Source organism: Triturus cristatus, chromosome 8, assembly GCF_964204655.1.
Source record: "Triturus cristatus chromosome 8, aTriCri1.1, whole genome shotgun sequence".
Taxonomy (NCBI): Eukaryota; Metazoa; Chordata; class Amphibia; order Caudata; family Salamandridae; genus Triturus; species Triturus cristatus.
This window is the reverse complement of record NC_140591.1, coordinates 907792109-907936287: the sequence shown is the minus strand read 5'-3', so window position 1 is coordinate 907936287 and position 144179 is coordinate 907792109. Positions and strand designations below refer to the sequence as shown.

At 46.2% G+C, this 144179-nt stretch overlaps 1 long non-coding RNA gene, 4 other non-coding genes and 1 pseudogene across 5 annotated transcripts; all 6 read left to right on the top strand.

Moving 5' to 3' along the window:
- Positions 1 to 40008: 40008 nt before the first annotated feature.
- LOC146805252 (5S ribosomal RNA) lies at positions 40009 to 40129 on the top strand (annotated as a pseudogene).
- Positions 40130 to 61106: 20977 nt separating this feature from the next.
- LOC146805251 (small nucleolar RNA SNORD16) lies at positions 61107 to 61208 on the top strand. Its single transcript, XR_014968380.1, has one exon. It is a non-coding gene; the product is annotated as a small nucleolar RNA SNORD16 (small nucleolar RNA).
- A 425-nt stretch (positions 61209 to 61633) lies between these two features.
- Positions 61634 to 61701, top strand: LOC146805250 (small nucleolar RNA SNORD18). The gene has a single exon (XR_014968375.1). It is a non-coding gene; the product is annotated as a small nucleolar RNA SNORD18 (small nucleolar RNA).
- A 93-nt stretch (positions 61702 to 61794) lies between these two features.
- Positions 61795 to 112523, top strand: LOC146805247 (uncharacterized). Its single transcript, XR_014967441.1, has 3 exons — positions 61795 to 61903; positions 62125 to 62263; positions 112403 to 112523. It is a non-coding gene; the product is annotated as an uncharacterized LOC146805247 (long non-coding RNA).
- LOC146805249 (small nucleolar RNA SNORD16) lies at positions 61964 to 62063 on the top strand. Its single transcript, XR_014968381.1, has one exon. It is a non-coding gene; the product is annotated as a small nucleolar RNA SNORD16 (small nucleolar RNA).
- On the top strand, positions 112122 to 112192 carry LOC146805248 (small nucleolar RNA SNORD18). The gene has a single exon (XR_014968374.1). It is a non-coding gene; the product is annotated as a small nucleolar RNA SNORD18 (small nucleolar RNA).
- Positions 112524 to 144179: the final 31656 nt, after the last annotated feature.

Below are 144179 nucleotides of genomic sequence, written 5' to 3'. Positions count from 1 at the left end.
AGTGATGCAAGGATGTCAAAGTCTGTCTTGACTCCATGGCACATGATGTTTTGTCACAATTGGAACCCAAACTCAAACAATGCAATGCAAGTCATAGCATCCAATACCCTTTGGCCTGCCATGCGCACACTGGACAGTGTCTGTACCATTGCTCATCCAATGCACACATGATTTCCTAGTGCCAATTGTAGTGGTGCGGGAAGAGCTGATTTCAGTACAAATGCACAATTATGGCTCATTTAGCCAGTTGTCATGACGAGACTCCAACTCCCAAAATGCACTCTGCCCTGTACAGTCCATATGCCACAGTGTGCCTTTTTAAGCTTGGTGACTGCTGCATGGACACGGAATCTGTGAATGGAGGCATCGGACACACAATGGTACAGCACTGTTTCACTCACATTATACTCCCAGACACATTTAGCATATGATGCACTTACCATGTCCCTGCTGCTCATGCTCCTCCAGCTGAGCATGGAGGGTCGGCGAAGCTGATCGCAGGACCCTCCTGTACAGTGGGGATAGGCGAGGACGATGCACATGGTGCTGGGAAGACTGGCCCACCAGCTCCTCAGCCTTGTGCCAGGCCCACCGTTTTAGGTCCTCCCAGCGCTTGCGGCATGCCCTCGCACTCCTGGTGTGGACTCCCACTGCACTGCAGCGCTCGGCGATGTTGGCCCACAGCCTGGCCCGGGCTGCATTGCTCAGCTGGTGTTCAGGGTCCCCATATAGCTGAGAAAATTTGGCCAGCACCCCCTCAGCCAAGATGTCCAACTCACTTTCAGTGAAAGGGGGTGCCTTCTCTTCGTAACCCTCAGCCATTATGGGGATAATAAGAAGGATGAGAGCAGCAGGATGTCAGAGGATCTGTCTGTGATAGAGGATGACTCAGAATGAACACAAAATGGCTGCCAACTATTTCCTGTGATGTATTTCCTGCCTCCCACTTCCTGTAAAACATTTCCTGAATGAAATTATGTGTTCCGGGTCATTTTCGGAGTTTACGACCCGCGAGCGCAGTTTCCGGTTCCGGAGCGGGGTGTCCGCACACGGGCCGTACGCTCCGTAATCGGAGCTTCCGCTTTTTGGGCGCAAACTCCGAAAATGACCCGGAACATATAATTCCATACAGGAAATGTTTGACAGGGAGTGGGAGGCAGGAAATACATCACAGGAAATAGTTGCCTGCCATTTTGTATTCATCCAGATCCATCCACAATCTGGAATCACATCTACTGCCATCCTGCTGTTCTGTTGTGGATAAAAAAGAAAAGCCAGTGCATGTGAGAATTATTTAAATGTGACAAGAGGGTGAAGAGACCATTTCAAGACATTTCTGCAGTTTCTGTTTCAGTTTCTCATGCTTTGCATTATGGTACATGTAGTCCATATTAGGTGCTCATTTGCAGAGTTGTGTTCCGGAAGATTGTGTTTGAGAAGTGTGGATATATCACAGACACATGGGGGCAGATTAACGGCTTCTGGCGCATCTCTGCTAATCAGCAGAGATGCGTCAGAAGAGTTGCGATACATCTGCCCACCCGTGCGCCAACACAGATGCGCCGCTTTGACAATTCGGTGCACCGTGCTGCTCGGATGTGCAGATGCGTGACGCATCCCCCGTTGGAAAGGCGGCGCATTGCTGGAGTTGCGTCGCATGCACAACGCAGCTCCAGCAAGGCTCGGGGGTGCCCTATCCCTATGATGCTGCATCAATCCTTACGCCTGCTTCAAGCAGGCGCAGGGTTTAGACGCAGCATGGCCTTAAAAGTGACTGAGTGAAATATTGTAGATTTCAGCCAGCCACTTTTATGAGGCGTTCCTGCGCCGGAAGCCCCCCCCCTGCGCCAGAACGCCTACATGTGGCGCAGGCCTTTACAACGTGACGCATCTCCCAGATGCGTCATATAGTACATACCCCGCAGCATGGCGCTGGCTTTGCACCGCCGCTGCGTCACAAAAGTGACGCAACGGCAGCGTGAAAGGGCCGCAAGTCCCACATTGATCTGCCTCATGGTGTCTGATTGACCCATTGCATCACTCACGTCGTGGGCGCATCATTTGTGGGGGAGTCACATCTGTTGATGGCACAGGGCCGACAATGCTATGTTTATGGCCTTTTCTGATTAAGAGACCCATCCTCATGAGGTCCGGCTGTGTCTCTCAGTACATGTATCATCTTGCATCGGCGGCTATAGGTTCTTTCGGGAAATCCACTACACTGATCGCTGACATGGGCACATGTGCTGATGCAGGCTCAACCTTTTGACTACTGTCAAGAGCTGTGATTAACATGCAGTTAGTGTGGCTTGCAAAGTTGCCTCAGGAAGGAATTTATTGACACAGTCGTGTATATCCAAGTTTCATCATTGGCAACAGACAGCAATCCACATTTAGTCCATTCCACTACAGGTTGCTCATGTGAAAAACGTGGCAACAAGCTGCTCACGGACTTGCATGCCCTGGCCTCGGTTATGTGCCATGGCCCGGTTTCCCAGATTCATAGGTAGCGGAGGTTCCAGCGGTATCTGTAAGCCATGCGTTAAGGCAATGTTGTGCAAGACACAACAGGCTAAAATGATCTTGCACACTACTTCTGGGGAGTACTGCAGCACCCCCCCTGTACGGTCGAGACATCTGAATCGCGACTTCAACAGACCAAAAGTGCGCTCTATGATGCCTCGAGTCCGTATGTGTGCCCTATTGTACCTAAGCTCTGGTACAGTGTCTGCACGCCTGTAAGGGGTGAGGAGATGTGGGGTGAGTGCATACCCAGCGTCACCTGAGGAGAGGGGAAAGGGCAGTTGGTTACATTTCCCTCTTTGACTTGCACAGGACATGATCTATACTGTATTACATGCATTGTCAGGTGGGCCCTGTATCTAGCTTTATGATTCTTATAGTACAATGGTAAATTTTGGGGGGCATTCAGACATTTCAAAAACACATATTCCTCCTTTCTAACGCTTGGTACTTACCCAGTAGCCACATGTTGCCAAATTCTTCCGCAGCCATCCACCGGGCAAGAGGTGACATGCGGAATATGAAGCTGTCATGGGTACTGCCGGGGAACACCGCATGCACATCAATGAACCTCCCTCTGGCATCACAGACAGCTTGCACGTTGATGGAATGCCATCGGTGTCTGTTGCAGAAGATGTGTGCAATGTGGCGGGGTGGCTGAAGGGCCACATGGGTACAGTCAATTGCACCCAGCACACGTGGAAATTGTGCAATGCGAAAGAAATCTCGAGCTGCCCTTTGTCTCAGGGCCAGTGTCGGTGGCATATGTATGTGGTGGTGGGATCTTGCAGTGATGCATCGCAGTACCTGATGCAGGCACCGCGACTGGCTCGCCTGGGATATGCCCACATGGTCACTGGAGACCCTTTGGAATGAGCCAGTGGCGAAGAAATGGAGCGCTGATAGGATCTTTAGGTATGCTGGTATTGCATGTGAGCAGCAGGTCACGGAGTCAAGTTCCTGCTCCCGCTCACATACCATATCCAAGATGATTTCTGGAGGGAAACGGTACCTGGCCCTTATATCTTGACTGGACATTCCAAATAAGTTGATCCTCTGTCTGAAGATCCTCTCTGCTCTGGCTCTCCTCCTCCTCCTCCTCCTCCTCCTCAAGTGGTTTTGCTGCATGGCAAGGGGCAGTGCAACAAACACATTCAGTGACATGTTGAAAGGGTTTGTGTGTGTCTGCTCTGCAGTTATACGTGCTGCCGAGCTAGGATTGGCTGGAGTGTGTCAGCTGATGCATGGTGGGGGATGGTAGGGACTTGGACAGGTTCACCCTTGGCTCACATGATCAATGGCCACCACCCCGGAAGTTCCGGCCCGGAGCCGGACTTTCCGGCCCGTAAGCGGACTTTCCGGCCCGTAAGCGGACTTTCCGGCCTGCGAGCGGACTTTCCGCTCCGGATGCGGAAATCCCGCTCCGGGTGCGGAAATTCCGGCACGAGTGCGGACGTAAGTTTAGTGGTCGTAAATGGATTCTGTGAATAGCAAAAGTTCTAAGTTCATTTTGTGAATAGCAAAAGTAGTAAGTTAATTCTGTGAATACCAGAAGTACTAGGTGCATTCTGTGAATACCAGATTGGTACTAAGTTTAGGATTTAGTCTTAAGTTTGTTCTGTGAATCGGGCCCTGAGTATTAATAATGCAAAAAATATTTGTATTTATTAATTAGTATTTTTTATAATATTAAATAAACATTATCAACAAGTAAAACAAACACTTACCATGCAATAATTACCAATGCTTTGTAATAGCATGCATTGTAATTGTATATGCATTGTAATAGCATGCATTGTAAAATCATACGATGTAATTGTGTCTGCGTTGTAATAATTGCATTGAAAAGGCATTGCGTTGTAATGCCTGCATTGTAGAGGATGTCTCCCCTCTAGAGTAGTGGGCGATTCTAAAAAAAAAATGTCGCTGGTTGAATGACGTGCTGCGCTCTGGTACGACCCATTTTGATCCTCATGCACCAATCGCGGGACCACTGGGGTCAGTCTACTTGCCAATAGTTTGGCAAGTATTTTATAATCAAAATTTAACAGTGCCAATGGGCGGTACGAACCAAGGAGCTCCACATCCCTGTCCGGCTTGAGCAGTGAAACAAGTCTGGCCTCACGCAGCGACCGGGGTAGGATGGCTGTCTCCTGTGCATTGATATATAATGCAAGCAATTTTGGGGCAAGTGTGTCTTGATACGCATTGTAAAATTCTGCCGGTAGCCCCTCCGGGTCTGGTGCCTTGCCTGTGGCCAATGACCAAATCGCTAACTGTACCTCTAACAGCGTTATTGGCTCATTTAACTCAGCTCGCTGAGAGTCATCCACCGTCTGCCTGGGTAGCTGGGACAGATATGTTTCCAGTGCCTCCGGGGCTGCCTGTACCACTGGTTTATATATGTCGGTATAGTGGGCGGTAAATTCACCATGTATGTCGCATTGTCGCTCTAGTGTTGGACCCATTCCAGATCTTAAGCGCAACGTTGGCTGCTGCGCATGGTCTTGCTGGATTAGACGTGCCAATAACCACCCTGCTCTATCAGCGGAGGTATGAGTACGGGCCGAGTGCGCCACATAATTCAGACAGTGCAGTCTCTCCATTACCGCAACATGTGTTTGCCGTTGATTGTCAAACGCCTGTTGCATGCCCTCGCTCCCTGCTAAGCCAGTCTCGAAATTGAGAAGGGTATCCTCAATGCGTTTAGCTTCACAGTCCCAACTGCCGACGTAAACTCCAAGTCAGACTCGGGCATTGTCCCCGTACCACAACTTTGTAAGCATCCCATAGTATCCCGTGGTCTGTCACCGAACCTTCGTTCGTGTCAAAGTATGTTACTATGGCCAAACCCACCGAGTCTCTATAGGGGGGGGTCCTCCAGTGCTGCTGCCTGTAGTCTCCATAGTTTAGTGGCTGGCGTTGAATTGACTCCCCCTAGCTGTAACGTATGCGGATTATGATCAGAATGTGTGCGTCATAGATAGTCCGCATTTATGCAGTCTGCTAACAGTGCCATGCTTTCTACTAATCTGCCTAGCCGCACTTGCAGGCTATGGGGGTGTGAGCAGTATGAGTAGAGGCATGTGTGTGAATTTAACGTCCTCCATAAATCTACTAGCCCCCAACTACAGAGCCATTCATTCAAACCTTTAGCGTTAGATGCAGCAGTGGTCTGCTGCAGCGGAGGGAAGGATCTGTCTATGCCTGTATCCAATACTGTGTTATAGTCCCCCCTAACAACCAAGGGATATCGCACCACTAGGATAGCTTTGCTGATAGTGTATGCCAGAATGGGGCTTGGTCAGTATTTGGGACATATATTGATCTTAGCACAATCTGCCTGCCATTGGGCCTGCCTTTTGTCAACACAAATCAGACATGTATATCTATTTCCATTGCTTCCGATACATAGTGCGTGACTGGCCTGACCCATACTAGCGCTCCCCGTGCGTATGATGAGTAACCTGTGGCAAAAATCTGCCCTCTCCATTTACGCTGTAGTCTGTGTATCTCGAGCTGTGAAATATGCGTTTCCTGCAAAAATGCGATATGCGCTGCATGTCTCTTTAAGTATGCATATGTGTTATAGCGGCGTGCTGGCATGTGCATACCACTGACATTCCAGGTTATTATTGTTGTCGGTGGCATCCTTTATTTGTACAACTTACATGTATGGTCTGTCGGCTTGCTACTCTAGAAGTGGGGCGGATGGCGCGCACATGTAGCCTAGGCCCACTCCACCATCTCGCTGCGTGCGTTTCCCGATTATGTGATAGTGAGATGCGATGTGGGGAATTAGACATTGTGTGGTATACCAGGGACAGAGCAGAGCGACAATGTGTGTCTGCCCTAACCTTGAACAGCGCCTCTCTGCAACTATCAGCCTTTCGTGCTGTGCTACTTTGTGTATGGAGGGGGGTAGCCCTAACTGAGTGTGTAGTGAACTAATTTAAGCCTATGGCTACAATTTGCTATGGTCCCTGCGCCTCTTCTTGCTGATATTTCAGCGCCTCCAGACTCATGGGGGGAGAGAAGGCAGCGGAAGAGAAGACGGAGGGGCTGCCCCCACATTAGTTCACAGGTCATAAAGTCAAATCTCTACCCCACCACGCTACACTCTTCTCTCTAGAACAACTGCCCTCTCTAGACACTTCATGATAATTACAATGGCACCCAGTATCCACGGTACATAATGTCATCTGCTGTTTGGGGTGTCACTTCAGGCAATGGCTGCGAGTCTTCGCCCATCTGCCATCCCGCCGACGCGCTGTCTGCGCTCATGGAGTGTTCTGATGAGGCATCTGTGTCTCTATGTTCTGGGCTCCTTCTCATTGTCGCCGCTGTCTGCAGAACAGCACGGCGTTCCCGCAGGCGCTGGTCTAAGTCGGGACAGCCTTGAGCTGCGACGAGCGTTCATCTGCGAGGTCTCTGCCAGTTCTTGCGGCTGCTTTCCTGAGAGTTTGTGGCTGTATTCCGTTTACCTGGTGACACTCTGTGTCCCTCCATTTCAAGCCAGTGCCACGCCCCTTCTGCTGTGTTAAAGAAATGTGTAACTCTGTCCTTTACCACTCTAAGCCGGGACGGGAAGAGGAGCGAGTATTTGATTTTTAACTCCAGTATCTTCTGTTTAACTGACAGAAACATGATTCTTCGTTGCTGCACATCAAGAGAATAGTCCAGAAAGAACATCACTTTAGAGTTTTCAACTCTGACCTCCTCTAGCTTACGTAATTGCTGCAGCATTGCATCCCGGTCTTTGTAGTTCAAGAGTCAGATTAGGAACGGACGAGGCCCAGTTCCTGGTTGCAGCTGCCCCGCCGGAACTGTATGTGTCCTTTCAATTGCGAAATAGGGGGAGAATGAGTTTGGCGGCATCAATGTCCTCAGCCAGGTCTCCGTATAAGATACCGCATCATGCCCTTCCGTTCCCTCAGGTAGGCCTACGATCCGGACATTATTGTGGCAGGAACACCCTTCCGCATCATCAATCCTGTTCTCCAGAATGCGCACTTTCTCCGCTAGTGTCCGCACATCAGCCGCCGATGCTTCGGTGGTGGGGAGGATCTCTTTCATTTCAGCCTCCATCCTCCATCTCGTCAACCCTCTCCGCTAGTTTGCGATGATCTGCATGCAATATTGTAAAGTCTGATTTGAATTTATCAATTCGTCCCTCTAGGAACGTGTGCATTTGCATCAGGGACACACTCGGCTGCGTTACCGCCTGCAGCACATTGTCTATCTTAGATCCCAGCGTGAGGTTTTCCACACTTTCCTCATTCTCTTGTTCATTTTCTGGGTGCTTGGATGGCGCTGAGGGCGCTGTGGACTGCATGCTTGTTCCTGCCCACTGTCGGCCCATTGTCGCTATCAGGCAAGTAGGGACTAGGGCAACTTGTTATGTGCACGCTGGGTCAGCCACTATTCTTGTTGCACTGAAGTGTTGAGTGCGCGGTAGGAGAGACTTGGTGTCTGTAGCCGTGTCAGCCCCAACTGCGTACCTTTTATCAGGGGCCAAGGACCCTCTGCTTCTCTTGTCTATGGATACTGCCGGCCTCCGGGAGCGTCCACTGTGGGCCACCACCGCGGATTTGTATCTGATCATGCGCCAGGGCAGTGCGACTCGCTTGTTTCAGCCCAGCACCCACGTTTTGGCCGGTTTCACAATGCTGGCGCTCTCTTTGGCAGCAGCTTCTCCTTCATGGAATTCGAGTCTGTAGAGTACTTATTCCCAAGTTTGGCCTCCGATGGTTGCAGCATGTGCTGTTACAGGCAAGATGGCCCCCATCTGCGGCTCGGTCTGCAGTGACGTAGCGTGTCGTTAAAATGGCCGCTTCCTCAGTGCCCAGGCCTGATGCAGTTACTCTGCATGCCTGCACTCCTTCTCTACAGCGGGGGGGGGGGAGGGGTCACATTCGCCGCACGTCGCCTCCCTCCGTAATCTGGGGCGCAGCCCGGCCTGATGACACTTCTGGACCTCTCTCGCACCAGCTGTGCCCTGATCTGGTGCTCACAGTTGTTATGCTCCCCCGGCCTTGGTAGTAGCCTGGCTCGACCTGTCTGCCTGGGTCTTAGCGGAGCTGTTGTACGCTTGTAGTCTCTGGGTTCCTGCAGCTGGGACTAGGCTCGACCCAGCCCCCGGACCCCAGCCACTTAATGCACACTTCCAGCTCGCTCTTCTCAGCCGCTCCGTAGGATCAAACACACGCGCCGTTACCCACACGCAGGGCCCCTCAGCTCCGGGTTCCACACAGCTCACCTCACCTCTGTCAGCGGTGCTCTGCCATGTCGTCTTCGTCCGCCATCATCTGTGGCCGGGGCGTCTCCGCCGCCCACCGGTATCGCTACACTGGGGCCGACCTCCTTGAGCTGCTGCCGTCAATGGCACCTCTAAGCAGCCCCCAGGCCGCTAGCCATATCAGCGATGCACAGGCTGCACCCCAGCCTGCAAGATGTCTGCCAGTCGCGACCCGCCCAGAGGCAGTGCGGGCCCATTCACCAGTCTGCAGTGCGCTTCAGCCCGCAGTCTCGCCGCCACAGCGTGCAGCGCGGTGGTCTCTAAGTGGCGCCTGTAGTAGGTTCTGGATGACACCAGGGACCGTCAAATCTTGTCGGATTATCGGGCCTCAGTGCGGAGCTGCCCTAGAGCGCGTCCGCTATATTGGCCGGCTAGCCACACCCCTACGTTCTGGCGATCTCTTGGCCTCCCCACTATATCCAGGGTGGCCCTGTCCAAAATGGTAACGCTGCCACAGTTGTATTACTTTGTAAATTTGCCTGTGGTCATACTGAGAAAATGGTTTCAGGAGCCAGACACTTTACTGAGAGATCTGATATGGGATGAGGGACGACACCGAGTCTCATTGTTCACTATTCAGCGATGGCCGGAAAAGGGGTTATTGGGGGCGCCAGATTTTGAGGCATACTACCTGGCAGCTCAACTGAAATGGCTGGCCCAGTGGTTGGAAGGGATAGGTTTAGAGACCCTGGACAGTTCACCACCCACTTACCTAAAAGCGGGGGGGATTCCTCGCCAAACTGCTGCAGCCACGGTTGTGGAATCAACACCAGAGCACCTTACTCGCAGTGGCCCTGAAGTGCTGGCATAGAGCAGTACTGAGAACACAGTGTTCCCTTGCATGCACCGGACCTCCCGCTGGTCGGCCTCCCCAGTGGCAATGCCTCTCGTTCTTTACCGAGAATTGATTAAGGGAATGGACTAGGGCTGGCATACAGATGACCGGAAACTGCTATCTGGATGGGGCACTGATCCCACTGGGAGATTTAATTGCTCACTATGAGCTTCCACCTGGGCAATTTCTCACCTGTCGTGGACTGCACAAAGCTTTTAGGGAGTTGGGGGAGTGAGAATCAAGAACCGACCACACACACTCTACAAGTAATAATGACCCTAGGATCAGCGGGGCATTTTATTAAGTGAATTTACTGAGCCATCAGGGAGATGATGGATAAACCACTGATAACTTCACAACAAAAGTGGGGATCCCTTATTAACTGTGAGGTCACAGAGATAGAATGGGAAACAACACTTAGTTTGCCCAGAAAAGTCTCCAGAAATTCTAATTTAAAATATTCCCAATGTAACGTTCTGCACATGACATGCCTCACCCTGCACAGACTTAACATCATGTTAAATAGCACAGACAAGCAATGCCTGTGATGCGCAACTCCAGACGCGGACTTTATACATATGATGTGGGGATGTCCGGCTTTGCTTGATTACTGGCTTCAGATTACTGGGATACTAGGAGGGGTAATTCCACGTACTATCCCCCACACGATAGAGGTATGCCTGTTGGGCCTGTTCGCGAGACCCAAGGTCAAAAAGGTGGGCAACTGTTTTATAGACCTAGCCCTAGTTCTAGCAAGACGACAGATATCGTTAAGATGGAAGTCCTCGGTGGGACCGAAAATTTTAAATTCATAAAAAGATGTCACAACATGGGCATGAGCAGAAGAACGAGCCCTGCTCGAAGAAGACAAGAGGGGTGTGAGGCGCCGTCTAATAGTGGACTTGTGGACAGAGGTGTTACCAGAGTGGGAGGCGAGGTAGGTCGATGACAAGGTTAATTCACCCGAAATACCAGAACATACCACATGAACTTAAATGAGTATCTCTGCTGGCCCCTCCATGAATTGCTGCAGGGGGAATAGGAAGTTATACTGCTTATAAGACGTCCTCCATGCCTTTCTACTAACACTCGATTATCCCCAAACACACACTTGAAATCATTTGTAAACTAGATAAATGAGTGCTCACGTTATTATCATTAAAGTGCATGTGAAAAAGTTATTTGTTATGGTTAAATATAAGACATTGAGATCATTTTATGGACATGGAACAGAATCCCACACTTTGTGCAACAAGCACGGGACATTGTATATGCAATTGGAACCCAAAACACTATTGTCAAGATTGTTGTGCTTTGTATTGTTTACCAACAGATCATAATTGCTTTTTGTACATACAGCACCAAAGATACATTGTTATATTTGCTGGGAAGCAGATATGCTCATGTATAATACAAAATTTAATAAAAAGATATTTTTAAAAAACTACCCTTAATGTAAAGAGGAGGGGAACGTAGTCACACTTTGACTCCTTGTGAGGGAGTTCCACATGTCCATGGTCTATCCAAGTATAGTCAAACTGTAATGGACCGGAGGTCTTGCATGTCTGAGGAGCCATGGTATTGTCCATGGAACCCGGCCCATCACCACCACATACATGTGAATCTAATGGACTAGACTATTGACCGTTCAAACAGGCTTCTTGATTGGCCTGCCTAGTAATATTTTTTAATGTCTGAATGCCCCAGTCCTCCTAAACTCTTAGGAGCTCTCAACACCTTCATAGACAGTTGCTGGACATTTCATCCCATATAAATTGATCAATAGTCTCCTTTAGGTTGTGAATGTCATTCTCGGTTAACCTTACATAGCCTGAAACATGAGGTGTCTAGGAAGTACATTTTGTTTGACTGCTACTCTTCCCATCCACGATATTGATTCCTCTATCGGACTAGATCTGTTTTAACAGGACTAAGCAAGCAGGTGACATAGGAGAAGAATGTGAATTCAGTATCATCTGTGGTGCTTTGGTCTGCCATAGGTCAACTAAGCCCAGGTCCTTCATCTCCCACAGCAACGTTGATGATGTACTTTGCTGGTAGAGGTCCTGTGGGTGCTGGTCTAGGTGGGCATCAGAGGTGATAAAAGTAGATCACAGCAAGCTAGGTGGGCCTCTTTCTCCGATCAGTGTCATCATGTGGGTCAAACTGCCTGGCCCTGCTTAAGGGCATATATATTGAGGATATTGCAGATGAGTGCTTGGTCCTGTTTTCTAAGGCATTTCCTGTAGACACAAGCTATCTGGCTGTGCTACCCTCACTTCAGCCATATTATGTGGCGCTTAACAGGCGAATTCAGCCCATTTATGTTCAAGAAACAGACTTTTACCATAGCCTCAGTTAGATAAATCCCATGTAGCCCATCCCTACTATGAACCCTTATGTATCCAGGTGTACAAGGTTATGCCTGATATGCATCAATCTAGGCTCACTCTGACATAGAATTAACAGCTCGTCCCCCCCTTCTCGCCCTCCCCCAGTTCTCTCCCCAACATTTGTCTTATGGGTAGAGATCAGGTACATCTCTAACTTGAGGCGTCAGTAGCATAGGGCCTGCGTTTACTGTCTTAAGATCTTTTCACTTCTGATATCTCACGTGGTTTGAGTTTTTCCTGTTTCCCACTTGGTTTCCATCCGCAGTTGTCCTTTTGCTGGTGATTGCTGGTGATCCATGAATGGGGCCCAAATCTCTTGTGCCTACTCTGGAGTGTTTACTATAAGTTTTCTTTTCTAACAAACCAGAGGGTGAATGGAAATGTCCACCGATAACAAAACTTGCCTACCCATCTCTGCTGTCACTGAGCTCGTTCATGCCTCTTGTATTAGAATCTCTCCAAGGCAATCTGTTTTGGTCCTGGTAGGTTGTTTGATCTAGTTTCCTGTCTTCTCACCTTAACTTTCACCTGAGACCCACTTTTCCAATAATGTCTCTTGGTCTTGTCCCAGGTGCAGATCTAGGGGCCCCCACTCTGTGGGCCTGGATAACTGTAATTTAAAATGCTGGGTTTTCTTTGAGGACAAGTCTGAAGAGGCTCTTACAGAACTGAAACACAGCCTCACCCCATTCAGTCTCCTGGACATTGTGGATGCAACCCCCCAATGACATGATGTTTTTGTAAAATTGAAGAATCCTGTAACCAGATCAGATTTCAGGGACTGCACCTGGGTGATCACCATATTTTTATCACGCAGATCGCTTTGACATGCCTGGAGGTCTTTTGTGATTGATGCTCCCTCACCTTTCCTTGAAGTCATTGCCACTCCTTCTCCAGTGTTGCTGAAGATTCGGAGGAGGTCGTGGCCAGTAAATGCTCAGCAGTCGCCCGTCCGCTTTTGTTGCTTTAATTTCCTGCTCATGAGTGCCTTGGGATGGGTTGAAGGGGGTGTGATTGCTAGGTCGTGCCCCTGCTGAGCAAGAACAGTACATTCAAGGGGTGACTGCAGCCTGCTCAGGTCTGGGAAGGTGGGGGTCACTGCAGGGTAGGGACTGGGTGTGACATCTGGGGCCACCTAATCAGGCGAGGAAGTGTGGGTAAGTACTGCTCCTCTGAATAAATAAGGCCCCTCGTGCAGGTTGCTCAATTTCTTTCCCTGTAGCAGGATGGCTGCCATGTTGCTTGATGTGAGCCCCTGCAGAGCTAACTGACCCTCTGTGGCCCTTCCAGCGGCATCTCTTCCTGCAAGGAAGGGATCACTCGAGGTTAAGCCTCACGTTCAATTGATGCAGCGCAGAACATCAAATTCCCCCTTCGGCACAGACCAACTACCTCGTCATTCAATTTACTCACATACATTCATTGGTGGGGCCCATAACACCAATATACTTACACTCGGCTGACCTGTTTTCTGAGGGAAAATACGTTTCTCAACGCTGACATGAGAGGAATACCTTTACTTTACCCTAAACACTTTGACATCAAACCTAAGATATCCCTCCCATACGGAGACGGATCATTTAGTTGTTTTACTTGGTTTTAATGAGTAATGCTCGTCTATCTATACATTACTTCCTTACCACATTTCTTTTATTCAAATAACTGACACAACACATTTGTCAATTAATCAAATACTCTTTATCTAAATTATTTAGCAAGAAACGTTAGAAATCATCATCAGCATTTCAGAGCATCATATTTACCTATTCTGGCTAAAGTCGTCCTCTAAGTCAGTCAGTCAAGGAGAATTTTATTCAGCAAAGATAGGCCGCAATTCAGTCTCTCAAAGATTCAGAATAACAGCTGTCCAGCAGTGTCACCGTCCTCTCCGTCAGCATAACGTCAGGAAATCGAGTTCGTCAAAGAAGAGCGAGCCGGTCGTAGCGTCGAAATAGAGCGAGCAATCGAGCGTGCGATCCCACCCTAATTTCCCTACCTACTTTTATAATGAAAATACTAACAAAATTGTAACAAGATTGGATTTAGAGAGTTCTGATTGGTCAATTTCGACTGGCGATGAGCGATTCTCAGGGTGTCGTAGCCGAAGTCATCAAACTTGCTTGATCTGGCTTTTAAATTGGGCATTGTCTCTTAGTCTTGGATGGGTTCCCGGAATGACCTTGGAGGGTACATGTTCACCCGGGGTCAGGTCCAGGCCACTGTTGCTGGCTGTGACGCATGCGCACTTCACCCAGAACCTCGTGTTGTCAAGGCAGTCACGTTTACCGTCCCGTTCAGCCATCTTGTATAGGCCGAAATGGTCAACTTAAGCAAAAGAAACACAAAAACGTAATTAAAAGATGGAAATGACTAATAAAATGTTATCCCCTTACTAATACCCATATGTGTGTGTATTTATCTAGCAGAAGCAACACTCAGAGCGGTTTATACTCACTAAATAAAGCACAAATCACAAATACATCACTTAAAGCAACATATAACATATAATATTCTAATTTTCTACTATTAATATGCGTACACAAGATAATTCACAATTAATATAGCCGATGCAAAGTGCAATTCCCACGTATATTTCTCTTGTTAATATAGTTGGTGAGTTAACACTTCAAACAGATTAATAGTATTACAATTAATTGATTATTCGGATTAATATAAACATGCAGAATGAGGTATACAAAATGTTGTACTACCCGCTCCAGCAATCCCCCCTTTGGTGATTATATCACCACACTAACATAAAATTTTTACGGAAATTTCGAATTGATTTCTAGTTTCATTCATATTTCAGTTTCCCCTGTTTCTTCTCTTTTTGCTGTTTTATTCATGCTATCTTTTAACTCTTCTAGTTCTATTTCTTCAAATTCTCTCTCTTGTTTCTTATCCCTTCTCCTTAAGTTTTTTCTTTTTATTCTTTTCTGGTTTTTATTCTTTCTACAACAAATACAACCTAGTCTTATTATTAATACTAAGGAAATCACACAAGTTAATGGAAATAATATCTTACCTATAAATGTACTACCTAGTTTTACTACAAAGTCTTTGATAGCTGTTATTTTCTTACCGATCTTCTCCCAAACACCTTCAACCTCCAGTGGTACAAATTCGTCATGCAATTCTGTTATATTCTTAATATAAATTTTCAAATCTTTACTTGCGTCAGGAATGTAAGTACAGGGGCGTGGCTTGGATGCCGAAGGGAATGGCGGCGTGAGCTCAGAGCTCCGATCCCCGCGAACATCCTGCAGACAACGCGGAATCCGGCGCACACCGGGCCCCTGTGGCGGCTCCGAGTGCGGGGCGGGCGGCGGCGGCTCGAGGGATGCCCTCCGGTGCCGATCCGGGGGAGATCGACCGGGGCAGGAAAGTGCCGACCTCGCGAGTGACGCGGCCTAAAATGGCGGCCGCGACTCCGGACCTGCGCTGCTAGCGGGGGCCAGGACCGAGATGACCCTGTAGGGCCGGAGACAGCGCGTGGAGACCCACCGGGGCTGGCCCTGATTGAGGAAGGGAGATTGGCGCTGAGACCCTGAGTCCTGCTGGTGGGCGCTGGGTGGGCGGCGGATTGGCCGTCAGAGGACGCGGCTCACCCGACACACTCCCTGAGGCCTGTGGCCTTCTGGCGCGGCGGATCGAGGTGGAGGGAGCTGCCCGGAGAGAACGAGGATTGGCGGACCCCGTCTGTGGCCCCGGGGACGGATTGCCGGCCTGGACGGCCCGCGCTGAAATGGCGGGCCCGCACTCCGAGCAGTGGAGGCGCTGGCGGAACTGGCGAGAGGGGCTGGCACCTGTGTGGCAGGCGAGGCGGCCGGGCGGCAGATGGCACGAAGGAGGTGAGAGGCTGGGGGGCCCCCGACGCCGAGATCCCTTGCGCTGGGAGGAGCCCGAGGAGCTCGAGGGGGGCGCTCCCAGATGGAAGCTTGAGTGGGGGCGAGACCTTAGGGGCACTGACGCTGCCGTGGCCCCTGGACCGGCGCGGAAGCGACTGAGGACGGCGGCGAGGGGGCACCGGATTGCGCCTCTTTTGAATAGCGGGGCCCCCAGCGAGGACTGAAGTGGCAGACTGAAGGGGAGGTCAGCTGTACGACGACCGAGCGCCCTATCGGTGGAGAACTGCGCCCTGCGGCCTTGAGGAGTCGATAGGCTGAGGCGGGGACGGCGACCACAAGGAGTACAGGGGGAGGCACTTGCCGGAGAGCAGGCCCTGAGGGGGAGAGGCGCTGGGCTGTGCTGGCCCCTGCTCTTAGGTGGCACCCTGCGCGAGGTCGCTGAAGGCCGGCGGAGCGGCGGAGTCCCTGGAACAAGGACGAGCAGTGTTGCGACGGACCCGGGGGCGGGTGGCGGCCGCCCGCGGGCCCCCTGAGTACCTTGGGGGAGACCTACCTGGAGGACGGCACCGGCACTGCGAGAGAACCGCGATCGGCGGAAGCGACTGCACCATGGGCAAACCCAGGGTTAAAGGTGGAGAGGCGGTGTCTGAGTCGGAGGTGAGAGATGGGGCCACCCAGAGCCCTGCAGACTTACAGCAGATGCGAGACTGTATCCTGGAGGCCATAGCGGCCACAAAAGATGCACTGCAACAGGATATAGCTCAAGTGGCGTCCGGCTTGGGGATCCTGCGAGCAGACCACGGTAAACTGAAGGACAGGGTCACGACCGTAGAAGACACGCTACAGGAGCTGGTGCCGGCGCGCAAGTCGCTGGAGGGGAGGCTGGTTCAAGCACTAGACCGTATACAAGTCCTGGAGCGGCGGGCGGAGGAAGCTGAAAACCGCAGCAGGCGTAACAACGTTCGCTTGGTGGGTCTGCCGGAGAAAACAGAAGGGGATGACATGGTGGGGTACCTGGACGCCTGGCTGCGAACGGAGGTGGCTCCGGACGGGCTCTCGCCCTTCTTCACGCTGGAGCGGGCGCACCGTGTGCCGGCACGACCCCCTAGGCCGGGCCAACCGCCGTGCCCAGTGGTGATGAAGCTGCTGCATTACAAAGACAGGGACTGGCTACTGCAGTGAGCAAGGGATGCGGGTCCATTCCGAGTGGCTAACAGCAACGTTACCATGTTCCCGGATTATACATTCGAGACTCAGAAGCTGCGTGCCTCCTTCTTGCCGCTCAAGCAAGAGCTGCGAGCCGAGGGAATCCAGTACTCGCTCCTTTTCCCGGCCAAATTGCGAGTTGTGGTCGACAATAAGACGGTGTTCTTCCCCACGGCGGAGGACGCCTGGGCGTGGTGGGAAGAGTACAAGGCGGGGACGGACGGAGCGAGACCCAGAGTGGCAGAGGAGCAACGATGGCAACCCGTGCGGAAATCGCGGAGGTTCCGGCAGAGGAAGCGGAGAGATGGACGGCCCACAGTCTCGCAAACTGATGAAGAGAGGAAGGCGGCCCTGCAGGCGGTGGTGAGCTTGTCGGGGGCGGCGACGGCCCGGTCGACCCGCGGGTCGGGCTCAGAGAGCCGTGTCACAAGCTCGGACACGGACCAATCAGAACTTACTGGGGCCAGGGGCCCGGTGGTGACCCCGCAGACCTCGGGAGAAATCGTGGAAGGCTGAAGGAGGGGCCCTCATGTGCGGCTGGAGTGCAGAGGCCGGAGGTTCCTGCTCTTCCTGAGGATGAGCTAAGCTGACGAAATTATTGGATTTTCGTGAGTGACTATGGGGGGGATTGAGGGGCGGGGGGACGGGATTGTGGTTGCTGCCCTTGGTACCGGGTCGCACCCTAGAGGCCCTTAAGGCCGCCGCAGTGTAGACTGCGGCTTCGGTGGGTGGTCGAGCGAGATTGCTCTTCCTTAAGTTTGGATGGGAGCTGCTTTTTCGAAGTTAGGTCCTGTTCTGGGGGGATGGGGCTGAGAGAAGTTGGGGGGACTCGAGGCGGGGGAGTTGGAGGGGGGGTACAGGGTTCTTTAGGGGGAGGGAGGGATAGTGCTACAGACTGCGGCTGGATTTGGAGGGGCGTGGCAACCTGGCCTTGGACATGGGACTATGGTTAATACTGGAATGGTGAAATGTGTGACATGGAATGTACGGGGACTTCACACAATGGCACGACGACATAAGATTCACGCTTATCTGGTGCGCAGGGGTGTTCAGATTGCGCTTTTGCAGGAGACGCACTTAACAAAGCAAGAGGGCATAGCGCTGCAGCGTAGGTGGCGAGGGCAGTTATTTAACACCACGTACTCCGCTTTTGCGAGGGGCACTCTGATCTGGATCCGCACGGGGACCCCCTTCCAGGTAATCAGGCACACGATAGACCCAGAGGGCAGGTATGTGGCGGTTGAGGGTAAACTTAGGGGTCGAGATATAGTACTGTGTAGCGTATACGTACCTAATACGGATCAGGGGCCGTACTTTGCGAGACTTTCTGGAGTGCTGGTCAGGTACTTGGCGGGTCCTATCCTACTGGGGGGAGACTTTAATTCAATAGCGGACCCCGTGCTTGATAGATCCCACCCGCCTCTAGAGACGTCCCCGGTACACCGGCTAGTGAAGCGTAGGCTTGAATGGCAGGGGAGGTGGGGCCTGGAGGATGCCTGGAGGGCTCAGCACCCCACACTGAGGGACTATTCATATTATTCGTCACTGCATGACCTCCATGTTAGGCTGGACACTTTTTTAGGTTCCTCGACCGTGATACAATCAGTCGCGCACACCGAGTACTTAAACCGAACACTCTCCGATCATAATCCCTTGCTACTGACGCTGGACTGGGTGACTGAGATTTCGAGGGTCCCAACGTGGCAGCTAAGGCCTGAAACACTAGACGACCCGCCATACCGGGTGGCACTCGGTGATAGGATTACCCAATACTTTGACGAGAACACTGGGTCCACGGCGCTTAGAGCGATAGAGTGGGACGCTTTCAAAATTGCTGTCAGAGGGCATTGCATAGGGAAATATGCCGGGGTGAGGCGGACTCTGTTGGAGGACTTGGACAAGGCAGAGGGGACGTTGAGGGCGGCGGGGTTGGCGCGGCCTGGCCACCCCGAGCGCCAAGAGGTGGTGAGTGAGGCGAGAGAGGCGGTGGCGGTTGAAGTGGAGAGGCTCCGTAGCTTCGACTATAAGAACTATATGGTGAGGGCGCATGCGGAGGGGGACAAGGCGGGAACGCTGCTGGCTTGGCTGGCCAACCCCAACAAATGTAGCCAACCGATCTTGGCCTTGGACAGGGAGGGAGGCGGAGTGGTCACGGCCCAGATGGATATATTGGAGGGCTTTAGCACGTACTACGAGACGCTCTACAAAAGCGCGCTAGAGGGACGGGAGGAGGATATCGACGGCTTTCTAGAAGGACTACATCTGCCGCGACTTGACCGGGAAGACGCAGAGGCCTTGGGCGGAGATATTGATCTCGCGGAAATCAGAGGGGCAGTGAACCGAATGGCGCGGAATAAAACCCCGGGCCTAGACGACCTGCCGATAGAATTTTATGGTAGATACTTGGACCAACTGGCCCCGCGGCTTCAGGAGGTGTATAGGGAGGCCAAGACGAGGGGTAGGCTGCCCCACTCTATGTGTGAGGCCCTGATGATCCCACTACTGAAGCCGGGAAGGGAAGGAAAGGACCCCGCTTCTTATAGGCCGCTGTCGATGCTGACGACGGACTATTAAATACTGAGCACCATTCTGGCGACCAGGTTGCTGAGGCACATGCCGAGACTGGTTCACAGGGACCAGTCGGGGTTCATCCCCGCGAGGAGCACCACTGCTAACATCCGACGCCTTGTCCGTCTGATGGGGGACCCGCAGGAGAACGCACGAACGCCACTCGTCTTATCCGTAGATATAGAGAAGGCTTTCGATAGCCTGGAGTGGGGTTACCTGTACAAAGCCATGCGCGTTTCGGCCTTGGGGAGCGATACATCGGTTGGACGAAGGTCCTATGCGCCTCGGCGGTGGCGAGGGTGCGGGTGGGACCCCTGGTATCGCGCCAGTACTGCGTGGGTCGGGGCACCAGGCAGGGATGCTCGCTTTCCCCACTTCTATTTGCACTGGCAGTGGAGCCCCTCGCGGCGGAGGCCAGAACAGGCTGTTACTACAGGGGGTTGGACTATAGAGGGGCCCCGCAACTCATCTCATTATACGCGGACGACCTGCTCCTGTTCTTGGAGAATGCGGCGGAGGCACTGGACAGAGCGGAGCGGCTTCTTGCACGATTTGGCAGGCTATCTGGACTGCGGGTGAACTGGGCCAAGACCTGTTTGTTCCTGTTGCGACAAGGCGAGCCACGGCCGGTGGTCCGGCCATTGCTTCGTTGGGAACCTGATTGCCTTAAATACCTCGGAGTGCATATATACCACACTGCTGCGGATATGCTGGAAGGCAACGTGGGGCGCTGTATCCGAGCACTGAAGGGCAGCATGTCCTTCTGGTCCACACTCCCGCTCTCGGTAACGGGGTGTATCTCGCTGCTGAAAATTATTGCATTGCCGCGCCTTCTGTATTATTTCCGCACGCTACCAGTGTGGATACCGGGCTCTGTTTTTCGTCAGCTGCGATCATTATTAGTCTCTTTCTTATGGAGCACAGGACGGCGCAGAGTTGCGATGGCGACTCTGACCCGGCCAAAAGACGAGGGGGGCCTGGCGGTGCCTGACTTTGAGCTTTATTATCTGGCAGCGCAGTTGCAGATCTTTACGCAAGAAGTGGCACAGGTGTACCGGGGGCCGGAGCAGGACAGGGAGGGGGGCACCCCCAGACATGTACTGGCGTATATCACGCTGCAGCAGAGGCTGGTTATCAGAGACTTATCCGTGGAGGAGCAGACGTTCCGGCAATGCTGGAATCGGTCGCAGCGTCGGGCTGGGGTGCGGCGACCGTATGCGCCGGAGATCCCGCTGGGAATGGTAACGGCACTCCCGCACGGCGGAGACTGGTCGGGATTGCAGGTATGGGAGGAGGCGGGCCTCCAAATGTTGGGTGACTTATATGAAGAGGGAGCGCTGATCCCTTACCAAACGCTGCAGGAGCGATTCGATCTCCCGAGAGGAGACTACCTGATGCATGCGGCGGTGATGAGGGCGATGCAGGCGCATTGGGGAGAGGGGCTCTTGGAACCCGCTACATCTGCAGCCCGACAGTACACCATGATGTCTGCTGGCACTTATAAGGCGGTGACGTGTTTGTACTCCAGGATGTTGCGCGAAACCCTGCGGCCGCTGGCGGCGCTAAAGGCAAAATGGGAGCTGGAAATACAAACTGAGATCCCTGACACTACGTGGGCGGGACTAGTGCGCAGGGCTAGGAAAAGCACCAGGAACGCGCGCTTTCAGCTGATACATTTTTATATCCTCCACAGGGCCTACCTTACACCGAGTAAACTTGGGAAGTTTTTCGGGGTGGCAGATGCGGCGTGCCCTAGGTGTGGAACGGTGGGAGCGGAGCTCGGGCATATGTTGTGGGACTGCCCTCACCTGCGAGAATACTGGAGGGCGGTAGGCGAAACACTGGCTGAGGTGACGGACAGGGACTTGCAATACACCAAGGCGGTTTGTGTCCTACACTGGTTTCCTCACACACCCAAAAACAAGAATACAAGTAAATTTATCGACATGGGCCTCCTTCTGGCCAAAAGGGAGGTGACGAGACTCTGGAAGTCGAAAGCGGGCCCCACACACGAGAGGTGGGCCAAGGAGCTACAGAAATGGGCGGTGAGTGAAAGCACGCTTAGATACCAACTAGCGACTCGCAGGGCCGATGACAGGGCGCTAGCGGCGGCCACAGCATGGGAGGGGTTGGTGCAGGCCCTGCGCAATAACGTGATGGAGGAGGACGAGACGCCATCTGAGCCCGAGGGGGTCCCCCAGAGCATTCCACCCACACAAACACAGTGAATGGTTAAGTACTTCTGAAATGTACCCCAGACTAAACACTAAGACCGGGAACAGTCGCAGTCGCGGGCGGGGGCACGGGTGGCGGGGAGGGAGGGAGGGGGATAGGGGATAGGGATGGGGGTGGGGCAGTGTTGAGGTGGGGGACGGGGGGGAGGAAAACTCTAAAGCGGAACGCAGACACCCTACCATGTTAGCGGCAAAAGTACAGTTCACAATATAGTTCAGTATTATGGGACCCTGAATGTCGCTGCCCGGCCTCCGGGATGTGGGCTCATGAGCTGTGTACGGCTGTCTAAATGACCACGAGAAATATGGCGCTGGTAAAAGCGATGCAGGAAAAGTAAGAATGTACGCTGCTGATAATACTGTTCTGCAATAAAAACGGTTTTATAAAAAAAAAAAAGTCAGGAATGTAAGTACAACAATGTTGAACTTTCAGCATTCCACAGACTCCACCCTCTTTTGCCAATAAAATATCAAGGGCAAGTCGATTTTGCATTACCATAGCACGCATGGCAACCATTTCAGTATTTACCAATAAGAATCTTCCAGCGGTGGTTGTTGTCAAAAGGATCCACTACTGTTGAAAGTTTTCTAATTTTGTTCGCATTCAGAGATATTCCCACTGCGGGTATCAGTGCTCCAAAAATGTCACCTACAATTTCAGCCCAAGATTCTCTTTTACTTCGTGCTAAATGATTACCTAAACTATGTACACCATCTTCTCCTCTATCCATGTGAAAAATCTTTGGAAAAACCAGGCCAACATAACATGTGCCATACCATTGGTATGGCAAACGATAATATGCCCTGTTCCCACAAATGAAATACAGTCCTGGAAAGACTGGATCTCTTCCACCTTTAAATCCCCATCCTCCCATGATCAGGTATGTATCATGGCACTCACTATTCCCTAGAAAATAATTGTCATATGCCGTCTGATTCCTTCTGATACACAGTTTTCCTTTCTGAGACCAATCTAAAGCCATAGTTGGACTCGATTCTCCTCTTAATTGTTTCTCCGTTTCTACATCCCAAACTGTTTTCTCCACTTTCCCTTCTGAAACCTTCCTTTGCATTTTCAATTTCCATTCTTCAACCATATCCAAAAATGTCTTCTCCTCTTTCTTTAAACTGCAAGTCAAGTTATTTCTAAATATATATTCTAACGTTAGTTCATTTGTCTCTAGAAAAAATTCACTTAATACCTTTGCAGGTTTTACTTTGTTTAGCTTGTTAATTGCTGGTACTTGTGAAAATATAGTATCTACATCTGAAAAATAATACTGTAATTTACCTGTTTGATAAAACAAACTATCTATTACACTACATGATATTCCATATGTTACAGGGAGGTGATGATAAGTCACTCCTTCAGATACAGATGCAGGTAATTGCATACAAACGTAGCAATCCCTTACGTCCATAGTTTTTACATATTCATACAACAATTTTGAAAACACATTGTTAGAGAAATCTGTTATTGACCTGTCTTTATGTAAATAGTTTTTTATCTATTCTAGTTAGAACTACCTTTTGAACCTTCCCTATTTTAGTTATGTTATCACTATGTCCTTCTAATGTATCAACAGTAACTTTAAATGAAATTATTAGAGCAAGAATACTCCAAAGAAGCATTAATAATCCTGTACAACAACAACACATTTTGCACCATCTTCTAAGGAAGGTACATCTACTTTTGCTACTTTCCATGTTTGCCATCTTTCTAAAATGAGCCGTGTCTTTTGACTTAGCCTCTTCTACTTCACAACGAGTTTCTACCCCTATGCTTCTAAGCACCTACGTGGTTCTATCAGTTTTTATTCTTTTTCAGTTTCTTATTGTTTTCCTATCAGTAACTTCCTTGTCTTATTCAATTTGGCATCTCATCATCTTTCACCTTCCCTTTGTTTTCACCATACTGGTTGTTCTGAACATCTGCTTCTTCTCCAATATCGGACAAGATAACTCTCAGGATTTCTGATTCTTCGTCTTCCTCAACCACTTCCGGTACAACCACCTCTGGATTGCCTTGGCTATCCGCCTCTTCTTTTACTTCAGGCAGGGCCACATATGTCCATTCCGGTGATTTATACTTCTGGTTAGGCTTTCTTGTTCGTTTGTTTTCTTTGACTACTGTCTGTTCTTCTTCTTTCGATCTTTCCTGACTCGTTACTTCTTTCACCTGTTCAGCTCTTGGCGAATTTACACGTGTCAGCCGATATCTCAGTCTCTTTATTTTGTTTGGCCACACTTCATCCTTGGCTGCTCTTTTCAATTTACTCCCTTTATCATTCTTTTCAGTTCTCCAAGCTCTCTTTCTCAGAACTCGGCCTTCTTGTATTTCATCCTCGCTTTCCTCAGACTCTGCTTCAACTTGCTTTTTACCTTCAACTAGTTCTTTCTCCACCTCTTTTGTTTTCCCTACTTCTGTCCCTCCTCGAATCTCCGTCACGCAATCTTCCTGCTGACTACTTGTCCCTGCTTATAACTGGATGTTGGAGTTCCCTACACCTCCTCGGGGGTCTTCCGCAATAATCTTTCCCTCTCTCTCTGTATCTGGCACCTGTCCATCTAAAGGTGTTGTTTCAGGTGGAATTTCTCTAAATTTTTCATCTGGCCCTTCCTTCTCACAGATTTCTTTTATTGTCTCTCCACTGTCCTTTTCTTTGTTCTTCCTTTGTTTTTTCTTGGATGAATGGGCTCTTTGTTCGGTCTCTGAGTCTGAACTGGATTCAGAAATCTGCAATCTTTTCCTCAGCGAGTTACTTCTGGGGACCAAAGTTAACCTTGGCTCTGTCTCCCCCCGTTCAGAGTTTTCTCCTTCCTTATCCTTTGGCTCTCCGTCATCTGACTCAGTACTGGATTCTGACTCATCAAATTACTCTTTCTCTTTACAATCCACTGGATTTGGAATTCTCAAGGTATGACTTGCATGGATCCAGTTCTTCAATCCAGCACACTTCACAGCTGTTGTCGTAGTCAAGATGACTTGCCTTGGTTTTCCCCACCTGGGAACCAAACAGTTTCTTCTTCTGTGTGCTTTTATCCTTACCCAGTCCCCTGGGCTCAGATCATGAGCTGGATTCTTTTCAAGAGTGGTGGCATCCGCTCCAACCTGATGAAACACAGAATGAACTGCGTCAGCCAGGCTTTCACAGTATTCCAATACCATGTCAACAGTTATTGTCATCAGCTTGTTGACTGGTATAAATACATGTCTCATTGCGCGTCCCATGAGGATCTCATGAGGACTCAAACCAGTAGTTCTGTCTGGTATTGATCTAATTGTCATGAGTACTAGAGGCAAGACATCGGGCCATTTCATACCTGTGGCTAAACACATTTTCCCTATTCTGTTTTTGATAGTATCATTTATTTGTTCTACTACACCAGAAGCCTCTGGTCGGTAGGCACAATGCAATTTTTGTCGTACATTCAATGCTTCACAAATCAGTTTTATGATCTCGTTATGAAAATGTCCTCCTCTGTCTGATTCAATTGTTACTGGGAACCCAAATCTAGGTATAAATTCCCTCAACAATAATTTCGCCACTGTCATTCCATCATTTCTTCTTGTTGGGAACGCTTCTACCCACCTAGAGAATAGGCATACCATTACCAAAACATACCTCAATCTGTTACAAGGAGGCATCTCAATGAAATCTACTTGCATTCTGGTAAAAGGCCCTCCTTCTCGGCCTATTGTTCCTAGACTCACCACTGTCTTTCTTCCTGGATTGTATTGCTGACAAATTAGACATCTTTGACATATATTTTCCGCCACAAGCCTGAACTTGGCATTATACCAAGTTTGTTTAAAGAACCGAATCATGCCATCTCTCCCTATATGTCCCTGTCCATGATACATCCGTGCCATGGCAGACATCATGCTATCAGGCAATACTGGTCTTCTATCTTGATAGACCCACACATGATCTTTCTCTCTTGGTGCACATCCTGCTTTTACCCACTGTTTTACTTCTTCCTGTCCTGCTTCTTCCTGCAATTGTCTTACCTCATCCCAGGTTCCCACCGTGTTAGTAAACAGTGGGAAACACGAAACCAATTCTTTTTCCTTTGCCCGATTGATTGAATTCTGATTTCGTGCACAATACTGTGCCATGTTATTGGCAAACTTGTTTCCAGTGGCAATGTAATCACCACTGCGGCTATGAGCAGCACATTTTACCACAGCCAATTGCCTGGGCAGCTGTATTGCCTCAAGCAACCTTCCAACCACTTCAGCATTCTTAATGGGAGTCCCACTTGAGGTCAGGAAACCTCTTTGCAGCCAAATTTGGCAGAAATCATGGACCACCCCGTAGCCATACTGGCTATCGGTTATAACAGTCACTCTCATACTTTTCCCAATCTTACATGCTCTGGTCAGGGCGATAAGTTCAGCTACTTGTCCGACCTTACTCCTTTCAAATATGATGCTTCCATCACTGCCGCAACTGTACATACTGCATATGCTGCACTTAGCACTCCATCATCTGTTCGCAAACAGGATCCATCAACAAACATGACATAATCACTTTCTGGTAAAGGGTCCTCTTTTATGTCAGGTCTTGGTTTCGTACAAAAATCAAGTACATCCAAACAATCATGATCTGCTTCATCTCTTACCTCCACATGCTCCACATCAGGCAACAATGTTGAAGGATTCACATTCACACATCTCACAAGACTCACATTTGTTGCACCCAAAATGACCTTTTCATACTTAGTCAGTCGGCTGTGCATCACATACTGAGTATGACTCTTTGTTAAAAGAATCGCCACATCATGAGGCACAAACACTTTCCCAGGATACCCCATTACAATTCCTTCACTCTGTTCCAAACTTCGACATGTAGCAGCTACTGATTTCAGACATCCAGGAAGGGCTACAACTACTGGGTCCAACATGGATGAAAAATATGCAATTGGTTTCCTCAGTTTTCCATGCTTCTGTACTAAAACAGAGAGTGCACATCCATTTCTCTCACTGCAATACAACTCAAACTCCTTGTCATAGTCTGGCATACCCAATGCAGGCGCTTCATACAATCCTTCTCTCAATTTCTTGAATGCTGCCAACTCCTCTTTGTTCAAATCAATTGGATCTTTCACATCACTTCTTGTAAAGGTTTGGCAATCAAGGAAAAATTTCCTATCCATTGACAACAATATCCAACCATTCCCAGAAACATTCTCACTTCTCTTTGGGTCATTGGTGGACTCATTCTTTTTATGATCCTGATTCTATCTACAGTTATTTTCCTGTGTCCTTTCTCAATGCTGTGTCCCAAATATTGGACTTCTCTTTTGCAAAATTGTAATTTTGATGGTGACACTTTTAGCCCTCCATCTGCCAAATGATTTGACAAAGCTACCGTGTCTACCTCACAAGCTTCACGAGTTTTCGATGCCACAAGTAGGTCATCGATATACTGGACTAGTACTGAATTTTCAGGCATTTCCAGACTCTCCAAAGACTTCTTCAATAGCTGATTAAATATTGAGGGGCTTTCTGGATACCCCTGTGGAATTCGGCACCACGCCAAAATACGCTCGCCGAAACGAAATGCAAAAATCTGCTGGCTATCATGGTGTAATGGGATGGAAAAGAATGCATGGCACAAATCAATCACTGTGTACCATTCTGCATCATGAGGAATCTGATATAAAATCACAGATGGATTCGGTACAATAGGACAACATGGTACAACAATCTTGTTTATCTTTCTCAGATCTTGCACTATTCTGAAGTTCCCACTAGGCTTTTTCAGTCCCATTATCGGTGAATTACATGGGCTACTCATTATTTCTCTCAATATTCCTTGCCTTATCATTTTCTCAATCACAGGAGTAACTCCTTCGATTATTTCAGGAGTCAATTTATATTGTGGGACATTTGGATAACTTACTCCTTCTTTTACAGTTATCTTTACTGGATCTATATTCCTCATCAATCCTACATCTTCTCCTGTGAAGTCCCAAACTTCTGCTTTTACTGATTGTTTCAATACTTTTGGTAGTTCGTCAGGGTTGAATACAGCATATGTTCCTGTAACCTCTTTTTCTCTGATTGCCAGTGTCATTTTATACACCACATCATCATCTGGTGTTTTAAAGGCTATTCCATCTGGAGTACACAATATAGTGCAATTCATCTTGCACAATAAATCCCTACCTAACAAGTTCACAGGACTAGTGTCACACACTACAAATCTGTGCATGTCAGAAAATGTCCCTATACTAACTTTAACTGGTTCTGTAAGGTAAGTTTTAATCTGTCTGTTGGAGACCCCAACTACTTGGATCGTTTCATCCGAGGGAGGAAGATTCTTAACATCAGCTGATCTAACAGTTAATCGAGTAGCACCAGTATCAACTAGGAAAGTAATATTTTCATTATTAACTTTTCCATCTACAAATGGGCCTGTCTGGTCTACTTCTAGAGTTGCGCCAAGTACGCACTCTTCTTCCTCCCTTCGGCACCGTCAGTAACCTTCTTCTGAATCGCGTTGCAGCCAATACTGCGAAGCAGCGCTTGCGCGTTGTGGCTTATTTACCTGTTCTTCGTTGTAGAATCCATTCTCCTTACTATACTTCTGGCAATTTTTGTTCTGTGGAAAAGGTGGTTTTGGTACCTGATTCTGTTGTGTTACACCCTACTGCTGTCGTTGCTGTTGATCACTCACCTCATTCTGCACCTGTGGATTCAATGATGCATTTTCATCGTTAGTATTTGGAGGAAATTTACACTCGGATTTCCAATGCCCTATCCTACCGCAATTATGACACGGAAATTTCTTTTTAGCTTCCTCAATATTCCTTTTATTTTTCCCAGGATTAGATCTCGGCTTTAACCCTGCTTGTTCCACTAATTGTGCTTCTTGTCTCTCTGCTACTTTTACCTGTGCCCACATTGCCTTCTCTTTTAGTTTCCGCTGTTTTGCTTCAATTTCATCACTGAAATATTTAGCATGTCTCAATACTTAGTCTATTTTCTTGTTTTGCCAATCTACCGTATGCTGTCATTTCACTAATTTCTGGACGAAGACCATATACAAACCTGTATACGAAATGACTTAAATCCTTCTCACTCAAATTCTCATCTCCACTGAATTGTTTAAAGGCTAAAATTAACCTCTCATAATAGGCATGTACTGATTCTTTGCTCTCCTGATGTGTTCTGTCAATTTTCACCCAATCTGTCTCCTTAGGGGGTACTTTGTTCTTCAAAAATGCCATAACCTGTTCGTATTTCTTCATCACCTCAGGGTCTGGAGCTCCTGTCTTAGGGTCCCTTGGGTACTCCTGGGTTGGCCAATCTATTACTATTTTGAATTCTGTCCATAAATCAGCTGGTACAATTATGTCAAACAGGCTATTCAAATCAATCCACAATACTTTGGATAATTTCACAAATCTGTCTACCTGTCTATACCACTCGACGGGCTTTTCATGCAGTTGAGGGAAGTCATTCGTAAATGACAAAATATCCTGTCTAGTCCATGGGACATGAACATATCCTCCTCCTGGAATCTCTCTCATAGGGCATTCTGTCACAACTTTCTCTTTTTCTCTCATCGGATAGGCTGAAAATGTTTTGTCTGAAACTTCGTCTCGCTTACGATACCATCTGCTCTTCCATTTGTCCACATCTCCCCATTTTCTCAATAAAATAATTACATCCTTAATCTGACCTATTCGTCCTGTAGTATTCATGTTTTCAATGTCTTTTTCAGTGAAATCTACTCGATAGGGTTTCTGTAAGGCTTTTACCTTTTCAATATCAATACCCATTTCATTTGCCACTTCTCCTAATCTTTCATGAAGATTTTTCGCTCTCCATGTTACGCTTTTGCACAGAAATAACAATTCCTCATCTTGGTACGTTTTTAACTTCTCTCTCAGAATAGTTCCTACTATTAATTCTTCCAGTACCATTCGTAATTTAGCTACATCTATTGACTGAGATTCCTTGTCTTTCTTTTGCAAGCTTCTCAACCATTCACTCAACTCCTCTGTAGATGGTCCTACTGGCTTCTCTACATTTCCTTGTCCAAAATCTTTTTGTGATTCTGACATGGTCTCTATCATTGTCATACGTTTCTCTGCACAGTTCTGACCTACAAACGGGTTGTTTGAAAAATTCGGTTCAATCATACTCATAGTCTGTCTCCATGTATTCTCACTCTGACTCACTCTTAGTTGTTCAACTGGTTTATTACTTTTATAAGGGACTGTCAAACAATGCTGACTGTCTTTTTGCTTATCAAAAATAGGCATTACTGGACCTATCGTTACTGGTACGGTTACTGCTTCCAGATTCTTAGTCAATCCTCTTATTTTCTCCGTTAGTTCTAGGGTTGTTTTGGCTAATTCTGCTGAATTTTCTCCATCCAATTTTCCTCCAGACTTCTTTTCTACCTCTCTAGTAGGATTTTTTCTTCCTAAATCTTGGAACTCTGGTTCCGATTTTATGATTCGTACTGTTTCTTTCATTGGGGCACTTGGAGTTAATATTTCTGGTTCTGGTCGGTATGGTGGTGGATTCTTATAGAACATATCATCAAGAACATCATCCTCAGATTCATTCACTCCATACCCTCCCGATTCCACATTATGCCTCTTTTCTACACACTTTCGTCCTTCATGCTCTCCTTCAGTTCTTACGGGAAACAAACCCTCAGTCATACTTGCATTCCGCCACCTTCTCATTCGATCATCATGTGTCTCATGTCCGTACGATCTGCCAAACAAGTAACTATATCCTCTACCATTTCTCTGTCTTTCTCGGTCATGCATTTCGTCTTCCAATTCCGTCAAAGCTTCAAATTGAGTCGGTCTAGGTCTTGGTTCTAAATTCATCATTTTCTCTCTTAAATTTCTCAAAACTGCCAAATTAAATGAACCATGTTCTGGAAAAGCTAACACTCCGTCCTCCTTTGTATACTTAACCCAGTTGTCTAACCAAATACAGGTGTGATATCCATATTTTACAATCATTAAAGAGGCAGGGGTTTTCGGCGGAGGAAGTAACTGTCCTTCCCTAGTTTTGACCGGTTTGTCTTTCTTAAACCACTTCTTAATTTTCCCGAACCATGACTTTTACTCTTTTTCTGGTGGATCGTAATACATTTTCCTTTCTTTTCGGATCTTACTAGTTTCTCCCTACAACTGTACCGTTATTCTATCCAATCACAGCGCGACTCACACTAACGCACCAATCCGGAGCGTCTACGTCACTGTCACAATTCTCAAATCTCAGCACGGCTCACACTAACGCACCAATAGGGAGCGTTTTACGTCACCCTGTATTTCTCCACTCCTAGCGCGGTGCACACTAACGCACCAATCCAGAGCGTTTTACGTTTCTGACCGACAGTCCAATCCCAGCGCGGTCGTTCTGACGTCAGCAGCCGCTGCGGCATCTCCTGCTCCTGTCTACCCCTCCTTTACAAATCTGCTCAGTAAATTTTTGTTTCAATTTCTACAATTCTGTTAGTAACAACATAAAAATGTCTCCATTGTCCGCTTCGCTAACCAAAGAATAGCAATAGACCTTTCCCACGAGAATTCAGTCTTTCCCGAGAGCAGCGCTTACCTCTGCCCTACTACGGAATCGTTACTTCCGTTGATAAAGTAGCACATCCCTCTACTTCACCCTTCTAACAAGCATTAGCTAACTGTTTCTCTAGTATTTAAGACACATAGTTGGAGACCCAATGCTCCTGAGAAATAAACCTAGAGTCTCACAATCAACCTGAATGCTATTTCGTTCACGCACTTTCACACTAGAAAATGTAGTACATTCACACAGAATCCTGTCTTTCCCGAGAACAGCGAACAGTCTGTTCTACTACAGAATTATAACACACGTTAACAAAGCAGCGCTTACCTCTCCTTTGTCCTTCTAACAAGCTCAGAGAGTACCTATTACCTTTCCAGTGATAAGCGTTATCGGAATGCCAGTTGGATCCCTGGTACCTAAGACCAGAATTTCACAGGTAACCTTCGCTATCATACATACTTCTCTCACACAGAAAATGTCTCTAATGGCAACACACGGTGATGTCACCAAATCGAACCCAGACAATGCGTCGTGCAACTTCAATCGTCACACGTTTTCTCCTGTGTACCTACAAGATATCAACAATTCCGTCTTTCCCGAGAACAGCGCTTACCTCTGCTCTACTACGGAACTGTTACGAACTTCCGACTCCCTACATCCCAGAAGCTGTGCAAACAACATAAAACTCAACACGACTCAACATAGAGTGTTAGTACATAAACCAATATCAATAACCAATAGTCAATAAGCTTTTTACAAGCAAAAATCACCAAACCATAACAATAAAAACCATCATACTGCTACCAGAAAAACTGATGCAGCGCAGAACATCAAATTCCCCCTTCGGCACAGACCAACTACCTCGTCATTCAATTTACTCACATACATTCATTGGTGGGGCCCATAACACCAATATACTTACACTCGGTTGACCTGTTTTCTGAGGGAAAATACGTTTCTCAACGCTGACATGAGAGGAATACCTTTACTTTACCCTAAACACTTTGACATCAAACCTAAGATATCCCTCACATATGGAGATGGATCATTTAGTTGTTTTACTTGGTTTTAATGAGTAATGCTCGTCTATCTATACATTACTTCCTTACCACATTTCTTTTATTCAAATAACTGACACAACACATTTGTCAATTAATCAAATACTCTTTATCTAAATTATTTAGCAAGAAACGTTAGAAATCATCATCAGCATTTCAGAGCATCATATTTACCTATTCTGGCTAAAGTCGTCCTCTAAGTCAGTCAGTCAAGGAGAATTTTATTCAGCAAAGTTAGGCCGCAATTCAGTCTCTCAAAGATTCAGGATAACAGCTGTCCCTAATTTCCCTACCTACTTTTATAATGAAAATACTAACAAAATTGAAACAAGATTGGATTTAGAGAGTTCTGATTGGTCAATTTCGACTGGCGATGAGCGGTTCTCAGGGTGTCGTAGCTGAAGTCATCAAACTTGCTTGTTCCGACTTTTAAATTGGGCATTGTCTCTTAGTCTTGGATGGGTTCCCGGAATGACCTTGGAGGGTACATGTTCACCCGGGGTCAGGTCCAGGCCACTGTTGCTGGCGGTGACGCATGCGCACTTCACCCAGAACCTCGTGTTGTCGAGGCAGTCACGTTTACCGTCCCGTTCAGCCATCTTGTATAGGCCGAAATGGTCAACTTAAGCAGAAGAAACACAAAAACGTAATTAAAAGATGGAAATGACTAATAAAATGTTATCCCCTTACTAATACCCATATGTGTGTGTATTTATCTAGCAGAAGCAACACTCAGAGCGGTTTATACTCACTAAATAAAGCACAAATCACAAATACATCACTTAAAGCAACATATAACATATAATATTCTAATTTTCTACTATTAATATGCGTACACAAGTTAATTCACAATTAATATAGCCATGCAAAGTGCAATTCCCACGTATATTTCTCTTGTTAATATAGTTGGTGAGTTAACACTTCAAACAGATTAATAATATCACAATTAATTGATTATTCGGATTAATATAAACATGCAGAATGAGGTATACAAAATGTTGTACTTCCCGCTCCAGCACAATCACTGGAACAGCACATAGACATAGACATGTGCTTCTGATTCATACGTCTCAGCTGGCACCCCAGACTTCTCTGGTTCCATTGTGGCCCCCATACCCCCCCCGTTCTTACCGAGGGCCCGGCGATTCATAGAGATGTGCAGAAATGGGTAGCCAGATCATTTATAAACCTCTTCTGGGAGGCTCATAGTTTGGACCCCATACTTGTCCAGCCAAAGGCCTTGCCCCTCAAACCTCCCTTTTTAATGTGCACAAGTTGCCCCTAAAGCAGGCCTATCTAGTCCTGAGGAAGGCAGGGTGCAGCGTGTTCAAAAGTAGAACATGTTTGCATGTTCTGACAGTGAAAACTCTCAATTGTCGTTTTTACTGAGCTACTACCTAGCACCTTTGGCAAGTACAGGGTTGTATGCGGATGACTCAGTTGTGCTAGCTTATGAATTGGGCTATTAAAGTTGATACTTCAAGGTATCAAACCATTTGTTGCATTCAGCCCTACTTGATGCCCAGGTTGAAATTAGAAAGTTGCCAGCGTTTTCCAGTGGCCTTTGTAGATGCTAGCCACGAAACAGCCTTTTGCCAGCCTAGAGAGACTTGTAAATGACTCCCAGAACAAGGTAACAAGAGGCCTGCCACTGAAGGTGTTAGCTCCTTCTGGAAGGAAGCAATACATGGTGTTAGTTTAAAGGCGAGCTTCCAGGGGAAACCGCTTTTGAAAGACAAATGGTAACCACTCTCGGGGGGCTGCTCTTTTGTCAGAATAGATAGGTTGGCACTAGGTAGATGAGCAGTCTCCAGGGCCCCAGTGAAACCTACACCTAGTATACAGGCGCTACTGAGAACTTCCACACCATCTGAGGATCCTCTTCAGCAGGGATTGGCCTCCACAAGTCTCTCATCCAGGCTAAGTGCCCGTTTTGACACTTGCATTCTAAGGCTCAAAGCGCAGAAGAGGTCTCCTCTGACAGCATCTACCACTGTCCCAGAGCCCAGTCTGCACCAAAAGCCTAGCTTTGCTCAGGGAAAGCTTTGAGCACTGATCCTAAAGCCAACCCACAGCAAAGCACTTGAGGCTACTTCGAAACAGGTTTTGATACTTTGTTGTGCAAACACTCAATTGACAACTGATTTGACACCATGCTCACAACTGCACTCCTTCACAGGATTGATTATGAGCTGGAGAAGTAACCCCCCACCGATAAGAGATGACCCCTGGCATGATTAGGTGGTCCTCTAAAGGATCATTCATAAAGCTCCACCCAATGAAGTCTTCACCACTAGATGATTTAACTGGTTACTATGCAGTCAGGGCAGAAGATCATAGTGAAACTGCATGTCATTGAGCAGGGTTATGAATTCCTGATTTAAACCTTGACCAAGACTGAGCAATCATTCCAGTTTCTGACCATGCTAAAGAGCAGTGGTGTTCGGTGTAAGGGCTGCTAGCAGCCTGGCAAACCCTTTCTTGCAGTCTGCAGACTATCCATCCCCTGGGAATAATTAAACCGCATCATAGAAATAAAGCTGTTCTAACTCTGTTTTTAACTTTCTTCCTGTTGCCAAGCCACATCTTATGGTGAGTCTGTGCTGCTTATCAATAGTAAGATACGTTTTTTTTTTTTATGAGCAGGGGGCTCCTACTCCTAGAACAAGCTGAAATGACTGTAGAAACAGATCCCACAATAAGAAAACAGATTTTGCAAGCTTACGTATGTTTTACTCTTCTGGTTGTGGTCTTTATACAGCCAGTTAAGCTTGAACTGTTATCAAGGAAAGCCTGCTCAAGGGTGAAAGGCATAAAACAGTACGGGAAAGGTGAACAGGGGTATAATAGGGTTGGGTTAGAGAGTTTTCATTTGTATTCTGGCACCTGCGATCATTTTTATTTCATTATCAATTAAAGAGTACAAAAATGTCCTGTCAGGGGTGAGCACCTCACACATGGAAATTGTAAACCTGATACCTTTGAAGCAATCAGTTAGCTTCATGTCAACCTCTAACAATTGGCTTCTGGGTATGTTGCTGGTACTTCATGGTGCAATAATATAGTTTGAATGTAATTGTATATACTACAGAGGGTAATACATTTTGCTATTATGGCTGTTTCTATGCTGCAGGTGAATACATTTTGATGATGTCACTCGTGGTGTCACACTTGAAATATGCACAATGCAGACATATTGTACCGTATGACTAAGGCCGCGGACTATGAAATGTCGCGCCTGACCTGTGTTTCAAAAGTGTGATTCTCCAAACAATTAAATGTGTATGCACTACAAGCACCTGCCGCCAAGGGGCAATCCCCAAGGCAGGTTTCAAACCGTAATGCAGAACATAGATATGCACCACTTCAATAATAACAAACGGGGGGAAACACCAAAGTCAGTAAACTTTATGCAATTATTGTCTGTCTTAAAGTGTCACTTTTTCCCAATCTGTGTAGATCACAAACAATGTCTTCCTTTGGTCCAATCCCCACATAAAAAGTACATTAATCAACAGTCCCCAAGTAAGGAGTCTGTTTCACGAAAGGCCCAGCCATTAAGCCCTGGATGGCACTGCAATTGGTGAAAGAAGTCGCGCAATCCTATCTGTTTCACAAGGAGCAAAGCTTGATGAGAAAGAAACTGATGAAGAGAACTTCTTTGAACAATATAATACGTCACCTTGACACACTTGATCTGAATGAGTTATTTGCAAAATGTTTACTCACTTGACTGAGGTGTTCCCCCTTTTAAGGTCGAGCCTCGATCGAACTGTTGTATCCTCTTCTATGGGTTCTGGCAAACCCACCTATCGCCATTGGCTGTTATATGTGTCATTTACAAATGCTGGCTTGTGGTTGGAGCATTTGTTTAAATGTCCCTCCTTTGTGGGCTTTGCTCCCTTGCTGTAGATTTCACTCAGAGATGGTTTTGTTTGGCCATCACACTGTACAGCATGTGATGGCCCCTCCTCCTTGCTCTCCAACTTTTTAGACTGCCCGCCTCTGCTCCTGTCAACTTCAAAACTCTCAGCACCCCTACCCCCGCCTCACACACAGACCAGGAATGCTGACTGGATTGAAAGTCATGAATTGAAATAATGGCGGAGCCGAGTTAAGAGCTGTTTCTTCACTGCACAGATGGTCTGTCGTCCCAGTGCTCCGGGACTCAGCTCTGCTATCATTTCAGTTTAGGTCTTTCAAATGCCTCTCGCCACAGTTTTAAAAGTGCATCTGTTTACATTTTATACACTGGCTTCCCTCTCACAATCTCGAACTCCACCCTTACTCAGCATCGACAAAGTTCTGACACCATAAACTACAGAGCACAGAATGTTCTATTATGTCGTAGAACTAGGGGAGTAGAATAAAAATGTTTAGGTAAAAAACCACCCATAGCTGGCAAACTGAGGGCAGGCTCCCGTACACCCCTTCACCTCCCCACCCCCTCCACCGGATCCAATGGAGTAGCCTTCCCTTTAATCGTGGCTGTAAAATGACAAAAAAAAGTAAAAAGAAATGCATCCGCTATTGCAGAGTGGGCGCGGCGATGCTCGGAAAACAAGCATTAAGATGTACCCTTATTTCTCTCGCTAGAACTTGCAAATGGGTCTTGATACCGCAAAAGGGAAGAAGCCGTTTTTGCACAATTCTTCTACATATATATAACCCTCTCTCCTCCCGGCCGCCGGTGTTGCGCAATATTTGCCGCTGACCGCGGCCCCCGCAGGGGGCCACTCGGCGGTCGGCGCCTTAGTGGCCCCGGGGCCCCGGTCACCCCTCCCCACTCCCTCCTTCGGGGGGGGCGGGGGCAGGGATCCTGATTGTTGCCCCCCCTCCGTGTCGGGGGCCGGAGGTGACGCGCAAGGCGCGTCACTTCCGGGCCCAGGTGTGAGGGGAAGGCTATTTAGCCTTCCCCCACCCTCACTGGCGACCTCTTTGTCGCCCACCTCGCCTTTTGATCGGTCGCAGTCTCCTTCGGTCGGCGTCCTCGTCGCTGTGATCTCGGCCCGCCATTGCTCATCACGCCGTCTGGACGTGTCCCTCGTGTCGGGTCAGGTTACGGAGCCGCTTTGAACAATTTGCGGTGAGTGCAACCCATTGTTGCTGTGTGGGACACGACACACTAACCCTCCACCGCCGGCCACATTACGGACAAATTTTGGCGGCATCCAGGTGGGGGTGGAGGAGGACGGCGGCCTGCTGTTGCCCAGCGGCCTAGCTGGCAGGGTGGTTACTGTCGATCGGGTCCTGGGCCCCGGGGGTAATCCGAGGGGAGGGTCTGTCTGTACGCCGTAGCTCCTTGCACACTGGGGATCTCTGCCCCGGGCTTGGCCTTGGCCTCACTTGCAGATACGGGCGGCACGGGCAGCCCGTTAACGGGCCAGGGGGCAGAACTGAGGGGAACAATTTCATTGTCTCCCTTTAACGGGCGGTCCTCTCCCTTTGCCTCCAGGCATGGGGGGGCAACCAGCAGGTGGCTGCAGAGTAGAGCATCTCAACGGTTTCAGGGGGACCTCTGCCCACGTGGTGAATGGGGTCCTCGGCCGGAGTGGTCCGGTCGCTCAGGGGCCGTTTGGGGGGGGCAGCCTTATCGAGCGGCTCCATCCCTTGCTTAGGGCACTAGATGCTGATGGTTGGGACCAGGGTATGCCCCGGCATTCCTGATCGCATAGTGTCCTCCGGCCACAGCGGCACATTTTCCACCCGGGCATAGGTGATGGGCGCTAGGTCCTGCTCGTAAGTGCTGGTGGTTAGGACCGAGGTGTGCCCCGGTGCTCCTTATCGCCGAGTGTCCCCAGGCCACAGCGGAACACTTTCTCCCCGGGCATAGGCCGATCGGCGCGAGGTCCTGCTCGTGAAGCTGCACCTGAGTGTACGGCACTGGGGAAGGCATAGGCCCAGAAGGGGTTCGGCGGGGGGGGGGGGGGGGTTTGGGGCATGCTCCCCTGCCCCCCATATTTGCAACCAGGTCATTGTCGGTTACCCCGTTGTCGTGTCCCGTACCATCGTGATCCCCAGAGCTTCATTGGAAGCCACGCCTGGGTTCAGATTACGCCGCCGGCAGGATGTGCATCTCTTTTCAAGAGGTAGAAGGTACATCAATCCCATCACGCCACGATGGGTTTCACGTGATCTTGCCCCCCCACCCCAGGTAGCTGTTCGTGCGGGACAGCAGGGTGGAATGGAGTCAATACACACTGCTACCACCCTCACCGGAACGGTTAAGAGTGGTCGGAGGCTTCGTTCCCCAAGCCTCCCATCCAATCTACCCGACTCTGGGGCCCCTGGCCAGCTGTTGCATAGGGGGGGGGGCAGTGAGCATTGCGAGCCCCCCCCCTTCTCGCCTGTCGTTCGTGCAGACCGTTGCTAGGGCCTTCGTCTGCGGGGGGCCTGCCGTGTGGGTGGTGCAGCGAGGTCCCCCCCCTGATATTTTCAGGGGCCACCCGCTGCAAAGTAACTGTATAAGGCCCTGCAACTAGTTAGAGCTCGAAATATGCCCTGAGAGAGGGGCACCTCGTTGCTGGGCAGAGCACTAAGCATAAAAACAAATTTACAAAGTGTGCTTTGGGAGCCTGTTTATTCTGGGGCCCTCTGTCCCATGGAGTGGGGAATCTCTCACCAACAGCCATTATATATTAACATGCACTCTCCTGTGACAGGGCTGTGGCTGGAAATGTCAATTCCGAAACACTGTTCAGGGGCACAAGTTGTCCTCCGTCCCTATTTTAATACATATTCTGCTTCCAGAGATGTGTGTTCTGCTGTGAGGCGTGCTCTCTTCTGGTGCCCAGCCTATTCTGAAACCCGTCTGATCCGAGGCACCCCACCCTATGCCCTGTGGCTCTGCCTATAATGGGGCACTGTTCATAGTGCATCTCCCTTGTCCGAGACACTAGTTAATTCGCGAATCTCGGTGGCACAAACTATGCCTACTCCAGTCCACAGCCAGAGTTGGACAGGCCTACAGAGCAATCACGCACTGCCCAGTGGGCTGGGAGAACTTGCAAAACCATCGTTTAATTTGAACTGTGGTTTTCGGTACTCGGCACCCGCACTTATGACAGTCAGAACCGGTACCTGCCACATGGTATCTGCCACACGGTGGTGCTGTTTTTAAATTCAGAGATGAGCACAACAAAAGCTGTTTATTAATTCAATATAAATTAAAAAAGACAAATACCTGCTGCCACATCCATCCTTTGAACGTTGGGGTCCTGAATTGTCAGAATTGCAACTCTTCTGGGGGGTGACTTATTCGGCTGTTCCTGTAATTGACAGTGGAAATGCCACTGACCGCGGCAGGGGGCCACTCAGCGGTCGGCGCCTTAGTGCCTTCCCCCTCCCTCCTGGCGACCCTTTGTCAGGCGGGCGCTCCAGTGCAGTGGGTCGAGACCGCGCTGTTAAATGTGCAGAACATTTGCGGTCTGGCTGATTCCAGAACATTTGCGGTCTGGCTGATTCCGCGTTGGAGCCTTTGGTCCGCACCGACATGCCACCCTGAATGCACCTGATCTCGTCCGATCTTTGAAGCTAAGCAGGGTCGGGCCTGGTCAGTTCTTGGATGGGAGACCGCCTGGGAATTCCAGGTGTTGTGGGCATTTCCAATACCTGCGGTTCGAGTCGCACTATATCAATATGCAGCATTATAATAAAAAAATAAAAAAAAACAAAAAAAAAAAAAAAGCCAAGTACGCATATTTATTTTACTATGCTGAACTGCTGCCTGCACGCATTGTCTATGCCGTGATAGCATACGTTTGAGATATCATTGGATTCAGACCGTCGGGGATCTGAGGTTGCACCTTCTGTAGGTTAATGTTTTGGCCTTGTTACCTACCTTTACTTGAGATGGGGCATGTTCAGTGTATCTCAATCTATTCTTACAGTTCCAGTTCGGGGCAGCAATTCTGCAACTCTAACCGCACTTTTGCTTTGCGCCCAAACCATTCTTGCTTTTATTTACCGGTTACACCCAGACACTTCTGTTACTGGGGATGGGGTATTTGTGTGCACCCAAACCATATTAAATTGTGCTACATCTTGGGGCATGCTAAATGCACTCAGACGTTAATTACTTTTGCTGGTGTTGGGCCTTTACACTTCAGTCCAGACCATTCTTGCATTTATGTATTATGGGGCATATTTCTTGCACCCAAATGTTGTTTGGTATTGGGATTTGTTTCTTGCTTAAATCGGCGGCACTGGTTTGTGTGCAGTCATTTAGATATCCTTAACAAGAGATTGCCAGAGGAATTCATGCCTTCATGGGCACTGGGCACCAGTCCGCATGTAGGAGAGTAGGTTCTGCACTTATGTTGCACCCACTTTTTCTGATGTTTACACTGGTTTCTGGCCTACCTAACTAAACCGTCAAATGCAAACCTGGTAGCTAGAGGGCGTAGTGTTCAAACACTAGTACCATCACACATATAAGGCGCTGAAAGGGCTGTGCAAAGGGGGTGACCAAGGATTGCCTGCATAGAAGGTGACATCGCTGTAATCTTTCTTGTCAACTCGGAACCCAATACACTTTAAATCTGCATCTGCACATGCATAATATTCAACTTTTATGATGTGATGGTTGGACGCTAAGATGTACATTTTTTGGGTCGTGGGTGAAATCAACAGTCTCTACTTTGTGATTTAATGCAGACTGTTGACGAGTCAGCCTGCAAAGGGACTGGTAGAAGTAGTAGTTATAGTTTATTCGCTCATTTTGACATAAAAAGCAAATGAATCAGGGTGGTCCGCATGGGGGCCATGCCCATCCTTTTATGCCCATCTGCATTCGTGGTGCGCCCCATCCTCGGTGATTTCGGCCAGTATGACACCCCCCTGCTCCGGAATGGGCGGTGCGAGTGCCCGGCGCTTTAGGGTTTTCGCGCTCAGTACAGGTTTGAAGGAATTTCGGTATTCCACGCGGCTGGGGCGAGCGGGGGCAGGAGGTAGGCGTTGTAACCTGTGAGTTGGCTGTTGGTTTAGGGTAACCAGTTCCGGCCCGCGGGGTTGCGTCCGCATCCGGCCATTAGTATACCCCCCGCACCTCACTGGTTAATCGGGTGCGGTGCTCGTGTTATCTGGTACACTCGATCACGTAATATTGTATTTTGAATTAAGCGCCCAGTGCCTGGATGTGTAACGTAAATAGGGCACTCATGTAAAGCGCTCCAATACTTTCAGGTCGATCTCGCACTATATAAATATGCAGCATGTAATTGCGGGCTGCTTATATAGGCAGATCCATGATACCAGTGCATGCATTGCTCGCAAGATTTTGCTCCATATACTCGAGCACGTAGGAGACTAGCGTGGGTTCACGGCCCCAAAACACCAGCACTGCACGGCTGGGAGCTGCCTGGGTCCCCGCTGATCGCGGGAGGTGCAACACATGTGGCGCTCCCTGGTTAAGGTTATCGCCCCCCCTCCCGTCGGCTACGCTGCCGTTGAGGGTGGGGGGGCATGCAGTGGGCTGCGTGCGGCAGGCGCAATGGACCTGGCACGGGGATCGTTTAGTATGATACGAATCTTGTAAGCCCCCCGTGCTTGAATGGGTAATGTAAATAGGGTGCTCAGGTAAGGCGCTCCAACACCTTCAGCTTGCGCTATATAATTATGCAACATGTATTGCTGGCTTCCTATAAAGCAGATAAATAATACAAGTGCATGCAATTCTCACATACGCGATTACTGGCATTAATAAACCCCCCGCACCTCAATGGAGAATCTGGTGCGGGCCTCGCGCGGTTCGGTCGGGGAGCGGGTAATATGGTATGAATGTCGTAAACACCCCCTGCCTGAAGAGGTAATATAAATACGGTGCTCATGTTAAAGTGCTCCAATGCCTTCCGGTCAAGTTCGCGCGATATAACTATTCATCATGTAATTGCAGGCTTCCTATAAGGCGGACACATGATACCAAGACATGCACTGTCCACATCACGCGATTACGGGTATTACTAATCCCCCCGCTCCTCAAGGGTTAATCGGGTGCGGTGCTCGTGTGGCCGGGCACGGCGATCGTGTTATATGGTACGAATCCCCTATTCTCCCCGTGCCGGCTTGTGTAAGTACGGGGTCGAGTTCGCGCGACTTATGAGGGCTAATTACAGTAAGGGTCGCGCAGTCCGATCCTGACCACACGTGACCACGTGTCGCTCGTCTCCAACCTTTTGCTGAAAGGGGGCTTGGGTCGCTTGTCATTGTTGTCACGTCACCCACCCCCATTGCTTACGGCCTCGCCCTCCCAGGTGCATCAGTCCTTGGGCAGGGCGGACCAGTGTGGGGATAGTCCTAACGTAGAACTGTCATTGCCATGTTAGTAACAGTTAAACACGGGTCGCTGCCGACAGTCTAAAAGAGGTATGCTTAAGCCCGCAACTGGCCCCGCCAACATGCTTATGTGGGCCGCCTTCAACGGTCACTGACATGGGGAACTCACACATATCTAACTGTAACCTAGACACCCGGGTGGGTGCCTAGTCGGGCAGGGCAACGCAACCGAGATAGAATGGTAGTTATTATCTAAGGCTAAAGGAAGTCTGGATTGAGCCACTAGATGGGTTAGATATGGGTGCAGCTCAGCGCCCCAATCGCATTGAATTCGGGGACGCTCTGACATAGCGGCAAAAGAATAAGTGGTCGCCACATAGCGCATCACTAGGGCCTAAATCACGGCACAAGGTTACCGTCGTGATTGTCCAAGTGGTGGCGGGTGCGCCGCTCGCGAGCGGATTGCAACCCGTGGTTTACCTCTGAGCCGATTGGCCTGCAGAACACTGAGCTGGGCACCATAACCAAGAGTTAGGCCTGCAGGAGGAGTGGTATGGTTGTTATATAGCAAGTGTGCGGTCGTTCAAAGTTTGGTAAAGACCACGTAGAGCCCCAGGGCATCAGGGCATTATTGACCGTGCAGCACTCGCTAAGTTCAGAATAGGGCCGGTATTTGCACCAAAGTTTCCGGTTGGTTCCCACAGACTTGTCTGCTCCCAAGGTTATCCTCTAGGGGTAGAACTTGAGACTAAGGGGGCATTGCCTGCTTCGGCGGCACAAATAAGCGATAGCTACGCCGGGATGGAGTTACCATTCAGGTCCTGCCACCACTGGGTTCCCCCCAGGTGATGGGATCAAGTTAGGTGGGACCGCGAAGTCTACGGTTCTTGGGAAACTTCCTGCAGTAGGGCATTTAGCAACAGATAAGGTACCAGCGTGTGAGTATCAGATATCTGCTTTCCAGCAGCACCGTGCCCTGGGAGCACACGCGTTGCCCTAACTCTGTGGCCCTCCCACAAGGGAGCCGGGTAGCAAAACAAGTGCATAGGCTCCTTAGGCGGGCCTCTGGCCTTCAGCTGGGTGTAATCACCATCAATTGGAGAGAGGCCCAGGTAAAAATGGGCTTTCCGTAATGCTTGGAGGACCATTGCGGTTGGTGGCACCCCCCACCGGAATCACTGGTCGCGTACGGCAGCTGCAGGAGACTGGTGCTGCTGTCCCAGTATCTGGGGTGTCAGCGGGGCAAACACAAGGGGACATTATGACAGCGCGCAACGCTTAAGCCAAACAGATTCCCGAAGCTGGTATGCCTAAGGGATCATCACTGAGGGATCCGTAGGGGCATAATTCCTATAAGGTATAAGGGATGGTGGGCAGGGGCAAGAGTCGCCCCTTGCCCATGGTCACGCGCTGGCAGTGAGGTGCACTCCTGTGCCCCAGGTTAACTATCTGAGGGGACTATACAAATGTTAAGTAACCCTTCTCGTCATAATAGTCAAAGCGGGCAGGCCCAGGATTGTGAATAGGTGTAACCTTCCCGCTGGGGGGCGAATAGTTATCGCACATCTTCACAGGCCCCTCTATTTCAACAGACCCTATCCGATTGGGATAGCGTCTAGGGATTGGGGACATAGATGGGGCCATCTACAATCCAGGAGCTATAGCTCACTGGTATGTCTTGGGCCTGTGGTTATAAGGGATCTCACAGGGTTTGAGTCCCGCCCAAAGGGGTTTGGGCTTTATTCGCCATGAGATGATTCGGGGGAATGTAAAGGGGTACTTCGACTTGGATGGAGTACACCTCTCCCAAATAGGCATGGACCTGTTTTTATTGGATTTAAGCGAAGCATTGGTGAATAGAGGGTGCAGGTAAAGAGCTAGGTTGGTGGGGGGCCCTGGCTGCGACGGTTAGCCGCCTCCAGGGCTGTGGCGGAGTTACAGGGCGATCTGGAAGCAGGCCGGTACAAAGGGTACCTCTGCGCGGCACCACGTGGTGCCTGAGCCAAAACGAGGAGCCTCCAGAGAGGTCCCGGAAGCCGGTCGGCGCCCCGCTAGGCCTGCGGGCGGTTGTGGGCCTGAACAACCGGGGGCTTGCTATGCGACGCTCCGCCCCGAGAGGGGGGGTGTGAGTAGAATTTCAACGGCACGTGATCGAAAAAAGAATCACTTGGGGGGCAGCACTTGCGGGTCGTTCCCGTGCTGCCCGGCTCATCAGGCGGGGCAGGTGAAGTAGATGGCCGCCTGCCCTTGGATCGCCCGTAAGATAACCCACCTATTACATATCCTGGAATTATGTAATAAATCCTGCAGCATTTGTTACCCATTTACAACTGTTTCTTGTGTCTTCTTTGGGTAACCTAATTTGGGGGAGGGGGGAAAGCGGGGTGCCCCTGGGGGTACTATGCCGCTGACCGCGGCCCCCGCAGGGGGCCACTCGGCGGTCGGCGCCTTAGTGGCCCCGGGGCCCCGGTCACCCCTCCCCACTCCCTCCTTCGGGGGGGGCGGGGGCAGGGATCCTGATTGTTGCCCCCCCTCCGTGTCGGGGGCCGGAGGTGACGCGCAAGGCGCGTCACTTCCGGGCCCAGGTGTGAGGGGAAGGCTATTTAGCCTTCCCCCACCCTCACTGGCGACCTCTTTGTCGCCCACCTCGCCTTTTTACCCTCCCTACCGCTTACCCGGCGTGGTGTGGTGGGGTGGGGTTTTTGGCTGAACGTTTTAATGTTTTTCTTTTCATTGCAGGCGGAGTTACAGGGCGATCTGGAAGCAGGCCGGTACAAAGGGTACCTCTGCGCGGCACCACGTGGTGCCTGAGCCAAAACGAGGAGCCTCAAGAGAGGTCCCGGAAGCCGGTCGGCGCCCCGCTAGGCCTGCGGGCGGTTGTGGGCCTGAACAACCGGGGGCTTGCTATGCGACGCTCCGCCCCGAGAGGGGGGGTGTGAGTAGAATTTCAACGGCACGTGATCGAAAAAAGAATCACTTGGGGGGCAGCACTTGCGGGTCGTTCCCGTGCTGCCCGGCTCATCAGGCGGGGCAGGTGAAGTAGATGGCCGCCTGCCCTTGGATCGCCCGTAAGATAACCCACCTATTACATATCCTGGAATTATGTAATAAATCCTGCAGCATTTGTTACCCATTTACAACTGTTTCTTGTGTCTTCTTTGGGTAACCTAATTTGGGGGAGGGGGGAAAGCGGGGTGCCCCTGGGGGTACTATGGTTTCCCCGAGAGATCGTGTATCCCCTTCCCTTCGGCAGACTCTGGAAGTCCTGCCTATTGGACATTTCATACGAGCCCCTAGCAGCTCCTCCCACCCAAGGAGAAGCGAGCTTCAGCTAGCAGGCAGAAGCAGCAGCGCACCGAGCCGAGCAGCTGAAGAAATGCACGCACCCCTCGCTCTGCTTACAGTCACTCATGAAGGATTTCAGTAAAGAAATTAACTGATTTTGTGTATTCTGCCGTAACCTTTTGACTAGGTGAAGGGACAGCCTCAAGATGTTAACTAAATGTAAAACATAGGCGAAAAATAAACGGAGATCTCGAATGCTCAAATGTCATTTGCTGCAGCTTAACGTATATTGTTGTGTCAAATTATCATTTACTTAACATATTTGTTTACGTGGTCATATTATGTAGGACTATAGTTCACAATCTTTTTTTATTTTCAATAGTGTTTACGGACTCAGCTTTTTCAGAAGTTTTAAAAGTGTCTTTTGCAAATCATTTTACATTTATTATTTATAGCCTCGTGAGCAAAGGGGATCAGGTTAGGGGGACAGGCTTTCTCCATAATGTGGACATTTTCTGAAAAGATGACCTTCGAATTACTTTACTAATCTTCCACTCAAGAGGTGTGAGAAGTTACACTTCAAAGCAAGCTCGGATGAAATGTTCAACCCATATGCGTTAGTTTCATGTCCAGGCCATGTTAGCTTCATGTCAAGGCTATGTTAAGGTTCGGTGTGTGTGGTCTTGTGCTTCGGAAGGCAGATGTTTAGACCAAGCATTTGCAATGCAATAGGTCTAACATTTTATTTTTTTTAGTTAGAGCTACTGGCATTGAAATGGAAATGTTTTTAACAGTTATGACTTTTGTATTAGCAATGTAGAGGCAATAGAAATTGATAATCCTTTTTAGGTCTCGCGCCTAGCGTTGCAGTGCGCAACACTGCTCGCGCAGCGCGAGACCTCTTGTAAGGGGGTTTTGAAAGCTGACCACACACTTGTGCGTGTGATCAGGCTTTCGCCGGCAGGCATTGGCTTTCGCGTGTTTTTTTTTATAAAAAAAGGCCCGCGATTGGGCAAAGGCGGGCGCATGTCCCGCCTTTGCAACGCCCATTCCCATCCGTGTCTAGCACACGCATCAGCGCGGCACAGACGACAGGCTCCCTCGCCCCCGCTCCTCTGTGGTGCGCACTCACCACTAGTTTCGATTTCCGCCCTCGTTAGTTCAGCCTTGATGAAAATGTCCTTATGTCAGACATTTTCACGCTGGCTCCCACGCTCTTTAAAAACTGTTAGCTGCAATCGGCCTTCCCTGCCTGGCAGCGGTGTCACGGCATGGCCCCTAACAAGGTCAATGGATCAATTCTCCCTTATTGTTCTATCTCTACAGCCCTGTTTTTCCAGAAGAATCCGCGGAGTTGGCACAAACAGGGAATCAATAGGAGAAACAGCATTTGTTTGTAGAACGCAACATGCATCATGCCCTGCAGTGAATATGGCCGCCTTTGGAACCCTCCATGGAGCACCTGCCAGCAGGCGAACTTTGACTTGAAGCGCTTGCTAACACGATCAGGTGCCTATCAGATTATTAGGGAGCCTGTTCGTGTATTTACAGCCCTCTGAGATAATGGCGGGCTGGCACTTGTGACGCTGGCATCGACCCACGCCACTGGTTGTTGATAAATACTCATTCATAACATGAGGGCTTCAGTGCACGCAACTTTGGAGTCCGGAGGTGATTCTGCGCAGTGAGCCATGGCGTTTGCCTCCTTCTTGTGGGCCTTCAGCTGCTGTCTCTTGGTGATGGGCGTCCGTGGTAAGGGGATTTAGAATCATTATTTGAAGGGAATTCAATGAAAATGTATCACTTTGAATGAATATTAACTGCGGCATTTTTACCATCTCGGCAGTTCATAGGCTTCTGACTAGAGCTTTGCAACTCTTGGGTATTCGAATATGTACCATTGGGAATTCGGGGTACCCGTGACCTCCCACAAATGATGTGCGAGTGCACAGTTTGTTAGATGAGGCAGGCATTCTGTACTTGATAAATCAGTTTAAGATTTTATCAGGGGAGGGAGAACTAGGAAGTTTACGAGCAGAGGTGACAAAGTGGCCCATATTTGGTTCCAAGAGTCCAAAGATGTGTCTGTGACTGGCTTACTATTTTAACATTGTATTTTAGTTGCATTTATACAGAGCTTCATAGCAGGGGATCTGTATAATATTTATTTTGTGAGTGTAATCATGCCAATCTCACGGTTTTTAAGCTATATGTATTACAAACATTTTTTGTTTTCTTTATGCTAAATCTGATTGCGTAATTTTCTCACACAGGATATTTGGCTCGAGATGAAAATGTCTACCCAGAATATTTGTGTGAATGTTTGCTGCAGCTGCATGTGTAGAGATAACAATGTTCACCTCATGATTTGCAATCGTAGGCTGTGCTCCACCGTCTTCTCCTCTCATGGTTCTTGGTGACACTACTCTCAACACCTTGAAGATGAGCTTACCTTCTATCTGACCACTCTCACTCTCTCCACCCTAACTTACATGACAAGCCTCTAGATCTCATGCTAACATCCACCTCACTGGTCTCTTTCCCGGCTTGCCTGCCCATTCCATAACTCGTGTACCATTCCCCATCTCCCTGCTTCCCACACACACCACTGAAATCGCCTTATTTTTTTTTTTTTTTTTTTTTTTTTTTTTTAAAACCTTTATTTGTGCATGTGAAAAGAACAAATACGGGCCTACAGCCGTCAGGCCGGCCACGGTACGGTTAAGCATTGGTACAAACATTACATCCCCTGCGCATCCACGGTCAAGATTAGCAACGAGTCAAGAGGTATACACTGGAGAGATCCTTGACACCAGGGGGAGGAGAAGTGAAGGTTAATTTTAAGGTTTTCAAAATAATTTTATCAGGGAAAAATCAGTAAAGAATAAGAACCAAGGAGATTCGAGTCCGCAAGATAGCTTCACCACACGGGAGAGCAGCAGCATCATTAAAACGGTCATGGAAGGAAAATCTCAGGCAGTGAGGCGATGCAGTTATATAACAGGATAGTCACATGAGTAAATATGCACCCCTCCAGAGCCGCCCCCACTCAATCCACCCCACACCCGGACCCCGAATCGAAACAAGTATAGCGCAGAAACATAAAAGAAAAAGGCCCATAGAACTAAGTAGAAACAGTGAATTACCCCCCCACCCTACACCAATGCGGAGGCTACGGCCTACCCCCCCCCCAGCATAGTGCCTGTCGCCCAATGAACCCGAAATATAGACAAGAGAGAAAGTAGGAATAGAGTAAAGAAAAATAAGAGAACAGAGAGGTGAGTGGGGAGGAGCCTACGTTACCCCAGAGCGCCCGAAACCATCGGCCAACTATGGCCTCCACACACTGAGAGCCCACTACGCCAAAAGCGATCATGTGAAGATAACGTGTCACAACAATTTAAATGAAGGCGAACAAACCGCGACGAGTGCGCACAACATATGCAAACAGTTCCAGTCCCAGTCCAGCCCATCCGTGAAACCATGGCGATATAAATCAATTCAGCCCTGGCCCGATCGCGGGCTTAAGATTACACCAGCCCCTACATGAAGGCCCCGCACCCCGTGCAGACAAAGACAATATGGCCGCTTGGGAGAAGATGGTGAAGTAGAGTCACAAAATGGCCGCCGACCATCTATTGAGGTCCCCTTGTGCACCGCATAAAGTCCAGACCTGGCATGTAAAGTACAGGAGTTCCACAGAAAAGAAGCAGTAGGCCACCATGAACGGTTCCTCGAGGACGTCAGGTGTCGCTCTGCTGGATACTCTTGCGGGTACGGTGAGGCAGGCAACAACGAAGCAGGCAGCAATGAACGGGGAGACAAAATATCCGCAATTGAGCTGGAGAGCGATTGATCCTGGGTGCCGGTAAAGCCAGATGCAGGCACCAGTGTAGCACGATCATACACAGCCATTGCGTCCCCGCAAGAGGACAAAAGCACTGGCAGACCCACGCCTTGTTGATGACAAACGGGGTGCTCACGACCCGCAGCCGACAGTATGGAGTCAAACCGCTCACTCAGCGCTTGCAAGCCAAGACACATTTGTAGACGAAAGTCCCACAGGGCAGCCAGAACGGAGCCGCATGTCAGCGGAGGCTGCGCCCCCACATCGGTAGCAATCCGGGACGGCACTGTGGAGCTGGTGTCTGGTAGAGGGAGGGCGAAGCGGGCAGCGGGCGAGACCGGAGTAGCATCCCCCAGCCGCGAGCAGGCAATCAACGCCATGTTTTACCGCAGAACGGTACAGTGGCCAGGGGGGGGGTCGTAGCAAGGAGGCAATTCCCCTCAGGTCTGCGCCGCAACAGGGAAAAGCCAACAGTCGCTGCCCTTCCCTCGGGTTCGCTTCGCAGCCGACTAGGCAATAGAAGAAGGGGGTCTGCAGCCTCCCACAGCGCGGTCCACAGAACGGGGCAGGAAACCCGCTGCACCGGGGCTTACCCTATAGCTCCAGCCCATCAGGTGCGGGGTGCAGGAGGTGTCCGGGCGTCCCTCCCCCGGCTCATCCGGCAACAGTCCGTGGTGTGAGGCGGGACCGGGACCTCAGGGCTCAGGTGTACGCTCGTGGGTCCGGTAACTGCGGAGCTTCCAGGGGGCCGGCCAAGGCCACGATAGAGCAGGGGTCCAGTGCGGAGAACAAAAGCACCAAGAACTCCGGCGTCCGGGCGGGCTAAGACTCCGGGAAAGCTGCGGCGCAGTCAGCGCGTCGTCGCACACGTTGCACCTCGAAAATCGGCGAGGATAGGAGTCAGGATGATAGTCCGAGGCCAAGGGCCGACGGAGCCGGGCGCTCAAGCGTCTGCTCCGGTCGCCATCTTGGCTCCTCCCCCCGAAATCGCCTTATTTAAATGGAAATTTCATACCAGATGTAGTCACTGATTTTTCTTGAACCACATCACTCATGATCACACTCTGCTGCTGGAAAATCTCTTCTTAGACAACTTCAACTGTTACCTCCTGTCTGCCGTCAACTTCTACTACTCCAAAATATATTGTTCCCGCTACAATCACCCCTACAATCATGGACCACATTTTCCATTGGAGCCAAAAGACCCACATGCCTGCACTCCTTAAATGATGCAAATAATCTTTCATCCATCTACATTTAAAAAAATTACAAACAGGTTCTTCAAGCACCAGCTACTTTGAGCTCCGCCAAATCCACATCACGTTCTACCCCCAGCTTTTTTTTTTAAAAAAAGAACGAAATCAAATAGCACAAACTCTCCTCTCACCTCTGTTCCACTACACCTAGTCCATTCTTATTGCCAGCGACTTTGCGTCTTCTTTATCCTAAAAGCATGCAATCAGAGACTCTCTGCTCTGTCCTCTCTGGCCCTCCTCCACTGTCATGTAACCAATCTCCTCTGCTTTTCATTTACCATAGCATCGACTCCTATAGTCCAGCCGATTAACAGATTGTTTGTCATGTCTCTTCTTTCAAAACCTAAATCATTATGCCACTGGCCTTCTCACCTAGAGGTAGGACCATTCTGTCTCTCTTCACCCTCATATTTTAATCCTACTAAGAATTCCCTCAAACCAGGATTAGTGTTTCCCTTGCCAAGAAAATCAGATGACCCACCTCTCCTTTCAACTACTATAAAACGCCTCTTTTCTCAAACTCTTTAAGTGGCTAGTTTTTAACCTTCTCTCCCATATCTGACTTTCATCAATACCACACAAGTCTTTCTCTTCCTCATCTCGGCCCATATTAACATTTCATCCATCCTCCTCAAGCTATCTGTGGTGCTCGCCTCAGTCAACTGCCCAGTTGTGCCAGCAACTCTTGCCTCCGCAGGTGTTAGGCACAAAGTGCCTAATGTTTTTCATCCTATATTTCCATGCAACATTTCTCTATCTGTAGGTGCTCTTCAGTTATCTAGTCATCCATCCTGCCAGTTTGCATTCCTTAGCTTTGTTTCTAGGTCCTTTTATTTTCCCTTTGCATTACTTTTTCTGGTACTACAGTTTTTCACATTGGCTTCCCCTATCACTTCTGTGCTGAGTATACCCAGATCTTTTGCTCGTTCACGTTCTTACTACCCAGCATCCAAATAAAGATCATACCCATCCCTCACTGGATAGTTCTCTACTAATTCCTGCTGAACTCATCAAAAATCCTTTATTAGCCTGCATCCTTTCCTACTACTCTATCCTCCACTTTTTTGTTACCCCTGGACCAGTTTTCCTCCCATTGGTTAAGATCCTTGGACTTTTATTGAACTCAGATGTACACATTGAAATGTTCACCCCGGCACTGCTAGAGCGGACAGATTGCAGATGTTTAACAACAGAAAAACATCCCCTCACCCTTGTCAGCCCCAAAACTTCCAGGCCAGTGCTTACTGTGAGCTGGTGGTTACTGTTGGTCGGCACCAGCACTTAATTGTCAACACCGGGACTTGAGCATAACAATAGTTGTTTATTAACTCACTGCACTTTAAAAATGACTAATACCTGCCGCTCAAAGCCTTCCTATAGCTTTGGGGGCCTGGAATAGTGTGAATTGTCCCACTTGTAGCAATGTGAATATCAGTTGTTGTGTTTGTATTGTCATTGACAGCGCTGACAGGGACTATGGGTGGTGTGAGTTAAAGTGACCTCTGAGGAGGGCCCCGGCACTTCTTTTTTTTTGTTTTTTTTCAAATGAAGCACTGCTTCAGGCAATACAATGGTTACAGTATTGCTCTTTCACATCATTCTATTTCAAGGAAGTACTGTCATTGAAATGCATAAGGGGTTGTTTGCCATCAGGCTTTTTATCACATTCAGGTCCTTATTTCATATAAACATTCTGTAGAGTAAGCATCCAGCGAATAGCACTGGCCAGCCTTTGTGCAGATATCCCACCTAAGCAGCATTTATGAATGCCTGTGTTCAACTTCATGGGCATAAAAGAGCCAGATCTATTGACTTTGTCAAAGCCTGTTTCTACTGCCCTTAACAGAACCTGCACCACCGCAGTCATTTCAAAGCAGGTAATCCACTTTTAACGGGCGCTGACTGAATGCTTTGATATAATCATAAGGTTGTATACTTCAAGCAAAACTTTTGAAAAACAATTATATATATATATGCGTTGTAATATGGCAGGACATTTAGAACTAGCCGCACCCTGTTTGTTGTGAGGCATAGGTCAAGATTCCACTAATAGAGAATAGAATGAGTGGCAAGGCTTGATCTCGGAAGGCCAATGATTGTTTTCAAGCAGTTACTTTTTTTTCTGGATGTGCAGAAAGCCTGCTATTTTTAGGTCGAGCCTGGGCAGCGCATACACTTCTCAACGAGGCATACTGTATTCAGGTGTGGAAGTTAAGTTCCGCCCACTCTCCACCCTTATTTTTTATTGCCTTGTGTCATTGTCCACTGTAAACTGTGGCTGTTCATTGGTCAATAGGCTTAGTAGTCCCTCCTTGGTACCACCTTGTTTCATTTTGTATCCTCCCATGGCGGCACCTCCTGTTACGTGTGTTGTTACTCAGTAGGCTTTAATTACAGCCCCCATCACTATTTTCTCAAATTGCTTTGTCCAGCCCGCTGTTGCAGGCAGGACACACTCTCTCATAACGCTTCTTTAAAAAATGTTATGGCACGGGTGCCGAACGCATTTACAATGCAATAGGTCTCACGTTTGCTAGAGTTTAAGCTATTGGCATTGTAAATGACAGTGCCTTTCATTTATCTGTTTTAAAAGCAACATATAAATACAAGGCATTGTCATTTACAACGCCAATAGCTCAATCTCTGGTAAATGCGAGACCTATTGCATTGCAAATGCTTGTTCAATATACGCTCATCGGCTATTACAAATTCTCGTTGAAGTTAGCACGGCAGCTTACACGCGTTTTTATGGTAATCATATGTTTAACTCTAAAGTGCATGCGTTCCCTTCCTGTCAAATGGATCCTCTGTAGCTCTGTTCAGGCCAGATTTCAGTAGGTGTGTGAATTTGGATGTGGACTGAATTAATCCACCGTTGCAGATACATTTGTGTTGTCTTTTTTTGTTTGTGTTAACCAGGCCTCTAATTTATTGGAAAACGTGCATTCAATATGCAGGAACGGTTTAGTGCAGTTGCTTTGTAATAAGTAGGCTATGCAAGCTTCGTGGCCTGCAACTGATTTGTATTTCTCTGATTCTGAGTGAATTGTCTTTGGCTACCCACTGGCGCAGGCAGGAACAGTAGCGTTAAAAAAAACGTTGAGGATCTGTTTAACGCCCTCTTTTTCAAAGTGGGGTTGTGTTCATTACACCTTTAATGTATGTTACTCTGTATTTATTTATGATTGTGGGCTTCTATTTATCAAATTGGTTTTCTGAGAGTTTGAACGACATTTTGATTTCAAAAGTAGGCGAAATTTGTATTTTTAAAACATGTATCTGTCATTTCTGATCTCTTCCGTTGTACTTGTTTATATGTTTTTTAATGTGGTGTACTTTGTCTTGACTTGACTACATGGCATTTTTCTAATAGTACCATTCCAACGCCTCTCAAACGCCAATTGCTCAGGTAGTCGCCTTCTGTACACCTAACGTCGGTTACTCACTATCTCCTTTTAGTATAGGTGATAGTTCAATTTCAAGGCTCATTACTTTCTTTACACTATTCCACTACATCTAGACCTTGAATTATGTTTTAGCGTATAATAGTGGCATGCTCACCTTAAAAATTACGAAACAGTTTAGGTCCCTGTGTATTAGGTGGTCGGTTACGGTTCTTGGCTGCAGGCATGTTGATCTTTGCGAGTAGGGGTATCTAGGTATGCTTTTATAGCATATTTGCATGTCTCATTTTTCAGTGTCCGTCCACGTGTGTATGTAATGTGCAAGCAATGTGAAGTTGAGGTGCAAAAGTTCAATCTATTGCCTTTGTAATTGTTCTAAACGTGTACATTTGCTAGATGTATGCCACCATTAACTAGATTTGTTTGGCCCCCGCAACTTTACTTTGTTAAAATCACGTAATGCATTCACAGTCCGGTTTGGATGAACTAGCAATTCTTTGCTTAATAAATCTTGAATATAACTCTCTACATGTCTGTGTAGAAAGGCATTAATTAACTCGCGACAGTCGTTATTCTTTAATTTTGTGCAATTGGTCTAAGCAGCTACTGCATTTTTAACAATCTACTTGTGCAGTTGTCTTTTGACTTATCTACATATGTTGCTACACACCCAATCAGCTTGAACTCGTTGGATACGGTATAGTGTTGTGAACGGTTTGACGTAACGGTACTTTTACGGAGCTGTTTTTTAATGTGGAAAAAACGCATTTGACGTCACCAGTACAAGACATTGAGTCAAATTGACTAGAAGAAAATATTTGAATAGGAACAAAAGATAAGTAACACACTTTAAGTCGTGCATGTTAAACCTATTTTATTTGGAGAACCGAGCAAAATTTGTTCGGGAATGCATAAACCATTTTTGGGGAGGTTTAGGGAGTGTTTGGAGATGACAATAATGGATCAGAAAAAGTAAAGTTGTTAAACCAATCAGATTGGCCAGGTTCTTTTATGTTCTTAGTACCCAGTGTCTTAATGTTTGTGGTACAACTGTTGACTCATTAACTTTATACTATAATCTGTGTGTTTTGGAATTGCAAAATATGACTCCATGTTCGAAACCGATGATATGATCACGAGTGTCTATGTTTGTTCGTAGTAAAATGTGTCTTAAAGTGAATAAGAATGTCCATCTGATGTGAGATGGTGGTTGCTATTGTGGAAAGTGGTGTCTACGGCCTAGGGTGCTTGGATTACGGGGCGGGGGAGCCACACAAATAATGCACACACACCAGAGCTGTGGTCTGGGCCGGAAGTCCCGTGCGACCTCCGCCCGTTTATTTATCCTCTCTGGCCACGCCTGGCCAGAGTGTTACAATGGAGGCAGTCTCACGGCCTAACAACTAGACTGCTACATCTAATCCCAGATCAGTGTTCTTCTGGGACATCAACGACACTTCAACATGCTAAGTCTGCTAGCTTCTGGCTCGGCCTTGGATTCGGCCTTAGGCTGTAGCGGCCTTGGGCATCGCGCTGACATCTCCTTGCACTGGCGGCTGGCGGTGTTTCCATGACATTGGATTGTCCACCATCCGTGGCTGGCATTGCATCTTCAGGCACTGGGTTTTGAGTGTTGTCAGCGGGTGGTGGCAGACAGCCACTTGGACACTCCTCATTTCCATTCTCCTGGGGTGTTCAACATCGATGTCCTCCGGTTGTACTTGTTTAAACCAGGAGATATTCCGGGTGATGATCTCTCCTCCTTTCTTAGGGGTGAGGGCAGTTCCATTGAGGTTCAGAACTGTCCACAATCCGGGCTCATATGCTGTGCGGAACTTCCCTCCGCTGCGACGGTGCAGCACTAGGACGGTGCATCCAGGCGCTATGACTCTTGGCCGCCCTCTTCTCCGGCTACTTACTCTGTCGTTAGTAGCTCTTCGTCGAGCTTGTGTTTCGACAGCATGATATGGCTGTGGTGGCCAGTTCTCAGCTACTGGAATGGTGTCTCGTTGGGGACCAGCTAGCATTAGTACCCACGGCGATCGCTGTGTCGTGCAGTGTGGTGTGCTGCGGTATTCACTTAAAAATCTATGAAGCACCATTTCTGGGTCAGATTGTTCGGCTACTGCTATGCAAAGGATTTTATTGAGTGTTCGCATGAAGCGTTCCGCTTCACCATTGGCCTGGGGCCACTGTGGAGTGATGCTGTGATGTTTGATTCCTAGTTGCATTAACAGCTCTTTAAATTCTCCTCCTTGAAATGGAGGTCCGTTGTCAGTTTTTACGACTTGAGGTAGTCCAAAGAGTGCAAATGCTTTCTCAAGCACTGGCTGCAGATGGTTGAATGAGGTTGACGGTATGACTTCTACAATTGGATACTTTGTGTAACTGTCGACTAGGACAGCAGTAACTCTTCCGTCTGGGAAGCTCCTGCAGTCTAGGCTTACCCACGACCACGGTGATGGAGCTGGCTCCTCTGTTACTACCGGCGATGGTGCTTCAGGGTTACTGGTGAGCTGGCAGGCCCAGCAACTCCTCACAACAGTGTCCACAGCTGCCTCTAGGCCAGGGAACCACACCTTTTCTCGCATCCGCGACTTCATCCTCACAGTACCTTGATGGCCTTCATGGGCTAGAACAGTTGCTCGTTCCTGGAGGCCTACCGGGTTGACGATCCGTGATCCACGTAATACGACTCCACTGTCGGAAGTGCTCAGCTCGTCATGTACTCGCCACATCTTCCCTAGACGGATTCGGTCTGGTTCATTCCATCCGGTGCTACCTTGGAGGAAACCTTCCCATGACCCCCTGCGTATGGCTTCTAGTACTCTTTGGAGTACAGTGTCATTGTCCATTTCCTCTTTTATCTGTTCAATTGTGAGAACTCATGGACAGGCCCATTGAGATAGCATGCATACGTATTCCTCGGTACGTTGTTCTTGTCGGGCGCTTCCTGGTAGTGTGTCTAACGGGTGTCTGGACAGGAAGTCAGCCGGATTTTTGGCTCCGGGCCTGTACTCTATGTCCATTTGATAATGTTGCAGTTGTATCGCCCACCTTTCAATCCTGGGCGGTGGATGCGGAGCAGTGCCTCTGAAAAGCGGAAGTAGTGGCTGGTGATCAGTTACGACACTGAACGGGTGTCCACAAATATAAAGATGAAAATGGTTGCAGGCCCACTTGATAGCTAGCGCCTCTCGTTCAATTTGGGAGTAACGAGCTTCGGTTGGTGTGAGTGCTTTGCTTGCGAAGGCTAGGGGAACCCATTTTCCTGGTTCTGTCTCTTGGGCGAGGAGTGCTCCTAACCCCACGGGGCTGGCGTCCACTACTACTTCTGTTCGACGTGTAGGTTCAAAGTAGGCCATGGTGCTTTTGCTCAGCAGGGTCGTCTTGACCTTTTGGAACGCATCTTCCTCTTCTTTTCCCCATTGCATCCTTAGGAGCTCTTAATGGCTCGGCCACCGTAGCCAGGTTTGGTATGAACCGTCCACAGTAAGTGGCCATACCCAAAAAGCTCCGAACTTCTGATGCTGTGCTGGGTGCTGGTGCCTGTTGAATAGCTTGCGACTTTCTAGGGTCTACTTGCACGCCATCTTGGCTGAAGACGTAGCCAAAGAACTCAATGGACTTTTGGAAGAATTGACATTTGTCCCGGTGGAGTGTTACTCCATGGTCAACTAGTCATTGCAACGTGGTTCTGAGATGACAATGGTGCTCCTCGAGAGCCGCTGAGTGAATGAGTATATCGTCACTGACATTGAGGACGCCTTGGAGCCCGGACAGCATCTCCCGAACTGCGTTTTGAAAGATTTCTGCTGCCGAAGATATGCCGAAATTTAACCTTCTATAGCGGCGTAGCCCCAGGTGAGTTGAGAAGGTCGTGATATACCTGCTTTCTTCTGCCAGCTTCAGCTGGTGGTACCCCGCGTTGAGGTCGAGTTTGGAAAACCACCGAGATCCATTGAGATCCGCTAGTATGTCGTCGACCGTTTGGGTAAGGTTCTCTCCCACTTTATCGCCTGATTAGGCAGGGGCATGTCGATGCAGAGACGTATTTTCCCTGGCTGTTTCGGCTTTTTTCGGCTACGACCATGGGTGACACCCAGGGTGTCAGCCCCGTGACTTTCTTGATCACTCCCTGCTGCTCTAGGTTCTGTAGCTCCTGCTCGACGAGTGGTCTGAGATGAAAAGGTATGCGACGGTGTCGTAGGACCACTGGTTTTACAGCCTTGTCAATGTGTAGCTTCACCGGGTCTCTTTTCATGCATCCAAGGCCTTTGAAGAGTTGTGGGAACATCTCGAGTATATCATCGGCCTGTAGGGTCTTAACTGCGTTAGCAAAAGTTACCAGTCCCAGATCTTCTGCCGTGTGGCTGCTTCTCGGTCTATGACGAGGAACGTCGTGGTGACTTTGTGTGTGTCCGACTTGACTTGCACCATCATCTTTCCTTTCAGGGGTAGTGGCTTCTGGCTTCCATACGTCAAGATCTTTACGTTCGACGGAGCTAGTACCGGCTTCGGCTTCAGTTGTTTGTACTGCTGGCAGCCCATGACGTTTACGGATGCTCTTGTGTCAATTAGAGCGGTTACTGGTGTTCCCGCAATTTCGATTGCGCATGTCGGTTGTGGCCTCCGTCTTCGTTTTAGATCGCCAGCAAAAGATATCATGTAGGCTTCAGCATCCACCTCTGTGGATGAGTCTTCTAGGTACTGCCTTCGGTTGGCTGACATTTTCATTCCTTGAGATTTGTCTGCTTCGTCAAGCGATAACTGTCGTACTGCCTTCGACGGCGGTCGTCTTCCTCGAGCACCTCTGCTTCTGGCCCCTCCTCTGCAGACGCTGGCATAATGGTTGAGGTTGCCGCACTTCGAGCACGTCCGGCCTTGTGCAGGGCATTCTTCGGGTGGATGTTCCTTATTCCCGCAGTAGCCACAGCGTGACCCTCATGGGCGTCTGGTCAGTCATTGCCCCCGGGTGCCTCTAGGCGAAGTTCGCATGGCATCCGCACGTTCCGTCTTTATCGTTATCGGCTTTTCCGCTTGCTGGGCAAGCGCGGCATCCATGACTGTAGCTCTGGCATCAGAGAGTTTGTGCGACCTTGCTAGGATAAGAATATCTTCCAGGGTGATTCCTGGTTGTCGCAGTATGAGGGTCCGAAGGTGTTTGTTGCGGCACCCTTGGATTGCTTGGGCTCTTACTTCTTTGTTCTGGTCCTCGTTCATGCAGGTACTAGCCAATTCTCGCAGTCAAGCATGGAAGGCATCCATTGTCTCGCCTTCTCTCTGACGCGCTTGTGGAAGTTTGAATCGCTCGTATTCTGGGTTGAGCTGGGGGTCAAAATGGGCATTTAGTGCCCTGACTGCTGCGTCGTAGTCGGTAGGAGGACCGGTATCCGGGAGGTGTGCAAACAGTTTATATATTTCTTCCCCCCCAAAGTGAAGCAACAGCGACCTTTTTACTGCGCCTTCCGTCTCTCGAGTGGCGGTAAAGTGGTTGTTGAGCCTGCCGATCCAAGCTGTCCACCTCGGTGATGCTGTCACGGGATCAATGAGCTCACTAAATGGGGGCAGTGCTGTGATCTGCGCATGTTGCGATGTAGGCTGTACTATTTGCTGCGCAAGCAGCGCGTTTTGTAGGGCCGCGGGCCCAGCCGCTGCTGCGGGGCCAGACATGGTGGTGACCGGGTGTAGTTTATGAAACAGGGCACTGTAGCAAGGTAGGGTATTTCCCCCTCAGGCTTAGAGTAAAGTCAGGAAGAGAGCCTGTGCATTAATCTCCCAGAAGACTCTGCTTCCCCTGGCACTAGGAAGTCTTAGGCATGGAGAGTTGATCAAAGGCTGACTTTTGAGGCAACAGAGCATGAACAGGCAAAAGTCCCAGCCTCACACTTCTTTTATCAGCATTTGGGGCGTTATATACACGCAGTACCTTGAAGCCACCAGCAGGTGGCGCTGCGTCGTTCCTCTGAATCAATCAGGAAAAGCCGGGTGAAAGATCGGGCTGGTGCACGCGTGTGCGCGAAGGCTGTGCAGCGCTGATCAAGCGCGTGGACCCTTTTCGGCCAATTCAGGGCCAGACAGCTGGGCGATTCTGCAGGCAGCGCTGCAGATACAGTAGCGGCAATCAGACTTCACCACTCGCACGCGGCTCCACCAGCGCCTCGGAATGAAACCGGATCTCCGATGATCGGCAGCGCGGAAACTCAGCTCGTCAATGCTCCCACCAGTCAGCAGGTCATGGAGGTGAGCGGGCAGCATGCGAAGGGCAGACAAACGCCCACCCTCGTCGCCAATGTGGAAAGTGGTGTCTACGGCCTAGGGTGCTTGGATTACGGGGCGGGGGAGCCACACAAATAACGCACACACACCAGAGCTGTGGTCTGGGCCGAAAGTCCCATGCGACCTCCGCCCGTTTATTTTATCCTCTCTGGCCACGCCTGGCCAGAGAGTGTTACAATGTATGGATGCCCTTCCGGGCAATGGAGGCAGTCTCACGGACTAACAACTAGACTGCTACAGCTATGATGTAATTTGCGTCTTACCTGGTGGTCAGTGACAGTTGCCTGCTGTCTTTGAACTGCCACTATGGACTGACGATCATTTTTGATTCTGAGCAACTTGACGGCCCTGCTAACCTCTCACTTTTATCTTCAAACTTGATTTCAAGAAATAAAGTGTTTGTGTGGATCCATAATAAATGCAGCTTGATTAATGCAAAATTTCTTTACCATTCAGGCCTGCGCCCGTCCCTTGATATCTGTGTACTCTGAAAAGGGTGAGGTATTGGGAAAAAATGTCACCTTGCCTTCTGTGTTCAAGGCTCCTATTCGCCCAGATATTGTGAACTTTGTTCTCACTAACTTACGGAAGAACAACAGACAACCCTATGCTGTCAGTGAATTAGCAGGTATGAAGCTTTTTCTGCATACATATATTTCGAAATGTGTAATTGGGGTGGTTATGCCAGTTAATTTCAGAATGTGTTTGTGTACTTACAGTAGGCATTTGAACTACAAAGTGGATTTTCAATGTTGCCTCTTCTGAGAATGATTTCTACTTAATTGGTCCATGTTTCTGAAATCCATGATAAAAGTAGAAGTTCTTACTGCATTAGTAAAGCATGTTATATACTGGGTCGAAATGTGTACTTGCCATTTCATTGTTTTAAAATGCATCGGTGATTTCTTTTTTTTTTTTTTTTTAGGGCATCAAACTAGTGCTAAATAATGGGGTGCAGGCCGTGCTGTTGCTCGTATACCTCATGTACGTGGCGGTGGTATGCACAGGTCTGACCAGGGTGCCTTTGGCAACGTATCCTTTTGATCTATTGTCTATCAGCCGTTTGTGTCCAAATGTTTTAAACTAATTATTTGCGATGATGTTGTAATTTGCGTCTTACTCTGTACTTGGTGATGGCTGCCTGCTGTCATATGCCTGTAGAATTGACTGACAAAGCCATTTAATCTGAGCAACTATAAATACTACAAAAAATATATAAGTTTATAACAGTTATTTCTTAATATAAAAATTAGATGTGTCGTGGAGGTCGCATGTTTGCCCCTACCAAAACATGGAGACGTTGGCATCGTAGAGTGAATATAACCCAGAAACGTTATGCAATCTGCTCAGCGTTGGCTGCTTCAGCTCTTCCTGCCCTGGTAATGTCAAATGGTATGTATGGTTACTGGGGGGGGGGCACTCTAATCGCTGCAGAAAATACAGCATTGGTGACCTGAGACTATCCATGTCATACATAGCCTGTACATTTTTTCTCTGGTGCTAAATAATTAGAACTCATTCATCTTGTACGGGTAAAACATGCAAAAACTGCAAAGGACCTGGCTGAATAAAGTCATTTTAAGGAAGGCAGGAGAACCCTGAACTTAAGTGCATTGTACATTGATATTAGTTTTCTTTATATAAGGTAGCATGTATTGTTTCCGTGGTGTCTAACTTACCTAGGACATTGCTCCAGCGGAAAAGGGCAAAATTACATATTCCTCCCTGCGTCACAGACCTGTCGTCACACTAACTCATTCACGCACGCATTCTTTGGTGGGGCCCATAACACCAACACTCATACGTCTCACTTCGAGTCTGCACACAGGAGGAAAGGAGCGCTGGACATGTGGGGTACCTTGTTACCTATAGGAGGAAGATCTATACATTATATACATTATATACATCAGCACCTTTTGAATCCTAACTTTAACATCAAGGCACTCCACCACTTGGTCGATGGACCAATTAGTTGGACTGGTTGATGGTGATGTAGAACCAGCTAAAACACATTTAAAGCTTCGGAACTCATCGATTAATCAATACCCTATTAAAAGAATCACAGACTCATAAGGTTGTTAATTAATGCTTAGTTTATCGAATGAATTCACTTTCATTTGCATAATCAGAATTTTAAATCAAATCAAAATTTTTTGTAAATCTCTTTAGCACAAATTTACATATAATTATATTGATCTATTTTGACATCTATGACCATTTCCCGAAAACCCGTCAGCCCTGCATAAATTAATAATCCCTTCTGGTCAAATCTTTCCGTCAAAAGCAGGTTAAAACCCAAATAAGTCCAGGAAAGTTATTTTCGCCCAGCATGATGCAGTCCCAAAAGGTAGTCAAAGGACCAGACAATCGAGCTATTAAATCGAACTCCACACCAACAATCACCAATGGAGAACACGGTGGCAACTTTTTTTTCCCTACTAAATACCCCCTTCTTTTATATCCTTTCCCCCTACTTCTAGACCAAATATGCAACAAATTTTAAAAACAGCAGTAACCTGATTGGCTAAATCCCCCTGAATTTACAAGAAGTGGTGACTTTCCCAAGAGTTTTTGTTTCCCTGGGGACAGGGTATGACATGTCTCAAATTTGTAAGTTTTCCTCGGGTTCTCAAGCGAAAGTTCCGAATTAACAACATGTAAAACTCCGGGTACAGGTCGCCTTTGTATTTTCAGTCATTCTCACTAGCTGAGTTCTGGCAATCCTCTACGTTCCTATCCTTGACAGGAAACACGTAGTCTCATGGTTGGATGTTGCCTGGAGAGCTTCAGAGCCACCCAAGTCTGCGCAGTAGGCATCGCGCTCAAATGACGGTGGCCACTTCCGAACTCCATTTTGAATACTGTGGCCTAGTAGGCCCGAATGCCAACTTAAGCAAAGATAAACATACAAATAATTAATATACGGAAATGAAGATTCTAATGTCTAAACCCACACTAATCCCAATATATATTAGTATTTTACTAGCTCATAGCAACATTTAAAGCAATGATACTCACTTTTCTGCAATACCAGGAGCACAAAGCCTCACAAGAGCAACGTAAATCATGCAATTCTCTATTTTCAACACATTCTACAGTTAGTTTGCGTACCATGGTTAATCATTAGATTTAGTGGCCATGCAATTTGCATTTTAGTCCCACATGTATCTTGTGTTTATCAAGTTGTAAAGGTTGATTAGTAATAACACTCCAAACAATTAATACAGGTTAGTATGTAGAATGATTACGTAATTAGTATTGTCATGCAAAATAGAGAAGGTATACAAAATTTCGTTTTACCTGCTCCACCAATCCCCCCTTTGGTGATTTTTTAACATCACCACAAATACCATTAAATTTCATAATTTTGGTGGAAATGATTTCTCAGTTCTCTTACTCAGTTATGTTACATCATAGTTTCCCCCATTTCATCCTCTCTTGTTTTCTTATACATACTTTCTTTCCATTCTTCCAGTTCTATATCTTCTACTTCTCTTTCTTTCATTTCTTTTCTCTTTCTTTTCACAACCTCCCTTTTTATTTTATTTTGCAATTTTCTTCTTTTGATGCATACGCATCCTAACTTCATAATCAATATTAGTATTACTACACAAGTTACTGGTATCAAAATTTTACCTACAAAAGAACTGCCTAATTTTGTTAAGAAACTTTTTATAGTAGAAAATCCTTTTCCAATCCTTTCCCAAACACTTTCAACTTCCAGTGGAACAATTTCCTCATGCAACTCAGTTATGTTCTTAATATATTTCTTTAAATTTTGACTCTCGTCAGGAATGTAAGTACAACAATGTTGCACCTTCAGCATTCCACAGACTCCTCCCTCTTTTGCTAAAATAATGTCAAGGACAAGTCGATTTTGCATTATCATGGCACGCATAGCAGGCGACACACCTGCACTACCAGCCCTGCATACGCAGTCTTAAATCCTGACCACCCAACCCCTTCACATGCTGGGGATATGATTGCATACAAAGTAGCACCATAGCGCATACTGTCACAATGGCCGGTCGAGCCTAAGAGTCGATACATTCGCAATTCATTGGGGCGCCACACCCACACGACTGTTCGAGCATTAGTTTGAGAGGCCTGGACGTGAACTTCCATGCACATCCCCTAGTTTTTACCTGTGTTACACCCCAGTTTAAGTGACATATTTTCTATCAGAGCCCATAGGGTACACACATTGTTTTTGTATTTTTATTGTTTCCTTTCCTTGCCAATTTTCCTTCAGTCTTTGCAGACGAAATGTGATACCGCATACTGTGCTATATGGCATAATCGATGGATGGATAGGTATACTGTACAGTAGATAAAATCTGAAAATGTCAATAAAAATATGTTACAAAAAAAAAAATCATGGCACGCATAGCAACCATTTCAGTATTTACAAGTAAGAATCCTCCAGCCGTGCTTGTCGATAAGCGATCCACTACGGTTGATAATTTTCTAATTTTATGTGCATTCAGTGATATTCCAACTGCTGGTATCAGTGCTCCAAAAACGTCCCCTACAATTTCGACCAACTTTCCCTCCTTCTACGAGTTAGTTGTCTACCTATTTCGTGCACCCCGTCTTTTCCCCTTCCCACATGAAATATCTTTGGGAAGACCAGACCTAGGTAGCATGTGCCATACCAACGGTCCGGTAACCGATAATAAGCCCTGTTCCCACAGATGCAATATAGTCCAGGGAATACCGGGTCTTTTCCTCCTTTAAATCCCCATCCTCCCATGATTCTATAGACATCATGGCATTCACTTGCACCTACAAAATAATTGTCATAAACAGTTTCATTTCGTCTAATGCACAATTTCCCTTTCTGAGGCCAATCTAAAGCCATAGCCGGACTGGTTTCTCCCTTCAAATGTTTTTCCTTTTCAACATCCCAAACTGTTGTCTCTTCTTTTCCCTCAGGTATCTTTCTTTACATCTTAATTCTCCTCTCTTCTACCAAGTCCAAGAAGGTCTTCTCTTCTTTTCTCAGACTACAAGTAAGATTGTTCCTAAACACTTCTTCTAAAGTTAATTCTCTAGTTTCTAGGAAATTTTCACCTAAAACTTTACTAGATTTTATCTTATTTAGTTCAGGAACTACAGGGACCTGTGCAAAAATGTTATCTACATCTGAGTAATAATATTCTAATTTCCCTGCCTTATAGAACTAACTTGCTAATACACTACATGTTATTCCATATGTGACAGGAAGGTGGTGATAGGCAACACCCTCTGACACCGATGCAGGTAACTGCATACAAACATAGCAATCTCTAACATCCACAGTCTTTACATATTCATACAATAAATGATGATTTGGATGGAAAAAACTCCTCAGATTGACATTTGGCTGTCAAATTTGGAGTTCTTTTAAAAAAAATAATTGGGGGGGGGGGAGAGGGAGGAAGTGCCACAGAGTCTCCAACTTCCTTTTCCTATCCATCAGGCTCCTCCCAGTGCTTTGTCCATCTCCTGATCTCCTGTTCATTCTGCCTTTGGGTTTCAGCTGGAAGGATCACTCTTTGTGTCTGCTGTATCATTATCATTGGATATGAGGACTTTTGAATTTGATATTTTACATGTAAGTTGGTGTTGTCTCTGTTTGATTGGGGGTATTGCAGTTGCTGCAACTACAATTTTGGTACTTATCATTCTTTTTTAAAATTGTTGGGGGTAGCCAGTAGGCCCAGAGCTAGTCATGGGTGGGTGCATGATGAAGCAACTGTTCCGTTGGTGTGTGTTGAATGTTTTTCAAACATCATTTAGGGTATGAATGGCATTAGATTGAGTTGGAAAATGTGTTTTTGGGGGGTATTTCTGTTTTTGGGTGTGTGTTAAAAAGGCACAGCAGTGTGGTTTAGCATGCATCTTTTGCCCGGCTTCTTTATAGGCCTTTTGGCAGTTCATTGTTTCCCAGGCCTCCTGCTTGTTGCTTGGGATTTGCGAGTGTCCATGTGGCTGGGGGCCTTTTCTGGTGGGAGTTATTAGTGTGCTGCTTTTGCCATATATAGTCCTGCATGGTATTCCTTTGTGGCCTAGGCTTCTTGTTGTGGGCCTGGCCATGAGGATGGCGGCCATTTTGAAGGCAGGCAGTGTGTTTTTTGCAACAGGCCTGCATTGTCTGTCTTCTGTTTCTTGTAGTTGGGTGGGCCTGGCCATGTGGCTGGTGGCCATTTTGAAGCCTAGGCCTGCAAGCTTGTGTGGCCTTGTCTGCCCACAGGCCTGCTTTCATCCAGTAGGCTCAGAGCAGGTAGCCACAGGTGCATTAAACAAATGTTTATCTGTGTGTTCTGTTGAATTTAAACATCATTTAGGGCATGGATGGCATTGGATTGAGTTGGAAAATGGGTTTTTTGGGGGGTATTTATGTTTTTGGGTGTGTGTTAAAGAAATGCCTTTGTTGTGTGTGCCTGGTGTGTTGGTGTGCACCCTGCAGACTTTGTTTTGCCTTGTGGATTTTCGTTTTTGCATTTTATTGCATTAAAAAGGCACAGCAGTGTGAGCATGCATCTTTTGCCTGGCTTCTTTTATAGATCTTTTGCAGTTCATTGTTTCCCAGGCCTCCTACTTGTTGCTTGTGAGTGTCCATGTGGCTGGTGGCCTTTTCTGGTGAGAGTTAATATGGGCCTGCATGGTTTTCCTATTGGCTTACTGCTTCCATCCATCCCCTTTGCCAGCGGCAGCTCCCTTCCATTACATTTGTATTTTGGTTGTTGTTCTTATTCTTTCATATCCTTCCTGAGAGTGTACACTGTACACAGTAAGTAGTATACCATAGCCTTTGTTGCCAAAGTCTCACAAATGGCTACACTATATCTTCTATTTTTTTGTTTGTACTAGTAGTAATTGAACCACAACAACAAATGCAACATTTCACTGATGTTCTTCTCCTGGCTTATTTGCTTTTAGGTGCACAAAAAGACAGAGGAGGAGGTAACTATCAACATCATCCGTTTTACTGCCAGACAGAAGTCCTACTGCGCACCACATCACGTCCAACTGTGGCCACAGACATCTCTGTAACTTGTGCACCTGCGTCCTGTCTGACCTCTGAAGAAAATGGGCCCAAAGAAAGGTACCAGGTCCTCCAGGACCAAGAAAGTTGCCGGTGAGAAGAAGGAACAGAAAAAGCAAGAGGCACTAACCACGACTGGTGTGCCGGCAAATGTGTTTTTTGGGACCAAAAAACACACGCCTGCAGCAGCGTTGTCCGGCGGGAGCCAAGCTGGGAGCAGCACATCCGCACCAGCGGGCTAACCCCTCACACCTACGCCCAAGCCCATGAGTGTCGCAGAGGTAGCCAGTCTACTAACGCGCAGCGATGTTGAAATGTCATTATCGCAAAGTAGTACAGAATCAATGTAGGCGGAAACTTAGCAGATAAGTCTGCAGCAGCAGGCGCAGCCGCAAGAACAGCAGCAGCAGGCGCAGCCGCAAGAACAGCAGCAACCGCAAAAACAGCCGCAAGAACAGCCGCAAGAACAGCCACAACAACAGCCCACAATAGTAGTTGTTCCTCCTGAAGTAGGGGCATTTCAGGAAACGAGCTTCCTGCAGACAAAGAGGGGCAAGCTACTGTTTCAGAAGATCCATTGTCTTCCAGACCCCCAGCAAGGAAAAGGAGGGTTACTCCATCATCTTCTTCTTCAAGTCCTGCTTCTGATGATCTTGATGCCACTTGGAAGCCACCAGCTCAGTCTGAGAGTGATGCACACCACAGGACAAGGCTAGTGAAAAGGAAGGTTCCAGAAAGCCTTAGAGTTATGGAGGTAGATGTACAAGAGGGGGATGATGATGATGACGAGCCAATCATCACGGACATCACTTCCGGGTCAAAGGATATGGAGACCAACATATTACCCTATCCAAAAGGGCTGCAAGGGATGTAGCATGGATGCCAGCAACACAGGTAACACCACCACAAACTCCTGCTTCCATATTTTCATTTGCAAAGGAAAGGCAGGGACCTACATCCAGCTCAACCACCACCTCAGTAGGTAGTGGTAGAAGTCGCAGTGTAGCTGCACAGTCACATTCCAAGCACACCTTCCAGTTCATCTGGTATTGAAAGTGGCACATCCAGCAGCACCAGAAAGTTTTCCTCCCCAGTTTGGGACTTCTTTTCGGTTAGCAGTAAGGAGGAGAACATTGCTATATGCTCAATTTGTCGACATGCTGTTGGGCGGGGTAAGCTTGGTACAAACTATGGTACCGGAGGCCAAACAAGTCATCTCCAAATACACCACACTATTGTGTGGGAGGCTCACCTACTTCGCTTAGGACAAAGTAAAACTTAACCCATTGTTGTTGGGCATGAAGAATCAGGGGATGATATTATCGCGGTGGAAGGTGAACAAGAGGGAGACATTTCTAGCCCTGCCCCCAGTAGTGTAGTAGTACCGCCCACATCCTCCTCAGCAACATCTCAGTGGCAACGCAGTAAGAGTCAGAGTCAGGCTGAGACACCAAGGCGACCGAGTAGTACTGCAATGAAACAAAGTGCGTCGTTGAGCCTAACTTTTTAAAGAAAACAACTGCACCACAAAGGAAAATAATCCAGCCTACCATTGACAGCATGTTAGGTTAGAGGGGCAGTACCAACGCAACCACCCAACGGCACGGTTGTACAATGCGAAACTGGCTAAAATGTTAGCGCTGGACCTTCTCCCTTTTTCATTTGTGGAAGGGGTGGGTTTCCTTGAATTTGTGTCAACCATCTGCCCTAAATGGAAGGTTCCCAGACGATCCTATTTCGCAAGAGTTTCTGTTCCAGCACTACATCATGATGTGCTGGAATTGGTTGGACAAGCTTTGCAGCAGAGTGCTGTTCACAATATCCACCCAACAACAGACATTTGGACCAGTTGCCAAGCCACTGATTACATGTGCATCACTGCACACTGGGTCTCATTTGTGGCGGTTAGAGATAAGCTATCTGAAGTAGGTGCTGTTGACACAACTGAGATTTTTAAAGCTACTCGGAAACATGCAACTGTGTCCATGTTCGCCATGGAGAAATCTCATACTGCTGTAAACATATTGAAAGAGTTTCACAGCAAGGTTTTTGAATGGCTGCGCCCAAGAGGGCTTAAGATTGGTTTTGTTTCCACAGATAATGGCAGTAATGTACTTAAGGCCATGGAGCTTGGTTCCTATTTCAGGGTTCCGTGATTTGCGCACTGCATTAACATTATTGTTTAAGACTTTCTGAAAAAAGAAGCCATAGTCAGCAACTTACTGACCATCTGCCGAAGAATATGCACTCATTTCAGCCATTCTTTTAAAGCTCGGAAGCAGCTGAGGATCATTCAATGTGACTATAGAATGCCAGTCAAAGCACTCGTCCAGGAGGTGGCAACACGTTGGAACTCAACTTATTACATGCTTGACCGTCTGTTTGAGCAGTGCAGGCCAATCAATGATTATGTCATGAGAAGAGGGGATGCTACTGTGAAAGGCATGACCCTTCAGATGGACCAATGGTGCCTAGTTAAATGCCTGACTGAGATGCTTCTTCCTTTCGAGTTCTTCACACGTGAAGTCAGCAAGGAGGACTGTACTCGGGCCAAGCTATCCCATTGTTGCAAATGCTAGAGCATCAGCTGAAGGAGGTGTCTGAAGCATACAAAGATGTAGAGGGAAAAAAAGAAGCATATGAGTTGGTGAAGAGCTTAGTCCGTCGCTTAGCTGACAATACAAGGGTGCAAAATACGATTTTGTCACAAAAACATTACATTTGTGCCACAATTCTGGATCCACGGACAAAATGGGCACTGAAGACATTAACTCCTTTTTCAGAAATGGATGTTGCCCGGTATAAAACTTGGATAGCTGAGTCGAGTAAGTTGGAAAATGAACGGCTGCTAATTAAAAGCCTGCTAGATAAACCCACAACAAGTACTGCAGCAGGGCATCCGGCGTCAAGTTCAACTTTGGAGCCTGAGGGCAGTGCGTTTGGCTCAGAACACTCACCAACACTATCGACAACAGCAAGAACTGGATCTTCAGGCCCAGTAAAATCGTTACAGGATTGGTATTTACAGCAAGGCATTGGTAAGTCCAGTGCTGATGCAACAAGAAAAGAGCCCGAAAAAGGTTTAGCACCCCTGAACATTGAGCGGATGGTCCAGGCCTATCTGGACGACCCAACAGAGGTGTACATTGATCAAAACCCATTGCGGTATTGGTATGGGAAAAGGGGCAATGGCCAGTACTCAGCAGGCTGGCGATAAATTATCTGGCTTGCCCTGTCGCAAGTGTCCCTTCGGAATCTGTTTTCAGTGCTGCTGGTTCCATTGTAACAGTGAGAAGGACCAGTCTCTCGCCCAAAAACGTGGAGAGGTTAACAATGATCAAAATGAATCAGCACTTTATACCACCGAATTACACAATACATGAATCAAGGGAGTAAGATGAGGACGGCGGCTCAGGTGACGGAAGTAGTGTGTCAGATGATGATTACCTACTTCTGGTTGAACCCCCAGAGTTTGAGGACAAGCTATACTTCCCTGACAATTAGGCTTGCACTTCCAGTTCTTACTGTCTTCCTCCCTTATTTTCTTTTATTTGTGTGTCTGTCTTTCTGGTTAGAAACTTCGAATCACAACAAATCCATCACCACCGTCTTCTAATTGTTTTATTGCCATTTACAAGTTTCGGCTGTCTGCATATCACAGTACACTCCTCCGAATCCTGCTCCTCCATCCTCCTGAATCTCCCTAAATCCATTGCCCTCAAGAAGACAGATGATGATTGGATGATGCAAAATAGAAGAAAAAAGAAAATATTTCCTAGTCCCTCCAAAAGAAGTGGAACATGATTGATGATGACTACTATAGCTATCCTCCTTTCTGATCCGAGAGAGACTGCCAATTAACTGAAGATGAGAAGGAACAGGTAATGAATGATGCCATGCATTGGACGCTGACTGAGTGATTTTGTTGTTGTTTGTTGTGCATGAAGTTACTTCATTGTGTACTTTATGTAATAATCTACACACTAAAAGTAACTCAAGTCCCTTTTCCCTTCTTGTATTTTTAATAACAAATTTGTACTTCTACTGCAGGCCGATGCATTGCATTTTGAATATAGGAAGGGGACTCACTCGGTACACGCAGACTGAGTTGAACAACACCATCATGATGACCACAGTGACATAGTATCTTCACAGTCACTCAGTACATGGATCGGAGATGATTGATGGAATAAGTCAGGGCATTTCATGAGTGGCATAAAAGGTAAACAAGTAAACAACAACCACAGCAGACCTAAATGTCTGTGTAGCGGTGGAGTCAAGTGTAGTGGTGGTATGACTGCGGTGCATTGATTTAGTCACTTAAATTGTAAAAATGCTATGTTGCTGGATATGTGCTTTGTCCAACTCTTTCACAAAATGTACGCTAAATGGAGGATGTGCAAAGGGTGCTGTCACCGTGGGCCTGCTCTGTCCTGTTGGTGTTGTAGGTTAATGCTGGAAACAGACTAGAGTAGCGATGATGCATCCATGCCGCCTCGGAAAGTGTTCTTGTTGCACTACACCATAACTTGTGCATTTTTTTCAACTTGGTTTCTCAATATCCCTTTTGTTTTTGCATCTACATTACAGGCCGGGCCTTACCCTGTGCTATACTTGGGAAAAAATGCACACTTACCTTACCAATGAATCTACATCTGCCAGGCAGGCAGTGGCGTCACCCAAGATTGATGGACGGAGCATCCATGGAAGGGAGGACCAAGAGGAATGCCGAGATTCAACTCCCCATTTGACCAGGGTAACACAGTAACAGTATCAACTTTCATCATCTTTTAAATAATTCGATTCATTTTTTGGTCTACAATCATTACAACAGTGTGCTCTTGTTGTTATTACTATTATTATCATTAGGTTTGCTCTCTGTCTATAATTCTTCTCTACAGATATTTTAAAATTTTCTTTGCTATCTGTAAAAGTAAGCCCTGTAACGCTGAACACAAACTGTATGTAATCCGGGTCTCCTTATCATCATCATCATGCATGCATTTCCTTTTTCTCCCTTAACATATTGATATGGATATGGTAGTCTACAAAGATTCTGTCGTTTGATGTTTGTCCATGCGTACTGTTTTTCTTTCTCAAACCTTTCCCCAAACCCCCCTTCCCAACCATTCAACAAACCCTAACCCTCTTCCACCGGGCTGTGTGACTTATTGAGGTATGACTACATTAAATGTACACCAATAATTTATCACACTCTTGCTGGGGCGGATGTGGCAAAAGCAACAGTACTTCAATTTCAAGGCAGGGCAGGGATCTTTTTCTTCTTACCCACCCATGAGCAGTATAATTGTGAGGTAATTTCTTTACCAAAGGAACCTAATACATCAGCATTAACTCCTGGCATTGATTGGATTAATGGAATTCATTTGTTGTCATCCTCCTACACAGCACTAACAGTTACGCTTGTGTCCAGTGTACTGTGGGCCTAGTCAATTGACTCAACACAACTAGAGTTTATAACTCTGTGTACTACTAGGCTATCCCCACCACCATTATATTTTGTTGTATTTTGGCATATTATTGTTTGGCAGTAAGTTCTGTACTGTACTTCATTCTACTACTCCTCAAAGAGTCTCTCTCAGGCTACTGACTGTCTAATTTTCTTTTTTTTGCAAATGCTGCTGCCAGTGTCTACTACTACTACTACCACCACCACAACCATGGCATGTTAGGAAAAAAAAAACATCATCACCATGCAGCCATCGCTGTGCCTAAGTTAAACATCAGCCATTACAAAAATGGGGAGACCCATGGTATGGGGACCTGGGTGTAGACTTGATACCAAAAACAATGGTCCTTGACCAATTAATTAATACAAGTGAGCCAATTGCTTCAATTAGTCAGTTAGTTTTTGTAATCTTGAGCTCGAAACCCAAAAAACACTTTTTAGAGGGAAAGAACTCACAATATTCAATATATAATACAATCCAACAAAGAACAACATCCAACCTTGTTTAGATTATCATACATATTAATTTATTATTGAATAAGGCAATTTAAGGTTGCTCCAAGAGGAACGTGCAACAAAAGAGGGTGATTAAGAGTGAGTGGGTGAGGCAAGAAATGGAAACAAAGTAGTAAAAGAAATTCATTTGGTTTACAATAAGGATCGGTTGTAGTTCACCGTCCAAAGAACCTGGTCACATCTCAATCACAGATACATGTTTTCGTATTTCAAAAAGACCCAATAATTGGTCTAGCACAAGGAAATTATATGTGTATCCCAGGTAATGGAAAGTAAGCGTCGACGTTTCGACCCGTCTTGAAGGCCTTAAGGAGATTTAGACCTTGGCCGTGCGGATCTTCATCAGGACCAAAGGGAAGGGGTTTGGGGCAACCTGACTGGGTGATGAATTTGATCGTCCACCTAAAATGTTAAAACACGGGGAAGTGGGGATGTCGTCCTGATTAAAACCAACCACTAGAACCACGTACGTCATAGTAAATCGTGTACCTGATATCCAGTTCAATGGGGTTCCTCAGACATCCAATGAAAGGAGGATTGCATATCAAAGGTAGTAATAGAGCTGTGGGGACTCAATCCGTGCTGTAGGAAATTAAAAAGAAGGGTATCTAAGAGTGGGCAGTGTCACTCGCACTCTTACTGAAGTTAGCACTTACGTTGTGGAGTCATACCAAAACCAAATGATATATGACTATAGTTTCAAATGATGTTAAAAGGAGCATTAAGTCGCATTAAACATATGTGCTCAAGGTAAGCCGATTCATTGCAAAAGTACCGGAAAGCATCTTACCGCAACAGACGCAGCTGTCTGATTCAGGTCAGTCGCTATTGTGATCGTTATAACGAGGTATGAGGTATGAGGTTCACTCGTAACTAAAATAGAAAGGATGGTGTGTGTCAGGGGGTGGGGGTGGCTGGGGGTTGATAAAATAGATTTAGGAATGGGATGGAGATTACTCTTACCCAGAGGCACAATATATGTGCTGACTATTTGGGAACGTCCGTCTCCGCCGAAGCTGCCGCTCAGTGTGAGCTTCGTCCGCGTCTGCATACGGTTACCGGGGCAACCGTCAGCGTATTAATGACGGTTACCGGGGGATGGACAGGGTAGAAAGACTAACCGATTGACTGCGGAAAGTCGAGAGTCAAAGTGCATAATTATTTTGATAGGTACAAAGAATTTCAATACTCTAGCAACATGGAGAGAAATACATAAAAATTCCATAGATTTGTAGTAATCAATACATAATTCGTTGGGAGATTTCCACATGTAATTAAGAAAGCGGAAGACATACATAATGCAATAATTTGTAAAAACGGACAATCAATGAATGATTCGTTAGGAAAAATCCACATGTAATTCAGAAAACGAAAGACAGACATATCGCAATAATGCGTAAAAACGGACAAAAAATCAACAACATTAAATAAACAATTAGTGCCATACAATTACAAACTAAATGTGAAAACAAATTTGGAACCGGTACCAATTGTACCACAGGATGCCGTGGCAGTCAGAAAACGTTCCAGGGTGTCAAAATTGAGTGGCTAGCTAGATCAACAGTTCATCAAGGAAACCTGTTTGTTAATTTCCTCAAGTTCGTTAAGCCCGCTAGTTACAGTATCTAAGAAATGGATCCATCTGCACTCACGTTTGTTCAATATGTCTGTGAAATTGCCCCCACGAGGGTTCGGTTTTACCTTTTCCAAAACCCACCACCTCAAGCTGTCAACTTTGTGTTCGAACCTACCAAAGTGTTCCACCAGGGGAGCACCGGGTGTATTGCAGCGGATGCGACTGCAGTGTTGCAGTATCCGGCACTTCACCTTTTGAATAGTTTGACCCACATACAGAAGTTCACATGGGCAAGCAATCACGTAAATCACCCCAGATGTATTACAGTTACTGTGTTCTTTAAGTGTGTAGGTTTGGTTGTTGTGTGTGAAGTGGTCGATTGTTCTAGTCAGTACACAGGCTTTGCATGAACCACATTTGTGGTGTCCCATGATAGGTGTACCCCATAGAGTGGTCTGTCCTAATGAATGATTAGTGGGTAGTAGGGATTTGATCAGGTAATCCCTGATGTTTTTACCTTTTCTAAAGGCATGCAATGGGGTGGATATATTGCCTAGTTCCTCCGCAACTAAGTGCCAATGCTGGTTGATTGCTTTTTTAATGGTGTTGCTCTTGGTGTTAAAAGTTGTCACACACACCACCCTTTCCTCATTGCTCTTCTCTTTTGGTTTAGGAGTTAGTAGGAATTCCCTGTGGTTATGCCAGGCCCGTTTGCGCGCCTTCTTCAAAAGCCTGACGGGGTAGCCGCGGTCTATTAGTCTGGACAATAGACCTGCCGATTCATCAAAAAAGTCTTCCTTTTTTGAACAGTTCCTCCGAATACGGAGAAACTGTCCAAAGGGTAGGTTATCCCTAAGGTTCCGGGGGTGATGACTTGAGTAGCGTAATAGTGTATTTCTTTCACTGGCTTTCCTGAATAATGTTGTGTATAATTTACCTGATTCAGGGTCACATTTGATAGTGACATCAAGAAAATCAATGCTATCTCTGCTGTAATTCATGGTGAATTGGATATCTGTGCAACATGTATTTAGCCATTCGTGGAATTTTTTAAGATTCTCTTCATCACCTCGCCAGACGAACACAACATCATCGATGTATCGACGCCATAGCTCAATGCAATTACTATAAGGATTTTGTTGGTTGAGGACATACCGATGTTCAAACTCACTCATATAAATAATCGCCAGATTTGGAGCAAAGCTGGCCCCCATTGCCACGCCTTTAGTTTGCACAAAGAATTGGTCCAAAAAAGTAAAGTAATTTTGAGTCATGGCAATTTTTAGTAGGTCCACAATGAATTCTGTAGGGACTTGGTGTGGTGCAGGTCTAGCATTAAGCACCAATTCAATGCACTGAAGGGCAGCCAGTTGTGGAATATTAGTGTAAAGGGCAGTTATGTCCATCGTCACTAGTAGATGGACATTCGAATCATATGGATAATCGTCCAGCAATTGTATCGTTTGCATAGTATCCCTTAGATAGGTTGGGGTTTGTTCAGCAATGGATTTAAGAAACACGTCAATGTACTTACATAGTGGTTCTAAGACTGAGCCACATCCGGACACAATTGGCCTCCCTGGGGGATTTTGCATCCGTTTGTGTATTTTGGGCAGGGTATATATTGTGGGCAATCTGGGATGTTTGTTGTTTAAGAAATCATGTTCCAACTTGCTCACATATCCATTTTCCAGGGCAATTTTAGTTAGGCTGCTTATGGCCCTACTTATATCCTGTGTAGGGTCCTTACGTAATTTAACATAATTACCTTCAACAGTCAACTGGGAAGTGATCTCCCTCTTGTAATCCTCGGTATTCTGTATAACAATAGCGCCACCCTTGTCGGCGGGTTTAATTACAATATTAAGGTTACTTTTCAATGTATCCAAGGCTGTGCGTTCTTCTTTACTTATATTGTATTGGACATATCGCCTGTTAGACAATATGGTGTCCACATCTTTCAATACAACTTGTTCGTACGCTAAGAGTCTATGTGGCATCAGAGATGCTGGAGGGGTGAACTTAGAGGGTGGTCTCAGTCCACTGGCTGAAAAAGTAGGATTGCTTGGTGTTTTGAGGAAGTGGTATCTTAACCGCAACTTCCGGAAAAATTGGTGTAATTCGACTTTGAGGTTGAAATTGTTAGGCATATTGGTCGGGACAAAGGACAGACCCTTTTCCAGGATTCCTTGTTCATTTTGTGTGAGTCTATGGTCCGACAGATTAATAACAGGGTTATCTTTTTTATGGATTACCATCTGTAATGCTGTCGCCGTGTTTGGATTTCGCCATGTGTTTCCTGTTGGAAATGTGCCTGTCTCCTTGTTTGGCCTCTCCCTTGATTCCATGTCTGTCTGTTCCCCCTGGATCTCCCCCAGGGGCGTCCTCGACCTCGTTGACCCCACCAGGGTTCCTCTGATAAAAAAGGAGGCTGTTGAGTAGACTGGTTGGGACCGGTCGTGGAGGGACCCCCACTAGGTCCCGGGCGCTCAGTGTCACTCCCCGAGCTGCTGCCAAATGAGGAACCAGAAAAGGTAGCGTATCTTCTAAATCCGCTCCTGCCTCTACTGGAAAAAGTACCCTGCTGTTCCCTTATATAGTATCCTTCCTGTGTATAAGGGTAAGTGATCTTTTTATCATAGAACTTGATGTCCCTAGCCACTTTATCCAGTTTAGTTGCCTGCGTATATGTGTCAAATTCCTGGATGGTACGTTCTAGTCTATCTAAAGCTTCCTTAGCATTAACTAGAGCCCTGTCCTCAATAATCTCTTTTTTTAATTCAGATATTTCCTTGGTTAGGCGTTGTACCTCCTCTACTGCTGTCTCTATCCCAAGCACCATCCAATGCCTAGAACAGTTATTGGATACAAAACTAAAATTCTCCTTAAATTTGGGATTGTCAAGGAAGATAGCGGGTTCATTCCTAACTTGGAGTCCCACCGGGATTACATTAGACTGAAGATATTTGGCCAATGTATGTCCATGTAATCTGGTCCTAATTAGTTTCTTCTCAAGACGTTCTAGTCTAGAGATTTTTTCATTAAGTGTTAGGTCAATCCCCGAACTGGTACTGCCTAGAAGGGTATTGCCTCCTTGTAACTGTAGTAGTTTATCGATATAATCTTCACTGTACGACAATGTCTCCCTTTCCGACATAGTCCAGTTACTCAAAAATGTACACGTATTAGTATTGTGTGGATGATATGGGCAAAACAATAATAATAACCCAAATTGGGACAATTTAGACAAAACTCATAACACAATAAACAGTTAAATAATTAAACAATAACACAATTAAACAGTTAACAATTAAACCCTCGCAGGACTTGCCTGCACAAAGGTAGCCATTACAAAAATGGGGAGACCCATGGTATGGGGACCTGGGTGTAGACTTGATACCAAAAACAATGGTCCTTGACCAATTAATTAATACAAGTGAGCCAATTGCTTCAATTAGTCAGTTAGTTTTTGTAATCTTGAGCTCGAAACCCAAAAAACACTTTTTAGAGGGAAAGAACTCACAATATTCAATATATAATACAATCCAACAAAGAACAACATCCAACCTTGTTTAGATTATCATACATATTAATTTATTATTGAATAAGGCAATTTAAGGTTGCTCCAAGAGGAACGTGCAACAAAAGAGGGTGATTAAGAGTGAGTGGGTGAGGCAAGAAATGGAAACAAAGTAGTAAAAGAAATTCATTTGGTTTACAATAAGGATCGGTTGTAGTTCACCGTCCAAAGAACCTGGTCACATCTCAATCACAGATACATTTTTTCGTATTTCAAAAAGACCCAATAATTGGTCTAGCACAAGGAAATTATATGTGTATCCCAGGTAATGGAAAGTAAGCGTCGACGTTTCGACCCGTCTTGAAGGCCATAAGGAGATTTAGACCTTGGCCGTGCGGATCTTCATCAGGACCAAAGGGAAGGGGTTTGGGGCAACCTGACTGGGTGATGAATTTGATCGTCCACCTAAAATGTTAAAACACGGGGAAGTGAGGATGTCGTCCTGATTAAAACCAACCACTAGAACCACGTACGTCATAGTAAATCGTGTACCTGATATCCAGTTCAATGGGGTTCCTCAGACATCCAATGAAAGGAGGATTGCATATCAAAGGTAGTAATAGAGCTGTGGGGACTCAATCCGTGCTGTAGGAAATTAAAAAGAAGGGTATCTAAGAGTGGGCAGTGTCACTCGCACTCTTACTGAAGTTAGCACTTACGTTGTGGAGTCATACCAAAACCAAATGATATATGACTATAGTTTCAAATGATGTTAAAAGGAGCATTAAGTCGCATTAAACATATGTGCTCAAGGTAAGCCGATTCATTGCAAAAGTACCGGAAAGCATCTTACCGCAACAGACGCAGCTGTCTGATTCAGGTCAGTCGCTATTGTGATCGTTATAACGAGGTATGAGGTATGAGGTTCACTCGTAACTAAAATAGAAAGGATGGTGTGTGTCAGGGGGTGGGGGTGGCTGGGGGTTGATAAAATAGATTTAGGAATGGGATGGAGATTACTCTTACCCAGAGGCACAATATATGTGCTGACTATTTGGGAACGTCCGTCTCCGCCGAAGCTGCCGCTCAGTGTGAGCTTCGTCCGCGTCTGCATACGGTTACCGGGGCAACCGTCAGCGTATTAATGACGGTTACCGGGGGATGGACAGGGTAGAAAGACTAACCGATTGACTGCGGAAAGTCGAGAGTCAAAGTGCATAATTATTTTGATAGGTACAAAGAATTTCAATACTCTAGCAACATGGAGAGAAATACATAAAAATTCCATAGATTTGTAGTAATCAATACATAATTCGTTGGGAGATTTCCACATGTAATTAAGAAAGCGGAAGACATACATAATGCAATAATTTGTAAAAACGGACAATCAATGAATGATTCGTTAGGAAAAATCCACATGTAATTCAGAAAACGAAAGACAGACATATCGCAATAATGCGTAAAAACGGACAAAAAATCAACAACATTAAATAAACAATTAGTGCCATACAATTACAAACTAAATGTGAAAACAAATTTGGAACCGGTACCAATTGTACCACAGGATGCCGTGGCAGTCAGAAAACGTTCCAGGGTGTCAAAATTGAGTGGCTAGCTAGATCAACAGTTCATCAAGGAAACCTGTTTGTTAATTTCCTCAAGTTCGTTAAGCCCGCTAGTTACAGTATCTAAGAAATGGATCCATCTGCACTCACGTTTGTTCAATATGTCTGTGAAATTGCCCCCACGAGGGTTCGGTTTTACCTTTTCCAAAACCCACCACCTCAAGCTGTCAACTTTGTGTTCGAACCTACCAAAGTGTTCCACCAGGGGAGCACCGGGTGTATTGCAGCGGATGCGACTGCAGTGTTGCAGTATCCGGCACTTCACCTTTTGAATAGTTTGACCCACATACAGAAGTTCACATGGGCAAGCAATCACGTAAATCACCCCAGATGTGTTACAGTTACTGTGTTCATTAAGTGTGTAGGTTTGGTTGTTGTGTGTGAAGTGGTCGATTGTTCTAGTCAGTACACAGGCTTTGCATGAACCACATTTGTGGTGTCCCATGATAGGTGTACCCCATAGAGTGGTCTGTCCTAATGAATGATTAGTGGGTAGTAGGGATTTGATCAGGTAATCCCTGATGTTTTTACCTTTTCTAAAGGCATGCAATGGGGTGGATATATTGCCTAGTTCCTCCGCAACTAAGTGCCAATGCTGGTTGATTGCTTTTTTAATGGTGTTGCTCTTGGTGTTAAAAGTTGTCACACACACCACCCTTTCCTCATTGCTCTTCTCTTTTGGTTTAGGAGTTAGTAGGAATTCCCTGTGGTTATGCCAGGCCCGTTTGCGCACCTTCTTCAAAAGCCTGACGGGGTAGCCGCGGTCTATTAGTCTGGACAATAGACCTGCCGATTCATCAAAAAAGTCTTCCTTTTTTGAACAGTTCCTCCGAATACGGAGAAACTGTCCAAAGGGTAGGTTATCCCTAAGGTTCCGGGGGTGATGACTTGAGTAGCGTAATAGTGTATTTCTTTCACTGGCTTTCCTGAATAATGTTGTGTATAATTTACCTGATTCAGGGTCACATTTGATAGTGACATCAAGAAAATCAATGCTATCTCTGCTGTAATTCATGGTGAATTGGATATCTGTGCAACATGTATTTAGCCATTCGTGGAATTTTTTAAGATTCTCTTCATCACCTCGCCAGACGAACACAACATCATCGATGTATCGACGCCATAGCTCAATGCAATTACTATAAGGATTTTGTTGGTTGAGGACATACCGATGTTCAAACTCACTCATATAAATAATCGCCAGATTTGGAGCAAAGCTGGCCCCCATTGCCACGCCTTTAGTTTGCACAAAGAATTGGTCCAAAAAAGTAAAGTAATTTTGAGTCATGGCAATTTTTAGTAGGTCCACAATGAATTCTGTAGGGACTTGGTGTGGTGCAGGTCTAGCATTAAGCACCAATTCAATGCACTGAAGGGCAGCCAGTTGTGGAATATTAGTGTAAAGGGCAGTTATGTCCATCGTCACTAGTAGATGGACATTCGAATCATACGGATAATCGTCCAGCAATTGTATCGTTTGCATAGTATCCCTTAGATAGGTTGGGGTTTGTTCAGCAATGGATTTAAGAAACACGTCAATGTACTTACATAGTGGTTCTAAGACTGAGCCACATCCGGACACAATTGGCCTCCCTGGGGGATTTTGCATCCGTTTGTGTATTTTGGGCAGGGTATATATTGTGGGCAATCTGGGATGTTTGTTGTTTAAGAAATCATGTTCCAACTTGCTCACATATCCATTTTCCAGGGCAATTTTAGTTAGGCTGCTTATGGCCCTACTTATATCCTGTGTAGGGTCCTTACGTAATTTAACATAATTACCTTCAACAGTCAACTGGGAAGTGATCTCCCTCTTGTAATCCTCGGTATTCTGTATAACAATAGCGCCACCCTTGTCGGCGGGTTTAATTACAATATTAAGGTTATTTTTCAATGTATCCAAGGCTGTGCGTTCTTCTTTACTTATATTGTATTGGACATATCGCCTGTTAGACAATATGGTGTCCACATCTTTCAATACAACTTGTTCGTACGCTAAGAGTCTATGTGGCATCAGAGATGCTGGAGGGGTGAACTTAGAGGGTGGTCTCAGTCCACTGGCTGAAAAAGTAGGATTGCTTGGTGTTTTGAGGAAGTGGTATCTTAACCGCAACTTCCGGAAAAATTGGTGTAATTCGACTTTGAGGTTGAAATTGTTAGGCATATTGGTCGGGAGAAAGGACAGACCCTTTTCCAGGATTCCTTGTTCATTTTGTGTGAGTCTATGGTCCGACAGATTAATAACAGGGTTATCTTTTTTATGGATTACCATCTGTAATGCTGTCGCCGTGTTTGGATTTCGCCATGTGTTTCCTGTTGGAAATGTGCCTGTCTCCTTGTTTGGCCTCTCCCTTGATTCCATGTCTGTCTGTTCCCCCTGGATCTCCCCCAGGGGCGTCCTCGACCTCGTTGACCCCACCAGGGTTCCTCTGATAAAAAAGGAGGCTGTTGAGTAGACTGGTTGGGACCGGTCGTGGAGGGACCCCCACTAGGTCCCGGGCGCTCAGTGTCACTCCCCGAGCTGCTGCCAAATGAGGAACCAGAAAAGGTAGCGTATCTTCTAAATCCGCTCCTGCCTCTACTGGAAAAAGTACCCTGCTGTTCCCTTATATAGTATCCTTCCTGTGTATAAGGGTAAGTGATCTTTTTATCATAGAACTTGATGTCCCTAGCCACTTTATCCAGTTTAGTTGCCTGCGTATATGTGTCAAATTCCTGGATGGTACGTTCTAGTCTATCTAAAGCTTCCTTAGCATTAACTAGAGCCCTGTCCTCAATAATCTCTTTTTTTAATTCAGATATTTCCTTGGTTAGGCGTTGTACCTCCTCTACTGCTGTCTCTATCCCAAGCACCATCCAATGCCTAGAACAGTTATTGGATACAAAACTAAAATTCTCCTTAAATTTGGGATTGTCAAGGAAGATAGCGGGTTCATTCCTAACTTGGAGTCCCACCGGGATTACATTAGACTGAAGATATTTGGCCAATGTATGTCCATGTAATCTGGTCCTAATTAGTTTCTTCTCAAGACGTTCTAGTCTAGAGATTTTTTCATTAAGTGTTAGGTCAATCCCCGAACTGGTACTGCCTAGAAGGGTATTGCCTCCTTGTAACTGTAGTAGTTTATCGATATAATCTTCACTGTACGACAATGTCTCCCTTTCCGACATAGTCCAGTTACTCAAAAATGTACACGTATTAGTATTGTGTGGATGATATGGGCAAAACAATAATAATAACCCAAATTGGGACAATTTAGACAAAACTCATAACACAATAAACAGTTAAATAATTAAACAATAACACAATTAAACAGTTAACAATTAAACCCTCGCAGGACTTGCCTGCACAAAGGTAGCCATTACAAAAATGGGGAGACCCATGGTATGGGGACCTGGGTGTAGACTTGATACCAAAAACAATGGTCCTTGACCAATTAATTAATACAAGTGAGCCAATTGCTTCAATTAGTCAGTTAGTTTTTGTAATCTTGAGCTCGAAACCCAAAAAACACTTTTTAGAGGGAAAGAACTCACAATATTCAATATATAATACAATCCAACAAAGAACAACATCCAACCTTGTTTAGATTATCATACATATTAATTTATTATTGAATAAGGCAATTTAAGGTTGCTCCAAGAGGAACGTGCAACAAAAGAGGGTGATTAAGAGTGAGTGGGTGAGGCAAGAAATGGAAACAAAGTAGTAAAAGAAATTCATTTGGTTTACAATAAGGATCGGTTGTAGTTCACCGTCCAAAGAACCTGGTCACATCTCAATCACAGATACATGTTTTCGTATTTCAAAAAGACCCAATAATTGGTCTAGCACAAGGAAATTATATGTGTATCCCAGGTAATGGAAAGTAAGCGTCGACGTTTCGACCCGTCTTGAAGGCCTTAAGGAGATTTAGACCTTGGCCGTGCGGATCTTCATCAGGACCAAAGGGAAGGGGTTTGGGGCAACCTGACTGGGTGATGAATTTGATCGTCCACCTAAAATGTTAAAACACGGGGAAGTGAGGATGTCGTCCTGATTAAAACCAACCACTAGAACCACGTACGTCATAGTAAATCGTGTACCTGATATCCAGTTCAATGGGGTTCCTCAGACATCCAATGAAAGGAGGATTGCATATCAAAGGTAGTAATAGAGCTGTGGGGACTCAATCCGTGCTGTAGGAAATTAAAAAGAAGGGTATCTAAGAGTGGGCAGTGTCACTCGCACTCTTACTGAAGTTAGCACTTACGTTGTGGAGTCATACCAAAACCAAATGATATATGACTATAGTTTATAATTATGCACTTTTTAATTTCCTACAGCACGGATTGAGTCCCCACAGCTCTATTACTACCTTTGATATGCAATCCTCCTTTCATTGGATGTCTGAGGAACCCCATTGAACTGGATATCAGGTACACGATTTACTATGACGTACGTGGTTCTAGTGGTTGGTTTTAATCAGGACGACATCCTCACTTCCCCGTGTTTTAACATTTTAGGTGGACGATCAAATTCATCACCCAGTCAGGTTGCCCCAAACCCCTTCCCTTTGGTCCTGATGAAGATCCGCACGGCCAAGGTCTAAATCTCCTTAAGGCCTTCAAGACGGGTCGAAACGTCGACGCTTACTTTCCATTACCTGGGATACACATATAATTTCCTTGTGCTAGACCAATTATTGGGTCTTTTTGAAATACGAAAACATGTATCTGTGATTGAGATGTGACCAGGTTCTTTGGACGGTGAACTACAACCGATCCTTATTGTAAACCAAATGAATTTCTTTTACTACTTTGTTTCCATTTCTTGCCTCACCCACTCACTCTTAATCACCCTCTTTTGTTGCACGTTCCTCTTGGAGCAACCTTAAATTGCCTTATTCAATAATAAATTAATATGTATGATAATCTAAACAAGGTTGGATGTTGTTCTTTGTTGGATTGTATTATATATTGAATATTGTGAGTTCTTTCCCTCTAAAAAGTGTTTTTTGGGTTTCGAGCTCAAGATTACAAAAACTAACTGACTAATTGAAGCAATTGGCTCACTTGTATTAATTAATTGGTCAAGGACCATTGTTTTTGGTATTAAGTTAAACATCAAGCAAAGGTAAGAGAAGTTTGGGGGAGGCATAATTAATAATGGACATGTTTTCATTAATTCAATTTCACACACCCCTTTGAGTCCAGTTGCACATTGCCTAGAGTAGAAGAGACTGACAGTACTAGTAGGACAAGTCACTCAGTGAGGGGTGCCACATCTATCTGTTTCTGTCTTACAAAGTCATCCAATTATTAAATCAAACACTGGCTGTGGGTGGCCCTGCACAAGCAAGGAAAGAAGGATACAGTGTGATGTAAAACAGTAACCCCACCCAGAAAACATTAACAACATCTTATGTAAAGTAGAAATATATTATTTAATACCCTAACAAAAATAAACTATGTAAAAAAATCCTACAACACCTGACCCACCCCTCTCCCTAACCCCAACCAACATCCGTAATGAAAATGTCCAATTGTCCAAAAGAGAAAACCCAACGCCCGATTCCCACCCACCCAAAGAATAATAAAAAAAGGGGCAATAAACAGGGTCTAAGTTCGGCGGGCTTGACTCAGGAGGACATGAACTTGCTCCTCCAGGCGGGCAACACGGCGCCTCAATGCGTGGCAGTTGCATTCACGGGGGGGCAGCACTGATGAAGGGGCAGCGGCGGGCGGCTGCCAGACGGTGGTGACATACCACTGGAGGGCGGTGGCTGGGGCCCGGGGCATTGGAGGAGGCTGCAGCTGCTACCGCCTCCTCCTCCTCATCTTCCAGAACCACCAGCCGACGATATTGAGTCTGTATGGCCTCCAGCTTCCGGCGCCGGGCCTTGGCTGCCAACTCCTTCCGGTCAGGTTTCCCCTTGGAAGGAGTAGCTATATATGAAGAAGAAAAAACAAGACTATTGTAAAATATACTCTTAGCAAAGCAGTAAGACAAATTATTTCTACACACGGTGTCACGGTAGCACTAGCAAGCACAGTACATAACATTTGTGGTATGTACTATCCTCCCACTTTCTTGGACTTTAACATTTGTGGGAGTTTCAGGCATTCAACCAACCATGCATCTGATGCCTATCAGCCACCTATGCATGCTGCATGCATCCCACGAATCCTTCTCTGCCAGTCATAAATATTAAATCTCGCCCGTCCTTCTTCCTTCCACTCTTCTTTACCTTTTCGTTCAACCCATCCATCAAGGTCATCTGATCTGACTTTTAGTCTTCTCCATAAAACTTTCACAGCTGAGTTGAAATCAGATAGAAGAGGCCATTGGTTACTCAACACTCCCGCCACTTATGCTTTTACTAATGCTAAGTAAAGGGTGTCTTCAACCGCTCACAACAACTTCTTACTTAGTAAGTCAACTGTACAGTATTATACAGTACACCCTTGCAGTGAGTGTAATGTCAATAAGTAAGGATTAGGAATCTAACTTACCACCGCCCGCCACTGCTGCTGGCTCACCCCCTGCAGCTCCTCCTGCAACTGCCGCATCCTCTCCTCCATCAGCAGCCGCGTCGCCTTCGCCACTTGCCCCCCGCACTGGTGGTTGGTAGTGCACCTTGAAAAAACATTACACAATTTTTAGGTGTCATATCCACCTCCCCCTATTTTTCACTAGCAAGATTGAAAAATGAGTTAATAGTAATACATACATATACAACGTACATCACTAGTACAAATCAGGTAGTAGTAGAGTAGACACTAGTAGTTATATGGTCCCTAGGGTCATTCTAGTTTTTTCTTAGTTAGCCCGAGCCATGCTACCATTTTACCTTTGCGTCTTTTATTTTAGCACACACGTCGTTACCTCGCAGCTTGTTGTATAAAGAGTGACACCTTTGAGCCCACATGAGCTCATACTGCTACTGTCTAAGCACTGCATACAAGGTCAAACAAAACAAGCCACTTTGTTATGGAGTTCTGGTGTTAGTCCATATTGCTTATCAAAATTCTACACTTTTTGCCACGACTGAGAAATGCTTGCAATATACTAACGCCCACCATTTTTCTCCTAACAGATGGAAGATTCCCTTCTACGAACCAGAGCTTTGCAGAGCTTATGATATAACCAGTACTAGCTTCTTCTAATCTGAGGGGTCCACAGAATGCGTTCAGAGATCTTCATTTATAATTTTATGTAAACTATATTCCTACAAAAGGGGGTGGTGGTGCTTCCACGACTGTTCAGTTATCATTATTTCACATTTATTTTTCTTCGTTCTATGGACTTGTAGTTGTTGTAAGTGTAACTAAGTGTAACAATGTTTATAGTTTTAATCTTATGCATTTTGCTGTTGGTGCTGCATTATAGAACAACGTACAGAGCTTGTCAGTTGCAAATACATTTTTTAAACTTACATAGACTCGGTGGTATTTGGTGTGGATGGACTTACACGAGTGAGCGAGCGAAAGGAAGGGTGTGCAAACTGTGCATGTGCATTGCTTCCACGACTGAGAGGTCGGGAGTGTTCTGTTCTGGGTTGTCTACTCATTGGGTATCTTGGGGGTGGTTCGGAGAGCTAATAGTAATGAAACACTATTATAACTAGTTTGGCAGGGGATTGTGGTGGGTTCTGTTCTGATTGAGGTGTGAGGAAGGTCCAACCTCCCATCACCAACATCCTATTTTCTTGTGCAAAGTTCTGTATGTGTAAAATCCCTACAACAGTAGTAGTATGTCCTATCCTATCAAAATAGTAAAATCTGGTTGGGCATTTTGTTGGTGGGAATTGTCGAAAAACATCAAGATGAATAAAGCCTCAAAGATTAAGAAGAATGGAAGGAGTACAAGAGGACAACCCAAAGGACTGGACTCAATGGCTAGAGCTACTGGTGAATCTGAGTTTTATTTAAAACCTTTTAAATAAAGAGTGGCCAACTGGGCATTCTTAGCTACAGACAGACTCATAGTAGTAGTACAGAGAGTCATAGCAGAGGCAGTTAGAGGCAGGGATAACAAGAATTTAGAAACAGATAGTCTAGATCGAAGGATAATAGTTGGTAAAAAATAGCATTAAGAAACGGAAACAATAGTTCGGCAAAAAAAATACGGTGCAGTAAAAGTTAGTGAATAAGAATTATTAATATTAAAAACAGGAAGACTTACTGGGGCCAGCAGAAGAGCCCTCGTTCTGGTCCTCCTGTCCGACTGGAATTGCTCCCACGACTCTGCCCCCGTCTTCTTGCCCCTGGGTGCTGATCATGAAAGATATAAGAAAGAAAGAGACAAACATTGATGATTGGTGTGAAACAATTAAAATATTTTTATAAGACTGTCAAAAAAACATTTGTGTAAACAACAATTGCAATAAAATTGACCTATCTAATCTGGTCGACAAGTAGTATCTGGGGATTCGCGGACCGATTAGTTATTATTTATCTACACTAATACAGTGTTCCATTCTGATTCCAGAATACTAACTAAGCCTAAGTAGTACGTACCACCTGACCTAGCCCACCTATTCCAGGCGTGCCAATTGTACATTAAGTAAGCATTTCCACTTCTTTTAGTCCTCAAAAATGCATAAATGGAGGACATATGCCTGCATTTTTGCATACACCAAATTGTTGGTTGGTTGATATAGATGTTCTGCTAGTGCTAAGCCTATTACAATTCACTGAACAAACTACAAAAGGTTCTAATAAGGACTCAGCAGCACGTGACGTAACAGAGGGGGCGTCACGCGTCACAGACCACTAAAAAATTGCAAACTTATAATAAGTAACTAAACCTAAGTATCAATCCACCCCTATCTCTTAGTGACAGGACAAAGGAAGGACTAAAGTCACTCTAGCATTACCTATCTTAAGTTTTCTAAAATAAACTCTTACAAAATCACGCAAAACGAGCGCAAATGCAAAGTTGCAAATAACAAGATTAGTAGCGCAGAGCACCTGTGTCATAACAATCACAGAAGACTTTTAAACGTAAATTACCTGTAATGTAAGCAGCAGCATTCTAGCTGGTCGGTAAAAAAATATATTCGCAATATATAACACAGAGCAGAAGAACAGACACAAAGTAGTAATAATTAAATAGCTACTCACCAAGACTCGGGACCTCCACTCCTAGCAGGTCCTGCTCCCGGTCCAGGATATCGGACCACCGGTGCGTCAGCTGGTTCTGGCTGCGCCGGACACCAGAGCAGCGAAACACTGCCCGGCGCACCTTTCCCCACCGCTGCCGATGCTCCCGGAGCCCGTACCCAGGCCTGCCGCCTGCTGCCGGGGTTAAGGGGAGGTGGCGCTGCACAAAAAAAACCAGTGCGGCCTACTCCACCTCCCCAAATAAGGCCCGTGCCTGCACCCCTTGTGGGTGCCGCTATCCACAAAGAAGGCGGTCACGGCTCTGGCTGCGATGCGCCCTGTGGCCCTTTGCCATGGTTCTGGGGTAGGCGGGGGGCGGAAAGGAAAAGGTAAAAATTAAAAAAGTAAGTAAAAGAAATGAAAAAAGCAGGTAATGGAAAAAGTAGTTAAAAAACACACAAAAAGTAGACAAAAACAAAAATATAGAATCAGGAAAATAGAGAGAGAGATAATAAATAAAAAAGATCAAAAAAAAGTTTTCAGAAACAAAGGATTGAAAAGATAGAGGGAGGATTGAAAAGCATCTCCCAGAACCATAGCATAGAGTAAAAAACAAGATGGCCGCGCCCATTGCGACCGCATGGGAAAGTTCGAAAGATATTTTCCCCCCGAGCACGCAAAAAGCGTTGCAAACATGCAATACGCGTTCCCGAATAGGAAATACCTATCGTGAACGGGCACGAGCATGCATTGAGCGACCTGGAACAGGAAAAGGCACCGCGAGCGGGTGGGACAAGTGAAAACAAGATGGCTGCGCCCATTAGCGACTGCATGGGCAAGTTGGCGACACATTTCCAACGCGATCACGCAAAAAACATCGCAAACAGGCGGGACAAAAACTTCCGCGTGTTCGCGATATTTCTGCGTGTTCGTAGAGATTTTTAACGTTTTCGCGAAGATTTGCATAATGCGATTACTCAATTTCCGACCACCCTTACCTTGCACCATCTTCGGAGAAACCCGCATGTAGTTTTTCTACCCTCTGTGTTTGCCATTTCGGAAATGATCAGTGTCTTTTGACTTAGCCTCTTTTATTCACAACTAAAAATTGTCTAAACCCAAGGCTCTAAGCGGTAAGCACCTACTTGGTTCTTTCAGCAATATGTCTCATCCGGTATTTCAACTACTCTGTATTTTTCTTTCTTGTACTTCAATCTGGCATGTGATCATCTTTGCCTTTGTCTTCACAGTCTTGGTTCAGAATTTCCTGATCCTCCGTCTCTTCTCTGATATCAGATAAGATAACTCTCAGGAATTCCGAATCTTCTTCTTCTTCAACCACTTCCGATACAGTCACTCCTAGACTTTCTTGGCTGTCTGCTTCCTCTTGTATCTCAGGAAGTGCCACATATGTCCATTCCGGTGACTTGTACTTCTGGTTGGGTTTCTTGATTCTCTCTTCTTTCTTCAAATGTGTCTGATCAGTATCTTCTGATTTCTCTTGACTGGATACTTCATCCACTTGTTCAGCTTTGGATGATTTTACTCTCGTCAGTCGGTATCTCAGTCTTTTTACTTTATTGGGCCAGATTTCTTCTTTCGACGGTCGTTTCAATGTATTTCCCTTCTCACCTCGCTCGGTTTTCCAGGCTCTTTTCCTCAAAACCCGTCCTTGGTGTTCTCCTTCACTCTCTTCAGATTCTGTATATGTGTGACCTTTACCGTCCTTGGAATTTTCCTTCGAGACCTCAGGCTCCCTATCTACAGTTTTCCCTCCTCGTGTTTCTTCCACACAATCTTCCTGCTGACTAACTGTCCCTTCTTCTACCTGGGTGTGTGTTGTCCCCACACCTCCTCGGGAGTCTTCCGCTACAGTCTTATCCTCACTCTCTGTATCTAATTCCTCACCTTCTACTTCTATAACCTCAGGTGGAATTTCTCTTGTGCTCGCATGTGAGGCTTCATTATCAAGTATCTCTTTGTCAGTTTCCTCAATATTTTCGTTTACCTTTTCTTGTATCTCCACCTGCTCAGTATCTGATTCAGGGCTAATATCAGAGATTTCCAGCCGTCTCCTCAATGGTAAATTCTCTGGCTCCACAATCTGACTTGGCTCCAATTCTCCCCTTCTTGAAGTTTGTCTCGTTCTTGTTTCTTCTGATTCTGACTCTGAACTTGTACCAGATTCTCCCAAATACTCTTCCTCAGGTCTGTTTACAGAACTAGGGATTCGAAGAGTATGGCTAGCATGAATCCAATTCTTTACTCTGGCACATTTCACAGCAGTCGTCGTGGTCAGAATCACTTGATGTGGTTTCCCCACCGTGGTACCAGGCAATTTCTTCTTCTATGCACTTTAATCCTTACCCAGTCTCCAGGACTTAAATCATGAGCTGGCTTCTTTTCAAGGGTGGTTGCATCCGAACCAACATGATGAAACACAGAATGAACGGAATCAGCCAACCCCTTGCAATAATCCAACACAAAGTCATCAGATATAGGCAGTAGTTTGTTGACAGGAATGAAAACATGTCTCATCGCTCTACCCATAACAATTTCATGGGGGCTCAGGCCAGTATTCCTATCAAGAATCGATGTAATAGTCATGAGCACTAGAGGCAAGACATCAGGCCATTTTAAACCTGTGGCTAAACACATTTTTCCCACTCGGTTTTTAATGGTGCCATTCAGCTGTTCCACTACTCCAGAAGCCTCTGGACGATAGGCACAATGCAGTTTCTGTTGTACATTCAATGCTTCACAAATCAATTTTATTTCATTCTGAAAATGCTTTCCTCTATCTGATTCAATCGTCACTGGAAAACCAAACCTAGGAATGAATTCTCTCAATAGGAGTTTAGCTACTGTAACCCCGTCACTCCTTCTGGTCGGGTACGCTTCCACCCAGCGTGAATACAGGCAAACAACTACTAGAACATACCTTAGCCGATTACATGGGGGCATTTCAATTAAATCAATCTGCATTCTGGTAAAAGGACCTCCCTCCCGTCCTATGGTTCCCAAACTCACCACTGTTTACCTTCCTGGATTGTATTGCTGACATATAAGGCATCTCTGACAAAGGCTCTCAGCTACAAGCCAGAATTTTGCATTATACCAGGTCTGTTTGAAAAGTCTGATCATAGCATCCCTACCCACATGTGCTTGTCCATGGTACATCCGTGCCATGGTAGAGATCATGCTATCAGGCATTACTGGTCTTTCATCCCGATAAACCCAAACTCTGTCTGCCTCTCGTGGTGCACATCCTGATTTTATCCATTGTTTCCATTCCTCTTCTCCTGCCTCTTCCTGTAACTGTCTCACTTCCTCCCAGGCACTCACAGTGTTAGTAAAGAGTAAGGGACATGAGTTCATTTCCTTTTCCCGATTCCGATTGACTGAATTTTGGTTTCGCGCACAGTACTGCGCCATGTCATTCGGAAACTCATTCCCAGCCGACACTTAGTCAGTACTCTTTGTGTGGGCTGCGCATTTTACGACAGCAATCTGTTTAGGCAGCTGTATCGCCTCAAGCAATTTGCCAACCACTTCCGCATTCCTTATAGGAGTTCCACTTGATGTCAAGAACCCTCTTTGGGACCAGATTTGCCCCAAATCATGCACCACTCCAAATCCATACTGACTATCAGTAATCACAGTTATTCGCAGATTCTTTCCCAACTTGCATGCTCTCGTTAATGCAAACAATTCAGCAACTTGAGCTGATCTCACTCCTTTCAGGCAAGACGCTTCCAATACAGCCGCTACAGTACAGACCGCATGTGCTGCACTCAAAATTCCTTCTTCCGTTCTCAGACATGATCCATCCACAAACATCACATAATTACTTTCTTTCAGAGGCACATCACAGGGTATCCCATCACAATTCCTTCACTCTGTTCCAAACTCTTACAGGTAGCAGCCACTGCTTTCAAACAACTAGGCAACGCTACAGCTACAGGATCCAATACTGCTGAAAAGTATGCAATCAGTCGTCTCAGTTTTCCATGCTTCCAACACAGAAAGTGCACACCCATCTCTTTCACTGCAATAGAGTTCAAACTCTTTTTCATAGTCTGGCATTCCAAGTGCTGTGGCTTCACACAAGCTATCTCTCAATTGTTTAAAAGCCTTCATCTCCTCTTTGTTTAATTCAAGGGGGTCTTTCACATCCCTCTTTGTCAAGCATACCAGAGGTTTTGCAATCAGCGAGAAGTTGCTGATCCACTGACGACAGTATCCAACCATTCCAAGAAACATTCTCACCTCTCTTTGAGTCATTGGTGCTCTCATTCTCTTTATTTTTCTTATTCCGTCTGCAGTCACTTTCCTCAGGCCTTTCTCAATCTTATGACCTAAGTATTGTACTTCTTTCTTACAAAATTGTAATTTAGATGGGGATACCTTAAGTCCTCCATCCGCGCCAAATGTTTCAACAATGCAACTGTATCTACCACACATGCTTCTCGTGTTCTCGATGCCACTAATAGGTCATCGATGTTTTGCACTAGTACTGAGCTTTCAGGTATTTTTAAATCTTACAGGGATTTCTTTAGACTCTGATTAAATATCGAGGGACTTTCTGTATACCCCTGTGGGATTCGGCACCATGCCAAAGTACGTTCGCTGAACCGGAACGCAAAAATCTGTTGGCTGTCAGGGTGCAATGGAATAGAAAAGAAAGCGTGACACAGGTCAATGACCATGTACCATTCTGCATCGTGGGGAATCTGATATAGAATCACTGAAGGATTTAGTATAATGGGACAACAAGGTACAACAATTTTGTTCACCTTTCTCAATTCTTGCACTATCCTGAAAGTTCCGTTAGGCTTCTTCAAACCCATAATTGGTGAATTACATGGACTGCTCATTATTTCTCTCAAAATTCCCTGTTCAATAATTTTGCCTATCACCGGAGTTACTCCTGCAATTATTTCCGGTGTTAATTTATACTGGGGAATGTTTGGGTAGCTCACTCCTTCTATAACTGATATTTTCACAGGGTCTACCCTTTTCATCAATCCCATATCTTCCCCTGTGAAATGGCACACTTCAGGTCTCACTGTTTTCTTTAATTCCTGAGGCAATTCTTCTGGGTCAAATACAGCAAATGCCTCAGTGATTTCGGGTTCCAGATTAGCCATTGTCATTCTTTTTTTTTTTTTTTAAATCTCTTTATTGAGTTTCAAACGGAAAGCAAGGAGACAAGACATCAAATATGTTGCCCCACAGGGCATCTGAAGCAGTCAAAATAAACCATTACAAAGAGAACAGATACATCCCAGGTGCGTGCTGTGCAGAGCAGAAATTGCATATCCCATTACGATTACACAAAAAACAATAAGGCTGACATCTGGACTTTACCCTTACAGTCACAAACAAACAGCAGATATTATACAGATTAAGGGGTAGGTACCACAGCAGTAGAATAGGTCAGCAGATATTGTCTGAGTGGCTCCCAAATATCTCTAGGCCTAGAAGTAGTAGGCAGCTCCTCTGCGTAAAGTGCCAGAGTTTCCTTACAGTATATTAAGTCCAATCCTTTAGTTGAGGGCCCGGCCGACCCTCTCAGGACATAGCAACGCGCCTTTTGGCCAACAGAAGCGCATTACGCACATATCTGCCTATCACACCTTTCAAGTGTGGGACATCACAAAGCAAACAGATGGCTGGTGTACATTGCAACTCCTCCCCTGTCATCTTGTGTATATGACTGAGGATCTCTTTCCAGTAAGTAAACACCGCAGCACAGTTCCATGCAAGATGAAGTCTGCATCTCCGTGTCCACACCTTTTACAAGGCGCAGAGTCCCGGAGCCCCATCTTATACAATTTAAGAGGAGTATGATATACTTGATGAATACATTTCAGGTGAATAATTCGTAAGTTACCGTTAGGCAGGAGTCTCCCAGTCAAGGCGCATATATGTTCCCAGTCCTTCACCGTTAACGGGGTATCTAGAACAGCATTCCAACGCTCTAGGCTACGATCTACCCCCCTTTGTACTTCCTCCTGGAGCGATCTGTACAGCTTGGTGATTAATTTCTTCTTAGAGGGAGCCACTAATAGCAGCTGTAGAGAGAGGAGAGTTGGTGGCTTCGCCGGAAACACCGAGTAGTGACATTGTAAAGCTCGCCTTAGGCGATGTATTGTGTATGTAAATAGCGGCGTGGAGTTGGTAATGAAATCTAGCCCAGTGTCCAAGCTGCACACGCCCTCCGAATACAGATCCTGCATGTGTGTTATTCCCACTTCTCTCAGTGCCCTAATTGGACCTGTTTCCCGCATGACAGACAACGCTGCATGCCCAGCCAGTGGCAACGCTGGTGCATATAGAGGCAGCTTTCCAGCGATGCGACCCATTGTCTGCCACGCACCCACCGTCATATCTATTGTATTAATCTCTTGTTGCGGTGTACCCCTGTTGACATGAGTGAGTATTCCCGACAATGGTATAGGGTATGCATCCCCGTCCTCCACTGCTACATGTGAGGTGAAGTCATGTGGCCGGTACCAATAGTAGGCATATTGTGCCTGTGCACATAAGTAATAAAGAAATAGATCCGGCGCCCCAAATCCGCCCCTGGAGTACGGAAGCGCCAATGTGGTCCAGCTAATTCTCACCTGCTTTCCTCCCCATAGCAGCTTCAGCAGCTGTGTTTTGACTTTGGCAAAAAAATGACTGGTTAGCCTGATGGGAATGTTACAGAATAAATACCAAAAGCGAGGCAAAACCACCATCTTAACCACCGCAACCCGATCTGCCAATGATAAAGGAAGATGTAACCACCTTTCCACCTGCTCTTCCAACTGATGCAGCGCTCTACCATAATTCTCTTTTATAACTATCTCTGGGTACCGATGCACCCAAACACCCAGGTATTTGATAGGTTCGGCCGTCCAAATCAGAGGATATTCTAAGGGGGGGGGAACACGTACATAATGTTAATGGCAGAATCACTGATTTTTCCCAGTTGATCGTCAGTCCAGAAAAGAGGCCAAATCTGACACACTCATGCAGCACCGGCGAGAGGTTGGTCTGCGGTTCCCGTATAAAAAGGACCATATCGTCCGCATACATATAAATCCCAACCGGTCTCTGGTTGAAATTGAGCGCCGTCTGTCTGTGGCGCTGACGGAGGCTACAGGTGAGTGGTTCAAGCATGAGAGCGAACAACAGAGGAGACAGCGGACATCCCTGTCTAGTTCCTCTGTCCACTCTAAGAGGAACTGAAGTAAGGCCGGCCACTCTTACTCTCGCCGAAATGTCAGTATACAAAAGTTGCAGCCAGCATAAAAAAACAGGGGGGGAGACCCATTCTCCTGAGGATATGGAGCATATATCCCCATTCGATAGAGTCGAAGGCCTTGGCGGCGTCAAGCATGACCGCCGCAGCTTGTAGATCGGGATTTAAAATATGATACATAGCGAATATTGTGCGGAGGTTATTTGAGGTGGAACGCCCCGGTACAAAACGAGACTGATCTGGCAACACCATGACCGGGATTAGCGGCTGCAGTCTAGTGGCCAGTATTTTCGCCAATATTTTAGCATCCAAGTTTATTAGCGATAAGGGGGGATATGATTCACACAGTGTCGGATCTTTGTCCTTTTTTAGAAGAGTGATGATAAGCGCCTGCCTGAGAGATGGTGGCAGTATCCCTTATTCATGAGCTTCCGCATATACCTAAGAGATACGGGGTAATAATATCCGCATATTGTTTATAAAATTCAGAAGTGATCCCATCTGGGCCAGGGGCCTTGCCATTGGGAAGGGATTTAATAACTTCCTTAATGTCAGACTCCCTGATAGGCTGGCCAAGATCTTCACGATGCCCGTCCGCGAGCCACACACAAGCAACCTCCTCTAAGTATATAGATAGAGCAGCCTCATCACAGGCGCCACGAGAGGCATACAACTCGCCGTAAAAATTTCTAAATTGTTCCACAATATCTCGGGTTGATAGTGCTCCTCCCCACTTCCAGCCACTATTTTGTGAATAGGATGGTGGTGATCACGAAATCGCAACGACTCGGCAAGCTTCCTCCCGGGGCGGCCGGCCTCGTCATAGGCTCTGGCCACATGTCACCTCGACTTATACCTTATCTCCGTCTCCGCCAGAACCTCATATTCTTTCATCAGAGCATGGAATCTATCAAGAGGAGCGGTTGTCGGATCTGCGCCATATTGCGCTTCGAGTGCGCTGAGCTGAGTTTCAAGCTGTGACAACTGACCCTTAAGATCCCTCAAGATCCCCGAAGTGGTGCTTATACAAACCCCACGGATTGTTACTTTGAATGCCTCCCACAAAGTTGCCGGGCTGTCCACCGACCCCACGTTCAACTCAAAATATTGTTTGATCGCCTGTCTAATTGTGTCTTCATAAACGGGATCTAATAATGCCTCTGATCTGAATCTCCAGGTGAAGGGGAAGTGCGTGTTAGACGGTATTTGGACTTCAAGTATTATAGGGTTAGGATCGGAGAGCGTACGAGGCAGATTATACAATTGAGTTACCCAACCATTGGCTTCTTCATTCAGTAGCCAGTAGTCTAACCTGGACTAACTTTGATGCGAGGGCGTTACGTGTGTACCCAGTCGAACTGTAGAATTGCGTAGACTCCAGGTGTCTACCAAGCCCATTTCTGTCCTAGCATCTCGCACACACTGCGTAATTTTGACCGTGCGCACGCCATGCGGATCGGATTTATCAAGGCACGGATCAAGGTATGTATTGAAATTGCCTCCCCACAATATCGCAGCATCAGGCCACGTCTGAAGCACTGGCAGCAGCTGTACAAAAGTAGATGGCTCATCTACCACTGGACCATATACATTGATAAGTGTGATCAGAGTGTTACCCAGCGTGCCCTGCATCAGAGCCCAACGACCGTCACTGTCAGTTTGCGTCCACATTGGGGCGAATGGCGTGCCCTTCTTTATCAAAATAAGGACACCCCTGGCATATGTAGGAAATGAAGACGCCGCCCTTTGCCCTGCCCACCTGCATGCAATACTGCCCTCCCTTTGCTTGGAGAGATGCGTTTCTTGCAGAAGAGCAATATGAATCTTGTGTCTATCTAGGTACGCCAATACCTGAGTATTCAGCCCCCGAACATTCCATGTGATACAGTTGTACTACTCACCCATTACTTTGGATACAATGCATGAATCTGCGCACAAGCACTGCTATCTGCAAACACCACAAAAGCCTGCAACGATCTGTATCTGTCTCCCTTGAGTGCAAAATAACAACAACCCCAAACTGATGCAATACCCCACACCCACTTTGGCAACCCCAATTTGCCAAAGACAACCCCTGCAATACCCTCCCCACCCAACAAACAAAAAATGGCGGACTCCCGCTTTAGAAAGGGGTATACCCATAGAGGGGGAACGTAGTGCTGCGCATCTCACTCCCCTGTTAAAGGGAGCGGGCCGCCACCGGCTGTACAGCAATTGCTAGACCCCCCCGCACCCGGATCGGACATATAACACATACCATCACGGCGATGGCCAGAACAGTCAAGTAATCTCCCCCCTGCAACCTTAATCCAAGTCATCATGAGAAGAAAAAAAAAAAGAAAATTCTGCCTAGTTGTGAATGACATACTATGGTGAGACCGGCAGTAGCAGTCCTCGATGTGAACATATCAACAGCAGATCTCTCAGCAATAACTGTATTAAATGGACAACATTCAAATGTGCTGACCCCGCACCATCCCTTCCCCAAGCTACACCACTATGGTATGCAGCTCGGGCCCAACCAAGGCGCAGGTAGCAAAGAGAGAAACAAATTCACTGCACGGCTCTGTAAACAAAAACAGGTACAAAAGCATAACATGGGTATACAGTATTACTAGTCAATATCTGAAGTTTGGCCTGATCTTTGGTTCTTACGCCTCAGTGTTTTCGCATAGTCCATAGCCAGTTTTCGCCGCGTCATCTACCCCAATACGCAGGCGCGCGGGAAACAACATTGCGTAAGGCACCTGTTCCTGTAGCAACACTTTCTTTACCCCCTGGAATTCTTTTCTTGCAGCTTGAACTGAGGCTGTAAAGTCTGGATAGAACGAGAGTTCATTCCCCTGGAACTGTATCTTCCCTTTCTGGCGGGCCACACGCAGTATAGTGTCTCTGTCTCTAAAATTCAGAAGGCGCGCAATAATATGCCGGGGCGGCGCGCCCGGAGGCGGACACGCCGCCAAAGACCTGTGAGCTCGCTCCACAACTAGCATATTGGAAAGAGTGTCCGGCCCACACACCTCCCGAAATAGAGCTTCGACGTATTCCTCTAGACGCCCCACATTTGTGGACTCCGGCAGCCCAAGTATGCGTACATTATTGCGCCGCGAGCACGCTTCAATGTCCTCGTTCTTGTCTTTGATAAGCGCCAAAATCTTTTCAATATCAGACTGTTTAGCGGCCACTTGCTGCAACCCATCCTCAGTATCCGAGATTCTTTGTTCGGTTTCACCCAGACAGACCCCTTGCCTATCTAATTTGGCGGAGATCGTGTCCATGTGACCATTAAGCGCTTCAATCTTACCGTCGATGGACTGCAAACTAGTCTGAATTGCCGCCAGGGTCTTCTCCAAGGCGGAGGGGGCCTGATCCGCCGCGTCCATCTCCGAGTCCGAAGCCACAGTTTGCGCCGGCCTGCCAGACCTGCGGGCATCAAAGTTTAAGCGAGACTGAATTTTATCCGGCTTACCCATGATACAGGGTGCAGCAACACAACAGGAGCCACCCGGCAAGGACAAGCAATTCAAATCCCGCTGCCCTACTCCTCCACCAAGCGCACTTCACTGCAAGAAGACATCCAAACTCCGAACCCCAGAACTGATCAATGTGTAGGTGCAGGCGTGGGGAGGTCCAACAATGAAAGGACCCACTCAGACAGTCGCCAATGATGCTGATGCACCCGCAACTCCACACAATCCGGCCTCTTCAGCCATTATCATTCTATACAGTACATCCTCATCAGGGGTTTCAAAAGCTATGCCGTCAGGGGTACAGAAAATCGTACAATTCATCTTACACAACAAATCTCTCCCTGACAAATTCACAGGACTAGTGTTGCATACAACAAATCGATGCATATGGGTGAATTTCCCTATTTTGACTTTTACAGGATCAGTAAGGTAGGTTTTTATCTGTCTATTCAAAACTCCAACTACTTGGATTGTGTCACCCGAGAGAGGAAGATTTTTAATGTCAGCTGATCTAACAGTTGAACGAGTAGCACCAGTATCTACTAGGAAAGTAAAGTTCTCGTCATTTACCTTTCCGTCCATAAAAGGTCCTGTCTGCTCTACTTCTAGAGTTGCGCCAAGCACGCACTCCCCTTCCTCTCCTGGGCACCGTCAATAACTCTCTTCTGACTCACTCTCATCGCGCTGCAGCTAATATTGCGAAACAGCACTAGCGCTCGGTAGCTTGGTTATCTGTTCCTCGGTGTAGAATCCTGTCTTATTACTGTATCTCTGAGGATTTACGCTCTGTGGAAAAGGTGGCTTTGGCACTTGACACTGTTGGGTAACAACCTGCTGCTGTCGCGGCGGTTGACAACTCACCTCATTCTGCACCTGCGGATTCAATGATGCATTATCACCATTAGCACTCAGGGGCAATTTACACTCGGATTTCCAATGCCCTAATTTTCCACAATTATGACATGGCCATTTCTTTTTTGCTTCGTCTAAGCTAATTTGTCCTTTTCCCTTTCCAATATTAGGTTTTTGTCTCACCTGGCCCATGCCATTTGCGTGTTCAATCAGCTGAGCCTCTTGTCTCTCCGCTACCTTTACCTGTGCCCACATGGCCTTCTCTTTCAGCTTACGTTGTTTTGCCTCAATTTCATCGCTAAAATATTTTGCATGTTGTAACACTTCATCTATCTTTTTATTTTGCCAATCCAATATATGCTGTTTGATCATTTAGCTTACTTCAGGTCTTAGACCATAAACAAATTGATACACAAAATGACTTAGATCCTTCTCACTCAATTTCTCATCACCACTATATTGTTTAAAAGCTAACAGCAACCTTTCATAATAGGCATGGACAGATTCTTTAACTTCTTGGTGAGTTCTATCAATTTTTACTTAATCAGTTTCTTTTGGTGGTACTTTGTTTTTCAGAAAAGTAATTACCTGTTCATACTTTCTCATTACTTCTGGATCAGGGTCACCCGTCTTAGGATCCCTAGGATACTCTTGAGTGGGCCAACCTACTGTAATTTTACATTCTGCCCACAGATCTGCCGGCACAATTATATCGAAAAGACCATTCAAATCTATCCACAACACTTTGGATAATTTAACAAACCTTTCTACCTGTCGATACCATTCCACAGGCTTTTCCCTGAGCCTGGGAAAATCATTGATAAATGATAAAATGTCCTGTCTAGTCCATGGAACATGTACATAACCTCCTCCTGGAATCTCCCTCATAGGGCATTCCGTGACTACTGTCTCCATTTCTCTTACCGGAAATGCTGAAAAAGTCTTATCTGTTGTGTCCTCTCTCTTCCGAAACCACCTACTTTTCCATCTGTCTATGTCACCCCATTTTCTTAACAAGGCAATCAGTTCCTTAATTTGAGTCAACCTTCCTGCAGTATTCAGATTTTCGATATCTTTTTCAGAGAAATCTACTCTATATGGCTTCTGTAATGATTTTATTTTCTCAAAATCAATGCCCATTTCACTTGCCGTTTCTTCAAGTTTCTCATGTAAACTCCTCGCTCTCCAAGTTATACTTTTGCAAAGAAACATTAGTTCTTCATCCTGATATGCCTTTAATTTTTCAGTTGGAATAGTCCCTACTATTAATTCCTCCAATGTTATCTTTAATTTTGCCACATCTAGAGGTTGAGGCTCTGTATCTTTTCGCTGTAAACTCCTTAACCAATCGCTCAGTTCATCAGAAGTGGGACCTACAGGGATTGTTTCATTTCTAACTTGCTCTGTATTTCTTTCTGGAGTCTCTGGTGCTGATTCAGTTGTCATCAGCGTCTTACTTACTGGACTTTGATTCATCGTCAAATTTGTAGGTGTACTTAAACCTGATGTTCCTACCAATTTTCCCCATGGATTCTCTCCAGATCCACTTCTTTCTGTCTCAATTTGTGTATTACTATGGTAGGGAACTGTTAAACAATGTTCACTATCTTTCTGTTTATCAAAAACAGGCATCACTGGCCCTATTGTTACAGGTACAGTTAGAGCTTCCATGTTTTTAGTTAACTCCCTAATTTTCTCAGTTAGTTCCAGAGTAGTCCTAGCTAATTCGGCTGAATTTTCAATTTCAATCCTGACAGGCTGGGCTATTTCAGAGTCTCTAAATGGATTATTTTTCTCTAAATCAGGTGGCGTCTGCTCAAAACTTTTATTTCCCAAGGTTTCTTTTACTGGCGCACTCGGCGTCAGCAACGTAGAATTTGGTTGATACGGGGATGGAGTTTTATAAAACATGTCCTCTAGCACATCATCCTCCAACTCATTCACTCTGTACTTGTAGCTTTCTGACCCTATATGGTTTCTCTTCTCTGTACACTTTCTACCACTTGTCTCTTCAGTATTTCTCAATGGAAACATCCCATCCGTCATGTTTGCACTGCGCCATCTCCTCATCCTATCATCATGACTTTCCTGCCCACACGGTCTACCAAACATGTAATTATACCTCCTTCCATTCCGATGTCGTTCTCTCTCATACATCTCTTCCTCCCACTCCGTCAAAGCCTCAAACTGAGTGGGTCTAGTTCTTGGTTCTAACCTCATCATTCTTTCTCTTAAGTTTCTCAATCCAGCTAAGCTGAATGAACCACTTTCGGAAAACGCTAAGACTCCATCTTCTTTTGTATACTTTGCCCAATTATCTAGCCAAATACACGTATGGTATCCATATTTCGCTACCATGAAGGATGCAGGCGATTTCGGTGGAGGAAGGATCTGTCCTTCCCTAGTCACAATTAGCTTATCCTTTTTAAATAGACTTTTAATTTTCCCAAACCATGACTTTTTCTCCTTCTCGGGTAGATCGTAATACATCATTTTTCTTTTTCTTAGTCCTGTATCACTAGACTTCTCAAATCGCTTCTCTACAACTATTCTGTTTGTTGTCCAATCCCACTGCGACTCACACTAACGCACCAATCCGGAGCATCTACGTTACTTCTGAAATTTTCCAATCCCAGCGCGGCTCACATTAACGCACCAATCCTGGGCGTCTACGTCACACTGGCAATTCTCCACTCCTAGCGCGGCTCAGACCTCTGCACTAATCTGTGAACGCCTTGTTTCCCTACCGCTGGCCAATCCCAGCGCGGTCTCTCTGACATCAGCTTTTCTCGGTACTCCTGTTTCTACTGACCCCTCCTTTACAAAATGTATTGGCAAACTTCCCTTACGTTCTCTTTAATCAAACATCTGTTAGTAACGACATAAAAACACCACCATTGCCTGTTTCGCTAAACCAAAGAGATAGTTTTTTTCCATTTACACAAGAATTCTGTATTTCCAGTAGGCAGCGCTTACCTCTACCCTAACACAGAATTATTCCGTTTCGCCGATAAAGTAGCACTTCCCTCTACCTTACCCTTCTAGCAAGCAAAAAGGCTAACCATTTCTCTGGGGATAAAACACATGTGGAAACTACACTGCTCCTGAGAATTAAGGCCAGAGTTTCACAAGAGAACCTGTTGCTATTGCACTCATGCCCTTTCACACAGAAATGTCCCTAACGATAACACAACGATGTTACCAATTCGAAACCAGACAATGCGTTGTGCGACTTCACTTGCCACACATTTCCCCGTGTACCTACAGGGCAACCAGACAATACACCGCGCGACTTCACTTGCAACACATGTTTTCCCCGTGTATCTACAGGGCATCCAACTTCCTACATCCCGGAAGTCTTCAAAACAACATAGAACGCAACGCGACTCAACATAGAATGTTAGAACATAAATCAACAATCAATCATCAATAATCAATAATCAATAATCACCAAACCAATACAATAAAACCATCAATCTGCTACCAGAAAAACAGCTCCAGTGGAAAAGGGCAAATTTACAGTTTCTTCCCTGCGTCACAGACCTGTCGTCACACTAACTCATTCACGCACGCATTCATTTTTGGGGCCCATAACACCAACACTCATACGTCTCACTTTGAGTTTGCACATAGGAGGAAAGGAGCGCTGGACATGTGGGGTACCTTGTTACCTATAGGAGGAAGATCTTTACATTATATACATTATATACATCAGCACCTTTAGAATCCTAACTTTAACATCAAGGCACACCACCACTTGGTCGATGGACCAATTAGTTGGATTGGTTGATGGTGATTTAGAACCAGCTAAAACACATTTTGCTTCGGAACTCTTCGATTAATCAATACCCTATTAAAAGAATCAAGGACTTATAAGGTTGTTAATTAATGCTTAGTTTATCTAATTAATTCACTTTCCTTTGCATAATCAGAATTTTAAATCAAATCAACATTTTCAGTAAATCTCTTTAGCACAAATTTACATACAATTATATTTACCTAAAATTTTGACACCGATGACCATTTCCCGAAAACCCGTCAGCCCTGCATAAATCAATAATCCCTTCTGGTCAAATCGTTCTGTCAAAAGCAGGTTAAAACACAAATAAGTCCGGGAAAGTTCTTTTCGCCCAGCACGATGCAGTCCCAAAAGGTAGTCAAAGGACCAGACAATTCCGCTATTAAATCGAACTCCACACCAACAGTCACCAATGGAGAACAAAGTGCCGACTTTTTTCCCCCTACTAAATACCCCCTTCTTTTATATCCTTTCCCCTACTTCTAGACCAAATATGCAACAAGTTTTAAAAACAGCAGTAACCTGATTGGCTAAATCCCCCTGAATTTGCAAGAAGTGGTGACTTTCCCAAGAGTTTTTGTTTCCCAGGGAACAGGGTATGACATGTCTCAAATTTGTAAGTTTTCCTCGGGCTCTCTAGCGAAAGTTCCGAAGTAACAACATGTAAACCTCCGGGTACAGGTCGCCTTTGTATTTTCAGTCATTCACACTAGCTGAGTTCTGGCAATCCTCCACGTTCCTATCCTTGACAGGGAACATGTAGTCTCATGGTTGGAGGTCGCCTGGAGAGCTTCAGAGCCATCCGAGTCTGTGCAGTAGGCATCGCGCTCAAACGACGGTGGCCACTTCCGAACTCCATTTTGAATACTGTGGCCTAGTAGGCCCGAATGCCAACTCAAGCCAAGATAAACATAAGAATAATTAATATACGGTAATGAAGATTCTAATGTTTAAACCCACACTAATCCCAATATATATTAGTATTTTACTAGCTCATAGCAACATTTAAAGCAATGATACTCACTTTTCCGCAATACCAGGAGCACAAACCATCACAAGAGCAACGTAAATCATGCAATTCTCAATTTTCAACACATTCTACAGTTAGTTTGCGTATGTTATGGACCGTACTCGAACGTGCTCGATAACATTACGATCGAAGACACCCCCCAAACTACATTTCCCAGAAGCCCTAGGAGCGCAACACGCCGTACGCTAAACGGACGTCACACGAGTGCGTCCGCTACATAGACGCCAGCGCCGCCACACAACGCATCGGAAATTCATTCCAACGGCCGTAGCAGAGCCGCGTGCTTCCAGTGGATTTTGTCCAGTCGTTAGCAGAGCTGCTGTGGGTGTCCTATTTCTCTCCTTTTGAGGAAGGGGCCTCTACGTGACCCGAAGGTCTGGTAAGGGTGCAGTGCACCAACACCGTGACAGTCCATTGTCGTTTTCCCAGCCCCTACTCCGTTGGAGAGCTCGGAACTAGCTCATGTGGAGGAAGGGGGGGTTAACGTCTCCCTGAGTGGTGGCATTGATGCTGCTAAAACGTTGGTGACTCCTTGATAGTACTTGCCCGGAGGCTTCCGGCTCATTTCAGATTCTCAGAATCCGTGCATAGAGGTTAGCCTAACATTACCTCTTGGTATCGAGTGTTACCCGAGTAAAACTTGGCAACTGGTATCCACTCTGGTTACCCTACATTTTCATTTGTTTTGGCATCTAATTACGAAACTCCTGCTACAAGAATACTGTCCTCAGTTAGAGGCTGGGCTCTACCATGGCGATAAACTCTCTATGTTAATATGTACATGTCAGTCGTTGTGTTTGTGTGTTCTTGACTCCATTCTAACAAGGATTCCTCCAAAGGTAGAGGGTTCGCGCTCTCCCTGTGAAGCAAGGTGGAGCCTTGATTGGGGTAGGTGCTGGGAGGGAATTACGCAGTTGCATTGTATGTCTAGGGGAGAACCTGTGCTCCTTGGTGACGCTGTATTATTGTCCTACGATGCCCGTGTTTCTGTGTATCCATTTATGTAGCCAAACCAACGAGAACATCTGTTAAGACCACCCTAATAGGAGTTACGCCAAGGAAGACGATTGTTCTGTTTTCTTTACAGGTATACATATATCTATATAGAATAGGTATACTTATGGGTCTGAGCTAAACGGAGGTCTTAATAAGAAGATAGGGAAGCAAGGTAGGGTACTAATCGTGTTCCTTATGTCTTACAGGTCCCCCTCCCTGCTGTCCCCATCCTTTCCTTCCCTCACTTGATCCTCCTAATGACCTGTGCCATTACGGCTATCTAGGCCTGGGTAGATCAAGAGGTGGACCACAATTTAGCAACAATCCGATCCCGAGGGCTGAACCAACGTGACAGAATTTCCAACCCACAAATTGAGTCCTCCTGGTCGGATTGTGAGGATGGCTACGCTAGAGGATGTATTGACGGCTCTTGCTAGTGTTCAGGCAGAACTAACAGCATAAAGACAAGAAACAGCAGACCTCAGAGCCAGGGTAGAAAGTATGCAACGTAACCCCTTTAATGCGGAGGTACGTCGGCAACAGCAGCGGTTCCCACAAGCGCTGTAGTAGTGGAACTACCTGTATAGGTACCACTAGCCACTCCTGAGAGATTTCATGGGGAATCAAGCAAGGTCCAGGTGTTTTTAACACAGGTCCTGCTTCATTTCTCGTGTAAACAAAAATCGTTTCCTACTAACCAAGCAAGAGTCGCCTTTCTTATTTCATACTTAGCGGGCGATGCCGCTCAGTGGGCTGTACCATTGGTATCACGGGATGATCCCCTCCTGTATGATTGGGAAGATTTCAAGGCAGAGTTCCTTAGGGTGTTTGATAGGAGAACCGAGTCATACGCAGCCGATAGGGAATTATTAGAGTTAAGGCAAGGTAATAAGGATTTAATCACGTACCTTAATGCCTTTAGGAGGCTAGTAACAGAAACCAAGTGGCCAGAAACGAAACAAGCAGCTATCTTCCATCAAGGGCTGAGAGAAGAACTGAAAGATATTATAGCGCAGATCGACCCACAGCCAGTTACTTGTGAGGATGAGGGAGGGTGACGAATGGAAAACGGCATTCAAGACCCGCTATGGCCTCTACGAATACCTGGTCATGCCGTTTGGGCTATGCAACGCCCCTGCCACGTTTCAGTATTTTCTGAACGATGTATTACGAGAAATTCTGGACCACTATGTGGTTGTATATATAGACGACATCCTCATCTATTCCGAGAATCCAGAAATTCACGTTGAACACGTGAAAAAAGTATTGCAGATTCTTAGAAAGCACCACCTATTCTGCAAGTTGACCAAGTGCGAATTCCACGTGACCACGGTGGAGTTCTTAGGGGTGATGCTCACCCCGCATGGACAAGAGATGGCCGAAAGAAAGATAGCAGCAATTAAAGACTGGCCAACCCCCTTGAATGTACGGGATGTACAATGTTTTATAGGGTTCGCCAATTTCTACCGGCGCTTCATTCATCAGTTTTTGAACCTTGTAGCGCCCATAACACAATTGCTACGGAAAAACCACAAGTTCCTGTGGACAAAAGAAGCACAAGACGCCTTTGAAACTTTGAAAACAGCCTTCATTACAGCTCCGGTCCTTGCCCATCCTGACCCTGAGAAACCCTACATCGTCGAGGCCGACGCGTCTGACGTCGCTCTAGGGGCGGTATTATCCCAAAGACACCCCACCACTGGACAATTACACCCAGTTGCTTTTATGTCAAAGAAGCTGAATGAGGCGGAGAGGAACTACAACATCTCAGAAAAGGAACTGTTGGCCATAAAAGTCGCATTCATGGAATGGAGACACTTCCTGATGGGGGCTAGGCATGTAGTCACCGTCCGTATACACTGACCACAGAAACCTGCAGTTCATGGCAGCAGCACGTCACCTAACCCCAAAGCAACTGCGGTGGATGCTGTTCTTTTCGGAATATAATTTCATCATCATGTACAGACCAGGAGTGGAGAACCGTAAAGCCGATGCGCTAACCCGACAAACATCCTCCATGGAAGAAAAAACACAGGAATATTCCATCATTCACCCCACGAAAATAATAGGGGTAATTCAACCAGATGTATTCCTTAAGGGAGTACTAAAGGGAGTGTCTACAGGAGTATGGAGGACATGGTTAAAAAGTCACAAAGAATGGCAAACTAAGAAAGGTTTCCCGATGAACCAAGGTCGCCTGTTGATCCTGACTCAACAACTCAGGAGACAAGCCTTTCATTGGTGTCACGAATCCCCGAGTGCGGGGCACCTGGGAACAGAGAAAACCATTAGTCTTCTCAATCGACAGTTTTGGTGGCCGTCCATGAGGTATGATGTGAAATTATGGATCAAGGAATGTGACACATGTGCCACCATGAAATCAGACCATCAACGCCCACAAGGACTGTTACAACCTCTCCCCACTCCTAGCCATCCGTGGGAGAACATATCAGTGGACTTTATAGTGGGATTACCCGCAGATGACGGGTACACCGTGATCATGGTGGTCATAGACTTCCTAACCAAAATGGGACATTTTGTGGCTTGCAAGGCTGTTCCAACGGCGGGACAACTAGCCACAATGATAATGAAAAACATCGTAAGATTGCATGGAGTACCCAAAATTATTGTGTCAGACAGAGGATCCCAGTTTACAGCAAGGTTTTGGTAACAATGGTGTTCCGCTCTCCATATTAACACCGCCCTGTCAACGAGTTATCACCCTCAAACCGATGGGCAAACTGAACGCCTCAATCAGACACTCAAGCAATATCTACGGTGTTATGTGAACCAGGGCACGGAGAAGTGGGTAGACCACCTATGGCTAGCGGAAATCGCTTACAACAACGCCACCCACAGTTCCACACAGACATCACCGTTTTATAGCACATATGGACATCATCCAAGGTTCCTACCCTTTATTCACCCGAATGACACTACCAGTATACCTGAAGTCTCCAGAAGAGTGAAACACATTCGGGAAACTCTAGAGACGACACAAAAGAATCTACAAACCGCAAAACACAAGTATAAACTAGCGGCGGATAAGCACCGAAGACCCGGGCCAATATACCAGAAAGGAGACGCCGTCTGGTTATCAACACGGAACATTCGCTTCAAAAAGCATAGCGTGTTCAGTCCTAAATATATCGGCCCTTACAAAATAGAGAAATGTATCAGTCCCGTAACTATGAAGTTGCACTTGCCCTCACACCTTCGGATCCACCCGGTGTTCATCGTACACCGTATGCCCCCACCCTGTCTTGGTGGGCGACGTTCCTGAATACGAGGTAAAGGGAATTAAAGATTCCAAGATTTATGGACGAAGATTGTGGTATCTAGTTGCGTGGAAGGGGTACGGACCCGAAGAAGACTCGTGGGAACCAGCAAGCAACGTACACGCTAACCGTCTGGTGACCGCGTTCCATAGGAAATACCCGCATAAACCAGGTCCTCTAGCGCGCTCTCGCTGAAAGGAGGGATGTACTGTTATGGACTGTACTCGAGCGCACTCGATAACATTACGATCGAAGACACCCCCCCAACTACATTTCCCAGAAGCCCTAGGAGCGCAACACGCCGTATGCTAAACGGACATCACACGAGCGCGTCCGCTACATAGACGCCAGCGCCGCCACTCAACGCGTCGGAAATTCATTCCAACGGCCGTAGCAGAGCCACGCGCTTCCAGTGGATTTTGTCCAGTCGTTAGCAGAGCTGCTGTGGGTGTCCTATTTCGCTCCTTTTGAGGAAGGGGCCTCTACGTGACCCGAAGGTCTGGTAAGGGTGCAGTGCACCAACATTGTGACAGTCCATTGTCGTTTTCCCAGCCCCTACTCCGTTGGAGAGCTCGGAACTAGCTCATGCGGAGGAAGGGGGGTTAACGTCTCCCTGAGTGGTGGCATTGATGCTGCTAAAACTTTGGTGACTCCTTGATAGTACTTGCCCGGAGGCTTCCGGCTCATTTCAGATTCTCAGAATCCGTGCATAGAGGTTAGCCTAACATTACCTCTTGGTATCGAGTGTTACCCGAGTAAAACTTGGCAACTGGTATCCACTCTGATTACCCTACGTTTTCATTTGTTTTGGCATCTAATTACGACACTCCTGCTACAAGAATACTGTCCTCAGTTAGAGGCTGGGCTCTACCATGGCGATAAACTCTCTATGGTAATATGTACATGTCAGTCGTTGTGTTTGTGTGTTCTTGACTCCATTCTAACAGGGATTCCTCCAAAGGTAGCGGGTTTGCGCTCTCCCTGTGAAGCAAGGTGGAGCCTTGATTGGGGTAGGTGCTGGGAGGGAATTACGCAGTTGCATTGTATGTCTAGGGGAGAACCTGTGCTCCTTGGTGACGCTGTATTATTGTCCTATGATGCCCGTGTTTCTGTGTATCCATTTAAGTAGCCAAACCAACGAGAACATCTGTTAAGACCACCCTAATAGGAGTTACGCCAAGGAAGCCGATTGTTCTGTTTTCTTTACAGGTATACATATATCTATATAGAATAGGTATACTTATGGGTCTGAGCTAAACGGAGGTCTTAATAAGAAGATAGGGAAGCTAGGTAGGGTACTAATCGTGTTCCTTATGTCTTACAGGTCTCCCTCCCTGCTGTCCCCATCCTTTCCTTCCCTCACTTGATCCTCCTAATGACCTGTGCCATTACGGCTATCTAGGCTTGGGTAGATCAAGAGGTGGGCCACAATTTAGCAACAATCCGATCCCGAGGGCTGAACCAACGTGACAGCGTACCATGGTTAATCATTAGATTTAGTGGCCATGCAATTTGCATTTTAGTCGCCCATGTATCTTGTGTTTATCAAGGTGTAAAGGTTGATTAGTAATAACACTCCAAACAATTAATACAGGTTAGTATTTAGAATGATTACGTAATTAGTATTTTCATGCAAAATAAAGAAGGTATACAAAATTTTGTTTTACCTGCTCCACCAACATCAAACTAGATAAACCAGGAGTTTCCTTATTTATAACACTAATCCATTTCGCTCCCCGTCTTGTTATCTAGAAATGATGAGTTCCACTTCATTGGTCCGTGTTTCTGCACCACATGATTTTAGTGGAATTTCTGATCTCTGGTCTGTATTAAATGAAGTTGGCTGTTAGGAATGACTGGGCATATGATTTGTTTCATGTAAGTCAACACAATATATTCAGTCTAGATTTCTGTTCTGGGAGTAATTTTCAAAATAGTTTTGCTGTTCATTGTTCCCAAGTGAGTACTCCAATTCTCTAGCAACCAGTCGCGAGTAAATTAAGCACTGGCTGAATTTTAATCTGTTTTAGGCCACAGAATCGAATAGATCCCAGAGGTCCCTTTGGTGGTTGAAGACAAAATTGAAGGCTACAAGAAGACTAAGGAAGCTGTACTGCTTCTCAAGAAGTTGAAGGCCTGGAATGACATCAAGAAGGTGGGTGCGATACTTGAGTTTGTTCAGTGTTAATTGTGTTTAACCCTTCTCTGCTAAAAAAATATAGATCTTTCCAGCATGGCATTTTTAAACTTGTTTCTTTTAAATGCAACATTCTCTCATTTCCTCACTTAACTCCCTGCAACTTTTTACTCAGTGATTTAACCTTACTCCAAAAGAGTTACAAACTCATCTCATTGCCTACAATGGTTCAGTCAACACGTGTTATCCCATTCGTTAAGTGTGCAGTCCTTACTACCAAGTGCATTAAAGCAGCAGGAGACGCGTTTGTTTCGAGTAACATAAAAATGTGACCAGTGCTTTTAGGACCCCTTTCTTCATGTAGGTTGTGGGCAAGCTAGGCAAAGGTTAACAAGATGGTAAGTTTGATAGAGTAGTAAGATTTTAACTACTTCACAATATTGCCATTCTGGTAACCTGGTCTTTCTGAAGTTTGGGATTCGTTTTAGTAAACCTGAAAAAAGAAAAGACATTTTCTGTGTTTATCTAAAAATGAATTCTTAAAACAATTTCAAAGTGGGTAGGGCATATTTTTTTCATTGATTACAATTCACACTTGATGCAAATTGCAATGCTTTCACCACTCCAAAGACACTGTTATTTTGTTTTTGTTTTTAAGGTCTTGCCTACCAGGCAGTGATCGCTGTATAGTTGCGAGTAACCTATGGGCTTACAGCCTACCTATTCCCTACTAATGGTTGGCTGTGTCACTCATTTATTTACTTCGATGGCTTGTTTTACTTTCTCGTGTTTGCCCTTCCTCTGGACCATAAACATCCCTACCATCATCTTGATTGGCTGATTTGTATCTTTCAACTGTGCGCTTTTAGGTAAGTACTTTTCATTTTAAACACTCAGGAGTGAATGTTTTCCAGCTGCCCTCTAGTGTTTCTGCTTCCTCAACCACATGCTCAATGTTCCACTCAGTGTGCTTATCCTCCACCCCACGATTCCCTCTTCCTCATGATGCTATTATCTCCACCATCTCCTAAAAGCTCCCTCCCCCTCTTCCTTTTTATGTCTCGCCTGGCGTTGCAGCGCGCATGCGTTGCTCGCTCTGCGAGGGCTTCTTGGAATCAATATGGTTTCAGAAGTTCGCTTTCGGCTTCGCCCGTAATTTCCATTGGTGTGCGTCATTTGGCATCATCAATTATGCTAAACAGGGTGTAATGATTGTCCCGGAGGCTTTTCAGTTCCTCATGGTTACCACCCTGTCCACTGGACTGGATCTTTTACTGGCTGCTTTACATTCTGTCCTTTAAAAGACAGTAAGCACTCCTTTTCATTGTCAGCGGTGCGCCGTCCGCTTTGGCTTGCCTTGTTTGTATGGCACCGCTTTCAGCGACGTCCGCTTTGGCTGCTCGCATTTTCATTGAATACTCAGTCTTTCCTCAAAGCTCATCCGAACTAGCTGAATATTGCTCGCTCCCTTAAAAATCTCCTGTGTTTTGTTTTGTTACTTTCCATCCAAGTGGCTCTGCAAAACCGTAGGGCGTGCCGCATGTGACCAGGGGCACTGAGCAGCAAGCGAATGACGGCAGCTTGCCCCACGCTGCTGCAGTATGGGCTGAGTTCCACTACATGCAGCAGGCAGTAGCAGCGGCATGCTGGCAAATGACCTACCCTGCTGCTGTACGGGCACAGCCTGCTCCACGGCACGCAGCTTTGGCTCGGTGGCTGCTGGCCTGTGTGCTGCTGCTGCAGTGTGGGCTCACATCGACCATCCGCACCCAGCACCGGCTGCAGAGAGCTCTTTCTGGTGCAGGTTTCAGTCTGCAGTGGAACGCACCACAGATTCCCCACAGTTGTGCAGCGTGGGCCATTGTCCCTGACAGTCCATGTCTGGCAATAGAAAACCAACGCTGGTGCTGTGTGGGCTGGGGCCGATCATCTGCATGCAGCACTAGCTTCGCAGCTCCAGCCCCACACTTACTTAGGATTGTCTTTGCCTGTCTAGCTTACTGCGGCCTCAACCGACACTGCACGCTTCGCATTAGTGCCCGATCGGCTGCAGCCAGTACCTGCACCATAGGCTCCGCATTAGTGTAATATATATAGGCTTTGCCTGTGTGTTGGTTCGACCTTCTTATTTGGATTTGTGCACTTTTCATTTCTGTCTGGCCTCTAGACATATACCCCTAACCCACATTGTGCTATTTTACAAGTATTGTTTCTGCCCCACCCCATGCTGTCAAGTTTTCAACAGGTGTTGCGCCCAAGCCCTTTATTTTTTCCACATTTTAAAATTAGTAAATAGTGCGAACATGAAGGATAGAGTACCGAAGTTTGGGTTTGCTATTTAATTTACATTTCAGGCACAGTAAGATTGTGTGATTTGCTCATAGTCAAAAGATACCGGGCCAATTTGTTCCAAGCTTTAAATCACATTACATTTGCAGGTAGATATTGGCATTTATTTGGGTGAAAAAACTCGCTTTAGTGCTCTAGATTTCTTGCTCTGCAGCGGTCTTTTGTCCCTGAACCATATTGTAATATTTTGTCCTTGTGGTTTTAGTACTCCCACCATGTTCTTCACTGTTGTGCGTGTGCCTCTCCTTAGTGCCCTTCCATTTTTCAGGTTTTCCGCTTTTATCTTACGTAATGTCCGGTTTATTTTTTTCAGTATCACAGACAAAATACGTGATTTGTCAGTCACAACATGCTGCTGCCATATGGCGGCACACTTTGAACACGTGACATTCACGCATAGATGTTGCCATTTAATTTGCCTTTGTTTTAGGGGAGCTGGGTTTGTGCTTAGCAGGTGGTGCAACACCCGGTAGTTTATGGTACTTAAAGGACGGATTTTATTTTCCTTACTAATACAACCACAAGTTGCCAGTGCCATAGCGTGTCACGCTATGAACACACAGCATTGGCACACAAATGTTGGCGTTTGTTACCTTGTTACAAATATCCCCCATAGCACTCTAGGCTAGTATCTCGCATGTGGGATTTGGTCCACCGAACCATATTGTACTATATCACCACCAAACAATTAAACTGCCCTTCAATTTCAAGCTTGAAAACACTGCATTCGTGCTCGCACTTTGTGTTTTTCTGCAAATTCTTTCACTTCAGCGCTACAATGCTAACACTGTAAATCTACATTTTAGTTTTAGTAAGGGGAGATTATTTAATTGCAATCGCCATCTACCGATGCTAGGTTGCAATATGCCTAGAGCACATTCCAGGGCTCTAGATTGTTTCACTTGTGGGCTTTAAGCACGGCATTCCCGCACATGCTGTTTTGACAAATTTCTGCACTTTCACTACATTGCTCCACAACTTAGATTGACGACTGGAAAAAAAGGCATTATTGCTCACAATGTGTTTGTTTGTGCAGTTTCTTACTTTCAATTCATCGCTACAAAGCTCACATTGTAAAGTTACAATTTTGATCCAGTATGGGGGATTATGTGATTTGATCCAAAGCACCACAGTCTGATGCTGTGTTGCTATATGCTTAGAGCACATTCCAGTGTGCTAGGTTTCAGTTTCGCTTCTGGGCTTTTTTTTTTGTGTCCCGGAATCTCGGGCACACGCTTGACTAAATCTGGAGCCTGGACCTTAACAGCAAATAGGGTCAAAAGTTGGGGAATTTTAACAGCAACTACAAAATTTGGTTCCCCTTTTTCCACCACTGCGAAAAAGTTATAATCATACGACATGTAACATTCATGAACTGGGTGATAGTAAATCTACGTGCCATATTGGACAGCTCTAAACCATTCTTCCCAGATATCCCAAAACTGTGCTCTTCTAGAAGAGCGGCAACTTCGATCTAGCTTGCAGAGTCTTAGTACACTACACTGGTAACAACTCCTTTTACACTACCACCAACATCTAACACCAAACCTCACACTGCTCTTACCCTCATTACTATCTGTCCTTCTGCATTACACTGCTCATCCTCCTACATTCTCCCTCAAAGTGCTCTTCTACACCTAACTACTTCCTTATACCTAATTCTAATACAATATTCTTACCTTGCTTCTACCTCACACTACTCTTCTACTTCTCACACTCCTTTCATATCCCTCCTTCTACTCTTATATTACTCTATCCTTCCTTATACCTCATACTGCTCTCCACACTTTTCTTCCTTCAAAATAACGCTAATCTACTCCACGCTTTATTCCTTCTCCCTCATACTGCTCTCCCCCGCACCTTTCTTCTGCCTCATGCTATTCTACACCTCACTATACTACATTAACCCTCATGCTATTCTCCTACTCACTCTCCTTCCCAAATCTTAAACACTTGTCTTCTCCTCCTAACGCTATACTTTCACCTACTACACAGCTAAGAAACACAATTCTGACATCATAAAAACACAAAATATCACATACATACACTCAATAATACATAGCTATAATACAATACAATTAGCAAAGCAAATGGCTTTAACTTAAACAAAGGCGAGACCTATTGCATTTCCAATGCTTATTTACATTACTGATGCCAACCTTGTTTGTGGCACTGAGGTAGTTCACTGTTGGGGATAAAAAGGCCACTAATGTAAACTTGTCTGATATGCTGACTATTACAACAGTAATAACAGTAGCTTGTGATGCGAGCAGCAACTTCCACTGTAACAGTCAAGTTCCATATAGTGCAGCTTAACACGGTGAAGTACTTAAACAAAAATCCCAAGGGCCACACTTACCAGTGGCCCGCAATATCTTCTCTAAATAATAGTCAGTTGGCAACGGAGAAGGTTCAGACGTTTTATTGGCCAAAGCAAAACTCTATATAGAGGAGCCTCGTCGATCCTCACCCATCAGGTGCGCCGAGGAAGACTCAAGACTCACATTCAAACATGAGGTTGTATACTTTTCAGTTCAACACATATAATACAGTACATGGAAAAACACCAGTTGGCCCTGGAGCTCCAGGAAAAGACCATATATGGCACAGCTTGGAAAAGAACAAAGGCACAGCTATCTATTACTGGGGAGGATAGGACAGGTGACTCCCTTTCGTCTCTGTGCTTGGGAAAGAAGAGGCGGCGCCTTCAGGAATGCTCTAATCACTCCCAAAGCCAGATGCAACCTTGAGTCTAAAACAGTAAAGTAAACAGGATACCTTCAGCTGCTACCAATAACTCAGATGAACAGGGAGCTTGAAAACAGCACGTGATCAGCACGTGATCAGCACATGTTAAGAAAATGGCGTTGGTATGGTTCTTGGCCTATTCGTCTGGAAGCAGATTTACATGGAGGGAAAGGAGGGTTTTTTCCTAGCAAAAGACATGAAAGTATACATATAGATGCATCATGCTAACATAACATAGGTTCAATACCACTTGTGCACGGCAAATCTCATTTTTATCCCTCAGAACGGCCCTTTTAGCATGATGTAGCTAACTAAAGCAGTTCAGTCTTCAAATATCTCTCTATCAGTTTCATTGCCTGCAGAGGGGTGAGATCACAATTACCTTCGCACAAAATCATTATTCATTTAATTAATTATTTCACTGAAAGCCAAGGAGATTTCATGAGGAAAATACTAATTGAGGCCTAAGGCCTAGGTCAACTTATACTGTTGGATGACATGTATGAAATCTCTCTAACCCTTTCAGATGCTGGTAATGACTGTTCTGTAGTCTTTCCATTTGCTATTCTCGTTTCTTTAAGACATTTTCTTGATGTCTGGCTCTTCGCCATTTACATGCTTTGATGACTCCCAACAAAAGAATTGACAAGTATGATAATTGGATGGGGCTAAATAAACTGAGGGTAGGAGAAATTAAACATAGCACAACCTGAACAATCTACTGAAAACGTGACATCAACATGGGCATTTCAGACAATATGCATTCAGGGTGTATGAACAAGGATGGGCTATTTATCATGACTTCTTCCTACAGAAATACTCCCAACCCCTTCTGCACAGAACAGGGTTGCTGTATCCACTACTAGGATAGGTATGACTTTTCTCATGGGAAACACTCTGCTCATGTAAAGACCTGAAGTACTGAGTGATGTTGAACCACTGGAAACCCTACACTTCATTTTCTTATCTAGCCAGGAAACATTCATGCTTCCCTCATTACATTCAGGCAAGCACTTAGATGCACGATACCCTTTTCTCCGTCCTTCTTTCAGGATCTAACTCTAATGCAATGCACTGTACTCCAGGACATCTTTATAACCTAATTTACTTAACTTAGTGTGTAATAAATACATACCACCATAACTAGGCCTCTCAACCTACTCAACTATAGCAAGAATAGGGACAAAACCAGATCATCTTTTGCTAATCAGAATGGGAAGCAATCCATGGGTCCTACAGCTAGTAGATACTATCATCACTCCATCTGTGTCCGTCCTTGTGCGGAATCAATCGTGTCATAGATATACTCAGGTAAAACAGTGGCGATCCTTATCAATGCTCTCAGGTGAAATGGAGATACTCTTTATCAGAGTACGGACTTGATGCGTTCCTACTAAACAGAACACTACTCTAAAACAGTGCCAGCAGAACAGTAAGAACGGTCACACAAATTCACTTCTGGAGGATCATTTTGGATGCTAGGGGCGGAGCTACTAGAGGCCATTCCTCTTCCATGGCAATTCAGTCGAATGAGAACATCTTTAACACCTATTTTATACAATTGCACTGGAATCACTTGTGCAACTTTGCCCAAAGTCCGTTCTAAGCCTCTTTGGTAGGCTTCTATCGTCCATCAAATCTGCTTCCATTGTCTTCTTCCACGCTGGGCCTCTCGATCCAGGCCTTTCCATGAAAATAGTGCTTCTTAGTATCTGTTGGAGCGCCCTCCTGGCAAAAACTCACAGCTCACTCGAAAGTCTCAATGTCTCAATGCAGTGCACCAGTATCCCCCCTCTTGTGGCAGGCACTACAGATATTTGTGCTTTTCGTTGGTCCTGGGCACAGATCATATCGTGCAGATGATGGAGCAGGATTTTTTCTTTAAAACCGAATACCTGTTTCATTTTCGCATGTTATAATTAAAAGTACTACTGATTAATTATTAATTATTAAAAGTTTGTCAAATGTTGTCTAACCAACCTTATTAACAAGAGAATTACACGTGGGAACGCTATTGCATGGATAAAATAATAAGTGAACTAAGTTGGTCAGCAAACTAACAGAAATTGATGTTGCTTATGTGATGTTATTGTGTTTGCGCTTATAATTAATATGCATTAATGACTTTTGATGTCGCAAATGGCTAGATAAATACACACACATAAGGGCATTAGCAGGGGAATAACACTGTATAATAATTTCCGTGCAGTAATTTTGTTTTATGTCTATTTTCACTTAAGTTGACTAATGTGGCCTACTACAAGATGGCTACCACCCGCAGCCTGCATTTGAGTTGATGGAAACTTTTGCAAGGAAGCTTCGCGCTGCCTGTGACCTTGCCCACTCGACAAAACTGAAAAGCCATGATCATGATGACAAATCCGGGATGGCTGCCAAGAGCCCCTGAACATGAAGATTGTTACGAAAAGTGAAAAATGAACTTATGAACTGTTGATCCCACCATTGGGATACAAATTATCTTATAAAACATCCGTGGATGTATCGAATTAGTTTTGAACATTCAATTTTCCTATCCATTATTTGGGACAATCTAAGTGTGAGAAAATCTCGCACAATATCGAAAATGTACCAAGATGACATTATTTCCGCCATTCATCTGTTCTGAACAAAGAATTGTAACTTTATAGAATGTACATTTTTAGTATAAATAATAGTAGGCTAGAGAGGTCTAGCGCCACTTCTTCCCGAGCTGATGATCCGAGGTCCCTATGCTGACGGAGAGGACGATGACTCTACATGACGGCAGGAAACTCTAATTCTTCTACAGAGGACCGGTTCTGACTTAGGATCTGACATTTAGACAGAATAGGTAAATATGAGAGAAATTAATTTGCATTTAATTGGCTTTTCTTACAATTTTAGATAAACAAATAATTCTGTTTGAATCTCTGTGTCGGGTGATTATTTCTGGTCATGTTTATTGAATTTATTTGTGTATTCTTTGAAATGTTTTTCGCTAGATTTTTAAGCAACTAAGCAGATGACATTGACCTCAAAGTACAGGCAGATCGGATAGGTATTGGAAGGTGTGTTTCCCCTTATACATGGCACGGATAAGAGTGGTAGGATGAATGTTGGTGTAATGGGCCCCACCAGCGTGTGATGTGTGTATGCGTGTGTGACTGTGAGATCACTCCGTCCGTGGAAGTAGAGGGGATTCGGAAGCTCTGATCTGCACCAGTTTCTTGGTAGCAGAATGATGGTTTGCTATTGTCTTGGTCTGGCGAAATTGCGTGTATATAGGCTTATAGATTATTGATTGATATTTGTACTAACACTATATGTTGAAGTTGTGTTGAGTTTTATGTATTGTGAACGGCTTCGGGGACGTGGGGAGTCGGTGACAGTTCCGTAGTAGAGCAGAGGGAGTGTTGCTCTCGGAAAAAGGCGGGATTGTTGGCCCTGTATGTAGACAGGGGAAAACGTGTGACAGAATTTGCGCGTCGCATTGTCTGGGTTCGATGAGGTAGCATCGCCGTGTGTTGCCATTAAAAACATATATTCGGTGTGGGAGAGGTGTGTATGGTAGCGAAGGTTATCTGTGAAGCTCCGGTCTTAGGTCTCAGGGATCCGTATGGCATTCCGTTAAAGCTTACCACTGGAGAGGTAATAGGTATTCTCGGAGCTTGTTAGAAGGACAGGGCAGAGATAAGCGCTGCTTTGTTAACGTGTGATATAATTCTGTAGTAGGACAGACTGTTCGCTGTTCTCGGGAAAGACAGAATTCCGTGTGAATGTACTACATTTTCTGGTGTGAAAGTGCGTGAATGAAGGCATTCTGGTTAATTGTAAAACTCTTAGGAGCATTCCGGAGAGAAACAGATAATTGGTGCTTGTTAGAAGGGTAAAGTAGAGGGATGTGCTACTTTATCAACGGAAGTAATGATTCTGTAGTAGGGCAGAGGTAAGCGCTGCTCTCGGGAAAGGCAGAATTCTCATGGGAAAGGTCTTTTGCTGTTAGGTGGCTAGCGAAGCAGCCAATGGAGATGTTTGTATGTTGTAACTAACAGACTCGTAGAAGTTGAAACAAAGCCTACCGAGTAGTCTTGTACAGGAGGGGTAGACGAAAAGGACAGGAGACAGGAGCAGAAGCGACTGCAGCGACTGCTGACGTCAGGGAGACCGCGCTGTGATTGGACAGTGGGTTAGAACAGTGGAAGCACGGTGATTGGTGTGCTAGTGTACGCCGCGCTAGGATTGGGAGACATACAGGGTGACGTAGACGCTCCAGAATTGGTGCGTTGGTGTGAGTCGCGCTGGGATTCGCGGACTGAGTCAGTGACGTAGACGCTCCAGGATTGGTGCGTTAGTGTGAGTCGCGCTGCAATTGGACAAGAGATCGTACAGTTGTAGAAAGAGCAAACAGCTTGTGGAAAATAAGAAAAATGTACTACCAAGCTGAGGAAAAGAAGAAGAAATCCTTGCTTAGTAAAGTAAAGAACTGGTTCGACAAGGATAAAGACATAGTGACTAGGGAAGGACAGTTATTGCCCCCCATCAGAACCCCGGCATCCTTCATGGTTGCGAAGTATGGGTATCATACCTGTATTTGGTTAGATAACTGGGTGAAGTATACTAAGGATGATGGAGTGTTAGCGTTCCCGGAACATGGTTCATTCAATCTGGCCATACTGAGGAACTTACGGAAGCAGATGATGAATCTAGAGCCTCGGCCTAGGCCGACGCAGCTTGAGGCATTGACTGAATGGGAAGATGAAATGCATGAACGAGAAAAGCAGAGGGGTGGGGGTAACTACAGGTACATGTTTGGGCGAAAGTATGATCGCGAAACCCATCATGACCGGATGAGAAGGTGGCGTGATGCCAGTATGACCGAGGGATTATATCCTGTAAGAACGGCAGAGGAATCAGGAGGGAGAAAGTGTACAGAGAAAGAACATAATGTAGAACCCAGGAGATATGGGGCAAATGAGTCTGATGATGATGTCTTAGAGGACATGCTCTATAAAAGACCACCCCCGTATAGATGAGAACCAGAGGTAGGAACAGCAGTGACCCCGATGAGAGACACCCTACGGATTATTAAGACAGAGGGTACCACCCCTGGGTTGAAAAGCAGTTGTTCTCTGGCGGAAAGAGAGAGATAGAGAGAGAGAAAGAGAGAGAAAGAGAGAGAGAAAGAGAGAGAGAGAGAGAGAGAAAGAGAGAGAGAAAGAGAGAGAGAGAAAGAGAGATAGAAAGAGAGAATGAACTTGAGGATGAAAAGACCAGAGAACTAGCAAGAACTACTTTTGAACTGACAGAGAAAATCAGAGAACTGACTAAAAATCTTGAAGCAGTTACAGTGCCCGTGACAATAGGCCCAGTTATGCAGATTTTTGACAAGCAGAGGACAGGTGAGAATGGTTTGACAGTACCATATGTGAGCAATAGATTGATTGTTCCTCCGGAACAGGCAGAAATGAGAGCAGGAGAAACACAGTGGAGAACAGGAGAAAATCAGTGGAGACATACCATATGTGGAGGAGAATTGAGTGTGCAGACTAACTCAAGTTTGAATTCTGGATGTGTGGAAGGGAACAGAGGATCCATTTTAGAACCGCAAAGAGTGACAGAACCAGGGGGTGCAGAAAAATCTGTGATAACTGCTGAAGATTTGAATGATTGGCTGAAAACTTTACAAAGAAAAGAAAAAGAATCACAGGGAATTGATGTAGCTAGGCTACGTATGGAGATGGAAGAGATGATAGTAGGAACAATCCCTACAGAATCACTGAAGAAATATCAGGAAGGGGAGATCCTTTTCCTTTGCAAGAGTGTCACATGGAGAGCAAAGAACATACATGACAGGTTGAAAGGAATAGCCAGTGAATTGGGAATTGATGTGGACAAGGTAAAAGCTTTACAAAAGCCTTACCGAGTGGATTTTACAGATAAGGACATTGAGAATCGGAACAATGCAGGCCGAACAGGACAGATTAAGGAAATGATTGCTTTGCTGAAGAAATGGGGAGATGTAGAAAGATGGAAAGACAGATGGTACCGAAAGCAAGAGGATGGGGCAGATAGAACTTACTCGGCATTCCCCCTGAAAGAAAAAGAGAAAGCAGTGACAGCTTACCCCATGAGAGAAATTCCAGGAGGTGGGTATGTACATGTCCCATGGACCAGACAGGATATTTTATCATTTACGAATGATTTCCCTCGACTAAGGGAAAAGCCCGTTGAGTGGTACAGACAGGTCGACAGATTTGTAAAGCTGTCAAAAGTACTGTGGATTGACCTGAATAGTCTGTTTGATATAATTGTACCAGCAGACCTGTGGGCAGAATGTAAAATAGTCATAGACTGGCCCACTAAGGAATACCCAAGAGATCCAAAAACAGGAGCTCCAGACCCGGAGGTAATGAAGAAGTATGAGCAGGTAATGGCCTTTTTGAAAAATAAGGTACCTCCCAAAGAAACAGACTGGGTTAAAATAGATCGAACACACCAAGAATTGAAAGAATCAGTCCATGCTTATTATGAAAGACTGATACTAGCTTTTAAGCAGTTCAGTGGAGATGAACACCTGGGTGACAAGGATTTAAGTCATTTTGTGCATAGATTTGTGTATGGTTTGCGACCGGAAATCAGTGAAATGATACGGCAGCACACCGTAGACTGGCAGAGTAAGAAGATTGATGAGATTCTGAGACATGCAAAATACTTCAGTGATGAGATTGAGGCAAAGCAGAGGAAACTGAAAGAAAAGGCAATGTGGGCACAGGTGAAAGTTGCAGAAAGACAGGAGGCTCAGTTGGTTGAACAGGCAAATAACCTAGGAAATAAACCCAGGTTTGGTCCAGGAAAAGAAAAGGGGAACATCGAGGAAGCCAAGAAAAAGTTCCCATGCCACAACTGTGGAAAATTGGGACACTGGAAAACCGAGTGTAAGAATCCACCGTCTACTAATGATGATAATCCATCATTGAATTCACAGGTGCAGAGTGAGGGGTGTGGTCAGCATCGACAACAGCAGAAGGCTGATAAGCAGCAGAATCAGGTGCCAAAACCACCCTTGCCACAAAGAAGAGGATCTCAGAAGTACAGCCAGGAGTTGGGATTCTACGATGAAGAGCAGGTAATCAAACCAAAACGCGCAAGCGCAGTTTCTCAGTACTGGCTGAAAAATGAAGGAAGTGACTCAGAGGGAGACTTCTGACGTTGCCGAAGAGAGGAAGAGGAGTGCGTACTTGGCGCAACTCTAGAAATAGACCAGGCAGGACCTTTTGTATATGGGAAAATTAATGGTGAAAGGGTCACTTTTCTAGTTGACACAGGGGCCACAAGATCAACTGTCAGGTCAGCTGATATAAAGAATCTTCCTCTCTCGGATGAAGCTATCCAAGTAGTTGGTGTGTCCAACACACAGATTAAAACTCTACTTACTGAACCAGTAAGGGTTAGAATAGGGAAATTTTCAGCAATGCACCGATTCGTGGTGCGTGACACAAGTCCTGTGAACTTGCTAGGCAGGGATCTGCTGTGCAAGATGAATTGCACTATTTTCTGTACTCCAGATGGAATAACGTTTGAGACATCTGATGAGGATGTTCTATACAGAATGACCATGGATAACAGGGAATGTGAGGCTTTGGGAACATATGCAATATTTAATCCAGATGCATTACCCCCAGAATTGAAACAGACAGTGAAAGCAGCAGTGTGGGATTTTACTGGAGAAGATGTGGGTCTGATGAGAAATGTAGATCCAGTAAAGATTACTGTAAAAGAGGGAGTGGTTTACCCAAACATACCGCAATACAGATTGACACCTGAAATAATTGAAGGAATAACCCCCATAATTGAAAAGATGATCCAGCAAGGGGTGTTAAGAGAAATATTGAGCAGCCCATGTAATTCACCGATAATGGGACTGAAGAAACCTAATGGAAAGTTCAGAATAGTACAGGATTTGAGAAAAATTAACAAGATTGTTGTGCCATGTTGTCCTATTGTGCCAAATCCTTCAGTAATTTTGTATCAGATTCCCCATGATGCAGAATGGTATACTGTAATTGATTTGTGTCATGCTTTCTTTTCAATCCCATTACATCATGACAGCCAGCCAATATTTTCTTTTAGATTTGGAGAGCGGATTTTGGCATGGTGCCGAATTCCACAGGGGTATACAGAGAGCCCTTCAATATTTAATCAATTGCTAAAGAAATCTCTGGAAAGTCTGACAATGCCTGAGAATTCGGTCTTGGTCCAGTATATTGATGACCTACTTGTGGCATCAAAAACATGTGAAGCTTGTGAAATAGACACCATTGCATTACTGAATCACTTGGCAGATGGAGGATTAAAGGTATCTCCAGCAAAATTGCAGTTTTGTAAGAAAGAAGTCCAGTATCTGGGACATATTATTGAGAAAGGCCTGAGAAAAGTGACCATTGACAGGATAAAAAATCATTAGAGGAATGAGAGCCCCAATGACACAAAGAGAGGTGAGAATGTTCCTGGGAATGGTGGGTTGCTGTCGTCAGTGGATAAGTAACTTTTCCCTGATTGCTAAACCATTGATTAAATTGACCAAAAGTGAGGTAAAAGACCCATTGGAACTAAACCCAGAAGAAATGGCTGCATTCAGAGAGTTAAAAGACAGACTATGTGAAGCTCCTGCCCTAGGAATGCCTGATTATGAAAAGGAATTTGAGCTGTATTGTAGTGAGAGAAATGGATGTGCACTTTCAGTGTTAATCCAGAAACATGGACGTCTGAGGAGGCCAATTGCCTATTTCTCAGCAACTCTTGACCCAGTAGCTGTGGGTTTACCAGGTTGCCTGAAAGCAGTAGCTGCTACCTGCAAAAGTCTGGAACAAAGTGAGGGAATCATAATGGGATACCCTGTAAGGGTATTTGTACCTCATGATGTGGCAATCCTTTTGACAAGGAGCCGGACACAGTTCATGTCTCATAGTCGGCTGACTAAATATGAGAAAGTCTTTCTTGGTGCAACCAATGTAAGCCTGGAGAGATGCGTGAATGTGAATCCAGCGACACTGTTACCTGATGCTGAATGTGTGGGAGTGAGGAATGACGTTGATCATGACTGCTTGGATGTACTTGATTACTGTACAAAGCCAAGGCCAGACATAAGAGATCTGCCACTGCCTGAAAGTGATCATGTGTTGTTTGTGGATGGATGTTGTCTGAGAACAGATGAAGGAGTGTTGAGTGCTGCATATGCTGTGTGCAAAGTCTCGGAAGTTGTGGAAGCATCACCCTTGAAAGGAGTTAAATCCGCTCAGGTGGCAGAATTGGTGGCACTGACAAAAGCATGCAAGATTGGGAGGAGTGTGAGAGTGACTGTGATGACTGACAGCCAGTATGGCTTCGGAGTTGTCAATGATTTTGGCCAGCTATGGCTCCAAAGAGGTTTCCTGACCTCAAGTGGAACTCCCATAAAGAATGCTGAAGTGGTTGGAAAACTGCTAGAGGCGATACAGCTGCCTAAAGAACTAGCAGTTGTAAAATGTGCTGCTCATGGTCATGGTGATGATTTTGTAACTGTGAGAAACAAGTTTGCCAATGACATAGCACAATACTGTGCAAGAAACAATCATTCAATTAACAGGAGTAAAGAGCGAGAAATGTCTTCTTGTTCCTTAATGTTCACTAATGAGGTGGGAACATGGGAGGAAGTAAAACAGCTGCAAGATGAGGCAGGAGATGAAGAAATGAGAGATTGGGTGAAAGCAGGTTGTGCACCTAGAGAGAAAGATCATGTGTGGGTCTATAGGGATGGAAGACCAGTCATGCCAAATAGCATGCTATCAACAATGGCAAGGATGTATCATGGCCAAGGACACCTGGGGAGGGATGCTATGATAAGAGCCTTTAAGCAAACCTGGTACAGTCCAAAGTTTAGACTGATAGCAGAAAGTCTCTGCCAGAGATGTCTGATATGTCAGCAATTCAATCCTGGAAAGAAAACAGTAGTGAGCCTAGGAACAATAGTCAGGGAGGGAGGACCCTTCACAAGAATGCAGATAGACTTCATTGAAATGCCCCCAGTCAACCGATTGAGGTATGTCCTGGTGGTAGTCTGTTTGTTCTCCAGGTGGGTGGAGGCGTACCCAACAAGAAGAAATGATGGGATAACAGTGGCTAAATTACTGTTAAGAGAGTTCATCCCAAGGTACGGGTTCCCAGTAACCATTGAATCAGACAGAGGAGGACATTTTTATAATGAAATCATGGGTATAATTTGTGAAGCATTGAGTGTACAGCAGAAGCTACATTGTGCTTACCGACCAGAGGCTTCTGGTGTGGTTGAACAAATGAATGGTACCATCAAAAACAGAATTGGCAAAATGTGCTTAGCCACAGGAATGAAATGGCCCGATGTCTTGCCTCTAGTCTTGATGACCATTAGGTCTACTCCAGACAGAACAACAGGTTTGAGTCCACATGAAATTATCATGGGACGTGCAATGAGGCATGCATATGTACCAGTCAACAAGTTGATGACAATAACTGATGACATGATTTTGGATTACTGTAAAGGCCTGGCTGACGCAGTTCATTCTGTGTTTCACCAGGTTGGAGAAGACGCCACCACATTTGAAAAGAAACCAGCCCATGATCTGAGCCCAGGGGACTGGGTAAGGATAAAAGTCCACAGAAGAAGGAATTGCCTGGTTCCAAGGTGGGGAAGGCCAAGGCAAGTCATCTTGACCACAACAACTGCTGTGAAGTGTGCTGGTGTGAAAAATTGGATACATGCAAGTCACACACTGAGAGTTCCAAATCCAAGAGATGGTACTGGAAAAGAATACTTTGAAGAATCAGATTCCAGTGATGATGCAGACAGTGAGGCAGTAAGAAGGAAAAAGAATCCTGAAAGTGGGGAAAGTGAGACAAGGGAAATTTTCATCCCACCAGAAGAGGTTCTGAAGAGAACAGTGCAAACTGCAGAAGCAAGTTCAGACTCAGAAGAATTACCCGAGGTTCCAATTGACAGTGACCAACACAAAAAGAAAGAAAGAAAAGAACATTCCAACAGAAGAGACATCTGAATCACATGGGGAAATTGGACAAGTTCCACCTGAGATAAATATTGAAGAAAAAGGGACAGACAAAGACAGTGAGGGACAGATTGCAGAAAAACCCCGAGGAGGTGTAGGAAACATCAACAACAAGCTAGGTGAAGGGACAAGTAGACAGCAAGAAGATTGCGTGTCGGAGACCCGAGGAGGGACAGAAGTAGGGAAATCTCAATTGGTGGAAAAAGAGACTGTTGGAGAAAAGGAAGTTGTTGGGGAAAAGAAAACTGTCAATGAACAAGAGGCAACTGAGACAGAGTCTGATGAAAGTGGCAATGAGATACATGGAGGACGAGTTCTGAGAAAGAGAACTTGGCTTGGAGAAAGAAACAATAAAGAGGGAAAACAAAAGAGAAATGCTAAAGGTGATCTCTGGCCAAATAAGATAAAGAGACTAAGGTACAGACTATCACGAGTTAACTCTTCGAAAGCTGAACAAGTGAACGAAGTGTCAAGTCAAAATCCAACCAAAGAAGAAGAAACAAAGATACCTGAGAGAACTAAAAGAATAAGGAAACCAAACCAGAGGTACAAGTCACCGGAATGGACGTATGTGGCACTGCCTGAACAAGGAGAAGAGGCGGACAGCCAAGGAAGTCCAGAGGAGGCTTTACTGAAGGAGGTTGCTGAAGAAGAAGCTGTGGGAATCCTGAGAGTTATCTTGTCCGACATTGGAGAAATGACGGATGTTCAGGACCTGATAGTTTGATGATGATGAATAGACAGTGAAAAGTGATGAAAATCCAAATTGAGTAAATCCAAGGAAATCACTTGGAGAAGAGAAGAAAAAGAAATACTAAAAATTAGTAGATTGTAATAATCTGTTGGGTACTTGCTGCCCTTAAAAGTTCGATAGAGGAGTAGAAGAGGCTAAGTCAAAAGACACGGTCAAATTAACAAAATGGCTAACACTGAGAATAATAAAAGTAGATGTACCTTTCTGAAAAGATGGTGCAAGATGTGCTGCTGCTGTACAGGTTTATTAATGCTGCTTTGGAGCGTGCTTGCTCTACTGATTTCATTTAGAGTCACTATAGACACTTTAGAAGGTCGTACTGAGAACAAAACTAATATAGGGAAAAGTTCACAGAAAATTGTAGCGACTAGAATTAGCAATATACATATACATAAGGATAGGTCAATTAATGATTTTTCTAGCAATGTTTTTTCTAAATTGTTGTATGAGTACGTAAAGACAATGGAAGTAAGGGATTGCTACGTTTGCATGCAATTACCTGCCTCTGTTTCGGAAGGAGTGACTTATCATCATCTTCCGGCTACGTATGGAATTTCCTGTAGTGTGTTGATTAGTATATTTTACCAGTTAAGGAAATTAGATTATAATATGTTGAATGTAGATAATATTCTTGGGCAGTTGCCTATGAATAAAGTACTGAATCCTGCAAAGGAAGCTAACACTTTAGGTGAGATTTTTTTAGAAACCAAAGAATTAACATTAGAATATGTTTTTAGAAATAATTTAACTTGCAGTTTGAAAGGAGAAGAGAAGAATTTTCTAGACATGGTTGAGAGAAGAAGATTGAACATGCACAAGAAAGCAGAAGGGCATAAAATGAGTGACACAATGTGGGATATTGAGAAAGAAAAGGAGTTGAAAAATGGAGCCAGTCCAACTATGGCTATAGATGCCCCCCAGAAAGGCAAACTGTGCATTACCAGGAAGAGATCCCAGTATGATTATTATTTCATAGGGACAAGTGAGTGTCATGATACATACTTTATTGCAACCGGATGGGGATTTAGAGGAGGAGAAGATCCAGTTTTCCCTGGAGTGTATTATATTTGTGGGAACAAGGCTTATTACCGTTTGCCTGACCATTGGTTTGGTACATGTTATGCTGGCCTGGTCTTTCCAAAGATTTTTCACATGGATAGAGTAGATGATGCTGAACAAACTAATTTATTAACACGCTATAGAAGAGAAACATGGACAGAAATTGTAGGAGATATTTTTGGAGCTTTAATTCCAGCAGTGGGAATTTCTTTGAATGCATTTGGCATTCGGAAGCTGTCAACAGTGGTGGATCGCTTGTCAACAAGCACCGCTGGAGGCTTTCTTTTGGTTAATACAGAAATGGTTGCTTTGCGTGCTATGGCGATGCAAAATCGACTTGCCCTTGACATTCTTTTGGCAAAAGAGGGTGGAGTCTGTGGAATGCTGAAAGTTCAACATTGTTGCACTTACATTCCTGACGAAAGTAAAGATCTAAAGGTCTATATCAAAAATATTACTGATTTGCATGAAGAATTAGTACCACTGGAAGCTGAAAGTATCTGGACTAGAATGGCTAATAAGATGATTGCTATTAAAAATGTTATAGCTAAAATAGGTAGTACCATTTTTGGTAAGATATTATTTCCATTAACATGTGTAATTGTTGCATTATTGATCCTTAGATTAGGATGTATGTGTTGTAGATATAGAAGAAATAAAAAGAAAATCACAAAAGAAAATGTTAAAAGGAGACAAAAGAAACCAGAAAGAGATCCACAAGAAATAGAATTAGAAGAGCTAAGAGAAAGCATGTATATAGAAACTAAAAAGGAAGATGAGATAGAAACAAGGGTTTAAGAACATGAACAAGAAGATATTTTGAATTCTTCCAAAAGGGGAAACTAAATTGATTTTTTAGAATTTTTGGGGTTTTGATTTTGTGGTGATTAGTTATCACCAAAGGGGGGATTGATGGAGCAGGGTTTTTTCTTTAAAACCGAATACCTGTTTCATTTTCGCATGTTATAATTAAAAGTACTACTGATTAATTATTAATTATTAAAAGTTTGTCAAATGTTGTCTAACCAACCTTATTAACAAGAGAATTACACGTGGGAACGCTATTGCATGGCTAAAATAATAAGTGAACTAAGTTGGTGAGCAAACTGACAGAAATCGATGCTGCTTATGTGATGTTATTGTGTTTGCGCTTATAATTAATATGCATTAATGGCTTTTGATGTCGCAAATGGCTAGATAAATACACACACATAAGGGTATTAGCAGGGGAATAACACTGTATAATCATTTCCGTGCAGTAATTTTGTTTTATGTCTATTTTCACTTAAGTTGACTAATGTGTCCTACTACAAGATGGCTACCACCCGCAGCCTGCATTTGAGTTGATGAAAACTTTTGCAAGGAAGCTTCGAGCTGCCTGTGACCTTGCCCACTCGACAAAACTGAAAAGCCATGATCATGATGACAAATCCGGGATGGCTGCCAAGAGCCCCTGAACATGAAGATTGTTACGAAAAGTGAAAAATGAACTTATGAACTGTTGATGCCACCATTGGGATACAAATTGTCTTATAAAATATCCGTGGATGTATCGAATTAGTTATGAACATTCAATTTTCCTATTCATTATTTGGGACAATCTAAGTGTGAGAAAATCTTGCACAATATCGCAAATGTACCAAGATGACATTATTTCCGCCATTCATCCGTTCTGAACAAAGAATTGTAACTTTATAGAATGTAAATTTTTAGTATAAATAATAGTAGGCTAGAGAGGTCTAGCGCCACTTCTTCCCGAGCTGATGATCCGAGGTCCCTATGCTGACGGAGAGGACGATGACTCTACATGACGGCAGGAAACTCTAATTCTTCTACAGAGGACCGGTTCTGACTTAGGATCTGACATTTAGACAGAATAGGTAAATATGAGAGAAATGAATTTGCATTTAATTGGCTTTTCTTACAATTTTAGATAAACAAATAATTCTGTTTGAATCTCTGTGTCGGGTGATTATTTCTGGTCATGTTTATTGAATTTATTTGTGTATTCTTTGAAATGTTTTTCGCTAGATTTTTAAGCAACTAAGCAGATGACATTGACCTCAAAGTGCAGGCAGATCGGATAGGTATTGGAAGGTGTGTTTCCCCTTATACATGGCACGGATAAGAGTGGGTAGGATGAATGTTGGTGTAATGGGTCCCACCAGCGTGTGATGTGTGTATGCGTGTGTGACTGTGAGATCACTCTGTCCGTGGAAGTAGAGGGGATTCGGAAGCTCTGATCTGCACCACAGACCCAGGTACTGCTTAAACAGGAAAAAACAATAAAGTTTCAGGTTCAGCTACACCCTCAGACTCCAACACTCGTTATTCAGTGTCAGAGGACACTTGGGCTGCTCTTTTACTTTATTGTTCCTTTCAACATGGGTACATGTAGTGCCTTTTGCCAATCTCGGATCCTCCAGTGCACTGCCCTCCCATTGGAGCAAAGGGAAAAGGGGGGGTGGCCAAGCCTAGGCCAAGGGACTCAATGTACTACGTTCTGTCAGAGGTTACCAGTACATGACAGATAGAAAAACTGAAGCCTCAAACCAGCCCTGCCGTCAACAACAGGGATCCTTCTCTTTCGCTCTTTGGCACTGAAATTCTGGTTCTGTGGCAAACAGAGAGGCAGCCCCTTCTTCTTCTCTGATGTCCAATGCCGTCTGGTGGAGCAAGCACGATGCTTTGGAGATGCCATTGCTGGTGCAGTGGCGATCGTTGTCCAGCCTTGCTTCTTTCTGGGTGCTGGGACTGTAGGTCCAAGACATCCGCCCTTCATATGTAACTGACACTGATGGGAACTAGGACTCATCTTAATCATCGTTCTGCAGGTTATTATGACTCTTCCTTTTACTCTGGAAGATCCTGCAGAACCTGGTGATATAAGAACGTGACACAGTTGTTAGTTTCCTTCAAATTAGTACAAAAAGAATTCATTGTATTTAACTATAGGACTGCAGGCAGGAGGCCTGCAATCTTCAAGGGAGTGGCCAGAAGCCATGGGACAACTCTGGTTTAGAATGCACAGTCACTCTCATAGGATGCAAGGGCAAAGGCAGTACTTCTAGTCTGGGGGTCTCCAATGAGTAGCTCGGGAGCCACTGGTAGCTCGGCCTTATCTTCAAAGTAGCACTCTGAGGTGAAGTCAAGCACAGAATCAATTTCAGAGTAGGTGCCTATTAAAGAAAGCAGTCTGAGGAGAACAGGGTATGATACAGACCAGAGAAAATTAAGAGACTTTTAGAACGGATCACCATATTAAATGCTCCAAATAGAGAAAAAGGTTGCTCCAAGGGGAGTGTGAAAAAGGAAAGTGCTCATGAGGTAGGACAGATATAAAGGAGGGGATCCAAAAGGCAAAGTCAATAACCAATCAATTAAATATTCTGGTATCATTAGTAAAACTGGATGTGGCTCATAGTGGCACCAGTTTTACAGATAGGCCAGTCCCTTATGGATTTACAAATATTAATTTCATGATTTTCTGATGGGCACAGAGAACATTCCTCTGTGAAAAGGCAGGCTGTGATGATATCGGGTACAAGCCCACTGGGGGAGACCCTGGTGCAATGAGGGTAATTTATATCCCCTGCAGGTGGGTCTTCCCCAGGGGCTGTATCCCGACTGTACCTCACACACATGGCAACATTATCTAATGGGATAAACATCTCTTAAATTACTACATCTGTGTGTCTCTACATTCCTTATCCAGAACACCTCAAAAGGGGGAAACGCATGATACAAATTATCAGGGGCATGCAGATACCTCCCTTGAATAATTGTGCATCAAGTGCACTATGCAATACACAAGTTAAACAATGTCTCCTCATGAACACTGAGAATACCTGTCACCCTAGTCTAATAATTCTCAGGTCTCTGGTGTCTGATCTACAATTTCACCTTTCCCTAGTCACCTGTCCGGAGGGGGCACTATACCCACTTAAAATCACAGTCCTGCTACTCAGGACAGCAAATAAGAAACTCTTGGTGTCTCTTATGACTACATGTAGAAGTGCAAAATCATAAGGAAAGTTAGGTCACCTTTAGCAAGAGCCACAGATGTATAGTTCATCCTTAGGGTCCAATCAGGGAACATCAATCCAGGCTGCTCGTCCCTTAAAGGAAAGAGCAGTAACATGACTAACTGCAGGTGACACACCTTTAATCCTGTAAATTTCTTTTGTTTATTTTTCAATACCATTATGGCCAAATAGACATGCACTGGTGAAGTGTTGTCTGTCATGTTCACAGCATGAAATATCATATCTGTGAAATTTAGTAACCAGAACAAGTCCAACCAACAGTTGCGTAGCGATGGGCATCGTCATGACCATCCCCTCACAACACAGGGGAGCTTGTAATAGTATTAAAAGCGAAAGCGTAAAAACAACGCAAAAAACAAAAAACTTGCATAAAATAAAAACACACATGCTAAGCCATCAGGTATACTTGCTGTATACCAAGCACAGAAAGCATAGACAAATTTCAATATAATATGTAAATGAGCGGTGACGCACAACACTATGGCATGCACCTCATGCACAATGAACCTGCAACCTAACAACTAATATTCTTGTCTGCTTAATTTGTCAGGCTCAAGAATAATATTCCATTTCCTTACTCCCCTCTTTGACAGCAGGTCACCAAAACGTAATGTGTCGCTTCTGACACACAGGACTAGCAGGAACAATTCATAGAAAGACACAGTGCACAAATATAAACACAAACATTTTTTTCCAAAGAAGTTATGCAAAAAACACATCTGTTTCAACACACAGCTGACAGCACCCTCCTTTTTGAAATGTGCACATTGATTAGGTCCCACAGGTACATATGGAACACTCGTTCCACCACCTCATGATATGGACAATCGCTGTTGCCTTTGCTATTGACACCTGCTTTTTTTTTTTACTACTCTTCTGCACCTACTGTAACATTCTCAGTCTGTTCTAGACTTCTCTCACCCTGATTTCCTGCCTATAGCCATTCAGGGCGCTCATTTCACCATTGTCCTTTCACAACTATGACGTCTTCGTCAAACCAACTCACGTGTCCAATTGTAGTCTTGCCAGCCCTAGAACCACCCAGAACAATCCATGAATGATCTGAGGGCAGAAGTAAAAAAGAAAAAAACACAACACACAAAAGAAAAACACTTCACATATCAACTGTAACTTTTAATCAGAAGACACACATAACACACATTAACAAAACACAAAATAGAAAATACAAACCTAGTGGTACTTAACTGTAACAATCTTGTCAATTTTGCAATGACTAAAACATGTAAGCATGTTAAGCCACCTTAATTTTAACTGTCTAAAAGGAAAGCATTTTTACAGACACTCTGGGGCCGATTCCGATCCTGGAAAAATTTTCCCCGTACGAATCGTATCCGGATTTTTTACCGTACGAATCGTACAAGTAGCGTACAAACTGCCAAGTACGATTCGCATGGGAAAAAGTCCATACGAATCGCATTGGGAAAATTTCCCCACACGTCCTCGGGTCGGAAAATGTGTCCGACACATCCCCGGACGATTTACCGTACGAATCAGAAAAATGAAGTCCGACCGCGCAAGTACGATCACTCCCATCCTTTCGATTTTACAACTGTATGGAGAAAACACCGTACGGACCGAACTCCTATAGCAACCATGGAGACATGTGCCCGCATACGCGCCAAACACCCCACCCCAGACCCTGTAGGTACGCGCAGAACACCCCCCCAGCCCTCGTATGTACGCGCCGAACCCCCCCCATCCCCCGCATGTACGCGCCAAACGGCCCCCGGCCGCGTATGTACGCGCCGAACCCCCACCAGTGTATGTATGGAGCGTACCCCCACCCGTGTATGTACGGACCGTACCCCCACCCGTGTATGCATGGAGCGTACCAACTCCCCACCCGTGTATGTACGGACCGTACCCCCACCCGTGTATGAATGGAGCGTACCAACACCCCACCAGTGTATGTACGGACCGTACCCCCACCCGTGTATGCATGGAGCGTACCAACTCCCCACCCGTGTATGTACGGACCGTACCCCCACCCGTGCATGCATGGAGTGTACCAACTCCCCACCCGTGTATGTACGGACCGTACCCCCACCCGTGTATGTACGGACCGTACCCCCACCCGTGCATGCATGGAGCGTACCAACACCCCACCAGTGTATGTATGGACCGTACCCCCACCCGTGTATGAACGGACCGTACCCCCACCCATGTATGCATGGAGCGTACCAACTTCCCACCCGTGTATGTATGGAGCGTACCCCCACCCGTGTATGTACGGACCGTACCCACACCCCACCAGTGTATGTACGGAGCGTACACCCAGCCCCCCCTGTATGTACGGTGCGAAACACCACCACCGATGGACGGTGCGGACCAACACCCTGCCCGTGTCTGTATGCACCCTACCCCAGGCCCACACACCAGCACCCTCACCCAACATCGCGCATGTACGAGTCGTACTATGCCATAGCAAAGGACAGCACTGTACAACAACATGGCCCATGTACGCACCGTACAGACGCAAAAAACACTCGTACTGAACCAGGACAAACCAAAAAAACACAAGGAGAGTCAATTCGAAGCACACAACACCACAAAACATATCCAACAAGCCCAAATACATCCTATACACTGACCTGCAACTGACAAACAGCTAAACAGAGGCCCAAACCACTACCACTCCTTATAACACACCCACCCAAAGTTCAAACACAGCCACACCCACAAATGGACCAATAAAAAGGCCCAGCACACACAAACCATGATCCTTTGCAACAGATCCCCTACTGCCAGACCACAGAGACAACGCACTGCACCATACTACATACATCAATACACCTTACACTTGCACTCCTTCACACAACCACCATCACAAACACCCCCTCATCACATTCACACACACACACCTGCACAACCACACTCACACCCCCACAACCATCCACACCCACACCCCACACCATGCCCACTAACAAGAATCCAAAGTTCACAAAGGAGGAGCTGGAGGTCCTTGTCGACGAAATCGTCAGAGTCGAGCCACAGCTCTTTGGAACATTGGTCAGACGGACCAGCATATCCGAAAAATCTGCCATGTGGGAGAGGATAGTCAATTCTGTGAATGCTGTTGGGTCCACCAGAAGGACTAGGCATGAGTGCCAAGCCAGGTGGTACGATCTGCGGAGGACGGTCTGCCGCAAAATGACGGACGACCACAACCAGGCCAACATCACTGGAGGAGGGCCGGCCCGCAGACCGGTACACTACCATCCCTGGGAGGAGAAGGTGATGGCCACGCTGCCGCCGGTGGGAGTAGACGGAGTAGAAGGAGTCCGAGAGCCTGGTGAGTACACAAACAACTCACCTCACATGGGGGAACGCCATACACAACCAAAATACCAATCATGCACGCAACCCCCCCAAAGCCTGTACCGTACACAACCACACTCCAAAAACACACACATGCCACTAGCGCCTCCATGCTCCATGCCCCAAGCAAGGCCATGCCAAGTCACAGGCCACACAAAACACCAACACAAGACAGGATGTCCCCGATGCCGGGAGGGTGGGCCTCAAAACTAACATAGAGCAACTCTGAAGCACACAACAATGCCCTCAGCCCATATGGCTTAGGGCACAGCCATACAAACAGTGTGTCCCCACACAGTACTGTTTTGCCTGCTAATGGTGGCCGCGTTGCAGGACGACATGGGTATGAAGGCACAATTTGCACATAACAGCAGCTAATGAAGACGCATCACTCTGAAAGAGTGTCAGCACACACCGCCACAGCAGCAGTGCAGACTCAGACACTCCGCCCAATGGGTGCCCGCAGAGAAGAAACAAACCCACATGAACAAGCCAATGGCCTTTGAAAGACCTGCAAACTGTGTGTGCCCAGGAAGCTGGGCTGAGGTGACAGAGGGTGACACACAGAGGGAGGGAGAGGGGGAGAGAGAGGGACGGAGACAGAGGTGGACACAGGGAGACAGACAGAGGGAGGGAGGAGGCTGACAGAGGGAGGGAGAAAGGGAGACAGAGGGAGACGGACAGTGGGAGGAGGCTGACAGAGGGAGGGAGAAAGGGAGACAGAGGGAGACGGACAGTGGGAGGAGGCTGACAGAGGGAGGGAGAAAGGGAGACGGACAGAGGGAGGAGACTGACAGAGGGAGGGAGAAAGGGAGACAGAGGGAGATGGACAGTGGTAGGAGGCTGACAGAGGGAGGGAGAAAGGGAGACAGACAGAGGGAGGAGGCTGACAGAGGGAGGGAGAAAGGGAGACAGAGGGAGATGGACAGTGGGAGGAGGCTGACAGAGGGAGGGAGAAAGGGAGACAGACAGAGGGAGGAGGCTGACAGAGGGAGGGAGAAAGGGAGACGGACAGAGGGAGGAGGCTGACAGAGGGAGGGAGAAAGGGAGACGGACAGAGGGAGGAGGCTGACAGAGGGAGGGAGAAAGGGAGACAGACAGAGGGAGGAGACTGACAGAGGGAGGGAGAAAGGGAGACGGACAGAGGGAGGAGGCTGACAGAGGGAGGGAGAAAGGGAGACGGACAGAGGGAGGAGGCTGACAGAGGGAGGGAGAAAGGGAGACGGACAGAGGGAGGAGGGTGACAGAGGGAGGGAGAAAGGGAGACGGACAGAGGGAGGAGGCTGACAGAGGGAGGGAGAAAGGGAGACAGAGGGAGACGGACAGTGGGAGGAGGGTGACAGAGGGAGGGAGAAAGGGAGACGGACAGAGGGAGGAGGCTGACAGAGGGAGGGAGAAAGGGAGACAGAGGGAGACCAAATAACCCTTGGGTGGTGTGGCCATGTCCGCTCGTCAGCAGGTGGACTGTGTGCATGTAGACAAGGTTTGGCAGTGCGTGAACCCCCCTTCAACCTTTGATAAACACTGGGCCATGTGTCAATCTGTGCACGAGTACTTCCGTGCTGCAGGCACAAACAGAACCTTACACCCAGTATACCCACCCACTGTGTTTGTCAGAACCCTGTCACAAATTGTTCATTTACCTACCTGCATTCTCAAATAGCATGGAAAAAACACCATTTGGCCACGTACAGTGCAACACGTAAGGCGGCTCTGCATGGCTTGCTATGCCCGCTCACTACACTGCTGACTGCGTTCCCAAAAGATGCATCAACTAAGATTGTGTCACACATAGGTAAAGTGTCGAAAGCTGTGGCCAAGGGACATACCCATGCACAAGTGCACTGTGAGAGGAATGCTAGCCAAATCCAACCACCCAGAGGAACTGTGCCTAATCAAAAATGAATGAAACATGGATGTCGCATGTAACACAATTAACACTGTCTCTCTCACACACAGGTCAACGTTGTCGATCTCCCCCCAACACTGGGGGGGAAGACTCACAGGACCAGGCTCTGCGTGAAGAGGACCCCACCGGCAGCGACGACTCTCACCACTCCGTGGATGACCCAGACCAACCTGGCCCCTCTGGTGTCCAACCACCTGCAGCACCTGCGTCAGGTACAACTGTGCCAACCACCACCTCCATTCCTGCCACATCCCAGGAGACACCCAGGAGCCCTGCCCGCACACAACAACACAGCCAGTCTGTCCAGGAGGGACAAGGTTCTCCGGGCACCCAGGAGGAGGCAGGCGACACCACAAATGCCATCCCTCAGGGGTCCCGGAGACCCGATGTGCCCACAACGGCAGGCCAGGCGCAAGTGGGCAGGGGTGGTGGGAGTGGAGGACGGCAGAGGTGCGAACTTGACCAGTTGGCTCAGGAACCGGTAATGTCACACGTCAGCACCATCCTCGACTCATACCGGCGTGACACCAGGGGCATCAGCCAGGTTGTGTCCACCCTCGAGGAGATGAAGACCCTGCAGGCCGAGCAACATGCCAGTCAACAGCTACACCAAGGACGGATGGAGACAAGACTGGCTGAGCTCATGGCGGTGCAAACGGACATGACCCGTGTACTCCGTTGGATTGCCGAAAACATGGGCAACCCTCCCTGTGCCACCAGGCGTAGAACATCACCACCCACACGGAGGGATCAGGAGGAGGAGGATTCATCCGATGGAGCATCCCACGCATTGTCACGGCCTGCTTCTGAGGGTCCCCGCAGGAGGGTGGGTCGTCCAGGCAAAAGACCGTGAGAGTCAGCGGAACATCACCATCTCCCAGGTCACCTGGCCTGGCACCTGGCCCTCTGGCCCAACAGCAGCACATCAGCTAATGACATTCTCTTCCACATGGCCTTGCTGGTCACTGTCTGACCAATGTAGACAAAGACTGTGGCATAGACTCTGATGACTGTCAATGGCAAGGATACCAACTCCCCCTGTGAACTTTGGATTCTACACTCCCCCCAAGCACCTCTTGTCATCCCCAAACACGTGCCCCACCGCAAATAAAAATCATCACAATCACCAGATGATGCCGTCATTTTGCATTATTCCACTACATGTGTGTGTTGTAAAGTCAAACCATGCCTGATTTCAGTAGTAACTCCAACCATCCATACCCTGGGGTCTGAGTCTGGCACAGGACACACATGGGTCACAATGCATTATCCAAGACAGACATGGAGCACCATACTCACCCATGATGGGCCCAACCAGCTGAGGGGGTGCCCGCACAACTGTGCCTACAGACCTATTTAGAAGAGCAACAGTCATGCACAGAGGTCAGGGATCATGTGGAGTGTCCTGGGGTGGGAGTCTCAGGTATGTGTAGACACGTGGCAGAACCATGTCCTGCATGCTTGAGTCAGGTGGATGTGGAGAATGGTGGGCCGGCCAAGGTTGGATGCATGGAGATGGCACAATTGGGTGTTGGATCACAGTGCCACAAGGTTGTGTTGTGGTTGTGGGCTGCATCCTGAGTGTGTGCGTGGATTGAGAAGGTCATCCTGCAGCTGGCAGTGATCCAGTCCCCCATCTCTGTTGGATGTTGATGTGGCCTGGTCGCCGGATGTAGTAGCAGTGCTGTGCAGATGCACCCTGGATGTGGACAAGTATCATGGGATTTTCAACGCACATGTCCGTAGAGTGCAGGGTAGGATTAGACACGGATGTCGTAGTTGACCTGGGGGATGGTCTCCCTCTTGCCTTGAGGTTGATGGAACTGGGGATCTTGTGCATAATGCAGAGTGTGCTGCCGCATGAGGCACAGATGCTGCTGATCAGCATAGCACATGTCATCAAGCAATACATGATGAACACCAGCTCGTTTGCATGGACACTGGGTGCCCTTGCTGCAGGGCCTCAGGCAGCATGCGCCATGTCAAGAAAGCAATGCCACAAGTAGCACACAAAGACAAGGATCTCAGGAAGGAACTATGCAAAAGGTGTATGTCAAGGAAGGAATGTCTGGTTCAACATGGCACACACCCACACAATGGATTCACATGCAGCACAGTGGCCATCGTGGAGACTGACATGCCACAATACCTGCACAGCCATGGACATCATGCACTATACAGAATCTAATCCCTGACAAACAGCTTGCATCTTGCTACTCTACACATAGACTCATATGCACCATCTCTGCGAACAATGCCAGACATGCCGCATGCACAGTGGCAACAGACCACCATTGACAGAGATGAGGCAGAGGGACACCTTTATTACTCATGTGTGTCGGAATGCTAATGCAACTCTGTCAACACATACACAGGTCATGTGGATGAACACGTGGGACCAACACTGGCACCCCCCTTTGCACCACAGATGCTGGAAATCCATGGCACTGGCACACAAGTGACGGGTTACAGCTAAACACCCCCTGATGCTCACGGAGAGGCTGCTATACACCATTGAGCCCCTAATGGGGAATTCACACACCATGTTTCCGAGGGCAGTGTTACACACATTGATGGCTCCATCACAATCCACAATCCCATTACAGATGACTGTCACCAAGTCTGACCATCAATTCAGGTGAATTCAGCTCCATGTCATGTGCCCCATGGTGATTCTACATGTATGTAAAGTATCCAAACATGAACAGGAGCAGTGCACACACATTCAAAACAAATACCACTCCCAAAAAGCCGTGCTGCATCCCTTACCCTAAGGAGATTTTCAAACGTGTCCGTGCATGTAACGCTGATTCAGCACATGTTGCTGTGTTCATGAGGAATAGCAGGAGCACAACATTGCCACCAGCAGACAGCATGCGCAAGTACCTGTGGATGAGAGACACACCAGAAGTCAGCCAAAAGAAGCACATCCGCATGCATGTGCATGTACTCGACACGTATAAGGTTGTCAACATGCTAGGTGACAATGATGACTCTGGAAAAACATTCTTCCATTGCACCATCACTCGAGTGACACATCCAAACACACCTCTGACTCACTTGGCAGACATGCAGATGGACACACACATTGCAACACATGCCACACACGGCCCAATGCGTGCACACTCAGACACTGGAACTCACCACTAAGCAAAGAAGTTGCGTATGAGCCGACTCCGGATGTCCTCTACCGCCTCCTCCTCCTCCACATCACTTGCCTCGTGACCAAGCCCTTCATCCTCCACGGGTGGATGGTCCTGCTCATCTGGATCCAGGATGAGTGGCACAGCTTTCTCCACTGCCATGTTGTGCAGCATGCAGCACACGAGGAAGATCATGCAGACCTTCACCGGTGCATATGGGAGTGCGCCACCGGTCTTGTGGAGGCAACGGAATCCACAAGGCACTGGGCACTGCTGGGAGTGATAGGCTCCCACCCCTCCTATGTCTGGGCACTGCTGGGAGGACTCTGCACACACCCCTCCTATGTCTGGGCACTGCTGGGAGGACTCTGCACACACCCCTCCTGTGTCTGGGCACTGCTGGGAGTGATAGGCACACACCCCTCCTATGTCTGGGCACTGCTGGGAGGACTCTACACACACCCCACCTATGTCTGGGCACTGCTGGGAGTGATAGACACCCACCCCTCCTATGTCTGGGCACTGCTGGGAGGACTCTGCACACACCCCTCCTGTGTCTGGGCACTGCTGGGAGGACTCTGCACACACCCCTCCTGTGTCTGGGCACTGCTGGGAGGACTCTGCACACACCCCTCCTGTGTCTGGGCAGTGCTGGGAGTGATAGGCACCCACCCCTCCTGTGTCTGGGCACTGCTGGGAGTGATAGGCACCCACCCCTCCTATGTCTGGGCACTGCTGGGAGGACTCTGCACACACCCCTCCTATGTCTGGGCACTGCTGGGAGTGATAGGCACCCACCCCTCATGTGTCTGGGCACTGCTGGGGGGACTGTGCACCCACCCCTCATGTGTCTGGGCACTGCTGGGAGGACTCTGCACCCACCCCTCCTGTGTCTGGGCACTGCTGGGAGTGATAGGCACCCACCCCTCTTATGTCTGGGCACTGCTGGGAGGACTCTGCACACACCCCTCCTATGTCTGGGCACTGCTGGGAGGACTCTGCACACACCCCTCCTGTGTCTGGGCACTGCTGGGAGTGATAGGCTCACACACCTCCTATGTCTGGGCACTGCTGGGAGGACTCTGCACACACCACTCCTATGTCTGGGCACTGCTGGGAGTGATAGGCACCCACCCCTCCTATGTCTGGGCACTGCTGGGAGGACTCTGCACACACCCCTCCTGTGTCTGGGCACTGCTGGGAGGACTCTGCACACACCCCTCCTGTGTGTGGGCACTGCTGGGAGTGATAGGCACCTACCCCTCC